The sequence below is a fragment of the Heterocephalus glaber genome, unplaced genomic scaffold, assembly GCF_053883595.1.
Source record: "Heterocephalus glaber isolate CG9 unplaced genomic scaffold, H.glaber_assembly_v1.0 deba00001608, whole genome shotgun sequence".
Taxonomy (NCBI): domain Eukaryota; kingdom Metazoa; phylum Chordata; class Mammalia; order Rodentia; family Bathyergidae; genus Heterocephalus; species Heterocephalus glaber.
This window is the reverse complement of record NW_028258379.1, coordinates 9,681,512-9,784,277: the sequence shown is the minus strand read 5'-3', so window position 1 is coordinate 9,784,277 and position 102,766 is coordinate 9,681,512. Positions and strand designations below refer to the sequence as shown.

Genomic DNA, 102,766 nt, shown 5'->3' with positions numbered 1-102,766 from the left:
TGATAAACGTGTTCTTGGAAGGCAAGGAACTCCATAGGCTGGAGTTTGAAGACCACCTGGCTAGCCCATCCTCTCCTGCAGGACTCCTGACCCCAGGGCTCTTACCCTGATGGTATCTGCTCCCCACATCCTGATGCTCTCCCATCACTTCCCTGGAAGTGACCCGGCATGTCTCCAGGCTCAATGGAAGGCCCAAGGTCCCAGTAGCTAAGAGGTCCCCGGCCACTCCCTCCACAGGCATGTGACTGGGAGAGGGTTATTACTCAACAGGAATTTCCCAGCAGATTTTTGAATTTTTGCTCTGATATTTGCTGGGAACTGGAAATAGCTAGGGGAATGTTCCAGCCCCGGCTGGAGGGCCCAGGTGAGGCAGCTATCAAGCATGGCCATCCCTGCCCCCAGAGATGTCCTCAAGGTCACCTGCATTTGGGAGAGAGGTATAAGCATCATCACTGAAAAGGCTGAATGTCCATCACCTGAGGCCAGAGAGTTGGGCAGAGCCTGGGAATCCAGGAAATTGTCTTGGCTGCTCTATGCCAGTCTTGTGAGAGATCTTGCAAGGGAGAAGCTGCTGGCTATCCCCATCCCCCACGAATCTGTGGTGGGAAAGGCAGGAACAGTCCCATGGCAAACATCCCTGGCCAGACAGAAGCTGGTGGGGGAGGAATCAGGCCTGGTGAAGGCTCAGAGCTGCTGGCTGGGGCATACACAGGTCAGAACAAACTCAGTTTCTCCAGCACTGGCTCCTCAGGGAGCTCAGGACTCCTGACTTAGGAACTGCTGTGTGGGCTATGGCAAAGGACTGGCCTCCCAGGGCCACCCGTGGGTTCATAAGGAAACTGAGGTAGAGAGCTGGAATTTGACTGAAGCCGTATTTCATTCAGCAAAGATGGAACCAGGGCACTGTTCTATATTGGGCCCTGTGTTAGGCCATGTGCAGTTAAGAGTTTGGGGTAGGTCTATTAATTAGATTGCTGGCCAGGGATTTAGCTCAGTGGTTCCACAGCTTGCCTTGCAAGCGCAAGGACCCGAGTTCGATCACTAGTAGCAAAACAAAAACAAAAACATTAATTAGATTGCTACTGGGATGAGGGACAAAAGTGAAGCCTCTGGCTTTCTAAGCTAGAAATCTGAGAAACCATAGTGAGCTTTTTCTACTTCCTTCTGGCCTTCTACAAATCCAGGTTAATTATCCCTTATCTGATATCTTTGGAACCTGAAGTTTCAAACTTTGGAATATTTATTTATACCTAAAGTAACATCTTGGGGGATGCAACTCAAGTCTAAACATGAAATTCCTTTAGGTTGCACATGTACCTTAATCCTGAAAGGAATTTTATGCCATGTTTTTAGTGCACCTGTATTCTGACTATAAGATCAGGTGTGCAATTTTCCAATGGTGGTGTTTTTAGCTTGGCACTGTATTCTAGAGCTTTTTAGATGTTGGGTTTTCAAATTAGGCACGCTCTCCTTGTACTCTGTGACTGCTATGCCTCTGGCTGTCATGAAGAGCCCATTAGGCGCCGGGATCAGGGCTCTGGAAGACCATGGTCAGAGAAGCTCAAGATGGAAGGAAGGAAACAAACCAAGACAAAGGGCTATGAGGCTTGGGGTGCTTTTAGTTTCCAGAACTTCCAGATCCTCCCTCCACGTGTCTCTCCACAGGGCCTGGCCAGGTCAAGTACACACAGTAGGGCAGAGAGAAGGAACCAGCGAGCGTTGGCATGGCTTGTGCGCAGCTGGGTGGGCTTCTGCCTTCTTTCCATCACCTCCCACATCAGTCCAGTTCATTTTACTCTTGGGGACTGCTGGTTGGATGGCTGAATTCTAGGAGAAGAAGGCCCTGGCCTGGGCGCAGCTGGAGCTTGAGTGTTGGGAGAACTAGGGCTCTTTTGTAGACTTTCCACTTGCTGCTGGCACAAGGCAGGTGTGCGGTGGGTTTGTTTGGAGTTTACAGGGATTGAGAAGACTCCTCCTTCCCTGGAGGGTGGAAAATGCTCCCCGAGCTGGATGTCTTCAACAGCAACGGAGCTATGGCCCTTTGGGGGACCCTCTGAAGCAGCTCCCTGGAGTGTGGGTCACAGACCAGCCTCAGCCTACTGCCAACAAGGGGGCCGCCCTCTTCCTTGAGCAGCTCCATAGAAAGGCACCCAACAATAGAACCAGGGACTTCAGTCTTCCTTACCACTGACTGGAACAAACTCTTTGAGTCTCAGTTCACATCTACTTTTATGGCAAATGAAAAGAATTCTGGCCACAGTCTCGGTTCCTTTGTCCCTGAACCCAGAGAAATCCAAAGGAAGGATGGGAAAAGGACAACAAAGCCTGGCTTCCAGGAGGAAGGTGGCAGTGTGGTCTCCTAGGAGAATCTTCCCTTCTTTTTCTTTGTTTCTTGCTCTTTCTGACTCTCCCTATATTGACCAGGCTGGTCACAAACTCATGGACCCAAGTGATCCTCCTGTCCTGAGTAGCTGGGACTATAGGCACATATGACTACACCCAGTCAGTTTTTATTTTTTTAAAAGCTGTTTTTCTTAAATTTTTTTTAATTGAAAACACATACAAAATAATTTCTCCAGCTTCTCATCAAAGCAAGCAAAACAGCTCCCAACTAAGACCAAGCAGCTTCCCCCAGATAGTCATCCACTGAATAGTTATTAGGCATCTACTATCTATTACTAGAGAGACAGGACCACATTTGTCTTGTTTTTTTTTTTTAAGACAAGGTCTGTATTTATTTGTTTCCCAGGTTGGTCTCCAACTTCTGGGCTTAGGAGATTCACCTGTCTCAGTCCCCCAAGTGCTGAGATTACAGGTGCATATGTTATGTGCTCAGTTCTTGTTTGGTCTTGTATCTTTACTTCCATCACAGTGCTGGGCTCAAAGCAGTTACCTGATAAGCATGTGTGGAGTGAATGAACGAAAGAAATTCAGGAAACTGGGCTGGGGATTTAGCTCAGTGGTTTCACTGCCTGCTGTGCAGGTGCAAGGACCCGAGTTCGATCCCTGGTACCAAAAAAAAAAGAGAAGAAATTCAGGAAATTAATAAAATATGCATGTTATTGTCTCTTGTCTTGCACAGTGATTAAGTTGGCAATTAATCACTCTTAGAGTCAATGGCAGTGGGAAAGGTGTTATTGACTTAGATAGTAAATATGCACATGAAAAGGTTTAAATCACAAAAGAGACCACTATTCACCCACCACTAGGGCTAGTTTTTTGGTTCTGCTTTTTGTTTTTAAATTGACAATACCAGGTGGTAGGAGATACAGAGAACTGAAATCTTCATACCATGCTACCAGGAGAGAGTGAGACGGGCTAGCAGTATTTACTAAAGTGAATCACATGTCCACCTTATGACCCTGCAGTTCCACTCTTAGGTATTCACTCCACAGAAACGTATGCATCTGTCCAGCAAAAATACACATTCAAATGTCCATAGTAGTTTTATTCATAGTAGCTCCAAACTGTAAACAATGCAAATGCCCATCAACAGAACGATAAATTACTTAGGTTATCCCACATATTTTTTTCTTTTGTTTTTGGCGACAGGGTCTCACTATGTAGCTCAGGCTGGCCTTGAATTGGCAGTTATCCTCTTGCCTCAGTTCCCGAATACTGGGATTACAGGCGTGTGCCACATACCTGGCTATCCTTGTGCAATGAAAAGAACCCACAACAAAAACCTACTGATATAAGCCAAACAAAAAGCTACTGTAGTTACTGATGTAAGCCACCATGTAAATGAATCTCACAGCCATTTAACTGAACTAAAAGTACAGAAACCAAAGTATACGTAAGTATTCACATGAAGTTCAAAACCAGAAATAATTATTCATGACACAAAAACAGAATGTTATTTATGAGGATTGGGAGTATAGATCAGAAGGGACATGAAGAACTAGAGGTGCTAGAAATGCTTTTGGTTTGGACCTGGTGGAAGTTACACAAGTGTGGACACATGTACAATAACACTGGGCAAGGAGCTTAAGATTAGTACACTTGAATGTACTTTATTGTCTGTGCACTGATAGAAAAAAGGAATGAATACCATAAGCACACCTTTACCTTAACATCCCTAAAAATAACCAACATTTTAAGTAACTGTGTTTCTCTATCGAAGGTTTTATTTATTTATATATTTATTTTTGGTACCGGGTATCAAACTCGGGACCTTGCACTTTCGAGGCAGGCGGCAGAACCACTGAGCTAAATCCCTAGCCCTATTGAAGGTTATTTTATTAATTTTTTTGTTTTCTTTTTTAATAGATTTTATTTTTTTTATCCCATTCCCCCCCCCCCAACTCCCCTATTTTTGTTTTCTTGAGACAGGGTCTCACTATGTATTTCAGGCTGGCCTTGAACTCCCTATGTAGTGGAGGCTGGCCTCGAACTCACGGCAGTCCTGCTGCCTCTGCTTTCTGAGTCTGGGATTAGAGGTGTGTGCCACCACATCCCGAAGTCTCCTCCTGATTGACACCAACCTCGTTAGTTACTGTTTCAACCCACTTCCTGACTCTCTTCCTTCACACTGTGGACATCCTTACTGTCCTCCCCTCTTCTTTTCTCAGAAGATGAGTATCTTTCTTGTTCATGGCCCACCCTTTAGCTGGTGTCCTTAACCCACACAGTCCTATTTTAGGAACTTTATACCATCCCTCAACTTTCTTTTGCTTGTATTTTTCAACCCTTTCCTCTCCCCTGGCTCCTTCTCAGACTACAGACACCTCAAATTTCTCCTCTCCTAGAAGAAATCCTCCTCTGACCCCACTTCCTCACTAACTACTGACCACTATTTCTTCTTCCCTTCCACATTCCCTGCCTTCATTTATTCACCTCCTAATGTTTCTTAAACTCACAGCTTTAGTTACTGAAACCCACAGGCCAAGTCCTCAATTTTCAACTGTCACATCCAAATAACGCCTTTTAGGTGTTACTTTCCAGACTCTTCCACATCTCTGATGTTGCCGATTCCTGTTGTATTTGAAAAACCCACTCCTTTGACTTCCACACCATCAGCTCCAGGCTCTCCTTGCTCCTGGCTGATTATGTCCGCTCTGTCTCTTTCAGGGACTCTAGTCCTTTACCCTCCATTCCTGAGTGTTATGTGCCAGGCTTCTGCCTTGCTCCTCTCCTCAGGGGTCCTTCACGGATGGTCTCATGATGTCAGCACCGCCCCACGCAGACGGCTCACACAGCGGCTTCCCTTGAGGTCAGGGCTATGCAGTCAGGAAGTCCATGGTTCCACTCCCAACCCTTTTCTCCTGCTCTATCTCATTTGGTTGTACTTCCTCCCTCACCAGATGATCCAAACTATAAATCTGTGCATAATGCAGCATTTCTCAACCTCAGCCCTATTGATACTTTTAGGCTAGAGAATTTCTTGTTGCGAGGAGGCTGCCCTGGTCATTGTAGGATGGTTTTTTTGAGACAGGGTCTCACTATATAGTTCAGGGTGGCCTTGAACTTACTGTGTAGCCTAGGCCTTGAATCTACGGCAATCCTCCTGCCTCAGCCTCCTGAGTGCTGGGATTAAGGCATCCACTACTACCCCTGGCTTCTTGTAGGATGTTTAGCAGCATTCCTGACCTCTACCCACCAGCTGCTGATACTATCCCATCTGTGTGACAACCCTAAATGACTCTGGACATTCACAAGTATCGCCTGAGGTGGGATGTCCAAATATCCTAGGGCTGAGAACCACTGGATCAAGGGCATGGATCTAGAAGACACTGTATAATTATTTTCTTTTTCCTTTAAGTAACTTAATTCGACTTTTACCAGAAAAAAACCTAAATCAAAATTAATCACTATAAGGGCCAGGGATTTAGCTCAGTGGTTCCACCACCTGCCTCGCAAGCAGAAGGACCCGAGTTCAATCCCTGGTACCAAAAATAAATAAATAAATAAATAAAATAAAATAAAAATTAATCACTATATAGAGGGTTAAATTTCAACTTGACATAACAAAGAATTCATAGCAAATAGGCGTGCCCAACATTGGTATGGCTCAGAGAGCCCTGAGCTCTTTTTGGGAGGTATTCAGAGGAATAAGGTGACTGGAATAAATCACTGTAGATTTTTCTTACTACAATTCTTTGAGGACAAAAATTAACACATAAACACAAACCCTGTGTTTGTGGCCAATAAAATTAACCAATTTTTTTTTTTGATACCGGGGATCGAACTCGGGAGCTAGTGATTGCAAGGCATGCGGCAGAACCACTGAGCTAAATCCCCGGCCCCAAAAATTAACCAATTTTTAACATACTTACAAAGTCCGAATTGTGATAATTAAATTGAAAATATGGGGTAAGGTCTATGAAAATGACAAACTATTACGGAAACAATGAAGAAGCCTTAAATATGTGAGACTTATTAACATTCAAATCATAAAACAATATGGCAATTCTTTGTCCTTTTTTTTTTTTAGACAGGGCATTTCTATGTTGTACAGGCTGGTCTTAAACTCTTGGACTCAAGTGATCCTCTCAGCCTCCTGACCAGCTGGGATTCACAGGCATGTACTACCATGTCTGGCATTTTCTTTCTTTTTTTTGGTACCGGAGGTTGAACTCAGGACTTTGCGCTTGCAGGTGCGGTTCCACTGAGCTCAATCCCCGGGCCATTTTCTTTCTTTTTAAAAAGAATCACTGGTAATACTACTGGGAGCTCAAATTCTCAATTGAGTAACCTTCAGCCATGTAATCTCTGCATCTGTCCTACCTATACTACTATTGGCATAACAAAATTACTGTCTTTTCTTCTGGTTAAGTCAAATCATCCTCCAGTGGTAACTACTGAAACTGTGGTTGTCCTTCCCCATTGCAGACTTCTGGGAATCCTAAAAGGTACTCTCCCATACTAATGTCTGATTAAAAGCAATTCCAGATTCTCAACCATACAGTTACACTAGTTGGGAAGTACTCAGCTACATGCTGTTGTTATTACCTCCTTTCTGCACACCCCTAGCCCTCCTCCACATTTATTGTCCGTAAAAGTTGACACAACACCCACAAACTATATTGACTTCCAGATTATTAATGCCTTCTCAGTGGAATAGAGTCTACACTACTTACTCACAAAGTTGGTCACTAGGTCCAGTCTTTTACCAATTACTACAGGCACAGTACATTATACCTTTAGAATTTTAAATGAATGCCCCCCCCAAAAGACTTCTATAAATGTACTTTATATCACATCTAGCAAATTTTTTTCACAGCTAATTGTGTGCATTATTTCTCAAAATTCTGATCTTAATACCACTGATGAATGAATCATTTTCTTAAAAAAAATGAGTAGCAATAGTGACATTAACAACTTGAAGTACGAAACAATGAAAGCAAACTTGTTATAGAAGAGACATAAAAACAAACAGAAAAATACTAGCAAGTTAAAGTGACAGATTTACTCCTTAATATCAAGCAGTCTTTGAAATCACAGGGAAAAAAATATCCACAAAGCAAAAGTTACCATGTAGTTGCTAGATTTTTTTTTAAAAATCAGAAACAGGGCCGGGGATTTAGCTCAGTGGTTCTGCCACCTGCCTCACAAGTGCAAGGTCTCGAGTTTGATCCCCAGTACCAAAAAAACCCAAAAAATCAGAAACAAAACTTACTGTAGATTCACATTTAAACATGGATATTTAGACTATTATACTTTGAAATTCTCCTGGAATGTTAAGAAATTCCCTGTAAGGAGCCCTTTTCTGTAAGTTCTTTCAGTAGTATGAAGACTTTAAACATTTTAAAATATGCGCTCCAAAATAAATTCTCAATTCTGAGAAACATTTGAAAATCCCCTGTTTTGTCTCTCAGTATTCTGGAGCTCCCTGTGGTCCCTTTTCAGACGTTTGGTCAAAGACCTAAAGTCCTCTTTCAAAAGATTCTGGAAAGGTTGTTGTTTCTCTGGACTAATGATCTCACTAGGAGGAAAACTCAAATTAAACTTCTCTGCAGCACTCTACTCTCCTTGGTATAAGTCCCGCGATATCATCTCCACAATGGAGACAGAAGCTAATCACCACAGAAACAAGAGTGTGCGCTTCTCGATCAGCATTAAAATATTTTTCAGCTGTTCACAGATTAAGGAAAGAACTTCCTTGTCAGTGAAAATCCCAACTATTGTCAATTCTGCTATGAAACACAAATCAGTTGTTAGCTTGGTAATGTTAGGAGTTTTCTCCTCTTTCCTTGCTTCAAAATGTTTTCTCCAGACCTGAAGAAGTGAGGGGGCAAAGTCAGCATAGTGCTGGTGAAAGAGAAAACACAGGTGCACAGCACAATCCGCATCAGAGATTTTTAGTTTGGGTTCTACAATGGAAGCCACAGCCTCTGTGATATATTTGCTTAAATTTAGGCCATTAAAATCATGGGACAAGGAGTCTCCCTGTTGTTCTGGAATAGTTTTTAGTTTCTTGACAAAAGCAGTATTTTTCTTCAAACTTGAGTCCAGGCAGCTAAAGAAATTTTCCTCTAGTCGGTTGTCTGGAGCATTTTGGTTTTTGCTACAAAGTTCCTTTCTTTTTTTTTTTTTTTTTTTTTCGGTACTGGGGATAGAACTCAGGACCTTGTGCTAGCAAGGCAGGCGCCGGAACCAGAGCTAAATCCCTGGCCCTACAAAGTTCCTTTCTTAATTGATATGGTTCCCAAGCTTCCTGATGAAGCTGAAGGGATTCTTCCTTCTCTTTTAACTGAACAGCTTCTTCTTGCTGATGTTTTGCTTGCTCTTCTTGCTTTTTTCTCTTCATGTTTCTTTTTGCTTTAATTCTTCCTCTGTTTTCACCTTTTCTTTTTTTGCGTTGTCTTCCTTTTTCCTCTTATCTTCTTCTAGTTTCTTCTTTTTCTCTTCAGGGACCTTACTGACCTCTTTCTTGGCAGTGATCTTGAGGTAGTCTTTTGGTTTTTCCTTGCTGCTCACTGGCCACTTTTCACTGCAGTCTTTCTCCTTGTTGTTTAGCAGAGATTCTTTTTCTTCCATATGTGCTAACTTTTTACACTCAGCTGGCATTATGTGACCCAGAACAATCTCGAGCTTGTTGTCAACATTAGCCCTGGGTTCCCCAACACCAACTCCAGCTTTCTGGCTCTGTCCCCTCCTCCCCCATCATTGTGTAATTTTAAACTAGTTACTACTTCTCTAAGTCTTGGTTTGTTTTTTGCTAAAAGAGCTTAAATAAGATAATACACTATAGGTAAGCCACAGAGTCTGTTCTATATTGGAGCCCAACACAAGCTCCTCCCTCCTCCTTACACCAAACAAATCTCCTAGGCCTGTGGGGATTTAGCTCAGTGGTTCCGCTGCCTGCTTCGAAAGCGCAAGGACCGGAGTTCGATCGCCGGTACCAAAAAAAAAAAAAAAAAAAAAGCTCCTAGGCCTGTCAGTTTTATCACTTAAGTATTTTACCCATCCACTCTCATCCATGCCTACCTGGATTAGTGTGACTGCTCTTGCAGCTTGCAGCCAATCTGTGCCCCTCAAATTCACGACACACACTGCGGAGGTGTGCACCTCTCCAACCCCGCCTCTTGCCCCTCCGGGACCGGATTTCCAAGTCGGCCACGTTGAGATACCAGGCATTCCTCTGTACACCATGCAGTTTCCTGGCTCTGTGTATTAGCTCCTGCTGCTCCTACTGCCTGGGATAACCTCCCACACTGGATCTTTTATTCCTGCAGGCTCACTGGGGTTTCACTTCCCCCAAAAAGACAAACCTGCATCCTCCTTTCCCATGTGGCCCAGTGCTCCTCTTCTGTGTCCCCACTGCCCCGCCCATCCACTTTCTCCCAGGATCTACCTCATGTACCACATTTTTGTCTCTGAGTTTCTCTGCCAGCCTGTGCATGGCAGGGATTGTGGCCTTTTCATGTCCATACACATAACATCTAGCATATTCTCTGACACACAGATGGCACTCAGAAAAATATTTATTGAGTGAATGAACAGATATAGCATCACCATTCCCTCTGTTAGGTTTAGAGGCACTGTTTAGTTTGTAGTTCATAAATCTGTTGTCTTTGTGGCTCAGAAGCAGGGCTTCCTTGGCCAGGGGCTTGTGGAAGGCACAGTGCTAACGGTAACACTTGCATAAATGCATGTGTGTGGCTGAGTGATGATGCGTGGACCAATGTGGCTGGGCTGATACCTGCTTACAACAGCACTGCCGGGCTCTCTGAGACTCAGAGGCATTTTCTTTGCCTCTTCCATGTCTTTCAAGTATCTTAATTCAGGGCCCTTCCTGTCAGTGAAAGTCTTCCTTTAGCTTCTTCACTCACTTCTGAATTGACCTAAGTACTTTTGCAGAGGACCCAGCCATTCTTCCTGTAAATCAGGTGACCCTCCATTTCTATACTTGCTTTTTGGTGCTGAAGATTAACTCCAAGACCTCTGCACTGAGGTACGTCCCCAGCCCTTTAACATTTTTTGTTTTGTTTGGAGACACGGTCTTGCTAAATTGCCCAGGCTGGGCTCATACTTTGCACTCCTCCTGCCTCAGCCTCCCAGAGTGCTGGGATTACAGGCACATGGCACCAGGCTGGGCCATTTGCACACTTTGGAATCTGTGATTTAACCAACTATGGACTGAAAATCCGTAGGAGAGAGGGCTGGAGAGTGGTGGAGTATAGTACTTGCCTGGCATGTGCGAGGCCCTAAATTCAGGACCTTAAAAAAAAAAAAAAAAATATATATATATATATATATATACACACACACACACACACACACACACACACACACACATATATTATAGGCCCGGGGGATTTAGCTCAGTGGTGCCGCCTCCTGCCTCACAAGCACAAGGTCCCCAGTTTGATCCCTGTACTAAAAAAAAAAAAAAAAGGACCTAGGTACTGCAAAAAATAAATGAAAATCAGCCCGGGGGACTTGTTGACTATGTGCACTTCCTTTTCTTGTCAATCCCTGAACAATATACTATAACTATTATTTGTGTAGCATTTCTATCATATTAGACATTATAAGTAATCTAGAAACGGAGAGTATACAGGAGGACACGCATCGGTTATAAATCAACTTGTGCCACTTCATCTAAGGCTTGAGCACCTACAGATGTTGGTATCTGTAGGGGTCCTGGATACCAAGGATGACTATGAATTAAGCCCTATCAAGCTAGGTGCAAGATGGACACATTTGCTGTCCACATCAGAGCGCTGAGCCTATTGAAGGTTCACATGCTACTCATCTTCAGACTCACTGGCCCACAGAGGAGCCCACCTAGAGGTGCCTGTGATCCCAGAGTCCGCCTGAGACTACCCTGCCTCTTCCCCCATCACTGCTAGACCAACACCCTCCTTTTACTAACCCTAGGAAGTTTAGCTGGGTACCAAGCACATTCGTCAATTTTGCCCTCCTTCCTCATTCACTAACTATAATAAAGCTTTGTCAAGTGCAAGGGTCTGTGGGGTCCTGAGCCAGTTCCACTCTTCGATCCTCAGTTTCCCCACCTGTCAGGCGTGTGTGTATGAGAAGGGACCCTGGTGTAAATAGACCACTCAGGGCCCTCCCACCCAGTTTTCAGGGTGGTGTTGGGGTCTGTACGAGGCGGAGGATGCTGGCAGACCGTAGGCGGTACTAGCCGCACCCACCTTGCCACCAGGATAGAAGGCAAGGCAGCAGCCACCCAGGAAGGCCGAGGCAGTGCAGCGAAAAGGAGCCTGGGGCGAGGCGGGAACGCTAGGCGAGCCCTGAGAGCTCTTCGCAGGCGAGAAACCTGGCTGTGGAGGGGCAGGGATCATCGGGTCGCGCCGGGCGGGGCGGGGCGGGGGTAGTGGCGGAGTCCGGAAATTCCTTTCCTTTGCTGCCCTCCCTGCCCCCTTTCCTAGGGTGCCCGCTGGTCCTAAATCAGGTTACCGAGAAAGAGAAAATGAAATGCTCTCCGGGTTTCTCCGCACCGCCTCTCCAGCCCTCGCCTAGCCCTGGGCTTGCAGCGCGAGCCGGAGCGCGGGGAGGCCGGGGCTCCCGAGTTGGGGGCCTCCCCGCCGGTGCGCAACCAGTCCAATCCCCGGCGGCTCCCAGGTTCCCGAGTACGCTGCAGCTCGGTCCCTGAGCTCTGGAAAGCGTCCCCCGGCTTCGGTCCCGTTCAGTTTAAGCTGGTGTCACATGAGCCGCGGGGGAGTGGGAACCCGGGGAGTGGGCGGGGGCGTGCGCGCCGGGCGGGGCCGCCAGTCCACCTCTGTACACCGCGGCCCGCCTGACGGATGCCAGGAATTCCCAATGAGCGGCGATGGGGGGAAGTTTGGGCAACTCGACCTGGCCAATGGAGAACCTCGGGAGGGCTCTGCCCTTGCCCGCCCTCGCCCGCGTCGCCTCCTGCAGCGCGAGTGTGTCTGCCGAGCTCAGTGTGCGAAGAGATCGGGTCCGAGCGTGCTCGGAGCAGGCAGTCTGTGAACTCGCGCCGCCGCCGCCAGCCGCAGCTTCCGCGAGCAGCGCCGCGGCGGAACCGGGCGCACGAGAGCTGCCTGGCCCCGCCAACCCCGCCAGCCCAGCCGACTCCCTCCTCCCCACGCCGGGGCAGCCGCCGCCGCCGCCGCCGCCGCCGCCGCCCGGAGAGAAGGTGGAGGAAGCAACCCAGCCCCTAGCACGCGCGCTCCATCATGGACCATTATGATTCTCAGCAAACCAACGACTACATGCAGCCCGAAGAGGACTGGGACCGGGACCTGCTCCTGGACCCGGCCTGGGAGAAGCAGCAAAGAAAGGTTAGCACCCGCCGCCCCCCCACCCCCCACCCCCGCCGCAGCCCCCAGCCCGGACCCGCTCCTCCCGCCGCGCTCCAGGCTCCGGTTCCGAATGGGTTTGGGCGCGCACGGGCGGGGGCGGGGACGCGCGGCCACGGGGAGGTGGGGTGTTGGGTTACCGGCGCGGGGCGGAAGGGGGAGCGCCCCAGCCCCGAGCTCGCGGACTGCGATCTGCAGCGTGGGGAGGTGGCGCCGCGGGCAGGCAGGTCGCCTGGAACCCACGATCCAGGCCACCTCGCGGCCGCCGCCAGCATCCTCGCGTGGGCAGGGCGCGGGGGCGGTGTTTTGGGGGCTGGGGCTGAGACCCCAGCTCGGGGGCTGCTTGCTCGGGATCGATTTTCCCTTCCTTTCCTTCCCTTCCCCGCCTCCCGGCTGCCTCCATATGGCGTGCGGTGGCAGCGCGCTTCCTGGGCCGCCCTGGTCACAGTACCTGAGGGGCCAGGCGCCCAGGACTCTCCCCAACCCCAGCCTGAGGGCGGGCGCTGGCGGGATTGACGGCTGCCTCGGGGTCTCTTTGGAGGTGGACCCGCGAGGAGTGCGGAGGGAACCGGGGACCGTCCGCGGGCTCCCCAGCGGGCCCTCTGGGGGTGGAGTCAGGACGGCTAACCGTTCCATTGCCTAACTCAGTGGGCTGGTAGCGAAGGCTTTCATGTGCGTCCTGCCTCCCTGACCTCTGCTCTTTTCCTGGAGAAGAGCGAGTGTGAGCAGCTTGATTCACGTGGAGGGGTTCCAGGGCGAGGGACGGACTCCAGAGATCTTTGGGGTCAGTTGTGGATCTCTGCTTAGCCTCGGAGCTGTGTCCCGGGCGCCGTGTGCGGGGTGCTCGCTCCGAGACCAGGGCCGGGCTAGGGAGCTGGCGAGGGGACCCGGTTATAGTGGCGAGTAGCAGGAAGAGGTCAGAAACCACGCTTGTTGGGGAGGGGAGCGCCCCAACACTGCCCTGCTTCCTGCCTGCCCGGTGAGCCCTTGCCCCCGGCAGCCACGTACCCTGTCTCCCCCCGCCCCCCCAGCTGCCGGCTCCCATCCGGTCCCTCCCCTTTTCATACTCCTCCCTCCCGCTGATCTGGGAATGGGGGGGGGACAGGATGGCTCGTCCCTCTGGATAGTGCGGTTAGGGCTGGGCTTGAGGGAGAGTGCTCATGTCCAAAAATGGTAACATTCATTCCCTTTTTTAAACTTAAAAGGGGGGTAGTTTAGAGAGCCGACTGAAGTTTTTTTTCTCAGCCAAAGGCATCCTGTATTAGCTCACTCAGGAATCCTAAGCTCTGAAACGGTGCCCTTTATACTCACTTCATCAGACCAGCAGAGGTAATTTAGAACACACACAATGGGCTTCCCCACAGTGGCGAGCTGGGTCCCTCCCTGGGGGTTCTGCTGTGCCCGGCCTTAGACATGGACAGCACGAGGGAAGGTCCTCTGACTTCTTTGTAGCAATTGCTTAACTATCCACCCTCTTCCTCTTGGTGCCCTCCGGGACAGCTGGGGGCTGAGGGGCTGCCGACACCCCCCGACACATTCAGCTTCCTGAGACCATGGGGCTGTTGGTGGAGCTGAAAATTGAGTGGGCAACTTGGAGATTGCCGGGGGAGACAAGGCAGGGGACTCTTATTTTTTAATTTCAAGGTGACGCCTTCTGGAGAATAGATTTAAAGTTGGGCGGGGGAGTGGGAGTAGGATGGTAGATGTCCTGTGATCTTCCCTGGAGAGCCCAAGACAAGAAGTCCCTGCTGGTAGCAACGAGTTTGGACCTGGAAGGGGCAGGAGTGATGGCATTGCCCAAGAACCAGGCCCTGGAATGGCTGTGAGACTCAGTCCCTGCAGGACAGACTGACCCCAGGTCTACCCATAAGCATTCAGTGTTATCAAATACATGAATGAACATATTAAATGTATTTGGTAAGAAAAATACAGGTTCCCAGAATTGTGACCTGGTGGGAACAGGCCATCCTGGAAATTTGGCCATCTAGAGGCCAAATGCAAGTGTCAAGAGCTGGCCCTGGCAGATGTGTGTGTGCCTGCCACTGTTCTAATCATGTCACCTAGATTATCCCAGATGTTGCTCCCAGCAGCTGTGTGAGCCAGGTGCACATGAGGTTGAGGAAATGAGGGCCAGAGTGGGGAAGTAACCAGCCCTGAGTCCTAGGCTAGAGCACGGTAGGGCTCTGATATAGCTATGTTGGGAACAGGCAGCTTCCGTTCTTTTGTGTCTTCTTGGCCTGGCATCCAGAGCTGGAGGGTCTCGAGACCAGGGGAGCACACACCTGCTTTGGGAGGATTGACATCTGGCGACAGGCACAAGGGTCTCTGGTTCTGACTTGGTCCAAGGCTCTTGTACCCCCTGCCATTAATTCTCTATGTTTCCTTTGTGGGCTTCAGTTTCCAATCTGTAGAATTTCTATCCTGCCAGGTTCTCATCAGGGTGATAAGGATATAGGGAAGTGGTATTATGTAAGACTTACAGCAGCTTGTAGTTTTTCACACTCACCTTACTTGTGGGAGGGGAAGGGGTTGTGGGGGACCAGACCCCACAGGTAGAGAGAGGCCACCTGTTGCTGGGGGAGGCAGGGGAGGGATTGGAAGAGGGGGAGCAGGACAGTGGGAGCCAAAGGTCACTGGGTGGGAGGCAGAAGACCCTGTTTTTAGCCCTGGTGCAACTATGAGTATTGGTGAGACTCTAGGCAAGTCATTTATTTCCCTGAGCATTTTAAAATTAGATCATTCCACAAATGCTTTGTGAGCACTTGACTCTGAGCCAGACACTGTTCCCTGATGTCCCTGAGCCACTGTGTAAGCTAGACAGACTGGTTCCCTATCCTTGGGGTGCTCCCGTTATTTTTCCTCACCTGTAAGTGGACTGCATTCCTGCCCCACTGACTCCAGTGCTCTTCTGGGTTCCAATGAAAGGATGCAGTCGGAAATGTTTCCTGGGGAAAGAAAGGTAGAAGTCTGAGCAGGCAAGAGGCGTGACTCAAGGAAGCCAGCGGGGTTGGCCATGGCTTGTCCCTCCTTCAAAGAATGCTTCAGTATGGAGTTCTTCAGGCTGGTCCTCCTGCCTCCAGATGCAAAATGCAATTACCGAACGGACAGAGCAGGTGGAACAGAGGAGGTGCCTATGCTTTGCCAACATTCACAGTTTTCCTGAACTTCCAGGTTGGCTCTAAACCCACCTTTCTTAGGGACAGCTGTTTTCAGGATGACCATGGCTCTTAACTCACTTGACCTCACATGGATCTCACCCCACTCTCGTGTGTGTGTGTGTGTGTGTGTGTGTGTGTGTGTGTGTGTGTGTGTATGATGTGCAGGTGTCAGGCAGGCTGGACAGAATATTGATTTAGAGTAGTATCCTGGCTATATGCTTGCAAGCTTGTGGTTCCTCTCTTAGGCTCCAATACTTTATATATAAATGAGCTGATGTGGGTTGATGTTTGATGTGTAAAATGGCAGCTTTTGCTGTTAAATAGTGTTGTCCTCTTTCCCTCTGAAGTCCTGGACCTTCTGGTTGAATGTGTATTCCCACAGGTGGCAGCCCTGGGGCTTTTTTATATGGAGAGGCTTAATCAATATTTGTTGAGTGAATGGATGTTGAAACAGAGCGGTGACCTTGGCAGGTGAATGAAGGTGGCTGTGGATAAGGTCCAGATCCTGCTTCTGTACCCATGCCAAGCCAGGTCACAGGGGAGAGGCCACATTGTTTTTCTGCTTCTGGACAGCAAGACCATCACAGAAGCTGACCAAGACATTGGTTGAGGTGGGGAACTGCAAAGAGGGGAGGCCCTGCACAACTGGGTTTACCTTGGGATGGACAGGACATCGAAACCAGGGTGGTACCTGGAGGGAATGAAACTGGAAGAGGAAAGAACTGGCTTTCCTATCTTCAGATCCCTTTCTGCTCTGCATTTTGGGCTGCCCATCCCATGCCAGCATTCATAGGGCCAGGAACTCAGCCTGTCCTGTTCTCTCCTGAATTCTTAGTACCCAGCATAGGAGCAGGGGTTGTTGTAGGTGGGGTGTTAAGAAATATCACTGAAAAAAATTGGATAAATGGCATCATGCATGCCTCCCAACCCTGTACTGGGGGTTGGGGATAGAGGTGAAATGTTTTTTGTTCCAGGTAAACCATTCCATCCTGGGGCTGCACCCTAGTTCCAGCCTCAGCATGTGCTCTAGGCACACTGGGGGTCCGAGCCTTAGTTCCTCCACTGTCTAACTCTTCCATCTTGGGCAAGGAAGGCACTTACGCTCTCTGGGCCTGGGGATACCCTCGGGGAAATGCGGTAACAGTGCCTGTCTCACATAGTTGCATGGATATTTAAATGAAATACTGTATGCAGGGATCTTAGCATATCACCTAGGTGTAGTGAATGCTCATAAATGTTAGCTGTTGGAGGAACCAGTGTTTGGCTGGACTTTACCAATAGGCTTTGCATAAACCCATCTTTGAAGGAGTCAGGGTTGCTAGGGGTGTGTGGGAATTGTGTTGTCCTTGACCTTTGATCATGAGTTCTTCAGCTCTGGTTCATTCTGAGTCATGAAACCTGTCTTCTCGCTCTCCTTACCTGAGAAAGCATACAGACTCTCTTGCCTAGCCTTTTCCCTACTTCTGGGTATCCAGGATGAAGGGATGGATGTTAAAAGTGCTGAAAAACCTCCTCAGCTTGTGGGAAAATAACTGCACAGTAGAAATGGACTCTAAAAGCCATTTAGCCCAGTAGAGCCCCACCATTCAATAGCAGAGGGCCTTCCTTGGCCACAGGTTCCCAGCCTTGCTTTACCTGATGCAGTGCCTTCCTCTCCAAACCCTCACTGATTAGCAGAGTGATTGACCAATCCTGCAGGAGAAGTAGACTGGTATGGGGTTGGGCTGGGCCCTAAGGCCTCAGGTAGAGGCTGCTGGCGCTGAACCAGGCAGGTGTGAGAAGGCCCGGAGTGCCCTGCTACCCAGATTTTCCAGTGTTGAGGGGCGGTGGGACCTCTAGGGGCTGCCCATGTCACTGGACACTGGAGTTGGGATTGTAGGAGTGAGAGGCTGCAGGCTCCTTCAGGCGGCCGGGCCACCATCCTCCTCAGGAGGGAAAGGAGGAAACTGGTTTGCTGGAGGCTGACTTAGGGAAGCACTGCAGGGCCGCCTCCCTTTCCATTTTCTCCGGGAAGGCCTGGGGCCGGGCGCCTGGCCAGTGGCCACAAACCAGGAATCTGGCTTGAGGACTTGTCACACAAGCCTTGGTCCCTCCTGTGGGTCTGGAGCCAGGGTGGGGCAGCCCGAGCCTGAGATATGAACTAGTCATGAGCATTCACTGTGTGGCCCTAGGAAAGAGCCTGGCCCCGAAATAGTAAATCAGTGAGCGTTAATTGAGCCCCTTGTGGGTATCAGATGTGCTGCTATCTGTGTGGGGTCATGGAAATCACATTTTAGGTGCAGAGGAGACCAGAAAGACCCAGGGTCACCTTAGGCTGTGCTAGTAATGACCTTGAGGAATGGCCCAAAACAGGCGCTGTGGCCACTGTGGGTCTGGAGCCAGCATTTCAGCCTGGGGAGCAGGGAGGGGGCACTGTGAGTCCAGGCTGGTGACATGGGGGCCCCAAAGCACTGTTCATGACCTCGCTTGCCTTTTCCCTGTGTTCCATTCAGGTATCCCAAAGTGGCTGTGGAGGGAACGGGCCAGGGTGGCCAGGGCTTCTTCTGAATCAGATGGATCCCTCCCAGATGGATCAGTGAAAACTGGCTGTCCCCAGCAGTTGGGGGAGGGTTGTCTCCACAGACCGGAGGTGGGCAGAAACAAAGCTTTCTTGAAGATACCCATGAGGTGAGGTGGGTGCTCCTGCTGTCCTGTTCTGCAGGTGGGAGCTGGTGTAGCAGCTTGCAGCATTTCCGGGATCCCGACCCGCAGGTGGCATGCTGGGACCTGGACTGGCATTTGAACTCCTCACAGCTTTGCTGCTTATAAACAAATGCTGTCATGTGTAGGAACGTTTAACCAAAGACAAGCATATGCAGACAAATCCCTCACTGATGGAGATGTTCTGGAATTAGTGGTGGTGGCTGCACCACCTCGTGAATATATTCAACACCACTGGATGGAGTACTTCAAAATGGTGACATTGAATTATATCTCAATTTTGGAAAGACTAATAGAAAGCAGAAAATGACAGCTGCCTGTCATCCCGCCTTCCAGAGGTGAACACTGTCACAGGAGTTCTCATGGCATCTGCCACCCTTGTCCCTGTCCTCATTTGTGTGTCCCCCTTGGCGGTCTTGCTCACTGGATTCTAGGGCCAAGGGCCTGGGGTCCCAAGGAAGGAGGAGAACTGAGACGAATCATCAGGGAGGGCAGCTTTCATAAAGAGCACGGTGTCGTGGAAACCGCCTAAGAATAGACCATAGATGGGCACAGGCAAACAGAAGCCAGGGAGGTAGAGTGGCGGGGGTGGCCTTCCTCTCTTCTCCAAGTCCCAGAGTTCTTTGGGAGATCCTTGGGGGCCTGAGAATATGAACCTCACTGGATCGCTGTCTCCCATCCCCAGGGCTCACAGGCTGGGGCAGCTTCCCTCAGGGTCAGAGGTGTGGGGTGGGGAGGGCTGGGGCAACTCTTCCTCTCCAGGAGGTTGCTTAGCATTGGTGGGAAAGGTGACTTAGCCCACTACAGAGCCAGGAGGAGAATAAAAGGCAGTGAGTGTGGAAATTGGGTGTAGATACGGAGGATGCCGTTCCCCTGGAAACTGCCTGCTCGGTCCTTGGCTACTGTGGGCCACTTCTGGGGGTGGGATCTCCTCTCCCTGAGAGGGTGTGGGGTCCTCTCCAGATCTGTCACCCACAGGGCTGGGGCTGGAAAACGCAGAGAAGCCATCCTTGCATATGTCAGACATGTTTTGTCAGGGGCCTCGTTTAGCATTCACAGCAGCCTGCTAGGGGATGTGGGATGATCCCTCTTCCTAGAGGAAGAGCAGGAGCTCCGAGATAGAGAAGAACAAGCTCCAGGCAGCGCAGGGGAAGGCTGGAAAGGATGGCACCTGTGGCGGCCTTAGAGGGATCTGTCCATTTGGTTCAAAGCATTTCACCAGCCCCAGATACTGAGAGGTACAAGTGAACACTGCCCGCCTCCTGGGAAGGGAAGGGAAGATGCAAGAAGGCTGGGAAGGAGTTCTCTGTTTTCTATCAACCAGCTAACCAACCAGTATTTATTAACGATGTCCTCATTCCCCAATAAGTAAAAAGACTGAGAGTTAACACTGATGGAAGAGTAAATGGTTTGAATTACCTCAGGCCATCCAGCATCCTTTGAGGAGAAGGTACTGTCATCACTTCTCAGCCTTTTGGCTAAGACCAAGTGAGAAGGTACTGTTAGTTTTCTTGTTACAGACAGGGAAGTTAAGTAACCTGCCCTGACATGACCAGCTCTTAAGCCAGGTTAGGAACAAAGCCAGGCAGATTGATCTCAGAACCTCAGAATTCTTTTTTGTTTGAGACAAGGTCTCTTGCTGTGGTGTTGCCCAGGCTGGCCTTGGACTTGTGATCCTCCTACCTCAGTCTTCTAAGTAGCTGAAATTACAGGCAGAACTCTGCTCTTAACCAAGAGCAGACACACTGTTCGCTTTTAAGGAGTTTATGTTTTCATTGAGAGACAAGTTTTAAATGTAAGTGAAATAAGAACAACTCAAGATGGTGTGTAATCAAGGACTCATTACATGATTCATGATTTTTAACATTTATGCTCTCACGTTAATCACAATGTGATTTCTCTCCATTAATCATGATGAACAAACTTCTTGTTTGTTGAGGTCTTATCCCTATTTTTGTTGTTGTTGTTGTTGGTACTGGGGATTGAACTCAGGACCTTGTGCTTGTGAGGCAGGCGGTGGAACCACTGAGCTAAATCCCTGGCCCTATCCCTATTTTATTTCATTTTATTGGTGTTTTGAGATAGGGTCTTGGTATGTAGTTCAGGCTGGCTTTAAACTCACTGTGTAGCCTAGGCTGGCCTCGATCTCAGCAATCTTCCTGCCCCACCCTCCCAAGTACTGGGATTATATGTGTGCACCATCACACCTGGCTGTGTCCCTATTTTATTTTACCTCATTTCATTGAGACCGATCTTGCTTTGTGGTTCAGACCGGCCTTGAACTCAGTATGTAGTCTAGGCTGGCCTTGAACTCACCGTGATTGTTCTGCCTCAGCCTCTCGAGTACTGGGATTATAGGTATGTGCCACCACATCCGGCTGTATTCCTATTTTAGAGACAGGAAAAGTAAGGCCCAGAAAGATTAAATAACTTTATCAGAATCTCTGCTGCAACCTGAATGGGGCAGGGTTGGTTTTGAATTCAGGTCTTTGGCTAGTGAGTCCCGAGGCTAAATAGGGAGGGCGTAGACTTTTCTTTTTGGGGGGGCGGGGGAGGGGTTACTGGAGATTGAACGCAGGCAAATGGTCTACCATTGAGCTACACTCCCAGGGTTTTAAAAAATTTTTTGTTTTGAGACAGGATTTTGCTAAGTTACCCAGGCTGGCCTTAGACTTATGGTCCTCCTGCCTCAGCCTCCTGAGTAGCTGGTGTTACAGGCTTGCAACCACTGGTTGTGGGCCTTTCTGAAATACTTGTCCTGGTTGAATAGATGGTGGAGGATGCTGTGGTATTTCTTTGCATTTTTCAGTCCAAGTAACTGACAGGAAGATTCGGGTCCCCTGAACCTGGGTGCCACCCCTGCTTGAAGGTTCAGTAGCACTTGCCCCTTCTCTGCTGCCTCACCTGCTCCTCTCCTTTATTTGGCAAGTCTTCCTTTGTGGTCACTGGTGGAACCAAACATCTTTGAACCAGGTAACGGGGCTCGGGGCTCGTGTTTATTTTGTTTAAATCCCATGCATGTGACATCTGTGAAGTTTGAGCCTCCTGTTTAAGCCTTGGGACTATTAAGAAAGTGGGGTATGAAATTTGGGGGCTTAGGAGGCTTTTGGCACTGCCAGGCTGGGTGTTTCTGAGCCAAGCTGGGGTATAGCACCAAGGAGGAGGACAATGCCATTTCCAGACCCCTGGCTTTGGCCTTGTGGGGCAAATCAGAGGCCCCCAAATGGCTCACTTCAAGGCAGAAGAGCAGTTACTGGGGGAGGGGAGCCTCCTGACTGTTACCTCGTGGTTCCTTTCTCTCAGTGTTTTGACTCATGGGGCTCTTTGGACATGGTCACAGGACTGTGACTGGAGACCAGACCAGGCCATGTGGTATTTTTTTGGTACCAGGGATCGAACTCGGGACCTTGAGCTTCAGGCGGGCAACAGAACCACTGAGCTAAATCCCTGGCCCTAGAGGAGTATTTTTATGGGCCTGAAGATTTATTTTTTAAAAGCCATCTGCAAAGCTGATTATAACAAATGGGAGTAAGATGGCCTGGTGTTGAGCTCTATTTTCAAATCCTCTGTAGGTGAAATGGTTTGAGGGAGGGAACTCTGAGGTGGGTGGGCTCTATCCAGCAGGTCTCCTCGATGGAACTTGGCCTTGCAAGGTGGCTGGGAGGGATTGTGAGAAGCAGGTCCTGTCTATTCTCCTTAAGTCTACCTGTAACAGCAGTGGTTTGGGGATGGATAGAGATACGGAGTTTTTAATCCTTCTCAGTCAAGTCCCAGGACCGGGAAATAGGACCCCTACCTATCCTGTCACCGAGAGTGTAGGCATGTGCATGTCTCTCTGGCTCCCAGAAGCCCCTCTGTTGTTTTTGGCCCAGGCCTTGACTTTGGCAGAGGAGTGGCTCCCTTCAGACACCACAGACATCCTCCCAATAACATATTGCAGGACTTGCCAGTCAAGTTCCCGATATTTTGGAAGGGCCTTTCTTTCCAGGAACCCAAAGTGCTTTTCCAGACTCAGCCCAGGAGCTGGGAGATGTGGGAGGCAGCTCATGAATGTGTTTTCCTGGAGGTGGGGAAATGGGGCCAGACCCTTTGTTTCCTGTCCTTCCCCAGGGTTATTGGTGGCCAGGACTGTTGGGAAGAAGCTCTGCACACCATGATGATCCAAGGCCTCTTTTTAGAAATCTGGATATTTTCTATACTGAGGCCCAAATAAAAGACAACTTTGTTTTGTTTTGTTTTTTGTGGTGAAGGGGCTCAAACCCAGGCCCTTGTGCATGCTAGGCAAGGGCTCTACCATTGAGCTATGTCTCAGCCTTCTTTCTTTTTTTAAAGTTACACAATAGTAAATTTAGAGCTTGATTGTACACGGTATTTTTTTTTAAGTAAGGGATGCCACATTGAGGTCCCCGCTGGTGTCCAGGTGGGACCTGTCCCTGACCTTCTCTTCACACACGCTCCTGGGTGAGAAGGCTGCAGGGCATTTGAGGGGATTTGGGAAGGCCTGAAAGGGTCCAGTGGTTACGGAACAGAGTCTTTTTCTGATCTTGGAGCTGGGTCACAGTGGCCATGCTGGCTTCAGAATTTTATTTTAAGGCAGTAGTGCAGTGCAGAGCTGAGCCTCCAGCGTTCTTCCCGACAGCCTTCCCTTTCCTCGCTGCCATTAGCCACTGTTGCTAGCTTGTTTTGTTTCTGGCCATAATGTTTACCGTTCCTGCCTATGCTGCTGGCTGGGGATCTGTGCCAGACATTGCTGTGCACCTTGCTTTTTTCACCCCTGCCTGTCGAGGTGGGCCTGACTACAGCTCTGTACCACTGAGGCCTGGAGGGCTCGTCCAGGTCCCACAGTTCCTTGCAGGGGCAGGCGGGACTGGAGCCCAGTTCTCTGCCTCTGTAGTGGCTTTCTGACCGAATACCTGCTGCCCACGCCTGGGTAGAGTTTAAAGACTTGTTGGGCTTTGGTGAGGTAGGGCGGACATCAGTTCCGATTCCTTTTTTGGTATCGGGATCGAACTTGGGTCTTCGTGCTTGTGCAGCCGGCAGCGAAACCACTGAGCTAAATCCTTGGCCCCCGATTCTTTATTTTCTTTCTCCCCAGGCATGTTTTTGACATCTGGCTCCTGTGCCCTGTGAGTGCCTGCCCCCTCGCCTGAGGCTCTGAGAGTCTGATGTTTAGGAACCCGCACCACTTGGCCACTTTTTTTCTCCTCCTAGGGTGATAATTATATTAGACAGGGTCTCACTATGTAGGTCAGGCTGGCCTTGAACTCACAGTCTTTCTGCATCAGCCTCCCAAGTGCTGGGACCATAGGCATCCGCCACCAGGCCTGGCTCTTTTATGACTTCTCAATGAAGCAAAATCCGTAATGACAAAAAACTAGCGTGAATTTGGGAATGTGTCAGAAGGGATTTACAGTTATCCCTCACAGTGGCATCTTGCTCCAATTGGAAGCCAGTTGTCGTCTGCAAGGCAGAGGCTAGATTCCTGATACAAAGGTCAGGGTGCGTGGAGGGTTGGGAGGGGTCCCTGGCTGGTCCCATTCTAGGCCCTGGGGCAGCCAGTGGGGTCACAGCTATGTTGTCCCCCATCCCTGGCTGGTTTTCTTGCTGTCACCTTTTCCTCTCCCCTGACTCCCAGCCGCTCAGCTGTTGCTTTACGCAGTTAGCGCCTGAGTGAGAAGATGGCCGGTGGGAGAGCTGGGTGGGACAGAGGTGTCGGCAGCCTCCTGGTGTCCAGTCCGCATTACACTCTTCGGGGCACTGCTGTGAGACTCATGGCGCTAATGACAGTTGGAGGACGTCAAGGGGATGTCACAGATCTATGACTGGCGTGAGGCTCCTCAGTTGAAGTATGGTGGGCTTATGGGCTCTCTTCTGGGCTCCCAGCAAGTGTGATTGCTCAGGAGCCCCTCCCGCCACCAGCTCGTCGGCTCCCTGAAGAGCAGGCAGGCAAGAGCTTTCAGAGAGGGTGCTCCCTGAGTGTTGCTCGGGAGGCACCTCTGGCTAGGAGCATGGGCAGCCAGCAGGGGACGTTTGGCAGAAGCTTGTGGCTGGGCGGCGATAATCACTCACCACAGGCCACAGCAGCCACAGGGTTGATGCGTGGGCCGTAGGCAGAGGCCTGGTGGGGCTCTGGATTCAGGAGGAGGCCAGAGGCCAAGGAAGCCAGACGTCATGAGGCCAGTTCCCTCACGACAGGAATGGGGTTGGAGCTTCTGAGGACCTCAGCCCCCTTACGCCACAAAGCTCCCTCCGCGAGGGTCTGTCTGTGAAGTGGTGGGAAACCAGCCCTGGCTACCCAGCTCCCTTTCAGACAGTCCAGCTGTGGTTTTCCTCATGGCCAGCAACCCACTTGAGTCCTCCTGAGGTGCCAGTCATAGTGGCATGTCCCTTCCCACTCTGCCCCTGCCTCTAGGGTGGGTGGAGTCTTGGCACTTGGCTGAACCCTGCTTCAAAAAATTTTAGGGAGTTTCTGGTCCTGTTGTATGGGCCTAGGGACCTCGAAGGAAGTAAAACCCTGGCCTGCCTTGGCTCTGCTCTCCCAATCCCTGGTGAGGACCAGGGCTCTCTGCTGAGCGGTGGATGTCAGCAGCCTGATGTCCTTAGCCATCACAACCGAGAGGGTCTGGATTAGGCACATGGGGGGCCTAGTAGGGCCTTGGTTCATCTGGTTCCTCCTTTTCTGTTGGAGAGGGTCTAGATGCCTGTCCCCCTCCCCCACCCCGTACTGGGGATCGAACTCAGGACCTTTTGCTTTAGAGACAGGCACAGTGCCACTGAGCTAAATCCCCAACCCTCTTTTTTGAACTATGAGGCCGGAGAGCTGCTTGGCCGGCACCTGTTCTGTCCCCGGAAACAAGAAGAATGTCATGTGTTAATTAACTGGGTCTCAGGAGTCCCCAGTCTTCTGTTAGTGCTACCAGTGGCGCTGGGCAAGTCACAGCTGAGACTGTAAAGTGAGGGGCGGGGTTGCAGGATGGTGGTGAGTTGGTGGCAGCCGCAGTGTTCTGAAGGCCTTGCTCACATTGCCAGTAGGAGACCTTCTCTAGGGTCTGAGGTTGGGCCTTTTGGTGGAACTCATGCCATTCAGGGTGACCTTGAGATTGACCTCTGGGCTTCTTGGCCTGGCCCTGAAGCTGACTTATTTCTAGGAGCCTTCTGTGTCCCCACCCTCTAGGCACAGCAGGGTGGAGCCAGGTAAAATCCTTCCCTTGAAGGGTGAAGCTGGCACCCCGTGTCTTGGGCCTTGGTTCACTTTTTGTCCCTGGAATGCCTGCTTAGAGTGTGGCCTGGAGTAGAAAGCCAGGTGCCCTGGGAAGGGAGAGTAGGGGAAGCCTTGGGGTTCGTGAACAGTGCCTCACTTCGCCCCTAGCCTGTGTGTTCCAGGTACCCTCTGGGGTGGGATGGCTCAGGAGTGGACAGACATCTCTGCCCCCTGTTCACAATCAGTCCCTTGTGTCAGCTTGGCTGACCCACAGGCCTGGTGTGAGGACAGCTGCCTGCCCTGTGGACTCAGTGGGTCCAGCCTAGAATCTACCCAAGTGCCCAGTGTCAGTAGGCAGCCTTGTCTTTCGCCTGTTTACTCCCAGAGCCCAGGGCTAGTCCTGCAGTCCCTTGCGGCCATTTGGAGAAATCAAATCATAGAATGCTCAAACCAGAGGGACCTGCACTGTCATCCAGTCCTTCTCCCTTCGTTGAAGAGACCCGAGATCCACAGTGACAGTCTGGTTTGTCCAAGGGGACTCTGCTGAGTTCATTACTTGTGAGGCTGCGCTTGGGAATCTGAGCATGTAAACTGTTCTGAAGTCCTTGCAGGTCCTGGCCAGTGGGGGCTGATCGGTTTTGGACACTGGAGGAAGGAATGGACAGGTGGCCTTTGCATTCCTGCTGTGCCTGAAGCCTGAGTTTGCAGTTGACAGGAGCAGGGAGAGAGGCAGCGTGTGGCAGTTCCCTCTCGCACCTGTGAGCCCAGCCTTGTCCTGAATGAGTCTGAACTTGCATTCTGTCAGTGAATCTTGAAGCTACCCTGTGAAGAAAAGGTATTTTGATAATTTCATTCCCGCTTTACAAAAGCAACTGAGAGATGAAGCAGTTTGCCCCAGGTCACACAGCTCTTTGCGGGAAGCTGGTCTTTGACCCCATGGCTGCTTGGCCACAGCCCATGTTGATACACACTTTCCTGGCTGCTAGATTGGGCTGCTGGTGGTGAGCACCAGCTGGGGCTCCTGGTTGTAGCGGGGAAGCCCCTCATGAGAGATGGAGCTGAGACTCCCCCTCCATGACCCCCGGAATCTCTCCTGAGGACACATTCCTGGGGCCCAGGGAGTGACCCTCTCTGGTCATGGAGAGTGAAGTCTGGTGCTGTGCTGTGTCAGTCGCTTAATTAAGTTCTAAATTACTTGGAAGCTGTGTAAATGGCTCAGGTGGCTTAATGGCTCTTAATGGCCCTGGTGGCTCAGGGCCCTTTTTATTTTTTTATTTTTGTTACTGGGGATCGAACTCGGGTCCTTGCCATTTCGAGGCAGGCGGTGGAACCACTGAGCTAAATCCCCGGGCCTCAGGGCCCTTTTTATCTAACCCCCATCTATTCTGTTACCCTCCAGTGTGCCCAGGCACCAGCCAGCCCCGAGGATGGTCTGGGAATGAGGCTCTGCTGGGCCCTGCCTCTGGGCAAGTATGGCTCTTCTGTCTTCTGGAGAGCTCATAGCTGGCTGTCCGGAGCTGAGCTGGTCCTAGGTCTGTGCAGGTGTCCCAGGCCTCGGCCCTCTGAAACAGCCGAGATCACGTTGCTCTGCCTAGATTGCAGGTGCTGTGCTGTTTCCTGTAGATTGTCTTCCTGTATGGCAGTCAGAGAGAATTTCCTGGGCTTTTGGGCACCTCTGACCTAGTGCAGTGGCCGGGTTTGGGGCTGGGCCATTGCTTAGAAAAGCTCAGGCAGGTGAAAACAATGGGAGTAGGACAGCCAGAAGCCAGTCCTAGACTGTCTGTCCCTTGAATCTGACGTTGCCTCTGTGACTCCTTTAAAAGTAAAGTTGCGGTGTTCCTTGTGACCTGGAGCTCTGTACAGGGCTTCGTGGGGGAGCCTGGCAAACTAGTGTGCAGTGGACTATTCTGCATATGTGGTCGTGGTCCCATAGGCTGTAACTGAAAGATCCTTGTCACTTATCATACTGTCCCTTTTTATGTTTTTTGGAGATAGGGCCCTGCTGTGTAGTCCAGGGTGGCCTTGAATTTATGACCTGCCTGTTCAGCCTTCCAAGTGCTGCAGTTACAGGCATGAGCCACCATACCTGGTTTTGCTCCCATTAGGTATTACTTTGGGGAAACCGCAGTATCCCTACTGTACCTTTTCTATATTTAGATGCACAGGTACTTGCCATTGTGTTACAGTTGCCTGTGGTATTCAGTACTGTAACATGATACACAGGTTTGCATCTTAGGGCCAGTCGGCTCGGCCCTCCAGCCTGGCTGTGCAGTGAGCCACACAATCTAGATTTGTGTACATACGTTCTGATGTTCCCATGGTGGTAAAATCACCTGCAGTGCGCAGGTCTCCAAACTCTTTTGCTACTGTGTGTTGGGGCTGCCCTCAGCTTTTTACATTTAAGTACTATGGCATGTGCCTTCCATGTACTAACCTATGTAATCCTCACAATGACCCTGGGAAGTGGGCACTTGTACCCCCTATTTTACAGATGGAAAAACCAAGACTCAGAGTTGTCCAAACTTGTCCAAAATCCTGCAGCTAGGAGGTGGCAGAGGTAGGATTTGAATCTAAGGATTTCCAGTCCATGCACCGTGATTCTCTTGAGGACAGAGTGGTCATGGCACCTGGTATCTGCCTGGTGGACTCGTGAAACAGTTGTAAGGATAGAACTAAAAGGCTTGGGTCCTTTAACTTGGAGGGTTAACTTGTCATGGTTCCCTGAGAGGGCGAGTGGTCAGCAGCAGTGCTGAGCCCTTCTTTGGCTTCCTGCAGTCACTATCTAGGGGCTGGCCCACACATGGGGAAACTTTGAGGGTAGATGGGTTAGGCAGGCCGCAGAAGGCTACCACTCTTGCAGTCCAGGAGAGGTAGGGCTGGAAGCCCCCACTCATGGCTCATTCCTTTGGGGAGGTCACTATGGCATTCACATTGCAAATGGCAAGTATTTAATTCCTGGGGAGGAATAAGCAGCAGGTAATTTGGAGTTTAATAATAGTATCATTTCATACTGGAGGTTGATTCTTATTTCCCCCTTTATCCATGATGCATGTTAGTTGCATGCATGAATGAGTTTTTAAAAACTTACGGAAAATTCACACTCAGCCACAGAGAGAATCGTGTGAATTCCCATGTACTTGTTACCCAGCTTCAGCAGTTAGCAGCATAACCTGCCTGTAACTTTTAACCATCTGGATGGTTTTAATGACACCGAGGTCAGTGTGCTAATATGGCCTGCTGGGTGCTTCTCAAGTGAAAAAGGATAAGGAGGCAATGAAATGCTGTTATAGTACAAATAACAGCTTGTCCTGGGCGCCAGGGATTTAGCTCAGTGGTGCTGCCACCTGCCTTGAAAGCGCAGGGTCCTGAGTTCGATCCTCGGTACCACCCCCACCCCCCAAAAACCACCAAAACAAAACCCAGCTTGTTTTGTGTTGTACTGTAGTAGGTGTGCTGTGAGTGCTCACCTGAAAGTTGAAGAACTGCTGCCCAGGTAGCATGGAACTCCAGGCTAGGGTGGCAGGAAAGTGTAAAGATGAGTCCAGCTGGATCTGAGAGGCTCTCAGGTGTGCACATTGGGGCCGAAGGCTCTGCGGCAGGCCTTGATTCCTTCCCTCAACCCGTATTTCCTAGGCTTGGCTTTTTTTCTCTCAGTGACATCTCAAACATATGAAAAGGTACAGAGAATAGTAAAACAAATGCCCATGTTTGTGGCACCCAGATTTTAACAGATACTGTATTACTTAGCTGTGGGGACACGGTTCTGGGTTCTGAGAACTTTGTTGTTAGGCAGTTGCATTGTTGTGGGGAGATCCAAGAGTGTGCTTGATGGCCAAGATGTCACTGGGCAGTCCTTTAACAGTACACAGCGGTATGAGTCCTGTGGCTGTGTTAAGTACTCGTTCCTTCCTGGGAACGTTCAGGGCATGGTCTTGCTCCGAGCAGACCAGTGCATGAGGGACCCGTCACTGGCATAGTCCCTGTCACAAACAGAGGGGTCACAGCCTCTTTAATGAAGGAGCCCCCTCATCCCCCCACCCAGCCTACAAGAGACAAGTAAGACTTCTGGAAGAGATGACAGTGTGAACTAAAAGTCAAATCCAGAGCGTGATGGGTATGGCTTGATGGTAGAGAGCGCTTGCCTAGTGTTCCTGAAGCCTCTGGCTTGATCCCTAGAACCTCAAAAAAAAAGAGAGAGAGAAGGGAAGAATATGTAAAGGAATCAGGGGAAGGGTGCTGGGGACATGGGAAATGGGCCTGGCAGAGAGTGCTACCAAAGGCAGGAAGTAGGGAGTGTGGAATTCGGGGAGGGAGGGGCTGAGATGCGTGTGTAGGAGTGGGCTGGGAGCAGCTGGAGGGAAAGATGCCCCGGGGCGGGGGCGGCAGCGTGTGGCTGGCTGAGTCAGCCTAGGGACTCGCTCTGGCCATTTTTGGAGTCATAGCAAGTACCAGGCTTGTCCTAGACCTGCTGAGACTGTGGCCGTCGGGCCTGAACCCTACACATTAAGAGGCTCTTAAACTGATATCCCATGTCCAGAAACCCGTGTATCAGATGGGGAAAGGTGGAAACTGAGTCAGGAATATTGGGAAGAAGCTGGGCTTTTGCAGGAAGGCCACAGGCTGTTGTTTGGAAGAGGGTCTTGGTAGGGTGAGCCCGAGGAGGGAGAAGTAGGACTCACTGGAAGGCTGAATTTCTAATAGTGAACATTCCAAAAAAGGACTGAATGGTGAGGGCAGGTGTGGTGTAGTCTGGGATGCCCACTGGGGTGGGCATGTACTGGGAGGGGCTTGGTACTGCCTGACCTGGGAGGCCCCTCCTTACTGGGTTCTGAGGATTTAGGGCAGAGGAGATGGGTTAAGTGACCACGGGCATGGCAAATGGTATGCCAAGAAAGGCTGTGAAGGAGGTGCTGGCCCGTTGCCATGGGAACCATCTCTGCCGTGGGTTTCCATTTCCAAGGATGCCCTGGAAGGCAGTGAGCTCATGCTACCTGCAAGGTGATGAGTCAACTCTGCCTGCCCTGCTCACCCTCCAAGGCTAAATGGAAACTGGAGCAGCAGACCCAGAAAGGATGACAATGTGAACTAAAAGTCAGATCCCCCTCTACCTGCTCCTCAGGCCACCCATACTGCCCTGCCCCACAGTGAGCTGTTGTCATTAGAGAGCAGACCAGACAGTAAAGGCGGCTCCCGCCCATTCTGTAAACTCTGTAGGATCGTGAGTGGAGGAGGCCTCCAGCTCAGGTGGTCAAACTGTGGCCCTCAGTGGAGGAGGAGGTATCCTCTTTGCCAGCGCCTAGGTGAGCGTGGACTGCATCGCCCACAGCTGTGCTGGCCCAGGGCTCATGGTCTGAGGCTAGGCAGCTTCTGAGGGCGTGATTTCAGGGAGCTGAGGGCTTTGGAGGGGGAGTGCAGGCCACGTGCATGTTCTGGAGGTATGATGAGGCATGCTTCCGGGAGGGTGCAGGGTTGGATCTGACACAGCAAGGCTGAAGAGCAGCTGGTTTATGACAAAGTCCTAGGTGTCTGGAGGTCAGAGGTCATGGTCCACAGCTCTTCCTGCAGTGTCCTGTCCCCCTGTGCCCATGTGAGGGATTGTTCAGAACATGTCAGCAGACTGATGGGACAACTGGAAGAATCTCTGTGGTCCCAGGGCATGGCCCCTCTCCCAGGACCCCAGGAAGTACATAGCACTGTGAGGGGTGGGGTGTCTAAGGAGCTTGTCCCCTCCCTTCACACCGAAAAAAGGCCAGAGGAGCTCTGTTTTTGGGGTAGGGGCAGAGGCAGTGACGACTGTCCTAAGGCCTTTCATCTAAACATTTTCAGAAACCTATTGTGTTTTTATCTTCATGCCTATGTTATTTTGATAGCCATAATCGTAGTGCATATAAAACTTAACTTGCCTACCCCCACTTGGCATTTTGTCAAAAACATTTTTTCTTATATTGCTACACAGCCTTTATGTTCCTTCCCTGGAGAAAGTGAGATCTAAGTATAGAGATTGTTTCATGAATATATATTTATTTGTACTTTTCCTGTGTTTTCCCCAAAAGCACTTGAAGCAGGCATGATAAAAGAGGTTTGGTTTTGTTTTTTGGTAATGGGGATTGAACCCTGGGCCCTTGGACTCGAGGTCTGCACTCCAGACCTTTTTTGATTTTTTTAAAAAATGTTGAGACAGGATCTCATTAAGTTGCTAATTTGCCCAAGCTGGGCTGGTACTTGGGATCCTCCTGCTTCAGCCTCCCAGAGTGCCAGGATTACAGGCATGTGCCACCATTCCTGGCTGAACTTCTTCATCTCATAGCAGAACATTTATATCCTTTGGCCAGCAGCTTTCCCATTTCCCCTACCACCTTAGCCTTAGTAACTAGATGTTCAACTTTTTGCTTCTGTGAGTTCAACTTTAGATCCCACATATGAGTGAGATCATGCAGAATTTGTCTTTCAGTGTCTAGCTTATTTCACTTAGCCTGTCATTTAAAGTGGTTAGCTTTTGTAAGTCAGCGTTAACCCTAGCTCTGAGTTTCCTGGCTGCCAAAACAAAAAGGGAAATTGGATATAAACATGCTTATTTCCTAGTAAGAGGAAGTGTGCCATTTCATGGGAAAGACAGTTTCTGTGCACACCAAATGCTGAGGTCTTGACCATTTTAGGAGAACTGTGTGCCATGGGGGATGGTGTCAGTATTTCATGAAACACACAGAAACCTCTTTTATATTCTTGGTTCTTGAATCAGCTACAGTAAAAGCCAAAGTACTGTGTTACTCCATGTTTGCCTGAAGGTTTCTGGGGAGCTGGAGTCCTGAGGGTTGGTTCTGCTGTCTTTAGAGGGCTAACCCAAGACACACAAGTCTGGAGCTGATGGCCTGTGGGGCCCTTGCACTCAGTTCACAGGTTTTCTGAGAACTGTTTGCTTTGGGTGCTGGGCACTTGAGGGCCAGAGCTGCTGTGTTGCTATCGAAATGAAAGCTTCCATAGCACCCACCTTTTCGGGAGGGTAACGGTAGAGGCCACAGCTGTTTGGCCACAAGGTGTGCTGCTGGCCAAAGCTCTGCCACAGAGCAGAATGTAGAGCAGTGATGCCAAAACTTTTAGGGCTTTCAGGGATACAAACAGCCCACTGTAGGTTCACCACCGCTGGTCTAGAGGGTCTGTGGGGAGGACATGGTGTGATCAGGGGCTGACCTTTACGTATTGCTTCAGGCCTTCTAGCAGCCTCCCCATGATTACACATTTTTACATTCTCCAGCTTTTGGTTATCATGGATAAAGCCTCTAAATATTCTTTTCATGTGGACATTGTTCTGTATTCCTGGATAATGGCTAGGAACTGGGTTAATCAGTCGAAGGAGATGATCATTTCTGAACCATTTTATATAATTAATCAATTGCTTTTTAAAAATTAGTTGCTTTTAAAAAGGCTGACCAACTTAATGTGCTGCCAGCAATACACACCTGTTTTTTGGGGTTTTTTTCTAATTAAAAAGGAAACCCAGGCATGGTGGCACAGTCCTAGCTACCTGGGAGGCTGAGGTGGGAAGATCATGAGTTTGAAGCCAGACTGGATGATTTAGTGAGACTCTGTCTCAAAATATAAATAACAAGAGCTCAGGATATAGCTCAGTGGAGAGCGCTTGCCTAGCATGCATGAGGTCCTGGTTTGGTCCCCAGTACAGCTAAATAAAGAAAAAAAGGAGGGAAGGAAAGTAGTATTTATTGTGGCAAGTCTAGAAACTACAAGGAAGTATAAAGGAAAAAAATGATGATTGCCTGAATTTCTGCCACCCCGAAAGGTGTGAGGTGGGCATGCTGCCACAGCGAACTCATTGCCTCTTGTCAGGCAGAGGTTTGAGTCTGGGACACTTCCCTGTTAGTGGCTGTCCCTAGGCATCCCCTATACTGGAGAAGACTGATTTTCTTCTAAACTAAACCTCTTCCCAGCCACTGACTGACCTATATGACCCTGGGCTTACATTTCTAAGGTTCTGAAGGCATTGTTAGCATTTTAATCTAGTGCTGCATACATAGAAGGTGGGTTAAGAAACTCCAAATTTAAATATTGGTCAGGAGAATGTTAATCCTATCACCTGCTGGCCTGACAGTGGATTCCTCAGCAGCCACTACACACCAGGCGAGACCTGGGGTGGGTGGGACGCCCAGCTGATGATGAGCTTCAGCGGAAGAAGTGGTCAAGGACTGGAATGTGTATGAGGCCGATTTGCTCAGATCTGGCTTCTGACCACATTCCCTAAGTTCCTGTCTGTCTGTGAGGCTTGTCTGAAGAGCCGAGGCTTTTGGTCCTATTGAAGGGAAGTGGTGGAATCCTGAATAAGAATTTAGGCCTGCTGTCCTTGTGCCTGGCTCTCACTTCCATTCTCCACTTCTCCAGGCTCAGTATCCCGTGGTTCAGATACTTGCTGTCCTCCACACCTCATCTGCAGGGTGACCCCTGCCTGCACAGGCCGGGTGCCTTGCTGAACTCTTGACCCCACCCCCAACCCAGAGCATCACTTCCGTTGCTGGGTCGCTCCAACCGTCACATAAGGCATTACATGTCTGACTGAATTCCCCCGAAGCTGGGACAAAAGGAAAAGGTGGTCGGGTCATGGGATTACTCAAACAAGGAGTGAGGCCTCAGGCCTTATGAGCTCTAAGAACTGATGGAAGACTTCTTAGGTGGCCTCAGTGTCACAAGGGGTGAATATGTCAGGCACACTTGGTGCTGTGTACCTGGCAGTGCCATACCCAGATGGCTGAGTCTCCTTTGGGTGCAGGAGCTGATGCCCAGAAGGCCCCTGTTTCCTGAAACCCTGGCCGTTTTGTGGAGTTGGATGGGTTCAGGGCAGAGACCACAGGTGGAGGACCAGAGGTGTCCCTTGAGGGTAAAAGAGATGAATACTGCAAGGATAGCATCTTAGCATTCCCCGGGCCCTGTGCCACTGAGACATTGTCGGGCTGTCTTGGAGAAGCACCTGGGGTGTGCTGATGTCCCCGTGACATCCTGTGGCGGGCCTGGCTGACACACGGTCGGGAGCTATCTTCCAATTTCCGGGGGCTGTGGGTGATCAGAACTTTGGAGCCGTGGGATTCACCAGAGTGAATTTGGTTTGGGGAGGTTTCTTTGGGGGCAGTGACTGAGAAGCCAGTGGAATGTCTCAGCTGCTATTTGTGTTGTTCGGATAAGGAGCACTCCAGCTTGTGGCCATGTGGATGGCTGGGATTGATTTGTTCTGTCTGGCCTGTTAGGCACTGCACCTTCCTTGCCCCTGCCTGCCCGGAACACCACAGTGAACCATAGGCTGCCCTAGTGAAGACTTGTGGTGATTAGGAGACACAGTCGGTGTCTTGTGAGGAGATGGTAACTTTGTGCTAGAATCGGTGAAGGAGAGTGTCCTTTGCGGTGAGGACTGAAGGCGGGTCAGGGCATGGAGGGTCTCTTGCCTCACCTTGCCTGTGTTAAATGGTCACCACTCTAGGGGCCCTAACTTCCTCTGGTCTGTGGGCCACTGGGGTCTTGTCTAGACCTAGGAACCAAATGCTCCAGTCCAATTCTAGTTAACTGCATTTCTAGCAGTACTTCGTTTGTAGATAAAGCTAGAGAATTCTATGGAAGAATGTTACTACTTCGGTCTGAATTGGAAGAGTTCGGCTTTTCTTCCTGGCCATTCCAGTGAACTTTTGTCTCTTGGTGATTTAGACTAAAATTCATTAGCCATCCCAAAAGGGAATCAGGTATTACTTCTGGACCCCAAGTCCCTATTTACTAAGAGGGAAAGAAGAGGAATTCTTACTGCTTTCCTGACCGGCACTTGGAGCTGCTGGCTTCTGAAGACCTGCTTTAAAGCAGCATTGCAGCAATAGGGGAGCAGATCATCCTGATGAGTTTGATTCATCCGCAGGGATTCTGAGGAACCGTCTATACAGCAGACAGCCCACACTGCCCACTGCTGTGTAGCAGACCCTCCTGTGCCACTGAGCACAAATAGCTTTGTCCTCTGCTGACCTGCCCAGCACTGTTGTTTGGTTTCTTGTAGAGAGGGCTTTGGACTCTCTGCATTCTGCCTTGTTCCTCTTCCTTCCCCAGCCCACCTTTGTGACCTCTGGTCCTCTCGTCCCCGCTGGGCCAGCTTCTGACTGTGGCTGTTGTCTGGCTTCTGGCTTCCATCCAGGCAGCCTGACAGCAGGGTTTGGGGCGGCCCTGGACTCTGTGAACACCTCCTCTTTGTTTTGAGGCCGGAGCCTCCAGCCTGGAGATCTGCAGCAGCTGTGTTTGGCTGGCACAGCCAAACCACCTCACACCAGGAGGCATAAAGGACTCAGTGTAACAGGTGAACCTCTAAGATTCCATATTTCTAGGGCTCATTTCAAAGGACTCCGGGTCAGGGAGCCTTCTGGCTGTTTCTCTGCTTGGTGGGAGCTTCGAAGGAATTATGTGGGGACGACAGAGCAAAATGGGTCAGGGAGCTCAGAGATAAGAGGGCAGTGGAAAGTAGGTGAAGGGGATGGTGGGGAGGGCACCAGGGCAGCCACCACAGATCGGCGGACAGCAGAATGGATCAGGACTACCAGGAAGATTGGTCTAGAGGAGGTAGGGCCTAAAAAGATCTCTAGAGCGCTTAATCTGGAGGCAAAATCTTCAGTCAAAGCCACTTAACTGGTTCCACCTCCAGAAGTAAGCCAGTCCTAAGGAAACTGTCCAGTTGAAATAAAGACGTCTAGAAATGCTCTCTGTGTGCTCTCAGTAAGAACAAAATGGAAAAAAAGCACTTCCGAGTCTAACCAACTTTTGGGGAGGAATTTAACAAACCATCCATGGTGGTGGAAAGTTTACAGAGGGTAGTTAGGAAGATTATATAAGAAGAAAGTAGTCAATGGACTGCTGAAAGTAGGGGAACACCAAATAGTATTATGTACGTTATAATTGGTTGCCACTGTAAAACTAGCTTAGATAAGGAAGACATGGTTATGTTAAGGATATAGAATTAAATACTTAAATAATCATACTTAAATTTTATAGCAAGTCAGGGAATTTCTGTCTGAAGCATCATCCCTCTTCAGATATTTTTCTGCTATCACATGTGCTTTTTTCTTGCGTAGCAACAGCTTGCTTGAACTTGCTGTGTAGCCCAGGCTGACCTTGAACTCATGATCCTCCTGAGTGCTGGAATTAGAGGCATGCATCACCACATCTGGAGCTTGGTGAGATTTAACCATCCATCCTGAGCACTTTCAGTGCAGGCTCTGTGGAGTACACACAGTATAAGGTGTGGTCCCTGCGGGGTGTGGGGTGGGGTAGTGTATTTTTCTGGGGAGACCAGATGTCCCAGGCAAGCTGATTGATGCTGAGTGCCAAGGCATGGCCCTGGCCTAAAGTGGAGGACATGGGGGCTGAGGGTGGGAAGTGGGAGGAGATTGACCCTTCAGCCTGGTTGGGAAGCTCCATAAGACCAGGAGAGCTTTCAGAACAGGGAAGCAACCAGCCCAGCACTGGGGAAACCTTGAAAGACCAACCGGAGTCCAGTTGTCCTAAGATGGATTTTGTTGAGATCATCACTGCTTTGTATGAGCTCAGAGTTCAGTACAATGCCTCTTACTCCATTTTCTTTTCATTTTTTAAAGATAGGGTCTTGCTATGTAGTCCAGGCTGGCTTTGAACTCACTATGTAGTCCAGGCTGGCTTTGAACTCACTATGTAGTCCAGGCTGGCTTTGAACTCACTATGTAGTCCAGGCAGGCCTTGAACTCACAGGAATCCTCCTGCCTCAGCCACCATGCCCAGCTACACCTCATTTTCTAGACACTAGAAACTGAAGACAGGAAATGAATTCTTCTGGGAATCTCTGGAGTCCTATGGGATGTGGTGGTGTGCACGCCACTTCCCCATATGTAGGCTGTGCCCCAGTGGCAAGTTCCATCCAAGCCCCATCTGTACTGACCCTGGGGATGGGTTTCAAACTAAGGAAGCCTCCTCCACATCCCAAAGTTGCCCTTTTGGTCCCTTTGGGCTGAGGTGGCCTTGGTGGTAGAACATCAACATTCCTTCTCTGGTAACCTCTCCTTTCAGATCTGTCCCTGCCTGTGTGGGTGCCAGGCACTCCCGGGTGCCGCCATCCACACTTGCTGTTTGAGGAACTTTGACATTTTATTTAAGTGGGGATGTGATTGAGGGTGTGCGAGGGTGAGAACCAGAGGCTCTAGCTCTTTAAGGCTGGACCTTCCAGTGAATTCTGGCAGAGGAGATACTGAGTGTTTAATTTGAGGGCCAAGCAGGGGGTGGGGGAAAGTCCCCGCCACATCTGGTTTGTATTAAGCCCTTTCCCTTTAGAAAAAGGCTGTGTTTATGGTTAAAATCCGGCAGAGATGGGGCGGGTGGCGGGGAGGGGTGCCACTTACCCCGCTAGGATGAACTGCACAGGGACAATGTAAGTAGCTGCCTTCTTGTCCTCTGACTCCATCCTGAGCCAAACTGCCAACTTTGAGAAAACGGTGACATCTGTTTTACCCCAGCAGTTAAAGCACGACGCTCGCCTGTATGCAGCCTGGCAGCTGGACCTTGCCAGGCTGGAGCTGTGCCCCTTGGGTCTCAGAACTCCTTGGAGTTGGCCGACTGTCAGCTCGTCTGTCTGCAGTCTGCAAGTCCCAGCTGGGTCAGGACACTTCAGGGTCCAAGCAGGGGCCATAGGAAGCTGCTGCCTGAGAGTGGCTCCAACAGGCCTCCCTCCTCTGCTCCTAGGATCCCAACATGGGCTCTCAGCTGGAGGGTCCTAGAGACACCGGAGCCTGTCCTGCCTGCCAGATGAAGAAACAGAGTCTCAAGGGAGCTCCTCCTCCACGGTCACCTAGCAAGCCAGTAGCAGACTCAGGATTCAAACGAGACTTTGCAGACTCTGAATTTGGTTTGGTGCTTGAGGCTCCTTGTGGCTCCCCTCCCATCTTGCTGTTTGTGGTTCCTTCATGCTCTGCTCCCTCCAAGAGCTGCCCTGGGAACAGGGAAGAGGGAAGCAGGGCTTGAAACTCTGTGGAAAAGTTCACCAGACGTGAACACCTCCAAGGCTGGGGTTGCAGAGCACGGTTTCCCAGTTCCAGCATGGAGTAAGAGCTTAAATGAGTAAGTGAGAGAGTGGGTTGCCTGGCTGGCTATGTGTGTGGGCTATGTGTGCGGGGGTTCCAGTTAGAACTGTTGTTTCTGGGGGGGATACCAGGCGTGTGTCTCTGTATCCAAAACTCTCCTTGTTTCCAAGGCTGCGTCCTGTCTTCCCTCTTCCTTTCTCAGTCCCAGATGTCACCCAGCTCTTACAGAACCCTAGAGTTTCAGAGCCACAAAGGGCCTGAGATATCACTGTCCTGTCCCCTTTGAGTTGAGAAAACCAAGGCAAGTCCACACAGCTAGTCAGCTTTTGGGGACCAGAGACCAAGCCCGTGGTTCCCCGAGCTTCCGTTCCTCTCTCCTGGTGAATTGATGTTGAGAACTGAGGGTAGGGAGGCCCTGTCCTGGCCATTGTGACTTCTTCTCGTACCCCTCATGGAGGGTTGTGGGGAGTATCCTCAGAGCAGGCTGAATAAAAAGGCTGGGCTCAGGGAGTGGGCCCAGTCATTCCCTTGTGCCTTGCTAGGAAGGGAAGGCAGGCTGGCTGGCTTCCTTCCGGGGAACTGAAGCCTGAGTCACCCTGGAGTCAGAGCCAGGGTGGGGTGGTGAGGGATCGTCACCCCTCTCCCGCGATTTGTTTGTGTGTGTGCCTGCGCGTGCATGTGCGTGAGCATGTGCACTTCCCTCCTGCTCTTCCACAAAGGGCCTGAGCAGTTGGCTGGTGTAGTGAGAAGAGTTCGGATAACATGGCCCTACTTTAACTGGGACTTCTTAAACAGCCTCATTAGAAATGTTCTTGGTTTACAAACCTTCATTTTCTGTTTGGTTTTATCATAAAACTTTGTGGCCTGCTTATGGCAAAATAAAAAACAAGTACCCACAGTTAACACTGATTTTTTAGCCCCCTGTGGCCAGGTGTAAAATTTTATGTGCAATTATGTATACGTTTTGTTGGGATAAAACATACAAAATTTAAGTGTTTTTTTTTTTTTTTTTTTTTTTGAGACAGTGTCTCACTGTGTATTTCAGGCTGATCTTAAACTCCTCATCCTCCTACCTTAGCCTCCTGAGTGCTGGGATTACAGGTGCGCACTACCCACACCCAGTTTGGAAATTTTACATCTTAAACCTTTTTATGTTTTGTGGTGTTAGGGATTGAACCCCAGGCCTCACTCATCCTAGTCAAGCACTCTGCTTCACTGAGCTACATACCAAACCTTTTTTTATCTCAAGACAGTCTCGCTGATTGCCCACACTGGTCTCAAGCTTCCAGTCCTGCCCCAGTGTCCTGTACAGGTGGGATTACAGGCCTGTGGCACCACACCTGACCATTTTAAGTATACGGTTTGGGGACATTGAGTATATTCACATGGTTGTACAATCTTCACCACCATCCATTTCCAGAACTTTTATCATCTTGCTAAATGGAAACAACTTTCCATTCCCCCTTTTTCCTGTCCTCTGGTAGACAGGGAGACTTTCTGTCTATAAATTTTACCACTCTAGGTTCCTTGTATAAGTGGAATCACACCGTATTTGCCTTTTTGTGACTGGGTTATTTCACTGAGTGTAATGTCTTTTAGCGTTTGTCCAAGTAGTAGTTGCATCAGACTTTCCTTCCTGTTTAAGGGTGAATAGTATTTCATGGTATACTACCACAGTTTGTTTATCTGTTCATCTGTTGATAGACATTTGGGTTGCTTCCACGTTTTGGCTATTGTGAATAATGCTGCTGTGAAATTGGGTGTGCTGTTACTTATGTCTCTGCATTGTGCATTTGAGCAGAAGTGGAATTGCTGGATTTTATGTATTTACTGATTGTGCCTCTCAGGCACTTGAAGGCCCCAAGGCAGGGCTGACAGGCCAGCAGAAGGCCTTGGACACCACCCTCTCTCCTCTCCTAGCCTGCCTGTCTGAGTAGCTGTCTGCACAGGCTGGGGGCTGGCCAGCTGGGTCTCCAGGGACACACCATGTTCAGTCTTTGCTGGCTGCCGCATAGCTCTAGGGGAGGCTGGGGCTGAGCAGCTAATGAGAAATCCCAGCATGTTCTGGTGGAGAAGATTGTTTTGGGGCTAGGTCCTGCCCCTCCCTTCCTCAGAACCTCCTCTGGCCTTAGCCTTGGGGGAGGGGGCTGCAGCCTCGTGTGCGCCCTGGGGAGGAGTGGGGAACCCCAGGGCTTGCTGCCCTCCCTTCTTCCCGTCCTCAGGCTGTTTCCCAAAGGGTCCGTGTGTGACACATTTTTGGCCAGTGAGTTAGATAGACTAATGCAAAACTTCCCGGTTTGCTTTGGAGCAGAGTTCCAGCTCTTCCTTGCTAACAGCAGCATCCCCTGTTCTGATTCCTGCCCTCACCATGTGTGCTGTACTCTGAAGTTAGCCCTTGTATCGTCAGTCCCTCGATACAGCCCCACCCTGACCCCAAAACTGGTCTCTGCCTGCTGCAGGTGTGGGCTGCAATCTGAGCCTTATTCCTGGCGCCCAGGAGGGATCTGTGTGTGACCCCCTCTGAGCTCTGGGCTTCAGGAGGTGCACACCTCCCCAAAAGTCTTGTGTATCTGTTAGCTAATCCTAATTTCCTGAGAGTGAGGCCATTTCTTGTTCTTTCATGGTGCATGGTGGTGGCTGGTCTGGTCCCTCCATAGAGGTGCTTCTTGACTTGTGATGAGGTTACCCTGCATGAAGCCCATGGTAAGTTGAAAATATCCTAAATCAAAAATGCATTCAGCACACCTAACTTACCGACCACCCAGTTTAGCGGTGTGGTTCATTAGCTTTGTTAAATGTTCCCACTCCTTGTGAGTGCAGGGCTTCCTGGGAGGTGTGACTCACTGCCACTGGCCAGCATCCTGAGAGAAAGCATTGTTCTGCATATTGCTAAACCCAGGAAAGCTCCACATCCAGAATTCCAAGTATACTTTTTGCTGAATGCGTGTCACTTTAGAGCCATCGCTGTCAAAAATTTGGAAGTGCAACCATCATAAGTTGGCAGCATCTGTGTTGAATGGATGCTAAGTGAGAGAGAGAATGAAAATAATAATGGAAAGTATTTGGGATTTGGTGTTAGGGAACTCCTGGTTTTTGATTTGGGCCCAGTTCTTTGCTAGCTGGGTTAATTCTTCTGAGCCTTAGCTTTTCTCATCTCTAAAATGGGAACCAAAGAAACCTATCTCTTCATGAGCTTGCTGTGAATACTGTGGTCCTCAGAATTAAGTGTGTAGTAAATAAGTGCCAGCTGTTGTCATTGTTGAGCCCGTCCCCCAAGTGGGAGGGGCTTGAGAACTGGGACCCTACGTGCTTTTCCTCTGATTCTCAGATGTCTGTTTCTGTCCACACTCCTGCATGACAAGAGGAAGGGGCTTCAAGCATTTTGGCTGAGAATTTCCTACTCCCCGAGGTTGCTGTATACTTTAGAGGTCCTACTACCCTTTCTAGATTGCAGACTGCAGGACCTTGTCTCCCTCATATCTGGGGACAGGAGCCTCCGTCTCCATGCAGTAGGGTGGCTCTTTGTCCTATAGGATGAGTGAGACCACACTCATCTGCCCAAGCCCAGAGGAGGGAATAGGACAGCAAACCTACTTAGAGCTGCCTTCTGCTTTCTCTCTCCCTGCAGGAGGGTGGGTCTTGCCCAGGCTTCGGGCTGTTGGGTGGGAAGAGCCTGGCTTTGGGCTCTGCAGTGCTGGGGTGGAGGGAGCCTGGCCATCTTCCTGTAAGCCTGTTTCTTCATCTGCAAAAAAATGGCAGCCTGTCTTGCCAGGTTTTTGCAAGAATTAACTGAGATGATAGAGTAAACCACCCAGGCTGGTGTCCTGCACTTGGTGGGCTCTCTAGATGTGGGCAGGTGTCGATACTCCCTAGATGTGGGCAGAATCAACCAAAAAGCACTGTTAGCAAACCCTTCTTCCCCTCGTCTGTGCAGAAGCTGAGGTGCTACAGGCTTCCTGTGCCTTTCTCTAGCCCGAAGTTGCCCAAGCTTGTCTGATTACAGGATTCACCTGGAGTACATGGAAAGGTACCGATTCGTGGGCTCCACCCAGGGCTCTTGAACCAGAATGTCGGCTACCTGGGTGGGATCAATGTTTTCAACATTTGTTATAAGTGGGCCCATTTGGGGGATGGCAGCCTCAGCTTGCTCTTCCAGTGGCTGTCACTTGATCCTCACTGAAGCCTAGTGAGTGAGCCAGGTGTGACCCCGTGGAAAGCCAGGGGCCTTTGTAGGTGTGGAATCTTGTAGACCCTGGCCTGAGGTCCTCAGCTCCGTGGTGGTGGAATCAGAATTAGAACCTGGGTCTCCTGGTGCTGTGTTCATTGTTCCTGCAGACATTCCATTAGTGATGGCAAACATTTTAGAGCTTTCAGTGATAACAAATAGCCAGCTGCAGCATGTGTGCCATAGATTCACCACCACTGCCTAGAGCATGGAAAACATGGAGGGTGGAGGAAGATGGGGCAGCAGGAAGGAGGTGAGTATTGCGGACTTCGGTGATGGCAGGAGGGGATTGCAGAGACCAGCCTGAGGGCAGGCGGTGAGGTGGGACCTGACCCCCACTGAGATGCCTCCCCAGGGGAGCCATCTGGAAACTGAGTTCCCAGTGAGCATGGTGAGCCGTGGGCCTCTTCCCTGAGCCACTGGGAATCAATAGATGTTACAGGAAAGAAGGTTAGGAAGGCTCGATTTGGGCCGGCATGGGGCCAGGTGGGCAGGGCTGGGGTACCTGCCTGGGGCTGTTGAAGTCCAATGGGAAGGCAGTGCCCACCACTCCCTCCCTAATTTCATTTGGTGTGGGGAGACTTCCAGAGGCCTAGGCAGGCCGGCTCCCCCATTCAGATGAGTAATGGAATGGGCTCGGCCAGGCACAGGGCCTGAGGCTTTGCTCACCACCTCATTCCCCAGGGGGCATTGTGGAGGATCTTTCTTAGGTCCTCTATCCTGCCCTATTTTCTGGCTTCCTTGAAAGAGACTGTGGAGGACAATTTTACCCTCTGTTCCCTGACCCCAAAAGGTGATTTGAGGTGGGCTTGGATGCCCCAAGGGTGGAGGAGCCTAGCTGGGACATGGCAGGATTGTGGCCAGGTACACAGTGATCTGCTCCTAGTGCCAGGAAAGAGCAGAGAGGAGGAGCAGGACATTGTACCTGCAGTGAGAAACCTGTTTGTTGTGACCCTGAGTGACAAGGTGAGCTTCTCTGCACCTCAGTTTTCTCATCTGCAAAATGAAATTAGCAGAGGTCCCACAATCAGAGGGTGGCCAGGAGGATTGAGTTCATGCTGGTAGAGTGGCTGGGACAGCATCCCGAAGTCCTGCTCCTGCCTTCTGACCAGATTGTGAGGCTGAAGACTTTGGACCTTCTGTCACTGGTGAGCTAGTGTGGAGTCTGGGCAGGGAGCGGAGTGCGTGGCGGCGGCTGTGTGTCAGTGGATGGCAGCTTCCCAGTTTGCTCCAGTTGGCCCCGAAGTGAAATCTGGGCTGGCCTCTCCCGAGCGTCTTGTGTGTCCACCCCCACGTCTGTCTCCACCTCCCCCGGGGTCTGAGCTACCTTTGTCACCATGTCATCTTTGCTGCCTCTCCGGTCCACCCCTGTTCTTCATTCCTGCAGTCAGAAGTCTCTTGCCAAGATGCAGGTGTCATTGTGTGTTAACCACACCTGGTTCCCACACCCACCTCTTAGTCCCTCATTCATTTATTCAGCTGAAATCAGACAAAACCTCTTCAGTGGCTTCCGTTGTCCTCAGGGGAACTAATCATCATGCTGTGGGTGCCCGTGTTCCCCCGTGGCCAGCTGACCCGGGTGCCTGCCCCCTTCTCTCCTTTCCTCTTGCACCAGCCCCAGGGGCCATTTTTCCTCTTGAGCAGGCCTTCTGCCCCTCTCTCCCTGGGGCCTTTGCCATTGTGTGACCTCTGGGCCTGGCTACCTCCTGCCTCCCACACATGCACACAGGGTTAATGTGCACTTGGTTTACACCTGGTGTCTTGATGTCATTATTAATAGTTGTTATTTGAAGTGCCTCCATTTAGATGATAGATTGTAGGGCCCCTTCACATTTACAAGCTTTTCATCTAACTGGCACTCTGCAGCCATAGGAATTCACTGACCTTGGGGCAGGGGGCAGGACCCCTTCACCCCCACCCCAGGACGAGGTCAGGGCTGGTTGAGCCTCATGTCTCCCACGACTTTTCCTGTATCCCATTGAGCTTTCGTTATCCTTTGTCTCCCCACCACACTGTAGCTCCAGACTTAGGAGCTCTGTGCCTTTATTTAACCCTGATGCAGGGCCACATTGCTGGTCAGAACATACAGATTGAATGGATGAATGTGCCCCGCTCCCTGAGGGGAGCCCAGCCTTGGCAAGACAGGACGGGCAGTGGCCTGCTGTGCGGGAGCTGCTGACGGGCCAGTCCAAGCCCAAACGAGCTGCTGTGCACACCCTGGCATCCACACCACCGGCCTGGCTGCCCCTTCAGTTATTCATTGTCTTTCTCAATGAGCTTTGTGTTTAGAAGCCAAATGAGACAAGAACTCAAACTCTCTTTTTGTCTCCCAAAGTGGAGACTTAGAATAAAGCCCTGCCCAGCCCATCCTGCATCCCCAGGGAGGGAGAGGGTCCACAGCCTTCTCTCCTGGCTGGGTGGGATGTTGGAGGTGATTTGTAGCTCAGTGTCCTGGGCTGCCCTTTAGGCCCCCACCCCACTGCTGGCCCGGGGACAGCCTGGGGATGGCAGAACAGGGCCCTGTGGCTTTCAACTGGTTTGGGGATGGGTGCAGGGTGGTGGGCAGAGCTGGGTGCTCAGGGCTGAGTCTTTGTTATTCCCCACCTGGCCTCTAAGAGCCCCTGCCCTTGGAGAGTGAAAAGGGCTCAGGCTTTGATGTCCTATAGACCCCAGTTCAAATCTCAGTTCTGCCTTTTAGTAGCTGAGTGACTGTGGGAAGGTTGCTACCACCGGAGACCCTCAGTTTCCTTCTCTTTTATCATAAGGGTTGAGCAGATTAGCTGAGGTGTCCCATGCCTCCCCAAGCGGTGACTGTGACTTTAGTGAGTGGTTAGAAGAGCCAGAATCTTTGAGCAGCTGTAGGATCTGAATCCTTCTCCCCCCCGCCCCAGGACTCTGCCTTGTCTGCTTTGCCTTCAGCAGTCCCATCCTTACACTGAGGCCAAATACTGAACTTTCTCCTCTAACAAGGTTTGGGGGAGGCTGCAGCAGTAGCAGGCACCTCAGGCTGTGCCTTCTGTGGGGATGCACAGATGCGGATCTCTGATTTCTGGGGGGCCCCCAAGCTTCCCAGTGGTGGGGCTACCAGGTCTGCCTGCAGCTCTTCTTCTGTCTTCCAGAAATGCAGATAGATGGTTCCCTCGTCCCAGACTGGCCATGCTGAGGTGTTGGCTGGGTGCCTAGCCAGCAGGCCTGTGTCCTGGGCCCCTGATTCCCCCAACTGCTGAGGGGTCTTGTGGATGGGCGGGGAGAGCAGTGATGGCCTTGAACTTGTGATCTTTTTTGCCCCAGCCTCCCCAGTAGCTGCGACTACAAGTGATTACTCCTGGCCTTGTCACTCTGATTGGGTCAGGGAGGCAGGGCTGTGGAGCCTGCTGGACCAACTGCAGGAACTCAATGAGTACCCAGGTGTCGCTCGAGATCCCTTGTGTTGCCGGGAACTATTTGCCATACAAGGGCGATTCTCTGAGCCCTGGAGTAGTTTCTGTTCCATGAATGCTCTTCCTTTCTTGCTCCTTTAGTCATGAGCTCTCCATATCTGTATTTATTTATTTATTTATTTATTTATTTTGTAAGTTTGTTGTAAGTAGTCTGACCCCTGGAGAAAAGCTTCTAATGAGAAATCTAGGTAGCTCCTTATTCCTGGTCATCAAGGCACATTCAGCAGAAATGACCCTGGAGGGGGGATGGAAGCTAACTGTGTTTATTTTATTTTAGCCCCCACTGTAAGTCAAGTATCATGTTTTTTAGTTTTTTCTACATCCAGAAGAGCTGGATGTGATCATTCTCATTTCACAGATGAGACCATCGAGGCTTCAGTGTCACATTTCAGCTACACAGAGGAGCCATGTTAGGGCTGCCGGTCTGTAGCTCCCCATGTAGTATGCTTATTAGCCTGGGCTGAATCCTTGTCATCTAGGGAAATTCTCTGTAGAATTGAGTGACCTGTAGTTCTTAGCATCTGTGCCCAAAAAAACTAAATGACCTCACTTTTAGGTGGCTTTTCCTTCTTTGGGGAAAGAATGTGCAGCCCACTTGTGTGAGCTATAGCCTGCAGAGGTCTGTGTGCTGTCACATCTCCAAGGGCCAGCGTCAGACTCTAGACGTGGGGGCAGGGGTATGGAGATAGCAGTGGGAAGCAGGCTGTTCCCACTCCAGCTTCCTGGAGTGGGTGGGTGCCACTCTGCCTCCAGACCAGCTCCTCCTGCCTTCTCATCCTTGTCCCTGCTTGCTTCTGGCCGTTGTGCAGTTGCCCTGCTAACTCAGTCCATTTTTTCCTCTCTAGAAGGGTGAGGTCCAGGGCCTCCCTTTGTCTAGTGTCTTGCTTGTGAAATAGAGGCTCATTTTTAGCTTTGTTTTACTGATATGGGAACCAAGGCCCAGTGAGGCCAACCTACATAAGTCTGGGGCTATGAAGGCCATCACTGACAGAGCTCACAGTCGGTGGGCTTTTGCTGAGGGTTCTTCGGTCTCTGGGAGGGGAGGCTGTGGATAGTGGCAGACCTGGGGGGAGGGCAGTTGAGTCTCTTTGACGGCAGGCTAAGAAAACAGACCTAGTGTCTTCACTGCAATCCTGCATCTATCTTTCAGAATGGCTCTTGTCTTAGTTACTTTCTCATTACTGGGACAGAATACCTGAGACCCACAAGTTAAAGGAGGAAGGGCTTATTTTGCCTCAGTTTATAGAGGTTTCAGTAAATAATCGGCTCCAAGGGAAGGTGGCATGGCAGGGTAGAGATAGTTCATGGCATGGAAGCAGGAAGCAGAGGAATCAAGGGAGGAGGAGGGCCACGCCCACAGTGTCCTCCCTCCCACCGGGCTTTACCTCCTAATTTATGAACCCATCAGTGGACTAATCCAGTGATGAGTATCAAACATCCATGATCCAGTCTATGCGAGCATGAGGCTGGGGGAGGAGGGTGTCGAGATACAAACCGTAGCAGCTCTGCATTCTCCCAGAGGTCTCCAGGTTCCCCCTATACTGGGCAGGGAGGTCAGGCCTGAGCCCCATGGGAACTCTCTCCAAGCAGGGTGAGCTTGTTGGGCCAGTCAGCTCCCCAGATTGAGCCATTGGACCCCCTGCTCCTTGGCCCTTGTGGCTCTCTGGCACTGTGGCTCCTGAAAGGGGCTGCAGATGGGCACAAACCAGGAAATGCTGTGTCTCCTCGCCAACCTGTTCCCGCTGTCCTCACTGAGGCCACAGGCTGCTCTGAGTTTCCTCTTCAGTGGGAAAAAAATAACAAGACCTTCCTTGCCAGTATATGGAGCTCTAGAAATGATTAACTTAGATTAAATAGAAGAGGATGGGAAGTGACAGCAGTTTATTGGGCTCCTGCAATGACCAGGGCATCTTGATGGCTGTTCCGCATCCATTGCCTTGATGTTGACAATGACCTTGCCAGAGTAGTGATACTGTTTATTCCCATTTGTCAGGGGAGGCACTTGAGGCCTAGATAGGTTAACTGAGATCACATGGCCAGTGAGTGGCAAGAACCAGCAGCTGGGTTAACATTTTTAAGTGTCTGCTATGGAGGAAGCGCTGGACTAAGTATTTTAAGTCCCTAGGTCTAATTTGCTCCCATTCTGTGCCAGTGTAGGTCATTACCCCATTTTACAGATGAGGACACCGAGGCTGAGAGATTAGAATCCTGGTCCAGGAAAGCAGTCTTAATGAGCGGTGTAGTCTGGGACTGAAGCCCAGGTCTGTTGGGTTCAAACCCAGCTGCTTTGGGTGGCCCCGGCTTCCTGTACTCTAAGTTTCCAAGACCCAGCATTCACATTTTGGGTGTGGTGGGAGAAGCTGTTGAGAGTGGAGAAGAAGGCCAGGTGGCTGTCAGCTTCTTCAGCAGCTGCTCCCAGGTGGGTGGAAAGTAAATAGATCTGGGTGGAGATGTTCTGGGGAGCTCTGCTTTTCATCTGCAAGTGAGCTAGCTGACGGCTCGCTTTGAAAGGCTGGCACTTGGCCCTTGATAAGTTCAGCAGATACTCTTATTTGAGTTACCAGAGCACCAGGCATCTGAAATCACTTCTGGGCAGGTGTTTGCTTAGACAAATCACCCAGGACCCATGCATTGGCCAGACTGGCCGCACATGTGTAGGGCTTCTGGGGACTCCAGGGTGGCCCAAGCTAGAGAACATGCTCCCCAGCTGTTTCGCTGTCACATTCCTGATGGCAGCCAGTGAACTCCCAGGGGACTCTGGCTTTGAGCAGCAGCCACAGGAGTTTCCTCGGGTAGCAGGTCCTAGCCCAGAGGGTGGAAGGTTGTAGGTGAATTGATTTTTTGACTTGAAGAACCTGGGCCAAGATGCTGGTTGCTCTCCAGGGACAGGCCAAGCTCTGGAGGGAAAGCCAGCTTGTATAGGAAGCCCTGTGCCGCTTTCAAGAGCCTTAGAAACTAGCTGGGCAGTTTCTGGGGCGTGAGACCAGCATCCTGCCAGCCGTCTCTCCCCAGTTAACTGTTGCTGGCTTAGCTGCTGGGGTGTTGTGTGCCTGATTTCTGGTGTATCATGTCCTTAGTTATGTCTCTGATTATGACTTTATAGTATTTTACAGTGATAAAGCATTTGAGAGTTCGCTGACCCTTCATACTCATATCCCTTATTTGATTTTCTCACTCTTTCAAATGGATGAGATACATTTTTTTTCTTTCTCATCTTTTTCTTGGTCTTTATTTTGGAAATATCCCCTCTGCCCCCATAATACATGAGCACTGACCACCCCTTCTGTTCCATCCCAGAGGGGATAGCAGAGAAATGGGACCCTTCTTCTGTCCACCCCAGAGGTCTGATGTAACTGTTAACTACATACACTTTTACATTTGTATAGTTATTTTTGCTTTAAATAGAGAATGACAGCATGAATCAAGAGTATTCTGTGAGGGCTGGGGATTTAGCTCAGTGGTTTCGCTGCCTGCTGCACAAGCGCAAGGAACCGAGTTCCATCCCCGGTACCAAAAAAAAAAATAAAAGCATATTCTGTGAAAAGCAAATGTTTCTCTCCCCTATCTGGAACTTCCCGGCCTCCTTCCCTGGAGGCAGCCTCTGATCTCCCATGTGTCCTTCAGGACCACTGTGGCATCAAGCTTTTAGGGACTGACAAGTGAACCAATAACAGGTGTTGGCTGGGCTGTGAGGGTGAGGGGCTGGCGGGCCTGATAGTGACTCTGATCTTGTTTTGCATCCATTGAAATGAAACTGCCTTGTAGAATTTATGGGCCTCCTTTGGCAGGATGTACTCCTCCCCGCCAGTAAACACTACACAGGTACAAAAGATTGTGTATTTTAGGCACATTATGATGGGAAAAGTTGCAAGCCACAGCCGCAAAGTCCAAGGGGCTCAGCTGGGGGTTACAGACCTGGAAGGGGTTAACTTATCTGAGGTCACATGCCTGGCTGAGGCAGGGCAGCCCAGGCTTCCTGAGCCCTGTCCTGTGAACAATAGCTCCCCTGGAGTGAACCGGCATTGGTGTCCTTGATTCTGGGAGAGGTGTGGTCAGTGCATGAGATCACAGCCACCCGCTGGGTTAAGTGGCCCTGCTGCCCCACCACAGCCGAGTGGGTCTCATCTGCTGCAGGTGGATTATCTTGTTTACACTGCGCCTTTGTCAGTAGGGCCTCTCTGGTGAGGTCAGGGAAGAGCTGAAGGCCTGGATTTCACAGGGAGGCAAGTAAACATCTGAAAGGAGAGCCCCCGGCAGGGAGAAGGGACAGGAGGGCAGGACAGGCCACCGAATTGCAGACAACTGGACAAGGAGAGCAGTACTTGATCCTGGGCACTTCAGTTACTGGAGCACAAGCAATCCGCATTTGGATGTGTTTGGTTTTGAGTCATTTTGTCATGTTTGTGTGATTGCTCATAGTTTTAAACCTGTAGTACTTTGTATCCTGATTTCTTTTTTTATAAATTATATATAAGCATTTTCCCATAATAACATACTTTCAGAACCCATCATTTTGGTCATGTACTCTTCTATTAAGTGTATGAACCATAATTTACTTAACTAATACCTTATTAATATAATTTGAGGCTATTTCTAATTTTTTCCTGTTAAATATGGCTAGCAAGAATATTTTCATGCTCATAGCCTTTTCTTTATTTAGCGTTATTTACCCAGGATAGAGTCCCAGAACCAGGGGAGGGGCTCATGGACATTCTCGTTTGCTTTGGCAAATTGCTTTCCTTTACATCAGACTTCATGCAGAGACATAGTAAGACCTTTGTCATTGTACCCATCCTAACAATGGGAATTAGCAGATACTTATTTTGCAAATGTAATATATGACGTATACTTTTAAATTTACGAGTACTCATTCATTAATAAATACACCCTGTTTTAGTTCACAAGTCGGTAATGTATGTGTTGCACATCTAATTATAGTTCCTTGTGTAATGTGTTGGTTGCTGATGAACAGCAGAAGAGAGGAGTTGCCACTACTCCTCACAAGAAGTCCCCTCTACTTACAGGAAGTCCCTTCTGCTCTTCACAGGAAGGTCCTCTCAGCTCTTCCTAACGCATTCCTGGATGGCTAATGTCACCAGTGGTTATTTAGGAGTGTGAACTGTGGCAGGCACAAGTGTCTATCCGGGTGCTTTTTTGAGCTCTCCATGCATTATTGTACATGTTACTTCTTTTGTTAGGAGGCTTGGGAAGGTCGATGTTTTCCTGTTGTGGAACCAGAGACTCAATGGGTCACAACTCTAGAGTTTGCTGACATCTTTTAGTATGGGGGAGGGAGTTTGTGGTATCTTATCTTTTAAATTGTAGAGATTTCCCATAAAAGTCCAGCTTTCTGGCTCCTCTTAATTGGAGGTGTGGCAATGAGGGACCATGTTAATGTGTAGCGGTGAGGAGGGGCTGCTTCTCCCACCTTCCTATACTCAAACATTCTTGGGTACTTTTAAGTTATTTCTCTGTAGCTATGTTGCCTGGTAGGTGGAAAAACAAAGGATAGCCAGAGAGAGCCACCATTTCAAGAAAAATGCATAAGAATTTGTGGAGATGAGGACTACCTAACCCTACTTTTCTCCACTTGGCTCCTTTTTGCTCATTTATTAAACCTCTCTGTGCCTTAGTTTCCTCACTTCTAAAATGGGAAGACAAACAGTGTTTCCTTCATGGTGTCATTGTGAAGATTAAGTTAAAATGGGTAGAGCACTTTAGAAGAGGATCTAGCCCATAGTAAGTGCTGAATAAATCTAGCTGCTGTTTTGATTGTAATGATTTATGGCCAGGTTCTCAGTGAAGGGTGGTTTTTTTTGGGTACTGGGGATTGAACTTGGGATCTTGCGCTTGAGAGGCAGGCAGTGGAGGGGGTGATTTTTGTATGTCATGGCTCGGAGTGTGGGGTGTTACTGGCGTCTAGTGGGTAGGGTCCGGGGATGCTGCTAAACACCCTACAATACACAAGACACCCCTCCCCCAACGAGGAATTTTCTGACCCAAAATTTCAAAAGTACTGAGGTCAATATAACCTGCTTAGGCACTGAAGTATGTTGACATGTAAGTCCTGGGTCGTTACTGTAGTCCAGGCCCCTCCTTTTCAAGGTTTTAAATGGACTGTCACTGGTCCTCCAACATGTCCCCGGATAGATGCCATTATTACCCTCACTAGGTGCCTGAGATAGCCATGCCCATTCACTGCCCAGGGTCATAGTCCTGGGGTGTGCATGGTGGTCTTTACAGTGACTGAATCCTTGCAGTCCCACGGCTGCTTGTTCTGTGGTGTGGTCCTGTCACCTTCCTGTGCTTCAGTTCTGTGTCACTGCTCTATTCTGTGGTCAAGGCTGTGAACGACACTAAACCTTAAAGGTCCAGCTCCTGACTCATGTGCGTGTGCGTGTGTGTGTGTGTGGGCGTGGGCGTGTGCGTGCGTGCGTGTGCGTGTGTGTGTGTGGTGACCCTGTGTGCTCCACATCCCAGCCAAGTGGGATTAGTCACATGTTCTTTTAGGACCTAAAAGCTGGATAGTACTGGTGATGGTGAGAGCCACTTCATCCATACTTATTATATTCCAGGCATAATATTACCATTATTAATATAAATTTAATAACATTGCTATGCTAATATTGTCTTATTTAAGCTTCACCCTAGTCATTCCTGGTAGATGCTATTATCTCCCATTTTACAGTTGTCAAAACAGAGGCCATTGGCACATTCTAGTGTTTCTGAGCGGGAAGGCCAGGAGGGCATCTTCTCAAAAGCCATAGATGTTTTCAACACCTGTTAAAGGAATCATCTTGACATGATAGTTGTTAGAGATACAATGGAAAGACGAGAGAGGAATCTGAAGGCAAGCCGAGGCCTGTGGAGAAGGGAGACAAAGGTGCCTTTCCCTCTCCATGGCCAAGTGTGTGGGCTGGAGCCCTCTCTATGACCTTGAGCTGCAGTTCTGGACAACCATCTTTGTACCTTTAGGCCTGGGTGGAAGCTCAAGGTCAGCGAGCAGGTCCTGCCCAGTCCCCCAGGCATTCAGGGCTCTGGGAGGCTGGGGCCCGGTGGTGTGGCTGAGCAGGGGTTGGGTGAAGTGCAGAGTGACTGAGAGGGGAAGTCTGTGAGCACGAGCCACGTGGCCCTTTGTCCCCAGTACTTTCCCCAACATCTCGAAGCATCCCTGAGCCCAGGGATCCGCAGAAAGACTGTCAGCCGCCCTGCTTGTCCCCTTGTCAGCTGTGAGCCCGATCATGGCCGTGGAGGTGCTGAAGGAGACTCAGGATGAGAGGGAGGCAGGTAAGGCAGGGCCTGCTGGCGTTCAGGCAGTTGCAAGGTCCCTTGCCTTCATTTGAGGGAGGCTGAGTCATCCACCTGCTGGATAGCACTGCCACCACGCTGGGCATCCAGGTGGGCTGCTGTAGGGCCATGGGCCCTCTCACTTGTGCCTGTTGGCCTTTTCCTCCTTGCTGGACTTGGGGCACTGCTAAGGCCCGGTGTCCTCCTATGTCACGTGTGGAGGCTGCCACACCCTTTCTCCCCCTTCCTCTCCTGAGAGCAGTGATGGTGAACCTTTTAGAGCTTTCAGGGATAACAGCTAGCTGTTATCAGGAGTGCCACATCCACCACTGCCTTAGAGCCTCCTGGTTCTTGGGAGCTGCCATCCTGGAAAGAGGGCGGCACTTGGAGGATGAAAAAGGAATGAGCCCTCTCAGCCCAGCCTCGGTCGGGCAGGGCATGTTGGGAGGCCTTGTCTTTCTCTTCTCTAACCATTTATTAAACCTTACTAGCTCACAGGCACTTTCCAGATAGTTTTTAGGTAATCATCCTGATGTTTATGAAGTGCTATGGCGATTCCATTGTACTTCTGATCCCATCTTACCGTCAAAGGAACTGATTTAGGGAAGTTGATCCGAAGGTCACACAGCCAGTAAATAGTGACCTGAGAAGTGAACCCAGGTCTGGTAACAGCCTCCAAGGTACCGCTTTCCTCCCTACGCTCGAACTTCTCAGCTGTTTTGCTTGTGGGGGAGACTTCAGTATCTGGGAGGTGCTCAGGGACAAGGATGCTGAGGACTGGGGGCCCTTAGGAAAGCTTCATTTCCAGGCTCAGCACCAGGGCTCTCTCCAGGAGACCTGAGCAAACACAGGTGTTTTTGTCTCTTGCGGGCAGCCCCAGGAAATGGGGCTGGCTGCTTTCAACAGCGCCTTTCCTCTTTCAAAAGCAGTGTCTTTTCACAAAAGCTGCCTCTTCCTCCTTTCTCTTACTCCCAGCCCCCTCTTTAAGACCCAGTTAGTAAACAGGGGTTTTCACAGTTCCCTACTGGGAGGCTCAGGGCAGTTTTCCCCTGGACCCTGGTCACCCCACCTGACACTGTCCCTTTGAGTTGCTGGGCTGACCAGATCCCCTCACTGGGGCGGTAGAAAGCCTTTGGCCAAGGTGCTAGGAAGTACAAGGTAATCAGCAGTGGAAAAAGCCCCCTGCCCACTGCCTCCCCAGTGTGGTGATATTATAGGCAGCTAAGGCAGAAATTAATAAGTAGTCAGACAGGGACAGGCCCTCAAGAAAATCAGTGCAAAAGATGAAACACACCAAAGCTAGCTGAGGTGCATCTAAAGAGGGCAAGACCTCAAGATTAAAGTCACAATGGCCATATTTCTCTAAGGGATGACTGGAAACTTGAAATTATACTGGACAGTAATTGGTACCACCCAGTCCATTAAGTCCAGATATGCATCAGACACCTGGGTGGGTGACCAGAACACCTGGACCCATCCCTTCCCAAAATGTCCCTGTGTTAGAAGTCATAGATAAGCCAGTGTTAATGATGTCAGCCATGTACTCTTGCTGTGTGCCCACCTTCCCTGTTGGGTCAATATTAGCATAGTGGCTATACTTATAAACCCTGTAGGTTGATTATACTTTGACCCATGTTGTGCCCACATTATAACTTTATAAATTACCCCTTACAAAAGGCCCCGGTGGGAGCCCACTTCTGGGACCCCTCCTGTCTCTCAGGAGCTCTCCCTCAACCTTTCTTACTTTTTTTTTTTTTTTTTTTTTGGAACTGGGGGATTGAATTTGGGACTTTGCGCTTGCAAAGCAGGCGGCAGAACCACTGAGCTAAATCCGTGGCTCAACCTTTCTTACTCTTAACCTCCTTTGTTTTTTAAATTTATTCTTTTATTTCAGGAGACACAAACTCAACACATTTGACATCTAGCAGGTTGTGTTACATTTTTCCTGTATCTGTGACACTGGGCAAAAGTGACATCAAGGGAGATGACCAATGGAAGAGAATGTGCAAAACCAAAGTAAATTGTATTTAAAGATTTAAGCCAGGTGTGGTAGTGCATGTCTGTAATCTCAGCACTTGAGGCGGGAGGATTGCCACAAGTTGGAGACCAGTCTGGGCTACACAGTGAGTTCAAGGCCAGTCTGAACTACACAACAGGACCCTTTCTCCGAAACCAAAAAAAAAGATTAAAAATTCTCTCACTCTCTATGCTGGGAATTGAACGAACCCAGGGGTTCACGCATACTAGGCAGGTGCTCTACGACTGAACTACATCTCTACCCCACTTAAAAATTTTTATTTTGAGGCAAGATTTTGCTATGTTGCCAGGCTGACCTGGAATTCGTGATCCTCGTGTCTCAACCTCCTGAGCAGCTGGGATTACAGGTGTGCACTGCCATCCATGCCTGACTGAAAATTCTTTACTACTTTTTACACCAACCAAATAAGCTAACTAAAAGAAAAATGAAAAAAGCCAAGAGGCCTCAGTCCCCACTGGGTTTGCAGAGTCTGTGGTAGAGGAAGGGGACCCAGTACCTACTTCCCTGCTGCAGGCCCCTTCCTCTGGGCTGCTGTGTGTCTAGAGTGACCCTAATGGCACCATGTGTCCCATCGCTCCCTGCCCTGACCGTTCAGCATCCACCCACAAGGTTCGGTTGATCAGCTGGATCCTCCAGCTCTGTAGCAGCTTCTCACATCTGCTCAGCTTTTACACCCACTAGAATGTCCACCGCTACAGCCTGACTGTGCTCTGTGCTCTGGGGTACGAAGGGGACCAGGAGGCTGGGGTGAGGGACAGACGTGGTCAGGTGGTGGTCCTGCACAGGGCCTGGCAGGGTACTGGGGCCATCGTGATGCTGGCCCTCCTCCCTCCTCTCCCAGCACTCTGTTCTCCTCTTCCCTGCTCACAGGCTCTTCGACTTGTGTTTGCGAATCTAGGCAATCAACTCACCCTTTCTTTCTCCTTTGCGCCTCCCTCCCTTTCCTCCCTTTCCTCTCCCCTGTCCTTCCCCTTCCCCTCCTCTTCCCCCTCTCCCCCCTCTCCTTCCTCTCCCCTTCCCTCCTTTACTTCCCAGTATTGGGGATTGAACTCAGGGCTTTTACACTGAGCTATATCCCAGCCCTTCACATTTATTTTTTTTCAAATTTTTTTTTTTTAAAGAGACAGGGTTTCTGCAAGTTACTAAGTTGCCCAGGCTGGGCTCTAATTTGTGATCTTCCAGACTCAGCCTCCCTGAGTCCTGAGATTACAGGCATGCATGCCAATACTTCTAATCTCAGGACTTGCCAGAGCAGCTGGGAAGAGCGCAAATGGCCTGAGACTTTGCCTCCCATGGGAGCTCCATTTGGTGCAGGGAAGTCTGCAGTTGCCAGAGAAGGGCTTGGCTAAAGAAGACCGCTCTTTCCTCTGGGTGCGGTGGACTGCCAGCTGGAGAGAGACATTGGCTTAAGTTTTAGACAGACGTGTGCAGTCAAAGCGTACATTTTTGTTCCTCATGTGTTGAGTCACGCTGTTCCCTAATTGAGCCCCCAGGCAGTGCTGTTGGCACAGGACAGCTTGGCTGATGTCCTGCCCCATCCTAATCTGCTTAATAGAGAAGAAGCTAGAGTTAATGGTCTTCACAGTTAAGCTCCTTAAGTTCCCTTTCTGGAATTCTTCCTCATGTTTTTGTAGTTTAAGGTGCCCCCACCCCTACCCAAAACACAGATACCCTGTCTCTGAACTCTTGTCTCCAACAAAAAGTACTAATCCTTTCCCTTAGTTACCAAGTGGGAAAAGGTTTCGCAAATTAATTTACCCAGAGGTGACAGTGGGGCTTAGTACATTACTTGTGGATTACTGTGCCCTTAAAACTGTGAAGGTCGAAACTAATTTACCTAAGAGGGAAATTGCTGAGAATGGAATCGAGGCACTTCCGGATGTGAATGGGGATGATTTCTTTGGGAGAGGGGCAGCATTGGGGGAGGGTGCTGCCTCACCCACTGCACTGGCGCCATCCAGGCCCTGGACTCTGTAGGGCACCAGGTATGGGCTCACAACTCGGTCAGTGTGGTGAAGAAGACTGTATGGGACAACTTGTGTTGCAAAACTCTGGGGACCCTGCTGGGTAAATGGCTTGTCCGATGCTGGCAACACCACCGGTATGGCCAGTACCATGTAAGCACGAGGCAGGCAGGTCATGGGGAGCCACTGAGGCCCCTGTTGAGCACCTGGGGACCATGGACTGGTGGAGGAGACTGACTGCTTGCTCTTCTTCCCTTCCTCAGACCTTTACTGCATGGTGCAACTCCCACCTCCGGAAGGCAGGGACACAGATTGAGAACATCGAGGAGGACTTCCGAGACGGCCTGAAGCTCATGCTGCTGCTAGAAGTCATCTCAGGTGAGGTGGCCGTGTCCCAGGACAAGCTGGGCTCTGGCCGTGGGTGTAGCTGAGTTAGGGTCTCCTGAACCAAGATGGGGAGGATGTAGGACTGGGAGACAAGCTCTTGCTCCTGCCTCCAACTATCTGGGTGTCTTAGACAAGTCACTTTGCTGCTCTGTCTCAACATCTTCAGCTACAAAAAGATAATGCTGGGATTCTGTTGCACAGGATGTAACCAGTGGGTGCCATCCCCAAACCAGGCGCTACTGTGCCTAGCTGCCATTATCCACAGGATCCCAGGCTGTCCAGGTGTCTGGAGGGACAGCTCCACTTGAATACAGAGCTTTCTTATGGGGACCCCTCCGCCACCATTCCTTAAAGGCTGGGCCCCCCAAGGGTCCAGCCTTGGTTTATATGCTGGGCAGTCTCAGTCACTCTCTTCAGCCAGCCCATCCTTCAGGCCACGGCCTTATTTTAGCCCATACCTCTCCTCTCCTCTAGGGCTCCCTTTTAAATACCAAGCCTAGCTGGGTATATAAATCCATTTTCTGTTGCTGTAACAAAATACCCAAAGCTGGGAACTTTATAAAGAGGAGAGGTTTAGCTGGGCATGGTGGTACCCACCTGTAACCTGAGCACTCAGGAGGCTGAGGTAGAAGGATTACCCTGGGTTGGAGGCCAGCCTGGGCCACACAGTGAGTTCAAGGCCAGCCTGAAGTACATAGTGAGGCCCTGTCTCCCCCCAAAAAGGGTTTTTATTTAGCTTATAGTTTGGAAGGTTGAAAGTCCAAGGTCAGGTGACCCCATCAATTTGGCAAGGTCTCCTTGGCTATATCATATGCCAGATAGCATCATGATAGGAGAAGTCACATGGTTCAGACAGGAGCCCCCAGAGCAGGGCAGGACCAGGCTTGCTCTTTTGTAACAGTTCTAACCAAGTCCCACAAGGACACGCCCCCACGACCTCACCAGGCCCCGCCTCTTAAAGGTCCTTCCAGCTCCTAACATCACTGTGTAAGTCCCATGCAAACACAGGCTTGGGCGTCTCTGTCAGGTGTCCCATAGTGGCCCCTTGGCATGTCCAGGACTGCACTCATCGTCCCTGGTCCTAGCAGACCTCCTTTCTCCTGCAGTCTTCATCTTCTCCTCACCTAATCTGGGGATTATACGCAACTCTGCTTCTGCTGTTCTTCCAGTTCTGCAGTCATGTTCAGTTCGTTCTGTTTCCTTCCTCAGGATCCTGATGTCAGCTGCTGTGGCATCATTGTGGGCCGTGGCAACTCCCATGCAGATGATACCCTGAAGGCCTTGGCCCATCCTCCCCGTCCCCACCTTCCATCCCTTACTCTGCAGCTGAGGGAGCATCCGCCAGCCCAAATATAGTCACACTGCTCCTTGCTCTAAGCCTTCCTTGCCTCCCCAGAACTCTGAGCCCGAGTCACATTCCTGGGTCACTCACAGGATTCTTGGTGAGCTGGCACTTGCTCTGTTTCCAGCTAACTATTCCCAAAAAGGTAGCAGACCTCAGGCCCTCTGCCACACCAGGAGACTCATTCTCCCCAGATGCATGAGCCCTGTCCCATGACAATAGTTCTTTTTTTGAAAATAATTTCCTATACATAATTTCCTTTTCAGGTAAAACCTGTGATTTTGTGTGTGTATATGGGTTTTGACTATATACAACACAAATTCACCATTTTAATGTGTGCATACTGTTCAGTGCACTACGTGCATTCACGTTGTTGTGCAGCCATCACCAACATCCCTCTCCACAAGTTTTTCATCAGCCCAAACTGGAATTCTGTCCTTTCTAAATGCAAATGCACCATTCTTTCCTCTGCACTGCGGGCACCGCCCCTGCCCCCCCCCCTCCCCCCGCAACCACCATCTGTCTTCTGTCTGTGACTTTGACTACTTGAGTATCCTGTGGGAGGGGAATTGTGCAGTGCTTGCCTTTTTGTGACTGGCTGATTTCACAGGGTGGAAGGTCTTCAAGGTTTACTCAGGGAGTAGGAGGTGTCCTGCTTAAGGACAAGTCCTCTTCCATTGGGCGCATTGTCATGTATGTTTTATCCATTCCTCTGCTGGTGGTTTAGATTCTTTCTACTTTTTCTGTATTGTGAATAGTGCAGCTATGGACGAGAATATATAAATACATTTTTTTCTTGAGTCCTTGAATTGGTTATATACTCAGAAGTAGAATTGTTGGATCACATGATAACTGTGTGTTAAATTTTTAAGGAACCATTGTACTGTTCTGTTCTGCTGTTCAGAAGGTCCTTTCCTACCTCTTCCCAACGTTCCCCTGCTGAAACCATCCAACCTGGCTCTACTCTTCACTGTTTACGACTCAGCTTGGGGATGCCCCCAGCAACTCCTGCCATCTTCCACTCAGCATCTGATCCCCCCCGCCACATGTGTGGGATCCCATCGATTCCTTGGCTGTGTCCCTTGCCTCTTGGTGTTATCTTTCGGGGCTCACTCATTTTCTTAACCACTTTACATTGAACCCCCCAGGGCACAAACTATTCTGTTGCTGTGTTCTATGTGCTTAGAACTTAGGTTGACTGGATGCAGTGCTGAGCTTATCCGCACGACGCCAAGTGCATCCTGCCAGATGGGTCTGGGTTGTTCCCCTGAGGAGCCCAGGCCCTTCTGTGAGGTGAATCCATCACTCATCCAGAGCTGCGAATGGTCTAGTCAGCAAGATGTTTTTCCTCCTGAGGTTTTGCAAGTGGTTTCCAGGGAGGAGAAGGAAGGAGGATGCGGCCTATAGAGGTTCACAAAGTGTGGTCCCTGGACCGCTCGAACTGGAATCAGCAGGGCTTCCTGTCAAAATGCAGACTCCCAGGCCCTGACCCAGACCCTCTAAACCCAGGAGGGGAGGGGAGGGCTGGACATCTAAGTGTAGCAAGTTCTTCAGGTGGTTCTGTGCTGACAGGTGGGAGAACTGTTGCCTAGCCTCGGAGGGCTTCCCTTTCCTCCTGAATTTAGCCCTGGCCGCCTCCACTATCCTCGTGTAGATCTAGCTCAGCCCATGTGCAGAGCAGTGAGTGACTGGGGCTCAGGCTTGGCAGGGCCCAAATATGTGGTGTCAGCAGGAGTGGCCTCCAGGGAAGGATGTGCCGCCTCCGTTCCTCATGCAGGGAGGCAGGGAGCCAGGGAGCCCTGCCTCCTTCCCTGGGCAGGAGAAGTTGGGTGCCTTGCTGGGCCTGAGGAGAGCCCTGCATGGGATTAATAAGGAAGCAGCTGTGTTCCCCAGGAACTGAGACCTAGTTGCATATGTACAGGAAGGTGCTGCCTTCCAGAAGCTGGGGGCGGCTGCTAACAGGGGTTCTGGGCCCCAGGCCTGGTGTCACACTGCCAGCTCCTGAGCCTTCTTAGCCAGACCACTGCTTGCTGACTGGCTGGACGTCACAGCAGCACAGGGGGCCTGGGTTTCCTGGACCCCTTAGGGACACTGCAAGCTTCATATCCTTTCCCTGGCTGTGGCCACACATGCTGCCTTGTGTAAATCCTGCTCTTCTGTCTTGGTTACCATTCCCTGCAGTGTTTACCTGGGTTCAGGCCTTTCCTGACCATCCCTAATTCCTCTCCCCAACTCCCTTATCTTTGGAAGAGCACTGACCCTTCTTGGTATTTGTCTGTTATGTGTTTCATTATTTAAGGCCTGTCTCTCCCACTAGATTATAATTACTTAAAGGTAAGAAACTATTTCATTCATCCCGTATTCCCAGCACCCAGCCCCATCCCTGGCATATGTTAGGAGCTTAATGCACAAATATTTGTTAAGTGAATACATGCAGGTTTCAGTCTGAAAAGAGGAAGAGAAAAGAGGCGGGGTGGGTGTTCCTGTTCCCTTCTGGGGTGGCCTTCTCCAGCACCTGTCCCCGGGCACCTGGCATGAGTGTGTTGTGAAAGCAGCCCTGGCTCTCGACTGTTCCATCTCATCCACCTGTTCTTCCCCAATCAGGTGAACGCTTGGCCAAGCCGGAGAGAGGCAAGATGCGAGTGCACAAGATCTCCAACGTGAACAAGGCATTGGATTTCATAGCCAGCAAAGGGGTCAAACTGGTGTCCATTGGAGCCGAAGGTGAGTCGGGCCTGCCCTAGGCTGTCCCGGGGAGCCTGGTGGCCTGCCTGATTGCCTGTGTTCCTGGATTCTTGGGCCCTTTCTACCCTGACTGCTGGGCCTGTGTATCACCAGCAACATCTGGAAGCTGGTCTGGTTGGCCTGTGAGAACAGCAGTCTTTGTGCAGCAAGGACTTATCTCCCCTTCCCGTTCCCACACTCCTTCCACCAGATCCTCACACCGTGGAGCCCTCCAGGGTGCTGTTGCCTCCCTCACCCACAGGCCCAGCTGTACTTTGCTGCCTGCAAAGGAGTGCTCTGTGGCTGGCTTGTATTCTCTGCTGGGGGTTTGGGGGAGGCTGCTGGGCCCTGAGGTTCTAACGGCCCTGGAGAGACTGCTGATCTCAAAGCCACACTGTAAATAGCATATTCCTACAGTGTAGCTTCTTGGTTTTGTTTTCATCACTTTAAAAGACTTTTTTTTAAAATGCTGTTTGAATGATTATTTGCATGTTCTTAATTAAAAGGAGACAGCACAATTTCCGGTGTGCTCTGCAGTGGCTCTGGAGACTGTACGGGCTAGGTCAGGGCAGTTAGAATATTGTAACCAGGCCCTTTTGGTAATGTGGCCCATGGGCTCAGCAAGCCCTTACTGGGCATCTGCTGTGTGATGCCAGAGATCTGAAGATGGATACCACATGGCTGTGAGTACCGAGCTCTCGCTGTGTGGAAGTACCATGCTGAAGCCTTCAGCCCTCGATCTCAGTCCTCACAGCCACCCCATGAGCAGCTGTGATTATTACCCCTACTCTACAGTTAGAAAACCTGCCCACAAAGATTACAGGGCTTGCTCCGGGTGCAAACCAGAACTCAAACCCAGGTCTGCATGACCCTGGAGAAATGCCCCAGCAGGCAGCATGTCCTGGGACAGTGCATCCATAGGAGCAGATCTCTTTTCTGGATGATGCTTAGAACCCCCTTTTTTCTGGAAATTGAGGGATGTTGTGTGAATTTCAATCAAATTGAAAAACTTAAGCTCAGGGGTCAGCAGATCATGGTGTGTGGGGCTGAATACACCACACACAGGTTTTTGTAAATATTGAAACACAACCACACCTGCTTGTTTACATGTCATCTGTTCCTCTTCTGGGCCACAATGGCAGGGTTCGGTAGTTGCCACAGAGACTATAGGGCCTATAAAGTTAAACTTTTCCCATCAGGCCCTTTACAGGAAAAGGTTTCCCATGCTTGCCTTGTAAGGGCCAATGCTTTATGGATCCCACATCTCATGGGCAGAGGCCTCGTTTTCTGTGTTCTGTGACCCCAGCTTCTAGCAGTGTGTTGCACACAGTAGACGGCTCAGTTAACTTGGGAAGCACTTGCATGTAGCAGGATACTCTGCTTTGTGGTTGGGAAAATATTGTCTGCCTTTTAATAAAAAGAAAAGAATTATTTTTTCAGGGAGAAACAGAGACTTGGCAGACATTTTCAGGTAGAGGAAGCCAAGGAAAATGCCACTCAGTGGTCTGGTGCCAGTTCAGATACCCACCAGGGCAGGGAGGTATAAAATGTGTGAATGAGGCTAGGGTGGGCAGCAGGGCTGAGTGAAATGGAGAGAGCTCGTCCAGCTCAGTGGAACAGGCACCCCATAGATCCGATCAGTTGTTGTTTTGTGGGAATACAGGTTCAGCTGTAGAATCTTCCTGTGCTTCAAAAGAAGCCAGAAATTCAGATTTTTAGAATGGAAAAACTGGCAACTAACTAGGGAAAAAAAATTGTTTTGTTTTCAGAAAGATGCTACCAAAGAAGAGGGGAAAGGGGAAGAGAACAGCATTTACTAGTACCAGCTCTGTGCCTGGCGAGGCAGGATGCTTTCTGTGGGTTATCTTCTGACCTCACTCCAGGGCTGGAGGATGGCTGTGACCAGCTGCATTTTACAATTAGGGAAACTGAGGCTCAGGAAAGTTAGTCCAGCCTAGTCAATGAATCAGACTGCTTGTATGTGGCAGAGGTTTCGGGCCCCAGGGCAAGGACCCTCCTGTCACTCCAGACATTGCCGCCTCCCCATAGAGTCCCAGGATGAAACTGTATGTCTCATTTGCCTCCGTAACGAGGTGGCAGGTGGTTTGCATGCTTGCTGAGGAGCTGAGACACATCCTGGCATGAACTCTGATCTGATTGCCTCTTCCGTGCCTCAGAAGTGCCTTCACCTGGCCCGCTCCATGCTCCAGTCCTTTGACACCAGCCTAGAGTAGGGTATTCTGTCATCCCACTGCCTTAGGCAGCCGGTGAGGCTTCTGGTCTGAAATAACCTACCCCGATTCAAGTCAAGCACGAGGAGCATGCTGGAAACGTGATGAGCCTCCCAGTGGGTTTGTTTTGAATGAAATGAAGTCTACTGTAATAGAGTAGGAAGTAAAGGCAGTTTATCATATCACCTGGAATGAACTCTTTGCAGTGGGAGGGTGTCGCTGTCAGTTGTCCTGATAGAGGAGTATCCAGGGCTGCTGAACACAGTGGATGGGGACCTGGTCTGGTGAGGACAGCCTCTCCCCTCCCAGCATTTGAGGGATTATCTTGTGGTGCAAGGGCTGGACTCTGGTCAACCTGCAAGTGCAAAACTAAGTCTGGAAGGGGACCCTCTGGGCAGGCCCATTAAGTTTTAGGGGAGGGAGCTGTTTTGCCAGGAAGGTCATGTGGTCCCTGTCCCTCAAGGTGTTGCTGGAGACAGAGCACTTCTGTGTGTCAGGAATGGGTTCAAAATGATCCCTGAGGTATCTTCTGTGGTACTTGCTTCTAGAATGTCTAGACTCCACAGGATTGAGACTTGCCCTGGATGTATGGTTGGGCTATAACCAGGGGAGGGCACCCAAGGAGGACTTTTCATTTTAAGGTCTTTGGTGGGGAAAGCTTGGTGGTTTGGGTGCAGAGAGCAGTTTGCTGTGGTCCTGCTGGTTTTAATGTAGGAAGGGAGGGGCAGTGGGTGCAGTAGTGGAAGCCTTGGTCTGGGAGGCAGTGGTCCATGGGATGGAGAAGTGAGGAGGAGGAGGAGAGACAGTTCAAAGCAAGCTCGGATTTGAGCAGCTTTGTGGCCACCATAGACCAGGAACGGCAGACACGTACCCCCACTTCTTCCTGTGCCCACAGCAGTCACTGGCAGTCTCTTGCCAGGGTTTTTCACACGGTGACCAGTCATGGCCTTGGAACCCCCCCTTGGGCCCCATCTGGAAGATGGGGTGCCTGCTACAAACATGGACATGGCTGGAGGTCTACTGTGTGGGGGATGAGGAGGGTCACCCCCCAGGGAGGGCCACACTTGCGAGAGAGGTGGGTTGGTGCAGAGGCTCTTAACTGAAAACCACCACTCTGTTTGCTCCTCTCTGGTGCCTCTTGTTTTCCAGAGTGAACCTGCTTCTTTGAAGTGAATTGAGAAGTCCATAAGCAAAACTCCCTGGGCGCTCTGGGGAAGGAGGAGAGGAGTAGTTAGAAACCAAAACAGAAGACTCCTGCTTCCCTTAGAGCTGGGAGGGCTCTTGTTGATGGGGGTGGGGAGGGGTCTACTTTGGGTTCTGAGCTCGGCCAGTGGGAGCCCTGGGTATTTGGTCACCTGGAAGTGGGGCAGAAGGGAAGAGATTGGAGGGAGTAGGGACCCTGCCTTGTATCCTCCACTCCTAGAAGGGCTGATCTCAGGATTATCACTTTCTTAAAGCTTCAGATAAAGGGGAATGGGCAGCTGGGTCTGTACTGCAGTGGTAAAGCAGGTGCCTAGCATATGTAAAGCCCTGGGTCTCTCCTCAGCACAAACAATACAAAACAAAACAAAAAAACCACAGACCTTCTATTTGAAGTGCTGTCCATAAAATTGCACTGTAATGATTTTTCCAAGTGATTAAAAACTCATGAATGCAGTGTTGCTCTGGCCACTTCAGCCATCTGTTTGAGAGCAGCTGTGTTCTGTGCCACACCTGGGCCCTGGGAGAGGAGTGCCGTCACCGTCTTGGGGGCCTGCGACAGGCGTGTGCGGTCTCAGCCCCTTCCCCAGGTGTGGGGCCTGCCTGGGAATGCTCATTCATTGGTTCGCTCATTCATTCCTCAACAGGATTTTGGAAGTCCTGATCCCCCTCGAACTTACATTCTAGAAGGGCAAGAAAAATAAAGCAGGGAGTAAAGTAGGTGGTCAGGGAAGGTGCCAGTGAGATGACATGGGGGAGGGAGGGGATCTGGAGGAGGAGGAGGAGGAGGAGGAGGAGGAGGAGGAGGAGGAAGGCCTGCACTGTGAGGTTTCTTCTCTGCCAGTGAGGGGCCACCTTGGAGGTTGGAACTGCGGGGCGTTGGCTCTGCGCATTTACTCAGGAACTCTTTGTACTTTGTGCATTCACACACAGTTTGCACTTTGGGGCCATGATAAATATACAGCAAACCTTACTCTGCATTTCAGGTCTTTGGCCAAGGATAGATTTCTAGAGATGGAATTTCACTGTCAAAAAAACAACTGAACAACTTTTAAGAGGCCAGCTACCTGTTGCCAAGTTATTTCCCTCCAGGTTGTTTTTTCTTTCTCTCTTTCTTTCTTCCTCTCGCTCTTTCTGCCAGTTTACGTTCCTAGCTACAGTGTGGTGGAGTCATGTTAGTAAACATCAAGGTATATCTGTTTTCTAACTTTCATAACTTAATAGTGGGGAAAATGATATTTCAGGGGTTTTTTTGCCACCGGGGATTGAACTCAGGACCTTGCGCTTGTGAGGCAGGCGGCGGGAAAATGATATTTCATTCCTTGATTCCAAATAAGAACATTCGTATGAATTGGTTATTTTCAGTTCATGTTTTATGATGTATCCATTCATGTCTTTGTCTATTTACCTGTTGGGAGTTTAGGCTTTTTCTTATCAATTCAAACTCATTAGGGCCGGGGATTTAGCTCACTGGTTTTGCCACCTGCTGCAAGGACCTGAGTTCGATCCGCAGTACCAAAAAAAAAAAAACCAAACAACTCGTTAAATGTTAGAGATGTCAAACAATTGAAAGTTGGAGATATAAGTGGATCTTTAAAAATATTAAAGCTCTATGAACTGATTCTTAGTGGATGATTCTGCCTCCTGTGTCATTAACAAAAACAGCCATAGCTTTTGCTGCTTGGGCTCTCTGCCTCCCTCTAACCCGTGCCCTCACATGTGGAACTGCACCCCCTAGTGTCTGGGGTTCCGGAGGCCCCTGTAGCCAGAGATTGCTCCGTGCTCTGTACCATGCTGGGAGCAGCAGGCAGTTTTGCCCTCACCTGTGAGGAAGGGGCTAAGATCTCAGAGTAGCATCTTCTTATTGGGAATTCAGTCAGTTTAAGGAGTTTGTCAGAGACAGACACTAGTGGCTGTGGGCAGAGCAGATTGCATATGGCTCCTTGGAAATGGGCTCTTCTTGTGGTTTTTTTGAAGCTCAGTCTCCTCTAAAGCTAGTGTGCAGGAAGGGAAAAATGAGACATTCCTTGGGTACCTCACACTCTACAGAGAGTACCTGGCTGTAGACCAGGTGAATGTCCCCCTGCTCTACAAATGAGTGATGGTAGGAGTCTGCATTTGAGCAGCCTGTGGAGCCACCAAGAGGAGTTCTTGATGTTTGTCTTTCTTGACTCTAGGACTGATAGAGTAAAAAAAAAAGAATAGAACTTATAGCATTTAAAATTCTAAAAAGTTCTGCTTAGACAATTTAGCAGGTAATCCCGGAGATGTGATTTTTTAAAAAAGGAGATGTAAAGGGACTTATTAGGCAGATATTTAAAAGTACACACTCTAAATAGAGTATGGGTCAGAGAGAAGGAGGGAGGTGCTTTAGTTTAGAGCTGGGAATATATCTGTTTTGGTGTTGGAAATTTGTGGCATTTATAATCTTTAGGGAGTTGTCAGGGTTTTCAGGAAAGAGGGTGACTCACCCATAGAAAGATAATGGCCCTGGAGGAAGGACATGAACCCCACCAGTTTTTTTTTTTAATGAGTGATTAAGATATTTTGCTTAAAAACATTCTTTGAACTCTCTCAGTCTGTTGTTCCTTTATCTTAAAATGTGGTTTCTGCCCTTTATTTTATCAACTATGCTAATTTATGGTCTTACAGTATCTTTAAGGGATTTTGGGTGTGATGAGCCAAGACGGAAAAGAACTATAAATAAACTCGGAATACTGATATGGATGACCTTGGGTAATTCTGCCTTTGTCCTGGTCTTAAAAGTATAAATTTAATAGCCAGGAGTGGTGGTGCACTCTGGAGGCTGAGGCAGGAGGAAGGCCGTGAGTTCAAGGCCGGCCTGGACTACCTAACAAGACCCTGTCTCAAAAAAGTACAGAATTTCAGTTATGATTTTTCTCATCTCCTTTCTACCTATTTTTATTTCTATCCTACTTCATCCTCCCTCCACAAAAAGAATTTTGATCTCTCACTCTCAAGGTGATCAGATGGCGGGGATCCGTCTGAAGGTAACCACTTCAGGCTGAAGAGAGGCATTGATGCCTCCTAGCCAGGGATCAGAAGTCTCCCTGCCTAATCTAAAGGAGACAGGGAAGATGGGTTTTGTTGTTTGATGAGCCATCATCTTTTGATAGTCTGGAAAAGAGGGCAAGAACGCTAGCAAGCTGCTGACATTGAAGCTTCCATGTGATGACCATGAATAAGCACAGGCTAAAGACTGGAAGTAGAATAATGATGAGAGTTGCTCAGAAAGTAGAAATCAAACAAAAGTAGTCAACATTTGGCATAAGCCTTTCATCTTTACTATTTTAACCTCTACGGTGGTACTTTGGTTGTTGAATGGCTCCAAGCTTGAACTTTCCACTACTCGAACAGCAGAGCTCAGAAAAAAATCTGCTTGATGTTCCTAACTTTGCTTGATAATCAGCTGAAAATTGGACTTGAAAAATCCTGTACAGCTCGAGAGCGAGTCAGGTGTGGAGTTGAGCGCCTTGGACACGAAGGGGCGGTGCGTGAGTCTTAAGTGCAGCCCCCCCAGGCAGCATACAGTGCTTGTGTTAGTGCTTTACAGCATTCGTCATTGTGCTTTGTTTGAGTAAATCTCATAACTGTAGTTCCAAAGTTAGTGATACCAGCAGGAAAGCTAAAAGGAAAACTGTAAAGACCCTGGACAGAAATCATTGTAGAGTTTGTGAAAGTCCTGAAGAAATGAATTTGTAAGTGTAATTTTGGGCCCTTAGAACCAGTTGTTTGATTTTCCATTATTTCATATGGGAAAAATTTGTTCAGTTCTTGAACTTTTTGGTGTTTGAACATGAATTTGGAACGAATTGAGTTCGATAAGCAAGGTGTAACTATTTGCTCAGAGGTGTTAACCCAAGTACAGCAGGTGAGGTTGAAGAGCGAGTAGACTTGTCTGTGTTTTGACAAAGACATCTAATATTCTCTTATTTAATTATAACAATGGCGAAGGAATACACTAAGAAACTTATGTTTTTATTAACATTGAGCCATTCAGGTTTTTTACTATGGGGCTGAACTTGGATCCAGCCCCTATTTTGTAGACCTGAAGGCCTTTTGTAGTGACGAGATGCATATAATATAAACATGTAAGTAAGCTCGAACCACAAAGGTAACAAAATTTAGTAGCTACAATATGTATATTGCCCCATCTTATTCTATAGGCATATCTGTCTGTACAAGAAGCCAAATCTGAGAACTACTTGAAAGTACACTAAAGTAACATAATGGCAGTATACTAAGAGCGGTAGAAGGACACATTTTGGACAGCTAGCGGGTCTGAGCTATGATCTTGAAGCTGTTTGATTTAAAACCCAAAAGCTATCTTAGTACTCAGCTAATGACGTTATGAGGTTGATCTGTGAGCTGGTGGATCATTCAAGATGGCAGTTCATAAAACCCTGGCAAGTTTGTGACTTTGGTTGCTCCCATTGAGTTTCGGGGTGCAGACAACTATTTTGAGAGCTGTGATTGCTCCGACACCCCCAGTCCAGTTGCCAGACTCTCTGTATGATGGCTTAGAAATCCAGTCCCTCTTCTGTCAGGCTCCCAACCACAGTTAGGGTTCAAGGTACCCCTTCTCTGTAGATTTTCCTGACTTGCCCACTGTCTGCGAGTACAGTCATCTACACCTTCCCTGTGACTCACATAGACTTTTCTCTTGGCACCTGTTCTGGTTGATTGCACTGACTTTTAAAGACCTGTTAGGGGCTGGGGGTGTAGCTCAGTGGTAGAGCCTGTGCTTAGTATGTGTGAGGTCCTGGCTTCTATTTCCATGAGTGAACGAGTGAATGAATGAATGTAAGGAAAACCCTCCTCTTTCCCTTGAAAAATGGCACGCAGTGGTCTTTGATTCCTAGCACGGTCCATTGAGTGCTGTGGGAGATCTGGGAATGTTAACCCTGTCCCTGATACACCCATTCTGATGTCCTGTCACTGTTTCTGCAGAAATTGTGGATGGGAATGTGAAAATGACCCTGGGCATGATCTGGACCATCATCCTTCGCTTTGCCATCCAGGACATCTCTGTGGAAGGTGAGTTTCTGCTGTGTTATATTCCTTCCCGAGGGTGCAGCTCTGCCCTGGGCACAGCAGGGAGAACCCGGGGCCATGATGCTGGATCACGGGCCGTGTTCTGGGCTTCTTACCCATTTCTGGGCATCTGCCCTCTGTGCTAGTCTGTGTCGTGAAGTAAGACCTACTGTATTGAGTGCTGACCCCTCTAGAGTTGGCCCAAAACTTACGGGGTACAGCAAAAGCTGTACTAAGAGGGAAGTTTACAGCTGTAAGTGCCTACATCAGACAGATCAAAAGATTTCACATGAATGACCTATAGGCCTGTGGACTCCAGGGACACTCTCCACTTTGGGGAAGCCCATGGCTGCTGTGGAAAATGACGGGTGGGAAAGCTTGAGGGAACCTGGAGGGAATACAGGGAGAGGAGCTCACCACTTTGTTCCCATAGCGCCCCCTGGTGGCTGTATCACAGATTTGTCCGGGCCACCACTGTCTCCAATAGTGATCTCTATTCCTAAACCGATGATTTTGCATTCCAGCAGTTTTTGAGCTTTAGGTCTGATATGCATATATTTGTTTTGTAGTATTTATGTATTGCTGTGTACATCATAAAATACATATACAAATATATAAACATATCACATTTTTAAAAGGTGAAAGACTATATTTTAAAAATCTTTTAACTCATTTTAATGGCATAGAAATCTGAAAACATTTTTATTCAGTGGAATTTTACCACCCCCCACCCCGGGGGGGGGGGAGCTTCAAACCCAGGGCTCCCACCTGGTAGGCAGGCACTCTGACTGAGCCACCCCCTTAGCCTCTCAAAGGAATTTCTTAATGAAAACATGGATTAAGTTGCTTTATTGTACAGACCTTGGTCTGACACTATATAATACAGCATTGTGGAGGTCTAAGTTCCATTTGTAGATACTTGGTGTTTAGGTCTGAGGTGGTTGAAATGCAGCCCATGATAGTCACTTAAGGTGAATTCACGTTACTGATAGAGGGTGTAAATCCATTTTCCAAATAGCCATTTTTTAAAAAAAAAAAAAAAAAGAGGAAAGGTTTATTTTGGCTCACATTTTTTAGAGGTTTCATTCCATAGTTGGCTGGCTCCAAGGCAGGATGGCATGGCAGAGGGACATTGCAGAGGAGAAAGAGTTCATGGCAAAGCAGGGCAGGCAGAAGGCAGTAAAGCAGCAGAAGCAACCTCAAATAGCCTTGTTGATACTTTTTATTCTTTTGGGTGGACTTCTTGTCAACACTGATTAGATCATCATTATTTTTAATCTTGTGATATAGTAGAAATCTTGAATTAAGTAGAACCATTAGCTTTGCCAATCTTTAAAATATTTCCTTGTGCCTAGATTATTATAATCTTTCTAGGAACCCTTTAATGTCATTATGTGAGTTGAAGGTAACGGGATCAACCATGAAGTGACTTCCCTGTGTACCATAACCTGCATTTCCCAGATGTGAACACACAGGAGTGGTAGGGTTTGTAGCCTTTCCATCCCAGGCGATCCCAGGGTCCCCTCGGATGTCTGCCTCACCTCATAAACACGTGACTCCTTTACACATGGGGCAGCAGAAGGCACTGGGTCGAGCTATGCAGGAAGCAAGTGTAGGAATCTTCCCGCTGTCTTCCCACTCCGGGGGCTGCATAATCCCTTGTCTGGCAGCTCCTGGTCATTTAGCTTCCCAAGACTACTCAAACTCCTTCCCACAGTGGCCACCGGACAATAGTCACCGATTTATCTTGTATCACTGCCACTTCTTATGGAGGAAATAACTCAGGATTTCAGTGTATAAGGTGGCCAGCTTGTTCTTGTTTCTCAAATAACGCTCAAACCTTGTCAAGCAGAGATGTGATGGCCAAGGCTGCTTCTCTCCCTGGCAGCAGCAGGGTTGGAATATAGAGGTCACAGTGCCCTCCCATCCCTGGGTCATGTACTGACCCATCTGCTGTCCCCTTCCTCACAGAGACCTCTGCCAAGGAAGGGCTGCTCCTGTGGTGTCAGAGGAAGACAGCCCCTTACAAAAACGTCAACATCCAGAACTTCCACATCAGGTGAGGGCAGTGGGCTGGATGCCCTGGGATGCAGGGCTGCCTCCCTCAGGAGCTCCTGGGCCCCCTTGGCTGGTCAGTCTCAGCTCCGGAACAGAGTTGGGGCGCTTGGATAGGAAGAATCTTTTCTGGGAAAGAGGTGTTTCTGTCCCGAGTTCCTCTTTGCTCCCTGCAGTGTCTTGGACACGCTCGCTGCCCGGCGTGCCTTTGCTTGGTGTTTATGCTGCTGGGAAGATCCCCATGGAGAATATCTGGGGAATCCCAGCCAACGGCTCTAGACCAGCAGTCTAGAAGATGGGGGAAGATGGATAGGGCAGTTTTGTCTCCCCTGCCTGCCTCCTACAAAAGGTTGCCCCAGTGCCTGAGGTCATGGCAGGAAGGATCTTTTAGCCAAGCATGGTGGTGCACACCTGTAATCCTAGCACTGTGGGAGGCTGAGGCAGGAGGATCACAAGTTCAAGCCCAGTTTGGACAACTTAGCAACTTAGCGAGACCCTGTCTCAAAATAAAAAAGGTCTGGGGATGTAGCTTAATGTAAGGCCCTGTGTTCAATCCCCAGTACTGAAACAAAAAGAAAGAAAAGAAATATCCCTTCCCATCCTGTCTTCTCCTGATTCCTGCTCTGAAGAGTTAAGTTCTCATCTCTGGAGAAAAGGAAGCTCCGCATGGTGCTTTGCCCGGGTTAGTGCCCTGTGCCCCTGTTCAGCCCACTTACCAGCCTGTCCCCCTCTGTCTTCCCTGGCAGTTGGAAGGACGGCCTCGGCTTCTGTGCCTTGATACACCGACACCGGCCTGAGCTTATCGACTATGGCAAGCTGCGGAAGGTACGTGTGCTCCCCTCGCCTCAGGCTCCTGGGTACAGGGCTTGGGGAGGGCAGGACATGTCCGCTGCCCTGAGATCCTGAGGGTTGTTGATTAGCCGGATGGAGCCCCATTTTGAGAGCAGAAACCCACCTTCCCTACTGGTGCTGCCTCAAGTGTGCACCGTACCTTGTCCTTGTGCACACACAGCCCACCAGGAAGAAATACAGAAGAGTGGCAGCAGTGGCAGCAGTGTCGTTGGTGATGAGCTGTTGGCCCAGGTTTTGTAAGGTGGTGATGCTACTCAAGTGATTCTAAATGTTCTGAGAGACATTTTTCCTGACTTCACAGGCAGCTGTCCACCTGTGGGTTCAGTTTCCTTGGTGCTTTTGGTCCAAAGCTACTGTGTTGAGGGGGTGGTGAGGAGACAGGGCCTGTTTCCAGCCTTGTGCTGGTTCTTGGTGTCCGAGCTGGTTAAAGGACACAGGCCTAGACCTTGGTGAGGCCTGTCCTGGACCACTCCTCCCATGCCTTCCTATCCCATGGCCTCTTGGGCCCCCCCCCACTCCCAGGTGTGGCTGGCCCCAGGTCTGTGGAAGCAGGGGATGGCTTTTCCCAGACTGCTCTGTTGGGAAGAAGGGAGAGCCCGGCCTGCCGCAGGGGAAGGGAAGTCAGTCTTCTGACTGTGGCCATGATCTTTGTGGTCAAAGCAAATGGATGGGGCCAGGAGATCTCAAAGGCAACAGTTTTCCTCACCTTGTACCTCTCTGTATCCGTTTGTCCCTGCACATTTTTCCCTGTTGGGTAGCATCTCTGCCTTCCCTTCTTTTTAGCTCAGCACCATCAGTGAACTCCAACCCAGATCCCTTCACAGACCTGGCCCGGAAGAACTGAGAGCACTTTCCAGAGCTTGGGTGTGGGGCAGAGAGCCAAGGGGCTCTGACTGAGAAGCTCTCTGGCACCAATGGTGGGATGGGGGGTCCCCCGAAGTCCCTGGGGCTGGCGGGGTGCACTGTGGCCTGTGTGCTGGCTGCCACCACAGCAAACCCTGGGCAGGCATGACCTTCACTGATGGGCAGTGTATTTTATCATCGAGGCCACCATCTGATACTTTCCCAGAAGTACTCCATCTGCTCTATTTTGAGGAATTTCCTTCTGAAAACATCCCAAATGAATCTGTTACTCTGTAATTTTCACTTGAGCAAACAGGGAAACTGAGTCCCAAGCTAGTAAAACTATCTCACTTAGGTTAGTCTTCGGAACCAGAAAGGGAATAGAAGGCCCAGCAGGGAGTTCACCTTGCTAAGCGCCCCTGCTAATCAAATATCATTTAAAGAGAAAAAATAAAAATAAGATAAAAGCTATATGACGTAAAATTTATCATCTTAGCCGTTGTAAGCGTGCATTTCATGGGCGTTGCGCATGTGCACGTTGGCACACAGCCACCACCACCATCTATCTGCAGAACTTTCTTCTAGTCTCACAAGATCATAGCTCTCTGCACACTAAGCAATAACTCCTCATCTCCCCTTTTCCCAGACCCTGGCAACCTTCTGTCTCTGATTTTTGACTACTCCAGGTACCTCAGAAGACCAGAATCCTATAGCATCCACCCTTCTGCGTCAGTATATTTCACTTAGCATAATGTCTCCGAGGTTCCTTGTTGTAGCTCACGTCAGACTCTTCCTCCATGTTCACACTGAGTGACACTCAGGTGTGTATCTGCACCGAATTTTCTTTATCCTTCCATGCGTTGATGGACCCGGGCAATGCTGCTGTGAACGTGAGGGCACAGGGATTTCTCTGAGACCCTGGTGTACACTCAGAAGTGGAATTGCCGGGTCAGGTGGTAATTGTTTCATCTTTTGAGGAACTGCCACACTGTTCTCCACAGCAGCTGCACCGTTTTACATTCCTGCCTGTGTTCACTCGTGCATTTCATTCCCGTGCCCAGGGATCCCAGTTTCTCTGCATCCTTGCCAGTCTCTGCTCAGTCTTCTGGAGAAAGTAGGAGAGACAGGAATAGTCAGAAAGCTGTGGCTATTTGAAGGAGCCCTAAAATTATATGAAATGAAAGAACCAAGGGGCTCCTTGTCCAACTCTTGACTTACAGATGAGGAAACTGAGTCTAGGTCACGCATCCACTTGTCCTGCTGGCTGGTGGCAGAGCTGAAACCAGAAGCCAGAGTCATGGTGACTTATTCCCAGCAAGCATTTCTTAGCAACTTTTTCCTACACTGAATCAAGCTGCAGGCCAATATTCTTTGCCCCATTTCCCTGACAAAGAAACTAACACTCAAAGGGGAAAGAGAATTTTGTTGTTTTGAGACGGAGTCTTGCCATGTAGCCCAGGCTGGTCTCAAACTCATATCCGCCTGCCTCAGCCTCTGGAGTGTTGGGATAATAGGCGTGTGCCACCACATCGGGCAGGCATGTTTTGAACCCTCAGCCAATGATCTGTGGTGAAGAGGCCAGCTTTATCCATCTAGAGCTGCCCTCTGAGGCTAACAGGAAGTCCCTTCTGGCCCCCAGATTTAGTGATCATTGGCTTGGGGTAGCCAGTGATTTTTCTTGGCTCTCTCTTTACCATCACTTCCTCCTCTTCTCCCTCTAGGACGATCCACTCACAAACCTGAACACAGCCTTCGATGTGGCAGAGAAGTACCTGGATATCCCTAAGATGCTGGATGCTGAAGGTAAAGGCACTACTGTCCTTTTGGGGTTCCTAGCTCTGCCCCACCCTACCCTCCTGGCAGCCAAGGGGGCCCCAGCGAGGCAGGAAGGGAGAAGGGCTTTCTTCTGGGACCTCATCTGCATGTCAGGGATTCTGGGGCTCCCTGTGGTTCAGAGGAGAGGTGCTAGCAGATATTGTACCTGTCTTTGGGCTGTTTAGGCATGGATGGCTTGCAGGTGGCTGTCATCTTTGTCTTAGAGTTAGGGTGGAATGTTCCCTTTTGGTCCCACTTCTGCCTCCAGTTTAGGGTGGGAGGTTGCCTGGCTGAGAGGTGCCCTGAGCTGCAGGGTGCTCACTGGACTGTAGGCTGGGTGTGGTGTTGGCTCTTGGCAGCTTCTAAGTGTAACCCTGGGGCACACCCTTTTCTCTTGAGCACCAGGGAGCCTGGGTTAGCTTTTGTCAGCAGTTCCCATCTTGGACCCACCTGCTCAGCAGATGCTGGCCAGAGGAAGTGGCTCCCATGTGGGGAGATTTTGCATCCCAGACCCCACTAGCCAGGCATTCTGGTTGGGGACAGGTTCAGGGCTTGACACAAGAACATCCTTACCAAAAGTGTGGTCCTGGGACCAGAAACTCAGCTCTTCCTGACTACTAAACCCAGCTTTACACCTGCCACCATGCACACAAGGCCAGTGGGGCAGGTAGAGGTTCTCAGGGGAAGGGGAGCATCCGGGAGTGTAGGAGCCCAAGGGCCTCAAGGTTGGGATCGGTCTAGGTCTTCTTGTCCTTGCTTCTGCTGTGGCCTCTTGGAGAAGCCTGGTGCCGTAGCCACTGTGAGCCCCCTCGGTCCCAACTGCTCAGGTGCCATTTTGAAATGTGTGTGCTCTGTTGAGGGGCTGGAAAGCCACCTGGGTTGGGGTCCAAGACCTGCCCCCTTCCCTTATGCTCCCTCCCCACTAGTGACAGTTTAAATTTGAAAATGTCTCTAGGAAGATTTTAAAACATGTACAAGAGCAAAAAGAATTGTAGAGTGAATTTTCATTCAGCCATCCTCCAGATATAATGATTATTGAGATTTTGTCATACTGTATTTTTCTCTTTTTGTTTTCTTTGTTAAAATATATTAAATCAAATCTCAGATATCACGTGTCCCCACTACCTATTCAGAATACATGCCTTAAAATTACAGGTATTTTTTAGGTAACCATAAAACAGTTTTCACATCTGGCACAGGGATAATAATTCTTTGAAACAGTTATTGCCTAGTTCATAATCAGATTTCCCCAGCTATGTAAAAAATGTCTCTGAGAGGTGGTTTATTATGATCAGAGTCAGAAAGATCCGTCCATGGTATTTGGTGGTTAGAGTTTATGTCTTTTCTAACCTGCAACCCCCCTCCCCTCCAGTACTGGGGGTGGAACCCAGGGCCTTCACACTGAGCTATAGCCTCAGTTTTTTTAAAATTCTGAGACAGGGTCTCCCTAAGACACTAAGTTGCCCTGTACTTATGATGCTGGCTCAGCCCCTTTCCTTCCTGCCTTTGAACATGTGACTGAATCAGGGCCTGCTCTCCTGTAGACCATTTCTTACTCTGGGTTCATCCCCTTGCTTCATTCATCCATTCCTCTCCCTCCCACGTTCTTGTTAGTAGGAGTTGCCTCTGGAGTCTTTGTGGTGCTGTGTCTTTTCGAGTCCGCATTGGGAGGTGTGCCACGTGCTCCCCGGCTGGCTTTAACTCCGTATTTCCCTTGACAGACATCGTTGGAACTGCCCGGCCCGATGAGAAAGCCATCATGACTTATGTGTCCAGCTTCTATCACGCCTTCTCTGGAGCCCAGAAGGTACCTGGGGACCCCTGCTCCTCCCATGCCCAGCACACCTCGTGCCGGACCCCACACCATGCCTCCTGCCCCAGTGCCCGCCTGCCCCTGCCTAGTAGTGGTCATCTAGATGGTCTGCTCTTGCGGGTAGAGTTAGTCCTGGTTCTGGAGTGGTGTGTTGTTCTTGCTTGGCTCCTCCCTCCCCTCCCTCCATCTCCATCCCTGTCTCTGTCTCTCTTTTTCCTTCCTCTCCTGTCACTGAGAAAGTTGTGCAAGAGCTCCCCTCTTGGCACCAGCTGACTGGTGGAGGCAGGAAGAACTGTGTGGGTGAGGTCAGTCTCGTGGTCCTCGGCACAGGAGACGAGTGTGGGCTGCAGCCCCTGCAGGTCCTTGACACATCTGTCCTTGACAGCAGCAGGCTTCCCTGGGGGCGCTGTTCGGGCAACATCACCTGTCTCCATGTTCCTGCCTTCTGCAGAAGGGACATAAACCCTGTCCTTTGTCCTGCTCACAGGCACAGTTGATCAAGTCTGTCCCTGGCCCTTTGAGGCTTGTGCCTTCTCGTGTCCTGCCTGGGACCCCTGTGGGACCCCTGTGGGTCCCCTGCACTCTGTGTTCCCACACATAAGCACAGCCCTGGTGGGAGAGAGCGAGGCAGTGGGCAGCTGTGAGCACCTTCAAGTGTCCTGGCCCAGGTCTGCCTGAGGTTAAAGTCCAGATATGCAGATTCCATGCTACCCAGAAGGAATGCCCTGCAGAGGCCTCATTCACACTGCAGACATTGGAGATTTGAACATTTTCTGCACAGGCTTAGCTTGGGCTACATAGCCCTGGCCACCAGACCCCATAGGTGGGACCCCAGAGAAGCGGAGCATACCCTGACCAGACCCTCCACAGCTTTGGCCAGTGGGCCTGTCCTGCGCTCTGCATGATGCCCAAGTGGCTCTGCATGACGCCCGCGTGACGTGTCTTAAAATGCACGACGGGGTCCTCGCCCTGGCCTCCTCCTGCCCAGCCTCCTGCTCCTGGCCTACTGCCACTCACCCCCCCCCCCAGCCCATCCCCTCTCTGCCCATCTCATTTCTGTCTCTCTGCCGGTTGCCTCCTCTGCTGTCTGTCTTGCGTTCTCTCTGCCCGCCCCGGCTGTTCAGGTTTGTTCTGTGCTACGCTGCTACCTGCTCCTCTCAACCTCTTCTCCTTCTCTGTGCAGATGTGTAGGCACGCTAAGGCGCTAAGGCCGGATGGGGCGGCCATGTGACCTAAGGTCTCATGGCCCTGCCACGCCTTCTCGGGTGCGCGGAAGGTGAGCTCCCCCTCGGGCTCGCCCTCGCCCGCTCTCCCTGCCGCCTTCGTCCTCCAGGGGCGCCCTGCAGCCGGCCGGGGATGAGAGGAGGGGTCGAGGCCCTGCCCTTCGAGGGACAGGACGCTTTCTGAGCCCTGGCCAGGATATTGGAGATGCCAGAGAGACCTGGCCTCCGAGTGGCCTCCGTGTCTCTGTCCCAGTGCACCAGCAGAGTGGGTCACGGGGGTGGAAAGGGAGCTGCGGTCACAGCCTCCTCCCTGGACCCTGCACCCTGCACCCTGCACCCTGCTCCACGCACCCACACCCTAAGCAGCACGGCTCTTGGCTGCCTTCCTGGACACACTCTCCAAGGCCCAGGCCCCCTTGTCTCTGTCTCCCCACTTCCCACCTGGGCAAGGCCATGTCCTCAGGTTCAGCCAGCAGCCAGGGCAGAGAGAAGCCTTCCTGCCTTCTCCCTGGTGCCCAGGCCAGAGGGCCTGCCTGATGCTTCCTAGCCAGGCCTGCTGTGGGGTAGATCTGCAGGTTGCACACTACCTAAGAATGCCGTGTGTGTGCTGTAGGCAGTGGAGATGAAATATTTATTACTAAAATTATCCCAAAGACAGCAGTGCAAATGTCTCCCAACCACATCATCGTGACATTTCTAGAAGTGCCTTGGGGAAGAGGCATCTTTAGAAAATTAGAGACACCAGAGGGGCCACCAGCAGCCCGGCTCCTCACCTCATGGGGACCCAAGAGCCTCCCTTCACCGAGGCAGCAGAGTCCCACCCGGCTCCTTCCCATGCATCCCAGCCCCCAGGGAGCCCCTTCCAGCCCCTGGCTGCCACCTGCATCCTCCTCTCCGTCCCACCTGCCTCTGTGGCTCCCTGCCAGACTCTCACCCCACTTCTTTGCCAGGCCATGAGCACCGTCTCCGCCTGTCCTGCTCGGGTCCCAGCCTGGTGACCACGTGGTGCACTTGCCTGTGTCCCTGGCCATGGCAACTCCGCTGTGGCCTCTTCATGGTCCGCCTCTCCTTCCTTTTATCCCCTCCTCCTTCCCTTCTTCAGGGGCTCTGTCCTGGGCTTCACACCTCTTGGTGCTGGCCTTACTGTCTTAAAGCTTCTCTGTCCTGGCTGACGATGGTGCTCAGAAGGGTGTGCTGGGTGTGTGTGGGTGTGCGACATGTGTATGGCACGTGTGGGTGGCAGCCTGCCCTCCCGCCTCCTCCATGCCCTTCTTCCCTTTCACTCACCCCTGTTGCAAGCATTTCATGCTTCTTTTGTCCACGTCTGAGGATGAGGTCACCATTTGGGGGTGCTGGGGAGCTGGGAGTGGTGGTTCCCTTGAGTCTTTGGTGCCTCTAGACACTGCTGAGGCATTGACTTGGAGTTCAGCAGGCAGGGCCAGGGGAGGATGAAGTGGAGTCCTCTTGCCTTGACTGCCTCATGGCTGGTACCAATGGGGAATCTGCCAAAGCCCGTGTACAGGCCCTAAGCCCACAGAGGGGCCTCCCTCCTCTCTACCATCTTTCTTTGGTTAAACCATGGTGGAACTAGAAGAAAGACAGCAGTCTAATGCATGTGTGCATTTACATATACACAGCACAACATGTACACCCATAAAGCAGATGCTGTGCAAGTTTATTGATTGGCTTTCTTCAGTGGATGAGGACCCACTTCTGGGTGACAGGTTGGTCTTGGTTCTGACTCTGTCCACTCTGCTCCCTGTCTCCTCTTCTCCAGGGATTTAGAGTAGGTGAGGAGCATTGTGGTTGTGTTAATGTGGTTTGTGCTCTGAAGTTCATGGTCTATTGGGAAGTGTGTTTAGGGATCAGCCCTTGAAGTCATGAACTGGAGCTGATGCAGGCGGTGCTACGTTAGAGGTAGAAAGTGCTGTGTGCATCCCCCACTGGTCCACCAGCCACTTGACCCACTGTTGTGACCCTTCTAAGGAGAGGAATCCATTTCTGCCCTCGGAATTCATGGTCTCTCTGGGAAAGCCCTCCAAACAACAACAGCGGGGCCCAGCTGTGGCTGCATGACCCTGGGAACTCTTTTTTGTTTTTGGTACCAGGGATCGAACTCAGGACCTTGTGCTTGTGAGGCAGGCGGTGGAACCTCTGAGCTAAATCCCCAGCCCCGCTGGGAACTCTTCTTGAGCACCAGCGCTCGAGCTCAGAGTCTCAGGGTGCAGTAGGGTCCCCTCAAGGAAGGCTCAGTGATTCCAGGGAGGCCTTGCAAGGGGCAACCACACTGTGCAGAAGCTTCGAGGTGGAGGGATGAAAGGAGGGCAAGTTAGTGCTGTCTGGCTGTTGCAGATCGGGGGTCCTGGGAAAACCAAGGTACAGTTGGAGAGAGGGACTGTGTCACCCAGCCCTGCCCACCAGGCTGGATCCCTTCAACCTGTGGCCTTGTCAGCGGAGCAGCCCCACTTGGTTGCCAATTTGGGACCTGGGGAGAGACTGAGGAAGCTGTGGGAGGAAGGAAATAGGCGATTCTAGCTAAATTGGGGAAATTTTTGACTAAAAATGTCACTGATGAGATCCTTGTGTCATTCATGTGAATCTGTAGGTTGTGAGTGGTGGGGCCATGGTTTGTCACTTGGCCACATTTGGATGTTTGATGTCACCTTAATTGAGAGTTCCTCTCTGTACCAGGTAATTTGGAGCTGATTATGAAGGTAGCAGTTTGACTTAGGATGGCAAAGTACTCCAGGGAGAACAGTCTACAACTTTGAAAATAAAATGAAAATGCTTATAAAACTAAACATGTACATTATGATGTATCATGACACTGCTGAAAGTAAATCACAAAAAAGTTAAAATACAAAGTGTGGGAAGGTAAACACAGATATCCAGTACCCTCTACATCTTGCCTATTTTCACAGAGTATTTTCTGGTCCTATTGGTTGTGCTTAGATCCTGTTACCCACATGTTCTGTCCATCTCAGCAGGGCCTGGGCATCCTGGCTCTTGCTTGGGTCCAGAGTGGCCCACCTGCCCTTGCAGGAATAAACCAACACAGGGACTCACCTGGGTTTTCTTCTAAGCCACTTCCATTCCTGCCTTTCTCTCCAGGATGCATCTTTCCTGCCCTGAATCAGGTCTCCCCCTTGAGCTGCAGAGCCAAACCAGTCTCTCTGAGATTGGTGATGTAGTCATGGTTCTGGGTGCCCTAGTCCTAAGTGCCCCGCAGTACATGGGGTTCTTGTAGCCCTGAGAAGACAGAGTAAAAAGCAGCCCACTGGGGTGGGGCGGGCCCGACTCCCACTGCTATGGAACTCCACAGATCGGATCCAGGAGCCCCGGCTGGCTGGTTCTTCCTGAGCTGACCTCCTCATACTCTGAGGGTGAGGTTGGTCGTGACTGAGCCTCTTTTCATGAGGGCCCCCCTGAAAGCAAGCTTAACCCAGCTCCCAACCAGGCCCCATGGGGACTGCAGCCTACCAGTAAGGAGGCGAGGTTGGCAGCAAGAGAGAGAGAAGAGCTGGGAGGCTGAAGACTCTGCCTGTTCTTTTTCTCTAAAAACCAAATCTGGATTCCAGGAAGTGGTTGCAGACAGGTCCTTTATAAAGAAAGTGCCGTTTTTTTTCTGTGATGCTGCCTTTTTCCCAAAGGCAGGTGTGCTGGTTATAACTGGCCACTTTCTCAGTGAGTCCCTCCTCTATCTGAGGTTGCCCCGTAGGGAATATTGGGACATACCCTTGAGAAAAAGGGTGGCTCTTGGTGAGAAGTCCCTGGGAGGCCCATGCTGGAATCCTCCTTCATCTGGAGTAGCCCCTGTGACCACCGCCAGCCAGCAGGCTCCCGGGCAGGCGAGGCTCCTAAGGCCCATAGGACACCTCTCTTAGAGTACTGAACTTGCCCCACTCCATCCACCAATCATGTGAATTTATTTACACATCGAGTCTAGGGCCACTGAGTCCAGGGTTTCAGCGTGTGTCCAGGGACTAATGCTGTGAAGGTGAGCTTTGGTTGTTAGAGCTCAGGGCTGCTTCCCTGCCATGAGCGACTACCCAGGATTTTTCTCTGCTTGTGAGCACATTGGTGGCCACCCCACCTCCTCACATAAATGTCTGCTGGAGGCGAACACAGTGGCTCTCCCTGGCCCCCTGCCTTCACATTCAGCGGAAGTGGCCTCGGTGACTTCCGGTGGCTTGCTATTCCAGCCAGCCTCATGGGGCACCAACTTCATTCCCATTACCCTGCATTCTTTCTGTGCCCCATCTATGGACAGACTCCAGGGAAGGACCTTCCTTCTACAGAGCCTTTTGGGATTTCCCATGGTTACTCAAGAGTTCTCAAGTGGAACAATGGTCACCCAGGAGTTCTGTGTGTGAAATGGCCCAGGGCAGTTGAGTTGGGGACAGGGGGTGAAGACCTCGGGATGTGACTCCTTGCCTCGTTTTCTTGAGACTAGAGGACTCCTAAGTCAGCCTCAGGCCATTCCCACTTTCTCTTCTTGGAGTCCCAGCCTGCTCTTGACACCTTGTCCTTAAGGCTACAGTAATCTCTTGACTTTGCCCTCGAAGGGACTTTTCCGATGATCTCATTCTGCCCTGCCTTATACCCTAGCACAGTCCTCACAAAGGCACATGATCTGGTGGGTGGCTGTCCGATTTGAAAAGTTCTTCATGGAAAAACATTGGCATCATCTTAGTCATTCCTTCCAGTTCTTCCTTGAGAAGTTTTTCCTCAGGCCTAGCCTCACGGGTCTTGCTGATGTTGAAAGCCATTTTCTCTTGTCCATCAGCCGGAAGTGAGGTGCCACTTCCCCTCTGCCCCTTACTCCAGGCATCCTTCATCATTTGCAGGTGGCCCTCCTCCAGGCCCCCCACAGCGCAGTACATACCCGGTGTATGCATTCTCACTGGTGTTACCCTCTGTACCGGGCTGTTTTCCCTTCACCTTGGGTCCCCGAAGGGCTTTGAGTTCACTTTCCCTTGCTGCAGGACTAGAATATGTACAGGGACACAGCTGAATTTCAGAACCACCTACATGAAGTAGATTAAGGAACATAAGGTCCTTTTGGGATTAGGGGAACAGCGCCCCCCCTGGGTGCAGAGCATGGTGCCCCTGGGGCTCCCAAGCCTTTGTGTCTGACCATCATTTGCCCTTTTGGTTCCTCTCAAGGCTGAGACCTGTCTCCAGTCTCTGCTTGGCCAGCACTTGGTGCAGGATGTGAGCTTTGCCTTCCCAGTGGTGCCCCTGTTGGGCTTTCTGGGCATCCGGCCCATACTAAGTTGGTCCTTAAGTCTTTCCTTTTGTGTAGTGGAGGGTTTCTCTGAAGAACTGTGGGTCAAGAGCCTTGGGAAATTAAGCAGAGATCCTGAGAGTCCCTACTGTGTTGGGACCTTCTCCTGGGACTACCAGATTTGAATTCTCACATTTCCGAGATCCTGGCAAATCCAACCCAAGGTCCTAAGCTTTAGGATCCTGTTGTTTCTACTTTAGGGTCCTGATGGATTTCTAGGATGGGCACGTATTTCCTTACCTCGTTACCTAAACTGAGCATTTTCACTCCATCAGCCCCTGGATTAGTTTCTTCCCAACATGCATGTTGGGCCTCAAACTCAGGCCCTTCTCTGGGGGCCTGGGTCAGCCACTAAGGCCTCTCTCCAGCCCGGGGGGCTCTTCTGCCCTATGAGCCATGGCCACAGCCTGGCAAAGAGGATGGTGAGATACAGAGGAAGAAGGTGGTTTCAGAGCTCCAGGTTCCCTTCCGTTCACATGGAGCATGGGGTGGGAGAGGCTTTGTCCATGCAGGTGTGTCCAGGTGTCCCTGCGGCTGGGGCTGGCTGGTTGTGACTCTCTGTCTTGTTGCCAGGCGGAAACAGCAGCAAATCGCATCTGCAAGGTGTTGGCCGTCAACCAGGAGAACGAGCAACTTATGGAAGACTATGAGAAGCTGGCCAGCGATGTGGGTACCCACTGGGGTCTCTTGGCCTGATCCTTGCAAAGCCCTGCACCCTATCCTGAAAGAAAAGGAGCCCCCAGAATCTATCCCTGCAGATCCATCCTGGGGCACAGTCCCAGCTAGCCTAGCCTTTGATCCTCCCAGCTACCCTCAGGCACCTAGAGCCCAGCTCCAGCCCTCTTGGAAAGTGGGAAGGTGGGGCAGAGGCTGGTCTCTGGGCACAGGGCGCCTAGGACAGCCTTCACTCCCTGGCACTTGGGTTTTTTGTTTACCAAGTGACAGTTGAGCTCTCAGAGGCCTTGCCAGCTTGGTGTGCTGCTGCTCTCTCAGTTTTGCTAACTAGAACAGGGGTGCTTCTGGTGCTGAGAGGGTTCGATCAGGAGAAATCAGTGCTGACTCAGGTGAGCTGAGCACAGCTCCACCAGGGGACAGGATGGTACAGGGCTGGGGTTGCTGTCCCGACCTTGGCTACCCTTGGCTTGAGGTCCTACTTGCTTTTTCCCTAAAAGAATTCAACCCTGAGATGCTCAGCCAGGCCTCTTGGTAGATCTGTGCCCAGCATAGCAAAAACCAGTCCTGGGCTTAAGTGCCCACTGCACCATTCTGGCTGGGTCACTGTGGCAAGACAGGACCTGGCGGAGCCCTGGTTGCCCCATCCATGGCATGGGGGTGATCACAACACTGAAGCCCCACAGTGCTCCTGTTATCTGTGGGCCATGCCTGGCATTTTGTAGGTGTTCCACATATTTCTTGTCATCCGTCATTTCTGCTCCTCCACCAGCACCTTGGGTCACAGAAGGCAGCCCAGATTGTTCCCACCTGTGCTCTGGGCAGTTTCTACCCAAAAGCCAGCTGCTTCTCTTTTGGGTCAGAGACCCACATTCTAATATCTTAGAAGGTCCAGAGGCAAGGACTTCAGGGAGCAGCTGTTAAACCCCTCCATGGTACAGATGAGGAAACTGAGGCCCAACCCATTTAGGACCTAGACCCAGAATTCAGATCTGCTGCCTATTGGTTGAGCCATCGCTGATTCCCTTGCTGGCCAGTTGGGAGGGTGATGCCCCCTAGTATCTAGGCTTTGTGAGGCCTCTGGTTCTGGAGGAAGCACCCTAGGATGGTACTGGGGAGGGAGACCTGTTGCCCGCCCCCCAGGAGGATGGGCATTTGGGGAGGAGGGAAGCCAGTTCTCCCTCCATGCTGGCTCTGCACAGCATCCTCACTCGCTGCTTCTGGCCTCCCACCCCAGCTGTTGGAGTGGATCCGCCGCACCATCCCGTGGCTGGAGAACCGGGCGCCTGAGAACACCATGCACGCCATGCAGCAGAAGCTGGAGGACTTCCGAGACTACCGGCGCCTGCACAAGCCACCCAAGGTGCAGGAGAAGTGCCAGCTGGAGATCAACTTCAACACGCTGCAGACCAAGCTTCGGCTCAGCAACCGGCCCGCCTTCATGCCATCAGAGGGCAGGATGGTCTCGGTGAGCCCCAGGGAGCCTCAGCCTGGCCTGAGTTGTGACTGGAAGCAGCACTGCTGGGGAGGCGAGGGCAGGTCCCTCTGCCTGCGTGCACCGCCCCAGACGTCATTGCTCCCTTTCGGATTAGCGCTCGGGCTGCAGCCCAGATGCAATGGGATGGCCCCTCTCTCCCCTGACCACTCAGGGTCAGGCTTGGCTTAGACTCCTGAGTGTCCACCCTGGACTTCCCAGCACTCCTCCTCAAAAAACACATCCTTGTCAGCAGAAGGCCCTGCACACACTGAACTAAGCAGTGAAGTTAAGTTTTACTTTTGTGGTCTCTTAAGTACTTAGAAAAAAAAAAAAGCATACATACATTTATTATCTTAAACGAGTAATAGACTTTTTAGGTAAGGTATTTCAAAAGCATAAATAAGTAAATAAGATACAGAAAATAGGAATTATTCATAATTATACTACCCAGTATCAATATTTTAAGAAAAATTTGAAGAGATCTTTTGTCTTTCTGTGTCTGTTAAGGGCACCTTAAAACATGTTTTATATAATAAGCTACTTCAAAAAACAAAACATATGGGCTGGGGATTTAGCTCAGTGGTTTCGCTGCCTGCTGTGCAAGTGCAAGGACCCAAATTCGATCCCCAGTACCAGGAAAAAAAAAAAAAAATCTGACACATTGAGACCATCTTTTTCTGCTATTCATTCCCCTTTACCCTATCCTCAGGACTTAAAAAATTTATAAGACCAGAGAACCATACAGAAGAAATGTAATACACGCGCTTTGGCAGAGCCTTTTGTCCTTTGAAAAGAAGCATAACAAGGATGTTCAGGCATCTCGGCAGCCTGGAAGGGGCTGGGCAAAATGCATACTGGGAAGAGGCGGGGTCAGGGGCTCCCCAAGGGAGAGAAAGCACCTTCAGTGTGGCTCATTCATTCACTTTGGGAAACCAGTCCTTTCAGGTTCTGAACCAGTAGCTTTCAGGTGGTAGAGGGTACACTGGAGAAGTCAGAAAAGTGCCCTCCTGTGGGGCGGGTGCCACCCCAGGCACTTGGTGGGGAAGATGGAGTGCAGGCCCTGTTCAGCCCAGTTGTGCTCACTGTGCGGCCTTGAGCTGACTGTGAGGGTGGCCCAGTCAGAAGGGCTGTGTGGGTTTGCATTCGGTACCTGTCCTCCCTGCTCTGGCCTGGCTCTCCCAGGAGTGTGGGGCGGCTGGGCAGCTCCAGTGCCTGCTTGTGTGTTCATGGTTGCTCCAGTTCCATGAATGGCCCCTACGCCTCTGTAGTTGACCAGAGTCCTGTCGGATGCCAGGGTGGGCAGAGGTGGCCTTGGCTCCTTCCCCCAGGGCTCCACCCTGAAAGCCCCATAGCTAGGTAGTCCGTGTGGACCCAGGCCCCTCTCCCTCCTCTTGGGAGCACAGGGCTTGCCAGCGGGTGGTGTTGGGGGGCGGCCTGGCTGCATGGATATGGGGCTGAGGTGGGGAAGGCATGGAGTAGCTGTCGGGGCTCCATGGGTTGGAGGACCTGGGCCCAAGCCAGGCCCTGTCTTACCCTGCACTTCCATTGCTTATCCCCACAGGATATCAACAATGCTTGGGGCTGCCTGGAGCAGGCGGAGAAGGGCTACGAGGAGTGGCTGTTGAATGAGATCCGGAGGCTGGAGCGGCTTGACCACCTGGCAGAGAAGTTCCGGCAGAAGGCCTCCATCCACGAGGCCTGGACGGACGGTGAGGCCAGCCCTGGTCCCCCTGCCCCCCCACCCCGGCCACAACTCCTGGCTTTTGTTTGTTTGCTCCTGTCTATTACTAGTTCATGAGCCTTTTGCTTGCCTTGGGTTCCTCATCTGTAAAGTGGGGGTGATAGCAGTACCACCAGCCTTGTAGATTCGTGAGAATTAATCACTGGGGACTTGACACTGTGTAGACTCATTGATAGGTGGAGCTCAAAACCCTAAGGCTCCCCCCAGCCCTGTTTTGTGCCCTTTGGATCATAGGTTGGAGATGAATAGCGAAGGCTACCCTTTGTAGCCATTTGGGAGTGGCCAGGCTTGATGTAGGGGACAGGAGGTGTTTGACCCAGCAGAGGGGTGTGAGTCACATCCTGTGGTCTGTATTGGTACAGAGTGGGAGGAGGTGATGGAGGCAGTGTTGATTGCTCACTTGTTGCCATGGAATCCTTTCCTGTGCCAAGGACAATTCACAGCCACTGTGTAGAGCAGTGGTGGGGAACCCATGGCATGCGTGCCATAACAGGCTATTTGTTAGCTTTGAAAGCTCTAAAAGGTTCACCATCACTAGTATAGAGCGAGGGTGGTCCTGTCTGTGTCATGCACACACCCGCTTGCCAGCCACCAGGAAGGACATGAGGGACACTGACTACCAGCACAGCCTCTGGGGAAGCAGTTGGCTGTCTACCTTTACACCTGGTGATTTAATCCAGCACAGTCTAACCTAAGAATTCCACTTCTTGAGATTGTCTAAGGAATTAACCCTAACAGCCAGGGATGTAACTCAGTGGCGCTGCACCTGCCTGGCAAGTGCAAAGGTTCTGAGTTCAATCCCTGGTTCCACAAAAAAAGAAAAACAAAAACACCACTAAGGAATTAACCCTAAGTATGGAGAAGTGGCATGCATGGGGACACTGGCAATGAGATAACTGCCACCATCCAAGCTGAGGGGCCGGAGTGCCCTACAGCAAGGAGGCAGTGGTTCCATGAGCAGGGAGCAGTCAGAAGAATGGTACAGCTCGCCTTCCCTGTGGTGGCTTCTGTGTCTGTGGATTCACCCAACTGAGGACTGAAGCATTCATTAGAAGCAGTAAGGAATTGCATCTGTACTGAACACGTACAGGCTGTTTTCCTGTCAGTGTTCCCTAAGCAGTACCGTGTAATGGCTACTTACATAACATTTACATTGTATTAGGTAACACAAGCAATCTAGCAGTGACTTAAAGTATACAGGAGGGTGTACATAGGTGACATGCAAATATGGTGCCATTTCATAGTAAGGACTTCAGCATCTGCAGATCATGGTACTTGCTGAGGATGTAGGAACCAGTCCCCTTGATACTGATGGATGCTGTACATGGGATGACAGCAGAAATTCTGAAATGTGCACTTAAATATTTTAAGAGCAGGAAACAATTTATGTGCCCAGTTTTTTTGTTTTGTCCTTTTGAAATGGATCTTGATATATTGCCCAGGCTGGATTTGAACTCCTGGGCTCACGGGAGCCTCTCACCTCTGCCTCCAGAGTCGCTGGGACTACAGGTGTGCCATGGTGGCTGGCTTCTAGTGGTAAAACATAATATCTACAGAAGGAAAAACAAAACTGGGTGAGAGTAAATAAGTAGGTTTATGTGTCATTTTGCCCCTACGCGTGTTATATTGTTAGTCTGTTGTTGAAAGAAAAGAGACTAGAGGGAAAGAAAGAAATGCCAGATTGGGTGTCACAACTCGCAGCTGAGCCTTCTTTACTGAGGGGCTGAGCGTCGTCATGACATCATAGACTCAGGGTGGCAAGTGAGCAAGGCCTGTCCAGCCCCTGCCCTGTGCCCATCCTTCACGAGGCAGCTGGCAGCCCGTCTCACAGGACCTGTGGAGGTCATTTCTCACCCGTCTTCTCCTATGGAGACAGAAATCCGAGAAATACAGTCCTGGCTCTGCCCCACACAGAGGGCAGTGCCCCTAATGGTCAGAGAAAGCTCTGGCCACCAGTGGGTTTGGGGCACAGTGCTCTGATGTGCTGGTAGCACTGAGAGTGATTAGGAGGGGTCCCTGCAGGTCTGCTGGTGACAGTGACAGTAACTGGAGAAATTCGGAAGGTGGGGCCACTGAGGTGCTTGGTTTGCCTTTTTCCTGGTTGTACCACGGGGTGTAGATGGCTGTATGTCTTAGTGTTTAAAGTGAGTGTTTGGCTCGGTACTTCCCACGCCTTACTGCACAGCCTTCCCACATAACCACTTTAGATGCCCTAGGAATGTGCCCTTGCTCCCCATAATGGGATGTTCTGGTACACATCCGCTTTCTCACACTGGGTCACTGTGCGATGGATGCCTCCAGGGGAAGAACCCCCAAACTTGAAGCTCCTGGGGCCCAGAGAATTGGATGGCTGGGGTCCTGAAGATGCACCCCATCTTCCCGACTCCTGCTCAGCTCCAGCCCCTCTGTCTGAACCCAGGCAAAGAGGCCATGTTACGGCAGAAGGACTATGAGACGGCCACCCTGTCAGAGATCAAGGCCCTGCTCAAGAAGCATGAGGCCTTTGAGAGCGACCTGGCCGCCCACCAGGACCGAGTGGAGCAGATCGCAGCCATCGCACAGGAGCTCAAGTAGGCCCGCCACGCACCCCACCCTTGGATGCCCCAGTGCAGGGTGCTTTTGCAGCTGTGGTAGGGTTGGGGGAGCTATGGAGAGGGAGGGGGTGTAAAATGGTGCCAGGTAGGAAGGGAGTTGTTACAGAGGACAGGAACTGCCCACTCCTCCTGCTGAGGACAAAGCTGGGCATGCCCTGTTCTGGGCCTACAGTCACCATCTGTCACTAGTGTAGGACCAGAGGATGACCAAGCGTTGGTTCTGGACACTGGCTTTCTCCTTGTGCCATTGGACATCAGGTCAAGGCTGGTATCATCCCCAGCTTTGTTGAGGTAGCCGTTGGGGAGGAGGACTGGCCTTCTTCCATCTCCTGCCTCTGGTCTCCTGAAAGCCAAGGATTTGTATTGGCAGGGACCCTGGTAGGGCTGCTTTAGGGAGAGGGAGAGCAGGCCCCAAATTAGCCTGTATCACCTAACTTTCTCATCTCTTGCCTCCACAGTGAGCTGGACTATTACGACTCTCCCAGTGTCAATGCTCGTTGCCAAAAGATCTGTGACCAGTGGGACAATCTGGGGGCCCTAACTCAGAAGCGGAGGGAAGCTCTGGAGGTGAGGGCCCTGGGTGGGGGGTGGGGAAGCCAGCAGTTCTCTGGGTGGCCCTTCCTGCTTTTTGGTTCTCTTTACTTTAAGATTCCATGGAGCCAGGTGTAATGGCACATGGCCTGTAATCCCAGAATGCTTGAGCCCACTCTGGGCAACTTAGCGAGACCCCGTCTCAAAAAATAAAAAGATTGGGGATGTAGCTCAGTGCAAAGGCCCTGGGTTCAATCTTCAGCCCTGAAGGTAGAAAAAAAGAGAGACTATGGGTTCCCTGGACTGTCCTCAGCCCTGGCCTGACTGGGAGACTCACTTTGGCAGGCATTCACTTGCCCCGTGGAGATGCCTCCTTTCTTGCGCAAACCCTCTCTCACTTAACAGCCCAACCTTGGCTGTGTGACAACTTTATTGTTCAGCAAACTGGACTCTGGGGCCCAGGCCAGGTGCCTCCAAGGAGGCACAGTGGGGCACCCACCCAACCCAGAGGACCAGTGCCCAGGCAGCCTGTACTCCTGCCTGTGCAGTCACAGTGGGCTCACCATGAGGATCCTATGGGGGTGAGGTGCTCTGGAGGCCACAGTACTAAACACAGTACTGACCCTCTTTGGGACTGCCAGCGGACAGAGAAGCTGCTGGAGACCATTGACCAGCTGTACTTGGAGTACGCCAAGCGGGCTGCACCCTTCAACAACTGGATGGAGGGGGCCATGGAGGACCTGCAGGACACCTTCATCGTGCACACCATTGAAGAGATCCAGGTGTGCCACACCCCTCCCCAGAAGCTGCAGGCTCATGATCAGAAGTCACACTTCCCTATAGGGTAGGGTAGACTGAGGAAGCACATCCCAAAGATTTCATACATTTGAAAAATTTGCACGTTATTTGATCATTTTATTTATGCATATAGTATAACATACAAAAAATAAAAGGGGTGTATGAATAAGGTCTCCCTACCCCTGTACCCCCCCAATCTCTGCATACACAAATGTATTTACATGCTTTCTCTGTACCTTTTTCTAAAGATACACAACAAGCAGCTTTTATTATATACTATATCCTTGACTTTATTTTATTCTATAACCTTGACTTTTAATTTACCATTTATCTTGGAGCTGACTTCATATCAGTTAACATCTTCCCCAACTTTTATGTAACTACAGGATATTAGATTCCCAAGGTTTTACATAGAACTGAGGAAGGCACTGTTGGGGGAGGTCACCAGGGAGCAGAGGTCTGGGGCCACCCTTGTTCTTGATCCGACTTCCAGGTGGTAAATGGCTAGGGTGACCACTCCCAAGGACGCATCTATTGGTTTGGTGGCTCTGGCTTCACCTTCCTGGAGCCACCCTGCCTTCCTGGCTGTCATTGAGATCTGATTAGGTGGCTCCTCTGATTAGGTCTCTGGGTCCTGGCCTCCCACTTGAAGCCTTCCTTTGTTCATTCTGCCTGAGGAACTCACTGGGTCTGTACTGATTCTTCATCTTCATGTCTGTCCAGGGGCTGACCACAGCCCACGAGCAGTTCAAGGCCACCCTCCCTGATGCGGACAAGGAGCGCTTGGCCATCTTGGGCATCCACAATGAGGTGTCCAAGATTGTCCAGACCTACCACGTCAACATGGCGGGCACCAACCCCTACACAACCATCACTCCTCAGGAGATCAACGGCAAATGGGACCACGTGAGTTGGTGGGCTGGGCCTGAGGGCACAGGCTGAGCCATTGCACATTTCATGAGGGCAGGGATTTTTGTCTTTAAAATTGATTCTTAGGCTGGGGATTTAGCTCAGTGGTTCCACCGCCTTCCCTACAAGCACAAGGTCCCGAGTTTGAACCCCGTACCAAAAACAAACAAATTAAAATTGATTCTCATTGATTTCATTTGCTTAATTGTCTCATAGTAAACACTCATTATTTGTCCATATAGCAAGTGAATTTCTGGAACAGGTTGACATCCTCGCTCCTGTTCTGTTCTCACCTGCCCTCTCCCCTCATGGTTCTTCCATTTCCTCACCTGGCATATGGGGCAGATGGCTGGCCCATCCTCAGAGTCTTGTGGTTGTTCCTGCCCCAGGTTCGACAGCTGGTGCCACGGAGGGACCAGGCTCTGACAGAGGAGCATGCCCGTCAGCAGCACAATGAGAGGCTCCGCAAGCAGTTCGCAGCCCAGGCCAACGTCATTGGGCCCTGGATCCAGACCAAGATGGAGGTGAGTTCCGTGGTGGGAAGCAGACTGGGGTCTTCCCACCCCTTCCCAGCAGCATCCCTGCCAACCAGGTTGCCGGTGTCTTGGGCAGATCCATGGAGAACTGAGGTCTGAACTCACAGTTGCAGGGGTGTGGATCCCGTGAGGGAAGGCTGATGGCTGGATCCCAACGTCTGATTTGGGAACCAAGATTAACACAATAAATATGGGAAAGTCCCCGAGGAGAAGCAGCTCTTGAATGCCCCAGGCAGCTTCATCCCTTTGGCATAGTTCAGTGGCCAGGCCTCCCCTTCCTGTTACTGCTCCCTGGACAATGGGCTTGGGCTCTCCTTAGTCAAGTGTAAAACTTTCTGTTGATTTGTGTGGACTAGACAGTGGGACGGTGCAGAAGATGAGAGAAGGGACACAGTTTGGTGAGGGAGAGTGTGGTCATGTTCATGCTGGTGTGTGCACCCTCCCCCTCCCCCTCCCCTGTGCTTAGTAAATGCTCAGGAAATGTTGCCAACACCAAATTGAATAGATGGAAAGTGCTTTCACAGACAGGGTCTGCTTGTGTGGGTGAGTGACAGGCAGAGGTCTCTGGGCATTAGGCCTGGCCTGTGGGAAGGGTGGGGCTCAGGAGGGCCAGGGCAGGCAAAAGAATAGGACTGAGAATGTGGCCAGGGGTGCTGAAACTGTGGGGTCCTAGCTCAGTGGACACAGGGAGATCCCTAAGATGGGTAGTGACCAGGAACAAGGCCTGGGAAGGGGACTTGAATGGCAAGCAAAGGAGTGGACAGCAACCAACTTTACATCCCTTTGCTGAGGCTGACAGATACTTGAGAGATGGGAGTGGTTCCATCCTATGATGTTTTTTATACACCTTGATGGTGCTATTTCCATACCAGGGAGCACTCAGGCCAGATGTGTCTTGCTGATACCAGTGTTGGTCTCCCTGAGAATCATCCTGGGGCCTAACTAGTGACCTTGGGGCCAAGGCCGCACCCAGTGGGTGCAGAGTGGGGTGATCTGACAAGGTGCCTCCCTCTGGATGAGCAGGAGATCGGGAGGATCTCCATTGAGATGCACGGGACCCTGGAGGACCAGCTCAACCACCTGCGGCAGTATGAGAAGAGCATCGTCAACTACAAGCCAAAGATCGACCAGCTAGAGGGCGACCACCAGCTCATCCAGGAGGCGCTCATCTTTGACAACAAGCATACCAACTACACCATGGAGGTGGGTAGGGCCGGCCTTTGTTCTGTAGGCTGGAGCCTGTGTCCTCTTCGGTCCTCTGCCTGGGCTGGTGTCGGGGTAGGGGGTGATTATCCGTCTCCCAAGGAGTCTAGTCATGATAGGAAGGTAAATGCTGTTCACTTTTCTTCACCCATGAAGCTGAAGTCTTTGATCTGTAGAGCCTTCTGAGTGCTCTAGGGAACTTGCTGAGAATGCACCTTTGTGGGCCTGGTTTCCAGAATTCAATTCACTAGTCCCAGAGCTCAGAAATATCTACTTTTTTTTGGTACTGGGGATTGAACTTGGGATCTTGAGCTTTTGAGGCAGGCAGTGGAACCACTGAGCTAAATCCCTGGCCCAAGTTATTTCTACTTTTAATAAGCACCCACAGCGATTCTGATGCTGGTGGGCTCCGTGCACTGGCTTGGGTACCTGCTTCCCAAAGGACTACAGCTACGTTGGTTAGTGATGGGAAATGTTCTGAGAAACATGTCGGTAGGCACTTTCCTCATTGTGTAGATATCACAGCGTGTGGTCACACAAACTAAGATGGCTACAGTGTCACCACGGGATCACTGTGACCACTGTCATATATGTGCCTGTCATTGATCAGGTCATTATGTGGCAGTTCGATGTTCCTGTTATGACTGTAAAGGCATGTGTGTGCTTGTGAACATTTATGTGTGGTTGTGGTTGTCCTTTAATCTTTCTCACTATGAAATCCGCCCCTTCCCTACCAACGCCATTGACAGGTCCTGGTCTCACTGCTGTCCTAGGAAGAGGCCAGCAGCCTCTCCCCTTCATCCTCTAGGGCCCTGCGTCCTGGTAGGTTGTCCTTGGCCTGGTTCTCTTCGCTCTGGTGATACTGTGACTCCAGGTAGAAAGCCAAGTTTGACTACTTCGGCTGTTTTCCATAGTCCAGAGGAGGAATGTGCAGGAGCAGCCTGGAGCACAAGCCTAGGGCCCCTTTGCTGACAGGCCTTTCTCTGCCCCCAGCACATCCGTGTGGGCTGGGAGCAGCTGCTCACCACCATTGCCAGGACCATCAACGAGGTGGAGAACCAGATCCTGACCCGGGATGCCAAGGGCATCAGCCAGGAGCAGATGAACGAGTTCCGGGCCTCCTTCAACCACTTCGACCGGGTGAGAGTGTGCTCCTCGCTCCCTTAGAGGGGCCCCCAGCCCCTGCCCCAGGGCCCTGGAGGGCACTGCCCAGGCCATAGGCCACCATGCCAGGCAGGTTCTTGGGCACATGAGGAGGAAGGAGAGGAACCACTGTCAACCTGGCCTGGCTCACTGAGCCCCAAGGAGCTGGCCGAGGAGCCTTCGTGCTGTCCCATCACCTTCCCTGCTTTCCAGGACAGTACTCGTGTTGGGGGAGGGGGTGCCTTTACCCGTGGCTCTTGCTCTCCTACCAGGAGGAGTCAGCCCACCAGAGTCTAAGTGAAGACCCACTGCCCTGGCTGTGGGGACTGTCCTCAGGCGAAGGAGCAACTCCTTCCTGCCCTGCCCTGCCCAGGAAGCCTGTGTCCTGGGTTCTCATCTCAGCTTGGGACAGGGCGGGTTTTCAGTGGGTCGCCCCTTCCCAGTGCCCTGGGGCTGGGGTGGCCACTGGGGTGCGGGAGCATGGGGTCAGGGGCTGCCCACCACCCACCTGCTTCACCGTCCTCCAGGCACCTGGGTGGGCAGAGCCCTCGGGGACAGCAGGGTGGCCTGGGGCACTTCTGGGGGAGCTTCTCACCCTTGTGGCTCATTGTGTTCCCCTCCAGCGCCGCTTCCCGGAGCAGGGCTCCGTGGGCCAGGGCAGGGCCCCCTCTGGAACCTTGTCCGTGTGTCTAACTGTGTTCACTTTTATTTCCCCTCTCCCCCACCCCTCCACCCTCCACCCTGTCCGTCCGCATGCCTTTGTCCCATGTCTCCCCACACACGCCACCCTCTACCCCGGGGCATGGCCCTCCCCTGCCCCTCACGACCTTCACCTCCCTGGCACCGCATGGCTCGCTGCCTGGCGCACCACGGCCCCAGGACCACTCCGGCACGCTGGGTCCCGAGGAATTCAAAGCCTGCCTCATCAGCTTGGGCTATGATATTGGCAACGACCCCCAGGTACTGCCTCCTGCATGGAGCACGCTCAGGGGTGACTGCCGGGGCAAGAAGTAACTCGTTTCTTCTTTTTCTCTTCTCTCTCCGTCTGGATCTCTTCGTCCCTCTTCCTGTGGGCCGTGGGGCTCATCCTCCTGCTGTCCCTGCCTGCCCTGTGCTGGGCTCCTCCTTCACCTCTCCGACCTCTGACCTCGGTGTCTCTCATGGGAACCTGCTGGTGCCCGCCTTCCTCTCTTCTCATCGCTCCTCATCCTGTGGACGGATTTTTGCATCTCCCTGCTCTATCCGACTTTTCTGTGGACGTTTTCCCTGGACATTCCTCCTGTGTTCCTCTTTCCTTCCTGACTCTCAAACCATGAACCTCACCCTCCCCTTGGGCCACCTGTACCCTGTCTTCCTGGCCCTGGGGTGGTCCTTCCTCCTCCCGCCTGTCCCTCCCTCCTGTCTTGGTACCGCTGCCCCACAGAAGAAGACAGGCATGATGGACACGGATGATTTCCGGGCCTGCCTTATCTCCATGGGTTACAACATGGTAATGTAAACGTTGGCCTCTGTCTGCCCAAGAGGCAGTGACTCACTGGCTGGAGAGGCCAAGTCCTCACAACATACACTTGAGGCCCTGGAAAGGGTCGCCCTCCCTGGAGAAGCCTCCAGTCTCCAGTTCTTGGGGAAGACAGCACCCTGAAAACTGAGCCCAGCCATGTGGCCTGTGTGTGGCCAGGAGGCCTGGCTCCATTGCCCCAGTCCCTACACACTGGCTCACCTTCTGGTACTCACCATGGAGACGGGGCTCCCACTCCCACAGTGGACAGCAGGCTGACCCCCAGGCTGGCAGTTAGGACAGTCCATGGGGTTGTCTCTCATGAGGCATGAAGCCTTAGATTACTACCTCTGCTCTGGCAGTGGCTCCAGCCAGGCCTGCCACCATTCTGCCATTGTCCCATGCTCTGCTATAACTTTAGTGTGCCCTCCCTTACCAGGTTTCTGAGCAGGACAAGGTGCTTAGTTGGGCAGTCAGGTGACTCCTAGCTGTGACACAAAATGGTGCCTACAGGCCACTCAGCACGGGCAAGGGCTGGGCTAGAAGCAGTGAACTTGAGAATAAATCCCAGCTCTGCCATCACGTGTTTGTGGCCTCACATGAAGTGAGGGGGACCCCAAAGACAGCTGTAAGGATTAAATGAAGGAACTTAACAAGTGTGGTGCACATGCCTGGCACTTAGAAAACAGAGGCATAGAGAAAACAGATTTTGGGGCCAAAGTGCCAGAGTTCAAGACCCAGCTCCCTACTCACTGGCTGTGACCATGGGCCAGTCACTAAGCCTATCTGTGCCTCAGAGTTTTCATCTGTACAATGGAAATAAGATTTTATATAGTTATGGTGAGGACCAAATGAATTAAAATATGTAAGGCATTTAGAACAGTATCTGGCATAGGGTATGTGGTGTGTGGGTGGTAGCCATTGTTGATGTTATTGTTACCAGTGTTACTGTTTTCTCCAAGGGGATTTCAGGCACCTGTAGGAGGTAAGGGTGCTAGGGTAGGTAGGTCTCCACTATTAAGTGCTAGGTAATGACTTTCTGGTCAACCCAGGGTAGGTCAGGGGCCACCGTGCCCTCTTCTGCCAACCACAGGATACTCTGAGCCCCAGGGGCTTGAGATCTGTCTGAGAGATTCTCAGCAGGCTGTGGGCTGACAGGCCTGGGTTGGCTGTTCCTCCAGGGAGAGGCAGAATTTGCCCGAATCATGAGCATTGTGGACCCAAACCGCCTGGGGGTAGTGACATTCCAGGCCTTCATTGACTTCATGTCCCGAGAGACGGCTGACACAGATACAGCAGACCAGGTCATGGCTTCCTTCAAGATCCTGGCTGGAGACAAGGTGGGTCTCCTATGGCACAGGCCCAGCGCTGGGGTGACAGACACTGGGTGGACTCTGCCCAGAAGGACTGAGATGTGAACACCTCAACTGCCCCTTCTTCTAGGGTCCTGTGGGGCCACTGGTTGGTGTGAAATCTTTATACATTTCAGCAATACCAGGGGCTCGGTAGAGGTATTAGGACATGGTACTAACCTAAGGTGTTCCCTGCAGGGGCCACTGTGTGTCAGTGAAGGACCCTTCACCTGGTAAAGAAGCGATGGGAGCAGAGAGCAGTGGAGTGGGTTAGGGTGTGGAGAGACAATGAAAAGTTCACCTGAGAGTGGACTCGAACTTAATCGTCACATCCTATTGGGCACAATCCTGCTGTGGATCATAGGTGGGGAGCAGGAGGGAAGTCTATCTTGGTCATTTTCTACTCTGAGCAGTGGCCTGCTTCTGACTTCCAAATCTTCCAGGTACCTGGCAGTGGAATAGTTGGGGGGGATCCAGAGCGGCTGTCTCTAGAGAAGCCCGAAGCCCAGCCAAGTTTTGAGTTTCGGCAGCAGTCATGGGACCTGGATTTCACTCAGATCCATAGCCATCTTGAGCCTAGGGACCTGAAGGAATCTGCTGGAGCCAGAATTCCTGTGATATTATGGAAGAGACTGAAGGAAGACCCAGGGAAATTTGGGGAAGGGGTATCTGAGTGAAATTCACAGGGTAATCCATAGGCCATCCTTCTGCCAGAACTGAAAAGATTCAGTTATTAAAAACAAAAGCGGGCCAGGGATTTAGCTCATTGGTTCTGCTGCCTGCCTCGAAAGCACAAGGTCCCTAGTTCAATCCCCAGTATCAAATAAATAAAAGCCAGCTGGGAGTATAATTTCTAAAATGGGTACCTATAAGGTAATAAAGGCTGAAACTACAAATCATCTTGTCCCTCAAGATGATTTAATTTCAAGGATACCCTCAAAGTCAGAACAACTTGGAGCTAGGAGGATACTTGGAAACCATCTAGTTTTAATGACTCATTTTGGAAAGGAGGAAAACAGGCCTAAATAAGGGCTTGCTCTCCTGACTTATGGGGTGACCACAGGACAGCCCTATTTACCCATGGTTTCCAGGGGACTCAGAAGTAGGACGTGGTGGTGGTGGTGGTGATTACGATGTGGGTCGGGCTCTCCTGAACCTTCAAACTCCCAAAAGCAGCAGCTTACTACGGACAAGCTGGAGGAGGAGGAGGCAGACACCCAGGCCGGGCGCTGGCTGGAATGGGGCAAGGCCCAGGCTTCCAGACTGGTGAAGACAGCTGGGCAGATTTTGGGTGCTATCTCTGGCACCCATGCCCAAACTGGATACTGGTCTTCATTGGCTCCTTAAAATTAGACTTAAAAGTGGCCACCAGAGAGCCCAGTGGAGAGGTGTGCATTTTGCGTGTCCCACCAGAGTGCCTGCTGGTATTGCCTGGCACTTACATACTGGGGACTAGGGTGACACATTATAGGTGTAATTAGCATGTGGGATTAGTTTGGAAAGAAGCCGCAGTAGGTAATGAAGTGGAAAACAAGTGGTTTTAAAGTATATATCTCATGTATATACGTATATAAACAGACATGTGGATGGATGTACATAGATCCAAAATAGCTACGAGTGAAAAATGGGGCCTGGCCTGGGTACCTAACGTCAAGGGAAAGTTTACAGCTGCAGGGTTTGCAGCAGCACGGCGCTGCTTTACGGCCACAGGGCTTTGGGACCCTGATCACGCTGTCTCCACAGAACTACATCACGGTGGACGAACTACGCCGGGAGCTGCCCCCCGACCAGGCCGAGTACTGCATCGCGCGCATGGCCCCGTACGCCGGCCCCGACTCGGTGCCCGGTGCTCTGGACTATATGTCCTTCTCCACGGCGCTGTACGGCGAGAGTGACCTCTAACCCACCGAGCCCCTCCGCCCCGCGCCGCCCCGCCACTGTCCCGTTCTCCCGCCGGGTTCGGTTTCCGCGCTCAGCCTCGGCCGCGGGTGCGCTGGGCCCTATGGCCTCGAGCCCCCCTGCCCGCGAAGTGACAGTTTACAAGATTATTTTCTGCAAAAAAGAAAAAAAAAAGTTACGTTAAAAAGTAAAAAAAACAAAAAAACTACATATTTTATTATAGAAAAAGTATTTTTTTCTCCACCAGACGTAAATGGAAAAGAGGAAAAATTAACTATTTGCACCGAAATGTTTTTGTTTTATTGTGACATAGGAAAATAACCAAGCACAAAGTTATATTCCAGTCTTTTTACTGATTTTTTTCTTCGATCTGTTCCATCTGCTGTATTCATTCTCCGATCTCATGTCCACCCGGTTGGGGTGGGGGTAGGGGTTACTCTCGTCGGAAGGCACATTGGTGCATGTGTGTTTGCTAGCTCACTTGTCCATGAAAATATTTTATGATATTAAAGAAAATCTTTTGAAACGGCTATTTTAAAGGAAGATAATTTATGTGGCTTCCCGTTTTTAAGTCTCTAGAGGTGTGGCTAGCATCTTTATCAGTGCAAACTTTAAGAAACACACTGCCTATTAAAAGTAGGACCAACGTGGAGATTATGGAGAAGTTTGATATTGCTTGGCACAGATCACATTAAAACAACGCTACCACGACAGCGCTTTGTTTGCTCATTGCTTGCTGTTGGAACTTTCCTGTTCCTCCCTCAAATGTTCTTTTGATCCTGGTGTGTTCAGTCTTCTTTCACTTGAGGTGTTTTCATTTTGAAAGGAAAAGGTGATTTCCTCACAGGACTGTGTTGCAAATAAGGTCATGAATGTGTAAGGGACTTGATAGGCCCGACCTCCGTTTGTTCTCCACAGCCTCAGACAGCTCTGTGACATCTGAATGTCTCTCACTCCTTTGATTTTTACCGAGAACAGAGTCGTCTTAACTCTTCCTATTGAAAATGTCCGCAGAAGGTGAGGGTGTAGCTCAGTGGTAAAGCACATGCTTGGTTTGTGCAAGGCCCTGGTTCAATCCCCAGCACCAAAAAAAGAAGGAAGAAAGTCCCACAGAACAGCTATGCAACGTCATCTGAACACGTTGGAAATTCAGAATCTCAGGTCCTGCCCCAGTCATATAGAATCAGAACCTACATTTTTAATAAGACCTCTCAAGTGGTTTCTTCTCTCCTTTCTTCTGTTTCCCCGTCTCCTCCCTGAGGCTTTCATTCAAAATGCAGGGCAGTCATTAACAGAACAGTGTAATGTAGAAACATAACTTAGCTTCTGAGGTCATATGTCTGTTTGGAAATTTGTCCTGCAATCAGATGAGTTCAAATCAGAGTCCTTTTTTGTTTTTTGAACAAGGTCTCACTATGTAGTTCAGACTAGTGCCGAACTCATGGCAATCCTCCTGCCTAAGCCTCCAAAGTGCTGGGGTTACAGGCATGTGCCATCATGCCTGCCTACAATGCCTTTTGGTGGTGGTGGTTGTTTTGGTACCGGGGATCGAACTCAGGTCCTTGCGCTTGCGCAGCAGGCAGCGAAACCACTGAGCTAAATCCCCGGCCCTACAATGCCTTTTTAAAAATGTGTAAATGGTGCACTACAGCTTCCTTCCCAGTTAGGTAGAGATAGTACTATTGTAAAGTTGATGGCATAACAGAGCCCGTTAAACACTAGTAATATGACTATTAGCTGTGACCTAATTTTAAGCTTTGAGGGCC

General features: G+C 50.6%; 1 protein-coding gene across 6 annotated transcripts; it reads left to right on the top strand.

Moving 5' to 3' along the window:
- The first annotated feature begins 12,297 nt into the window (after positions 1 to 12,297).
- Actn1 (actinin alpha 1) lies at positions 12,298 to 101,713 on the top strand. Of its 6 annotated transcripts, none has more exons than XM_004837336.4 (22): positions 12,298 to 12,716; positions 58,084 to 58,198; positions 62,154 to 62,273; positions 70,676 to 70,762; positions 72,731 to 72,818; positions 73,561 to 73,639; positions 76,231 to 76,312; positions 78,046 to 78,131; positions 85,221 to 85,313; positions 86,557 to 86,787; positions 88,358 to 88,505; positions 90,957 to 91,107; positions 91,590 to 91,698; positions 92,304 to 92,444; positions 93,184 to 93,366; positions 93,759 to 93,893; positions 94,929 to 95,108; positions 96,102 to 96,248; positions 97,131 to 97,211; positions 97,675 to 97,740; positions 98,931 to 99,089; positions 100,845 to 101,713. In XM_004837336.4, exons 1-22 carry the CDS (start codon positions 12,612 to 12,614, stop codon positions 101,001 to 101,003), a joined length of 2,745 nt encoding a protein of 914 aa, XP_004837393.1. In that variant the 5' UTR covers positions 12,298 to 12,611; the 3' UTR covers positions 101,004 to 101,713. The 6 variants fall into 6 exon arrangements, with proteins under 6 accessions (XP_004837393.1, XP_004837395.1, XP_004837394.1 ...); XM_021247345.2 differs by lacking the exon at positions 12,298 to 12,716 and adding an exon at positions 38,490 to 38,903; XM_087195307.1 differs by lacking the exon at positions 12,298 to 12,716 and adding an exon at positions 50,605 to 50,754.
- The last annotated feature ends 1,053 nt before the right edge of the window (positions 101,714 to 102,766 follow it).

Bases quoted from the DNA above. Each gene is read 5' to 3' on its own strand.
- Actn1 (XM_004837336.4), top strand. From the start codon at position 12,612: ATGGACCATTATGATTCTCAGCAAACCAACGACTACATGCAGCCCGAA. The intron at 97,212-97,674 runs GTACTGCCTCCT...GCTGCCCCACAG, and splicing joins ATATTGGCAACGACCCCCAG to AAGAAGACAGGCATGATGGA. The intron at 97,741-98,930 runs GTAATGTAAACG...CTGTTCCTCCAG, and splicing joins TCTCCATGGGTTACAACATG to GGAGAGGCAGAATTTGCCCG.